The 144,179-nt window shown below is 43.4% G+C and overlaps 4 protein-coding genes and 1 non-coding gene across 5 annotated transcripts; 3 read left to right on the top strand and 2 right to left on the bottom strand.

Moving 5' to 3' along the window:
• Positions 1–28,937: 28,937 nt before the first annotated feature.
• On the bottom strand, positions 28,938–50,398 carry DCTN6 (dynactin subunit 6). Its single transcript, XM_052661457.1, has 7 exons — positions 50,347–50,398; positions 45,387–45,451; positions 35,444–35,549; positions 34,010–34,098; positions 32,660–32,707; positions 30,983–31,125; positions 28,938–29,424 (listed from the first exon to the last, which is right to left on the bottom strand). Exons 1-7 carry the CDS (start codon positions 50,367–50,369, stop codon positions 29,326–29,328), a joined length of 573 nt encoding a protein of 190 aa, XP_052517417.1. The 5' UTR covers positions 50,370–50,398; the 3' UTR covers positions 28,938–29,325.
• Positions 50,399–55,404: 5,006 nt separating this feature from the next.
• On the top strand, positions 55,405–64,141 carry MBOAT4 (membrane bound O-acyltransferase domain containing 4). The gene is made up of 3 exons (XM_052661539.1): positions 55,405–55,523; positions 59,182–59,406; positions 63,178–64,141. The coding sequence occupies exons 1-3, from the start codon at positions 55,405–55,407 to the stop codon at positions 64,139–64,141; spliced, it is 1,308 nt and encodes a 435-aa protein (XP_052517499.1).
• Positions 64,142–78,630: 14,489 nt separating this feature from the next.
• On the bottom strand, positions 78,631–90,182 carry LEPROTL1 (leptin receptor overlapping transcript like 1). The gene is made up of 4 exons (XM_052661355.1): positions 90,083–90,182; positions 84,283–84,358; positions 81,881–82,067; positions 78,631–80,895 (listed from the first exon to the last, which is right to left on the bottom strand). The coding sequence occupies exons 1-4, from the start codon at positions 90,096–90,098 to the stop codon at positions 80,779–80,781; spliced, it is 396 nt and encodes a 131-aa protein (XP_052517315.1). The 5' UTR covers positions 90,099–90,182; the 3' UTR covers positions 78,631–80,778.
• Positions 90,183–96,821: 6,639 nt separating this feature from the next.
• Positions 96,822–116,564, top strand: SARAF (store-operated calcium entry associated regulatory factor). Its single transcript, XM_052661373.1, has 6 exons — positions 96,822–97,078; positions 106,829–107,007; positions 110,769–111,186; positions 113,222–113,351; positions 114,366–114,517; positions 115,751–116,564. Exons 1-6 carry the CDS (start codon positions 96,976–96,978, stop codon positions 115,774–115,776), a joined length of 1,008 nt encoding a protein of 335 aa, XP_052517333.1. The 5' UTR covers positions 96,822–96,975; the 3' UTR covers positions 115,777–116,564.
• A 10,868-nt stretch (positions 116,565–127,432) lies between these two features.
• On the top strand, positions 127,433–127,504 carry TRNAQ-CUG (transfer RNA glutamine (anticodon CUG)). The gene has a single exon. It is a non-coding gene; the product is annotated as a tRNA-Gln (tRNA).
• The last annotated feature ends 16,675 nt before the right edge of the window (positions 127,505–144,179 follow it).

Raw genomic sequence — 144,179 nt, 5'->3', positions numbered from 1 at the left:
GCTTCGGGAATCACAGGAAGGGAGATGGATGTAAGATGATGAGGCCTTTAGGAGAGGGTCTGTGCGTGGAGCAGAGCGGGCATTTGGTTAAGCCTTGGAGGGAAAACAGTTCATAGTAGGCTCCATTCCTATCCCTTCTCCCACCCTTTCCTTAAAACTCTTCTCCTGGCCTCTGCAAATGACAAAAGAACTCGTTTCTGAGACGATTTTTAAAACCCTTGATGAACTGGTAACTGGCCACCCCCACTCCCCACGCAAGTCTGTCTAACCAGGCACCAGCGTTCCCTGTCTAACCAGGCACCAGCGTTCCCTCCGCCAGTCTCCATCGGAGAGCCCAGCTGCGTGAGTGTCTAAACTAAAGGGACTCAGCACTGCTGGAAGCAGGAGTCCCTGCCTGGACTGTGCAGAGTTGGCTTTTTTTTGGGGGGGGGGAGTATGGGGTGGGAGGATTCCTACAATGAATTAAATTACAAATAGCAGGCAGCTGCAGCAGGAAGGGGCCTGAGTTTTCTGCCAAAGGATTGTAACCTGTTTTGATGGCTACTCATCCCTCGTGCACGGAAAAGTTGCTTTTTCTGAGTCCTTGCTCCCAGCTGCTGGCCCTCACTCACCAGGCCAGGCCTCCAGACCTGGGCAGGAAGTGAAGCTAGGGTGAAGGCTTCCCAGTCAATGTCCGGTTCCTTTTGCAGCATCCCAGACCGTTCCTGGGCTGGACTCTCTGCAGTCCGAGGGTGCTTCATCAGATTGGCCAGACCTTCAGCCCATCGCTGGCTCTGTGACCCCACTCCTGGCCTTGTCCCTCACCTCCCTCCTGCAGCAAGAGGCTCCTCACTGCATGCTGGCAACGTCCTGATGCAGAAGACTGGCGGACCCAACCATGAACATTCAGAGTGACCGGTAATGAGGCTGACCGGTTACTGTCTACAGAAAAGTGTCAATTTCTGCCTGGGGGCCAGTGAGCACTAGGGTTGAGGGACGGCTGGGTGGCTTGGGGTTGGGTGGGAGGCCCCGTTAGGTTTCCAAGCTTGGAGCAACGAGGCTGCAGAGCTGAGAGGGGAGTGGATCGGCACCTACACCTAGCTCTGGGCAGCGGGGGCTCCGCAGCCTTGACCTCACCCTGATGCACACTCAGAAGGTCGGGAAGGTAAAGGAGACGATCACACCCGAGTGGAAGGCTGCTGGGCTCGGAGCCTGGCGACCAGCCCCTTCACTCCCGCATTCCATGCCCACGTCGACTCCGAGATAACAGACATTGGTCGTGTGAAGCCACTCAGTTCTGAGGTTACACAGCAATTGATGAGCAACACAGAAAGCGACACTGGGACCTTCAGAGGACGTGAAGGCCCCTCTGGGGAGGTGTGGCCTGCCTGCCTGTGGTGAACCCTGGCAGCTCTCTCTTCTCCTACAAACCACACCCTGCATTCCAGGTTTCATTCACAGTAGTCCAGGGTGACTGTTTTCTCTTGCTGCTCTGACCCCGTAGTTAAGGGGTCCTCAACCTCTGGGATCCAATGCCTGGTGATCTGAGGTGGAGCTGATGTTATAATTAAGTGCACAATAAATGCAATGCGCTTGAATCATCCCGAAACCATTCATTCTCCCTACTCCCGGTCCGTGGAGAAATTGTCTTCCACGAAACCAACCTCTGGTGCCAAAAAGGTTGGGGACCGCTGTCATAGTCGTAGGAAAAGTCATCAAGCCCCTTTAAGACTCTGCTCGCCAGCACCACCCCTCCCCCAGCCCCAAGAGAGGACCATCCCTCACCACATACCTGCCTCACGACCTCCTGGAACCTTCTAGCCCCTTAAAGACAGTGCCTCCATGGACCCCTGAGACGTCATCAGGTCTCACGCTCTGAAAGTTATCGACAGCATCCCACTCACACTTTGCTCACCAACCTTGAGCCTCAGGATCTTATCTGAGGAGAACCTCTCCATCAGCAATCAGCTTTTACAGCAGATACAGCACCTCTCTTTTAAAGGAGGTTTTGTGACAATATTTTCCTTAGGAGAGTAATCTAAGATCATTTTGGAAAAAGTGAAAAATCCATACAGCGATCGCTGTTAAGGTGTGCGTGTGTTATCCAAGCAAATTCACTACAAATAGAGAATAAGAAACGAAGCGCTGAAGTAATTTATTTTGTCATAGCCAGAGCTAGGAAATGAACTGGTTTGCACCCTCGAGGCTTTGTGTAATTAAGGCATTTCCTGGCAAACAACAGCTTGGGTCTTCTAGAAATATTCTGGACACAGGTGTAAGGGAGGAAAGGGATCTTTGTGGGCCTGTTTCTGTCTGACCAGAAAGAAACGGCCATGAGGTGGGGAAGATGGTGGAGAAGGGAAATAACACGAAACATCTGTGCCCAGTGGGACCTTTGCTCACTGCCTGACACCTGTGACCCCCCAGCTCTCCCCCACCCACCCATCCCCAGATACCTCACTGCCTCCACAGGGGCAACCACGACCCCTTCCCCTACTCAAGCGCCAGAGCTCTGCCTATACCCACCACCCTCTGAGACCACAGCCTGCTGGAATTAGTTTGCAAGCACTGCTGTAAAAAATGCCATCACCTGGGTGCCTTAAAAGAGCAGAAATTTATTCTCTTACTGTTCCGGAGACTCGAGGTCCGAACTGAAGGTATTGGCAGGGTTCGTTCCTTCCTGGGGGCTCCGAGGAGCATCGTCCCTTGCCTTTCTCCTGGTGGCCGCCAGCGGCCCCTGGCGTTCCTTGGCTTCTCGATACATCCCTCCAACCTGTCCCCACCCTCACGTGGCATTCTCCTTCGGGGTGTGTGTGTCTCCACGTGGCCTTCTTTCAAGGACTCCGGTGATTGGACTGGATTCCCACCTTAATCCTTAATGAGCATGGCCTCATCTTACCATATTACACAAGCAAAGACCCTACCTTGAAATAGCATCTTGTTCTGGGGCTCCAGGTGAATCTAATTTGGGAAGGATGCTACCCTGTACATAAACGTTCAAACAGTTCACATTTTAATCATCAGTCTTGACAGCCCCTGAGTTGTACCCTTGGATGATAAATCCTCCATCATGAGAAATAAAGGCAAGGGAAGAGATCACGAAAAGAAAGGCTTGACACCCAAACTCTGCTGAAACATGTTGGATTAAACAAGTTTTCTGGAGGCCCCAGGAAAGCCTGGATGAGGATTTTGCGGTCTTCCTTGTTGCTTGGAGATAGCAGGGGAGCAGTTCTTTGCAGGAGGAAAGTTTCTAAAGCATGGAAATTGAAAGCAAATCTCCAGGAATCATAAGGGTGGATCACAGCTACCTTAGGCAAGAGAACAGTGCATGACTGTTACACAACCTGTAACATTGTCTTTAAGAAGAACTTTAAGGATGTGGGAAAATGCTTACACTGTAACGCAAAACAGAAAAGCCAGGACTCAGAACTGCACCTCCGCAGGAGCTCGACTACACAATAAAGAGGAAACGTTTCCAGAAAATAAGGATGGTGCCAACTGTGAGGTGGGGAGGTGAGGTAGAGATCTATTGCCTTTTATTTCACACACTTACCTATTGCCTTTTATTTCACACACTTCTGTGTTGCCTGAATATTTTTTTCCCGGAACTTGGATGCAAGTGCTCAAAAGATCTATAAACTTCCAGTTATATGAAAAAAAAAAGTACCTGGGATATAAAGTATGATTCATATAATTAACCCCGTTGTATGTTATATATGAAAATTTGTTCTAAATGAGCATTTTTAAGAGAGTATATCCTGAATTCTCATCACCAGGAAATTTTTTTTCTTTTCTTTTGTATCTATATGAGTTGATGGAGGTTCACTGAACTTACTGTGATAATCATTTCATGATGTGGGTCAAATCATTATGCTGTACACTTTAAACTTATTTAATGCTGCATGTCAATTATATCTCAATAAAACTGGGAGAAAAAATAAATTTAAATTTGAAAATGGGTTTAGATTTACAGAAAAGTTGTAAAGATAATTCAGAGTGTTCCTACATATCCAGTACCCAGTTTCCTCTATTGTTAACATCTTGCATTTGTTACAACTAATGAACAATTTTAGTTAACCAATGTCAACTTTTTTTGGCTTCATGGCAGGTGAGCATCTTAGTTCCCCCACCAGGGATTGAACCCACGCCCTCTGCAATGGAAACAGAGTCTTAAGCACTAGACCACCAGGGAATCCCACCAATGTCTATTCTTTCACGAGATTTTTAAAGTGTTTAATCTAACACCTTTTTCCTGTTCCAGGAGGAGCCCACCCAGGACACCAGGTAACATTAGTGACCGTGTCTCCCTGGGCTCCTTTAGACCGTGACACTTTCTTAGGCTTTCCTTGTGTTTGGTGAGCTTGACAGTTTTGAGGAGTTCTGGTCAGATAATTTGTAGAAGGTCCCTCACTTTGGGTTTATGTTTTCCCTCATGATTAGATTGCAGTTATGAATTTGGGGGGGAAAAGACCACAAAAGTCAAGTGTCATTCTCATCACATCATAGCACGGAATAGATTACTTAAAAAAAAATTATTTGGTTTGGTTTTATTTGTTTTGGCCACACCACGTGGCATGCAGAATCTTAGTTCCCTGACCAGGGATTGAACAAGGGCCACAGCAGTGACAGGGCCGAATCCTAATGCCAGACCCCCAGACAACCCCCTACATTACTTTCTGAATGAAACATACAATAAAATATATTTTAAATGGGGATCATGCTACAAAAATAGCAGTTTCTGACTCTGAGTGTTGATTATGGGGTTTTTTTTTTAATATCTTTCTTTACAGTCTTATATAAAAAGCATAAAGCATGCTTCATAATTGGAAAAAGAATTAACAACATCAGAAATCCAAGTGCAAATATGCAGGAAGGGCAGCAGAGGGGCTTGGCCGTGGGGACAGGGCAGGGGGGTAGGAGGCAGGCCGGGTCTGGTGCGGGAACAGATGTCAGCGTGACGGGGAACACGCCAGGCCGGCTGCTGGGAGCAGTCAAGATTACTAATGGCAGGACAGAAAGTAACGGCAACAAAAGGAGAGGAGGGCCGGGGCTGGGAGGACCGTGCTAATGAGAACACTGAGAAGCATTCCAGGAGAAAGGGTCACCCAAAAATGTAAGCAAGCCTGGAGCTAAGATTAGTTATAGCCAAATAAGTCTTGTGGGATTCAGGGGGTGCAGGCCTCTGGGTGAAGCCTCGGGCACCTCCGCGTCTCCGAATCCGGCAACGCAATGCTTTGTGTAAATACTGACTTTTTAGGGAAGACAGAGAGGAGCCTCTTTCTTTTTCCACTGCAGGGATTAAGAAAAGTTTATTGATTTTTAAACAGGCTGTTTCTAATCTGGGCTTATTTTAGATCTAATAAGACTGTTATCATTATTTTTTAATTGGGTACAGAGAAGGGAATTCGACGTCAATCCGTGGGTAAAGTATTTTTAATGCTTTGGAAGATGTTACGTTAAAACTGAGATTGTAGGTCACACGCAAGTCCCAGGGCACTGGTCCCACAAAGATGCTCTAATGGAAGTGGTTATGTCTCCCCAACTTTTTGGTCCAGCATTACAGTGACTGGGCAGATGGGTTGGCATCCATATAATGGTGCAAATGTCCATAACTTTCAGAGAAAGCAGCCTTCCAAGTATGCTTGGCAAACTCCTATTCCTTCTTCTGAAACCCAAATCAAGTGTTGTGTGACATCTCTAATTCTCTTAGGCTTCCAAATGTATCTCAGGTGGTAAAAACCACCTCCTTTTCTACCTCACAAGTTATTCCAAGAAACAAGTGAGCCGGTTTTCATGAAAGTGGTTCGGAATCCAAAAAGCACTGTGTAAATGCTGGTGATGTTATTATAAAGATATCTGCCCGGAATTCCCTGGTGGTCTGGCGTTCTCACTGGCAAGGACATGGGTTCAGTCCCTGGTCAAACACTGCAGTTTGCCCTGTAGCCCTATTTACAATAGCCAGGGCATGGAAGCAGCCTAAGTGTCCATCCACAGAGGAATGGATAAAGAATACGTGGTCCCTGCACACAGTGGAATATTACTCGGCCATAAAAAGAACAACATGGTCCCATTTGCAGCCACACAGGCGGACCTAGAGACTGTCATACTGAACGAAGTAAGTTAGACACAGAAAGACAAATAAGATATCGCTTATACGTGGAATCTGAAAGAAAAGTGGGCACAAATGAAATTATTTACAAAACAGAAGTAGAGTCATGGATGTAGAAAATAAACTTACGGTTACCAGGGGGTAAGGGAGGTGGGGAGAGATAAATTGAAATATTGGAATGGACATATACACACTACTATATTTATATATAATAAGATAACTAGTAAGAACTTGCGGTATAGCACAAGGGACTCTACTCTGTTATGGCCTATTATTCTTCAGAAAAGAATCTGAAACAGTGTGGATATATGGGTATATATAACTTGCTTACTTTGTTGTACCCCTGAAAATAACACAACCTTGTAAATTAACTATACTCCAATTAAGATTAAAAAAAAAAATCCCTGGTTGGGGAACTAAGATCCTACAAGCCACATGGTGCAGCCTAAATAAATAAAAAAAATTTTTAAAATAATATCTGCAAATTAACAATATGTGCCCATAGGTAGGTAGCTGCACCTCGATACAAAGATGCGTCTGGGAGGGAAAAAGTTGACCAATGTAAACGACGGATAACACAACATATTTGAATCCGGCTGGATGTGTGGCTTCCATCCCGTCTTCCTGACTCCTTCCACCAACTGCTCAGAGCTGACTCCTCTGATGCTCACCCTTCAGTGCAGTTTCCTGAGTCAGTGCTCAGGCAGGAATTACAGAGTTTAAGCACCTCCCCCGACCCCCGATTCCTGTGGGTTTAGGGACCCTGGGCCTCCAAATGACCCCCCGGTTTCCATCTTGGTTCCACTGTGCTTGACAGCCAGTCCCATGGAGAGGGGTGGGTCAGCCTCTGGCCAGTCCTGGAGCCTCAGAGAAGCCCAGGCTTCACCAGCACCGGAAAGGGCTTCTGTGTGGTTGCTGACCCCTTTTCCTGAGAGGTGGAATTCATCTAAGGTCCAGGCTCAGGTTCGCCTGAGCCCTGGATTTCCTGGGCTGCTTCCCCTTCTCTGGGTGGGAACTTGCTGCAACCAGAGTCCTAAAGGGGCTTTGGGAGCTGATCCTCTGCCAGTGGCCGGACACTCCCTCACTCCCCTGATCCACGTGGTGAGCCCAGCTGGACTCCCATCCTCCCCAACTTCTTTTGCCAAAGAAGTGCCCTATGTAGGCACTGGTCTTTGGTTTTAACAACTTTCTTGACTAATCTGTTGTTTGGCTCTAGAGATATTCATGTGTGATCTCTCCCAATACGCACTCCAAATCGCCAAACTTCCACCAGTAATTGAATAGTGTCCTGCTCTAATTCAGAATCTCTGCTCTCATTTCAGATATACGGAGGACCCACATAATAATAACAATCAGATAGTGACTGTTTCACTGCTATATTCAAAATGGATAACCAACAAGGACCTATTGGATAACACAGGGAACTCTACTCAACTATGTGTGCAGCCTGGATGGGAGAGGGGTTTGGGGAAGAAAGGACACATGTCTATGTATGGCTGAGTCCCTTTGCTGTTCACTGGAAACTGCCACAACATTGTTAGTTGGTTATACTCCAATATAAAATGCAAAATCAAAAGTTTGAAGTTTGAAAGACAAATACTGGCTGTTGAAGAGCACATCCCACCGGTGACAGCGCCCCCTCCCTGTGAGGCGTGTCATCTTCTCTTTACAGGTGAGGACACTGAGCCCAGGAGGCTAGCCTGGGGCACACAGCTGGTGGGCGACAGAGTTGGGATGCCACCCAGAGCCATCTGGTCCCAAAGCCGCTGGTGGTGGCTGTGATGTGACCCAGATGAGCAGCTGATGCAGGTGTATAAACTGCCGTGGGACAGACACAAACACAGCTGAGTTCCTGTGATGGACACAGGGGGTGACACGTACTTTTGAAGCGTGTGTTACATTTCCATGTTACATGTTATTTTTCTCCTCTGGAAAACCCATGTTCACAGGTCCAAAGGGCCCATGTCCATCCTCTCCTGTCTTCTCTAGCAACACTTTGCCTTTTGTATCGAAAGCATCCTGCAAGGAGCTGTGGGAAACTGAAAGAACAGTCAGATGTAGTTTCTGTCTTCAAAAGGTCTTAATAAAGGAGATAAATGGGAAATTAAGTGAGTGCTGAATGAAACTTTAAGCTAGTCTCTTTTCTGTTTCCTTTTGGCTGCCTAGAAATGGCACTGACTCCATTTATTCTGCGGAATATCTCAAATTGGAGAAAGGCTTTGAATTCAACAGCCAATGGCTGGGTTTTAGGAGTACAATTTTTGTGTGTGCTTTAAGGGGCAAGGATAAGACTTGAAGGGTAGGGGGAAGGGTGTGATACTGTCTGTTGCCGAAAGGTAGTTGCAGTCTGCCCGGGGACTCGGAGAGGGTAATCAGTTTTACATTTGGTCACCCTGGAAGCCATTCTATTTCCCAGTTCCTCCAGCCTGCCTTAGAATTATTGTTGGGTTCAGTTCAGTTCAGTTCAGTTGCTCAGTAGTATCCGACTCTTTGCGACCCCATGAATTGCAGCACGCCAGGCCTCCCTGTCCATCACCATCTCCCGGAGTTCAATCAGACTCATGTCCATTGAGTCCGTGATGCCATCCAGCCATCTCATCCTGGGTCGTCCCCTTCTCCTCCTGCCCCCAATCCCTCCCAGCATCAGAGTCTTTTCCAGTGAGTCAACTCTTCGCATGAGGTGGCCAAAGTACTGGAGTTTCAGCTTCAGCATCATTCCTTCCAAAGAAATCCCAGGGCTGATCTCCTTCAGAATGGACTGGTTGGATCTCCTTGCAGTCCAAGGGACTCTCAAGAGTCTTCTCCAACACCACAGTTCAAAAGCATCAATTCTTCGGTGCTCAGCCTTCTTCACAGTCCAACTCTCACATCCATACATGACCACAGGGAAAACCATAGCCTTGACTAGACAGACCTTAGTCGGCAAAGCAACGTCTCTGCTTTTGAATATACTATCTGGGTTGGTCGTAACTTTTCTTCCAAGGAGTAAGCGTCTTTTAATTTCATGTCTGCAATCACCATCTGCAGTGATTTTGGAGCAAAGCTTTCTTGATGGCCCGCTATGAAGCGGATAGAGTGTGGGGGAAAGCAGGGTGTTAAAGTCGAGAGGGGCACGGTCTCTGACCTAGAGGGGTTTATCACTGAGATTGGACAGATTTGTAGGTAAGAGCTGGTTGGTTCAGTGCAGAGGTCAGGATGAGGTGCTAGGAGAGTCCAGGGAAGCGATCTAGCCCAGTGTCGACGTGTGGTGTAGTATGCTGTGCATGTGTGTGTGTGTATGAACATATGTGTCTATCTCTGTGTTTATCTATATGTATATCTATATGTGTTGTAAAAATTAAGTAGAAACCTCAATTTCTTTTCTTTTTTTTTCCAACTTTTTTTTGGCTGTGCTACACAGCATGTGGGATTTTACTTCCCTGACCAGGGCAAACTAGTGCCCTCTGTAGCAAAAAGTGGAGTTATAACCGCTGGACTGTCAAGGAAGTCCCCCTCGATTTATTTTAAATGGAGTTGGGAAAATAGAAGGGGGAGCTCTCAGGCCCTGTGATGACCGCAGGGTCCACCAGGAAGCAGAAAGACTCCTTTCCTGGCAAGCACTCAGCCAATGGAAAGCCACAGACTCTGTTTACTACAGCCTTCCCCTTCCTCTGCCCCCACGCCCCCTTCCCACCCCCGCCACCAGGAAAGGGATCTCTTTCCCCTGACTTACCATGGCTCAGACCCCTAATTGGAATTGTAGGGGAGCAAGAATTTCTCGTCTACCCTGACAGGTTCTTCTGGCTGGTCTAAGAATAAAATGCACATGAGACAGATTAACAAGAGACAATCAAACAAAATTTCAATAATATGTACTCATGGGAGAGACCCAGGAAAACTCAGCAAGTCATGAAAATGGGGCCAAGCCCTCACCTTGAACAGCCAAAGGCAAAAGAGGCTGTTGCGGGGTGTGGTTTAGAACTTCAAAGAGGAGGACGGCAATTCACGAGGAGATGGAAATGCAAATATCTGGTAAATAAACGTCTGTCTGCTGGGCCTGCAGAGACAATGGGTCCCAGATTGGACCCTGATCTCTAGGGGTTTTCCCTACCACCCTGGTCCATACTTTCTGCTGAAGTCTCGGGGGCAGCTCTATTCCGGGAACAGACATCTCTGCGCAAATTCTTTTAGGCAGTTAGTGGGAAGGTCAAAGTTTCTGAGTTTTTGAGGCCTTGATTGTTTCGAGCTTGAAATAATCCCCAAGACTGAGAGGCATGTTGTCTTTGATAGTCGCTCGCTCATGTCCGACTCTTTGCGACCCCGTGGACTGTAGCCCACCAGGCTCCTCCGTCCATGGGATTCTCCAGGCGAGAATACTGGAGTGGGTTGCCATTTCCTTCTCCAGGGGACCTTCCCAATCTAGGGATTGAACCCTGGTGTCCCCATTGCAGGCAGATTCTTTACTGTCGAAGTCACCAGAGAAATATCCTTCGATTCACCTGACATGACCAGTTTATAAAAGCCTTAACCTCTCCTCAGGTATCCAAATGCATGGTAGGGACCTATTCCCCCAAACCAGCAAACTTTCTGTCATGCCTTACTCCTTCTTACACCGTCAGCAGCCAACAGAGCTCAATTCTACATCCTAAATATTTCAAGATACTGTCCCTTTCTCTCCATCCCACCTCCTGAAGCAGGCTTCATCACCTGCATCCTCTAAAAGCTTCCAGATTGCTTTTCATCACTCCCCTCTCTTCATGTCTCTCTAGTTATCGTTCCGAAAACACACAACCCACCACTTCTGCACACATTCAATGAGTTCCAGTTGCCTGTACTTTAGTAAATCCCAACCCCAGTGTGTGGTGCGCCGGGGCCTCTGCAGGCAGCTATACCAGCTGCACTCTGGTCACTTCCCAATCCCCCCATCCCCACTGGTCACGCTGTCTCCTCGGCTCAAAATGCGCTTGGCTCTGCCTGCCAAACACCCATTCACCATTTAAAAACTCAGTTCAGACGCGAGAAGCCCCGGTCCCTTGGCCAGCGTCCACCGCAGCTCTCTGTGCTCCATGGGCCTGCGGACCTAACCTCCCGGGATGCATGGCTGGGCTGTCCCCTCACCCACCACCAACCCCACTCCCAAGGGCGGTGCTTTCAACAGGCCAGGTGCTCAACTGTGCCTGTGCTTTTGATTCCACAAGAGGGGAATCAAATCCCTAGATTGGGAAGGTCCCCTGGAGAAGGAAATGGCAACCCACTCCAGTGTTCTCGCCTGGAGAATCCCATGGATGGAGGAGCCTGGCGGGCTACAGTCCGTGAGGTCGCAAAGAGTCAGACACGGCTGAGCGAGTAACGCTTTATTGTGTCGGGTGAATCTCAGGATGGAATTGCCTATGGATTTGGCAGAAGGGAAAAGGAAGAGCTCAAGGAGGACGTGCGGAGAGAGGCTTGTTCTTCGCGCCCAGGTGGACTCTGCTGGGTCTCCTAACACCTGCAGTGCTGCCACAGGTGCCAACCACTGTATGAACTGGCACTGAGTCAAGTGGGACTCGCTCCAGACCCCTACACGTGAGGCACTTCTGGGAGGCTGGTCGGATGAGAGCACATGTTGAAGGCGGTTCTGGCGGGCCATTCAGTGGAACCTGCTAGAAGGCAGCTGGAGCTTAGATATCAGGAGAGGCCCAGGTTGGAAATCCAGGCTGCAAACAATTACCAAATGAGGCAGCTGAGGCCAGGGGTGTGGGTGAAATCACTCAAGTAGAACTCCCAGACAGAAACCCAAGGAACAGCAGCGTTTAGGGAGCAGCTGAGGAGGTGGTGGCCGTGGAAACCGGGGTGTGAAGAGGACAAGGGGAGAGCAGAGGCTGGGAATCAGCTGAAGGGTGGACCAGGCTGGTTAAGGGGCAGGTTTCACCAGTGATGCCAGTGAGGGGAGACCGGCAGAGTGGGAGCAAGCAGAACTGGGCAGGGTGGGGCGGAGAGGAGGGTGAGGGGTGGTGGTTAGCCCAAGTGACCAGGACTCTTGTGCCCCTGCCTGTGTACTAACTTCTCTGAATCCAGGCCCAGCTTAGTTTGCTCTGGGCCCATCTTTCACAGCTCTTGAGCCTTGGGGCTCAAGCCTCTGGCATCAGAGGTAAAGCAAGGAGGGTCTAATAGCCTCCCTTCACTTGTCTCTGGAATAAGAGCTTCTGGACCACTGAGCCAATTCCACTCTTTCTTGTTTTGCACTGGGGAAAAAAAAAAATCAGTGTAGATGCCACGCAGTGGTATTTCCAAGCATGGCTTTGATCTTGAGGTGGAAACATTCCAGGAGAAAAACAAGAAAAAAGCTTCTTAAGAATCTGCTGCTTGTTGGCTGAGAGTCCGGGTGTTGGGCTGATTGGTGGAGGTCTCAACGCTCAGCAGTCAGGGAAAAAGGCTCTCCCGTGGCCATCAGAGGACCTGGGTGGCGTGTTCTGAACCTGGCCGCCTGCTACTGCCTTCTCTGCTAAGCACCTCTAACAACTACCATATGTTAGCTGGAAATTCTACTTAAACAACGATCCTGATAATGCCATAAAAGGCTTGTGTACCTAGGTTCACATCACAAGCGGAATCATGTTTTGTTTCTTTTTTTAAAAGATTTCCTTTTTTGATGTGAACCATTTTTAAAAGTCTTTATGGAATTTTACAATACTGTTTCTTATGTTTTGTGGGGTTTTTTTTTTTGGCCCCGAGGCATGTGGGATCTTACCTCCCCGACTAGGGATCAAACCTGCACCCTCTGCATTGGAAGGAGAAGTCTTAGCCACTGGACCACCAGAGAAGACCCTTAAATCATGTTCTATATGTGCAAACAAATTTAAAATACATTTATACGAAGTTTGAAATTCACTTCTGAAGATTTTAATGTGGGATTGCAGTGGGGCAGGGTTAGAGAATTTAACAATGACGGAAAGACTCCACAAGTCCAGTTACTCTCTTACATTCTCTGCTTTGCATAATCACAATGAAAACAATGTATATGTTAGTATTAATGCTCATTTCTTTGGTTAAATAAAAATTCCAGTGGACAGGAGGTAGCTTTTTATAGGTTCTTAACTATGAATGAAGTGAGATAGGGTAGTTTTTAGCATGAGATAAATCCAGGAAAATTACATTCATTTTGGTGCATTGGAAGCAAATACAGGGTTTTTTTTAGAAAAAGTAGAAAGGTATTGGGGTTTCTCTAGTGGCTCAGTGGTAAAGAATCCTTCTGCCAATGCAGGAGACGTGGGTTGGATCTCTGGATGGGGAAGATTCGCTGGGGAAGGAAATGACAACCTATTCCAGTAGTCTTGCCTGGGAAATCCTGTGGACAGAGGAGCCTGGCAGTCCATGGGTTCACAAAAGAGTCAGACACAACTTAGTGACTAAAACAACAAAGAAGCATTGAACCCACACACTTTCTTTTCAGGGAATGAGTATTTTCTAATTGATCAAACTGTCCGTGTCCACATTCCCTTCTTTATCTTATCAATTCAGAATATATTCCATCTGCTGTTCCTCCTTTCACCTCCAATCTTGTTAATCTCATTAAGATAGAACTCCTAAATGATAATAGCCGATGATGGTTTCTGATCAGGTGAGGAGGCTCGAATGAACAGAGATGAAGGGACATCCAACCGGTGTGACTGAAGGAGGAGGACTCATATGGGAAAATCTAGAGGATCTCATTTTGACAGTATTATTTTGACAACTCATTCTCCCCTTTCAATGTCTTTTTTCCCTTCTGGACTGAACTTCAATCACTGGGGTCATTTTTGTTTGGATGCGGTTCAGTTCTCATTTACTTACTGAGCACGTATGTGTCATGCACTGCGCTAGACATCTGGGGAGAGGGCAGGCTTTTATAAACCACCTTCTGGTATCATCTCAGGTGAATCTCAGGATGGACTCACCTAAGGATCTGGCAGAAGGCAAACGGAAGAGCTAAAGGAGGGCATATGAAGGGAGACTTGGCCTTCATGCCCAGGTGGAATCTGCTAGTTTTCCCGTGGTGCTGGCGACACAGTCTGCTGTACAAAGTGGGACGCTCTCTCCAGGCCTCAGCACGAGACATTTCTGGGATACCTGCAGGGACTGTGCTGGGGCCATCGGCTCTACAAGCTGGTCCTTGAGGGCAGCGTCTCAGATCCAGATGAAGGATAACAGAAAAATTCCGTTTGGTTCAATTCTGTGTCTCTCTGACCTGCAATGGAAATACTGCTTGAGAGTCTCCCAGTTGAAACCTTCCATTATATGTGATGGGGAAAATGGAAATTACTCTTCCTCCGCCCCGCCCCCCTTTTTTAAGGGCTTCCCAAGTCGTGCTAATGGTGAAGAACCTGCCTGCCAATGCAGGAGACACAAAAGATGAGGTTCGATCCCTGGGTCGGGAAGATCCCCTGGAATAGGAAAAGGCAGCCTGCTCCAGTATTCGTGCCTGGAAAGTCCCATGGACAGAGGAGCCTGGCGGACTACAGTCCATGGGGTCACAAAGAGTTGGACACGACTGAGCGCATGCATTTATCTGGTTGCTCTGGTCTCCGTTGCGGCACACAGGATCTTCGTTGCAGCACACAGGATCTTCGTTGCAGCTTGGGCATCTTTAGCTGTGGCATGTGGGAACTAGTTCCCTGACTGCATTGAACATAGGCCCCTTGCCTTGGGAGCTCAGAGTCTTAGCCACTGGGTCACCAGGAAGTTCTTTTTTCTTATTTGTCATGGCTACCAAGAATCACAGAAATGCTTTTCAAACCAAAATACTGGGGACCTTATTGCCTCCAAACTTCCTAGTCAGAGATGAAGAGCTAAATGTATGGGGAAAGCACATTGCTAGTTTTATCATTCCTTTTTATTTGCTGCAATGCAAAATTCAGATGATCCTGATTCAGAGCTTGGTGTGGGGCTGTACCAGAAGATTCCAACCCAGTGATATTTTGTTCCAGAATTATTGTAAAGCCTTAAAAATGAATGTAGCTGCAATTTCATGCGGTGAAACAAAATGGGTATTTGAGGGAATTCCCTGGAGATCCAGAGGTTAGGATCTGCACTTTCACTGCCAATGGTGCAGGTTCAATCCCTCGTCGGGGAACTGAGATTCTGCAAGCTGCACAACACAGCCAAAAGGAAAAAGAGGAAAATCTAAATTAAAAAATAAATAAAATGGGAATTTGAGAACAGAAATGTAATATTGGATATGAATTATGATAACACTGGCCACCATTTACTACCCCTTACCATGTTTCAGGTTTCCTGATAGCTGCCTTATAAACTTGCTCTCGAAGCCCAGTCTGATAGTCACAGAGGTTAGCTAGTTCTTGAGGTCAGGTTTTCTGCTTCTCATTTTCCCGCTTGTCCTGTTCACGTCTGCTTTGTTAATCTTAACGTGTACACATCTTTACCTTAACCCACTTCAAGTTTCTTTTGGAAAAAGGCAACATCCTGATGAATGAAATACATTTTTGGAATGACTTTTTTAGGGTGATCAATTGTAAAGGTTTCAGTTTGACTCAAATGCTAAAGAATTTATGGCTTTACTGAAAGACAACAGCCATTCTTGTTCAATTATTCTGCTCATTTCTACTTTGTAAACAGTGCTCTTTTATGCAAACAAAGTTGGAAAGCCTTGGTCTGGGCCCTGCAGGGGCAAAGGCCTTTCCTCTGTTACTAAATGTACACTAGGGTCCTTGGCTTAGTTCTACTTACAATCTTTTGACTTTAGGATGGTGTGAGAGTGATATTCAGCGAGTAGAAACCATACTTCGAATTCTGAATTTTCATCTTTTCCTGGGCTAGCGGCATGGCCCCTGGTGATGCTGGGTCAGGGCAGCGAGCCTCTGCTCCTGGTCAGCCCTGTGATCGCATGGGTGAACAATTAGTACACTGACAGTCATTCTAGACCCACATGACCGCCCTGCTTTCCTCTTTCGGTACAGTGTTCAGTGAATGACACGAGAAGCTTTGTGTTACAGGATTTTGCCCAACTGTAAGCAAATGTAAGTGTTCTGAGCGTGTTTAATGTCTGGTTCTTTGAAACCCCATGGACTGTAGCCCGCCAGGCTCCTCTATCAGTGGGAATTCTCCAGGCAAGAATACTGGAGTGGGTTGCCATGCCCTCCTCCAGGGGCTCTTCCCAACCCAGGTATGGAGCCCAGGACTCCCTCATTGCAGGCAGATTCTTGACCAACTGAGTCACCAGCGAAGCTCAACTAAGCACACAAGTTAAAGTATTCTGAGCATGTTTAAGGCGGGCTAGGCTAACATATGATGTTCTGTAGGTTACATGCATTTTCAACTTATGATGGGAGTATCAGGAAGTAACCCCACTGCAAGTTGAGGAAGACCTGTATTGTCTGGTGGGGCTTCAGAGGGAGGCTCTGGCATTTCCACACCTACCTGTGCATCATAAGCGACAGGTGGGGTGGATTGTGGCCTAGAATGAAGCTCACTCTCCTTTATAATATAAATAATGTGTCTTCACATATACATAATTTTTACACTTGTACTTTATGGACAATCTATATGTGTGTGCCTGTAAGTACAGTTATGTAGCTGATCACTTCTCTAAGCTGTTTCATTTCTCCCCGAGTCGCCCTCCATAATTATGCAAAATACTTGTGCACAGTAACCTAACTGAAATAGAAACTATTCAAAGAGAATTCAGATTTCCAGAGAGGGCAGCTGCCCAGTGACAAGGACTCTTAACGAGGACTCCAGGAGGATCGGCCACACCTTCACTCGAGGGCAGGAAGAGCCTTCTCTGGCTGGCAGCTCCCTCCCGTGACTCAGGCGGTGGTGAAGCGGGGACGGATGCTCCCTCTGGGGCTGGGGTCCCGTTGTCTGCCCCACGCATGCTGCCTTTGGGAGAGGCAGGGAAGGGACATCAGGTCAGATCATGGCTCAAAAATCTGTGTTGTTGAATTACAGACCCTCTCAGGAACTTCCAGGAACCTTAAAGGGAGCTGCACATCAAAGCAAGTGGCTCTTAGACTCTGAAGGGGAAGGCAGCTCAGTATCCCTAAACGGAGCTCTGTTATCAAAAGGGCCCTTACAGGGTGAGGTGCTGAGGTAAAACCAGTACGTTCTGGCTTGCTGTTGGTGTGTTTGTGTTTTAACATTGTACACTTTGGTGAGTTCTTGTTTTGACCTGCTGAGGCTAGGAGTAGATGGGGGGATGGACCTTAAAGTGATGGAAGGATTTTCATTCATTTTCTGATAATCATACTGCCTGTCTTGCCTGGAAAAATGTTTCTTTGTAGTGTCTAGTAGTATAAAATAAAACCAAATAGTCTTTGTGTATTTACACTGGGGCCTCAGTTATTTAAAAATATGGATAGGAAAAAAATTAGTAGAAAATATAATTAAATAGTACCAGTGATTTCCTCATGCTGAAGTGGGTGTCTTTTTTTCCCAAGTTTCGTGCTAAATGGGACATATTTATAATGAAACTGAAATATGGGGTGGGGAACCTACCCTGTTTTGCAATTTATGCTACACATTTTGACTGAAAATTGCATCAAATGTAGTATTTTCAAACTTGGGGGAAGTGTGTCACCTGGAAAGCTTTTAATTTTCAGAGACTGCGAGGTCTAGAATGGGGGTGCTGATGTACAGCCCAGATAGAAGACCCTTGAGCTTAAAACAGGTAGTTTAGGGGGTCCCTGGAGAAGGAGAACCAGGAATGGCTTTCTCAACATAGGAGAAGTCATTTTGGGCTCTAAGCCTAGCCACAATGTTTGCCTTAACGTGGCTCGGTAATTAATGATGCCAAGGGAACAAAGGAATCCAGGAACTGAGAAAAGGCAGTCAAACAATGGTGAAATGATAAAGCAGAGTCCTAGCTCTTTCTCAAGGGATATACATAATATTGATGTATCTTTGAGTTCTGCAGGAACTAAGGCTCCTTTCCATGTGGAAGATAGAAAGTGCTGACTCGACCCTCCTGACTTCAATCAACTAAAGCTTGGCCTCTGTTGATCTTTGCCCCAATTCAATACTGAATTTTCTATTCTACGCTGAATTTCCCTCTTCTCAAAGACCTTCATGAGTATGTATGTACCTTTAGCTTAAGACCTCCCCAGTTTTGCTCTTCAGAGAGACACTACTTTGGGAAAGATCCCTAGTGTTCTTACTTGCTGCATGTAATAATAAATCCCTCCTTCTACCGATCAATCTGAAAGAGGTGAATCCCAACTTGTAGAATGACATATATATTTTATTTCACAAATCCTCTCCCATTTCCAAGAATGCTTTGAGTTCTGTCTGTATGAGTTCTGTGCTTGGTTTTGTCTTCTGGCCCGATGCCTGTCAAAAGAAAAACCCAGTTTTCAGGTAACAAGCTAATGGTTTCCAGACTTCCTCATTAATCTGGGTATGACCCTCCTGTGTAGGCCATGACAGCAAGACTCTGGCTGGAATCAGCTGAAGGGTGTCAGCAGCCACCCACTACTGTGAATGGATAACAGGGCGTGGGGTCCCCTGGGTGCCTTGGATTGAATAGATTCCCCATGGTGGTTTCCACATCCTTTATTAACCTACCAGATACTGGAAAATAGTTAATTTTCAAAGCAATATTCATTTAAATTCATTAAAAAAAATACACATACACACAGAACTCACAGCACTCTTGGAAATGGGAGAGGATTTGTGAAATAAAATATATATGTGGTTCTACAGGTTGGGATTCACCTCTTTCAGATTGATAAAAATAAACAGGCCAACCATGACAACTTTTAAGCTAAATATTCAAGGAGGCAGTGGTAAAGAAGCCGCTTGCAATGCAGGAGACGTGAGTTGGATCCCTGGGTCAGTAAGATCCCCTGGAGAAAGAAATGGCAACTCACTCCAGCATTCTGGGAAATCCCATGGACAGAGGAGCCTGGTGGGCTACAGTTCATGGGGTTGCAAAGAGTTGGCCACGAGCAAGTTCTGGGAGATGGTGAAGGACAGGGAAGTCTGGTGTGCTGTAGTCCATGAGGTCGCAAAGAGTCAGACACTGAGCAACTGAACAGAAACACTAGTGAGTAAACAACCTCTTCTCAGCCAGTGGGTGTGAGGTAGGTGTGGCAGTGATGGTGATGGTGCCCAGGATCTGAAACTATAATATGAGAAGTGACATAAATCACTCAAGGCTTGGTTTGCAATAAAGATAACATAATGGAGATTTTGATCTAAAAGTAAAATCAGTGAGTTTTCTCTTAATTATCTTCTCCACAGGACATGAGGGTGTTTCATTGCAGATTCTAGAGACTCGGATAATGAAAAGTTCCTGAAAGTCAGGTAGACAGACAAGCAAATGGACTTTCAGTTGGCTTAAGTATTAGACCGGATGCCCCCTGGCCTCTGCTCCCCTTTCCTGAGAGTTGTCTCTGCTCAGACCCAGGGGCAGTGACACTTGGTCCACAGGATCCGGCCTTCCTGGCTAGAGTCGGATGGGACTAGCAGTGGGACTGAGTCTCAGTCCTGAGAGTTTTGCACTGGGGCTGTGAGATGCTATTTAGTCATCTGCGCAGGGCAGTGAACGGAGGACCGGAAACTCGGGAGCAGGGCAGGCACGCAGTCAGGGGCCCGCATCCGCAGTGGTGGTTGCTTCGCTCAGGGACCAGCCAAGCGGACAATTAGAGACAGAACGCAAGCGAGAGGCGCCGGCTGCCGGCTTTCTGGACCAGTCCTCTGTGGGTCCCAAGGCAGGCTGGATGCCCTCGGATTCCATCAGCCACCTCGAGAGGCTTCCATAAAGGCCTTGTTGCTTAAACTAGTTAGAAGTGATGTCTTTACTTTGTGACCCAAAAAGTCTTGACTAGAAAAAAAGGTAACCAAAGCAAAATGCGTAACTTATTCAGGAACTAACAGTGAGAAAGAAATGTAAACAGAAGCAGACATTAAGAATACATTAGTCATTTTTCCCTGATGAAAACTTAAGAGCACTCATTTTTTAGCTTTGGGGGGTGTTAATGGTTAGAATTCTTTAAGAAACTCATGGAAGTTACAGACCCTCTCTTCAGAAAAAAACCCCACATTTTGCATATAATCCGTGGACCACAGATTAAATAGTTAGGTAATTAGTGTTTTGATTTGAGTCTTAATAAATGGGCTTACATACGTGTTATTTTCATTATACCTCCCAATTATATTATAAGCTTTTTTGTAAAGGATAAAAGACTTGTTTCTCTGTAAATTAGTTTATTACCAGATGGCTCAAATGGTACTGTTCAATGAAGTTATTATTATCTGTTAAACTACTGGATATATATTTTATCAAAATATTTTATAATGGGACTTCCTTGGAGGTCCAATGGTTAAGACTGTGCTTCCAAGGCAGGGGCTGCAGGTTTGATCCCTCGTCAGGAAATTAAGATCCCACATGACATGGGACACAGCCAAAAAAACACCAAAAAAAAAAAACCTTTGCAATATTGAAAAATACTTTTTTCAATTACTAAAATACTTTTTGCATACAAACCATGATTTGTGCCCCAAACATCATTAGTCATCAAAGAAATACAAACCAACACCATAAGACACCACTACTTCACATCCACTAGAATGGTTAAAATAAAACAGACAAATATCACCAAGTGTTAGTGAGGATGTAGAAAAACTGGAGTCCTTGTTTGTTGCTGGTAGGAATGTAAATTGTGCAGCCACCGTGGAAAACATTTTGGCAGTTCCTCAAAAAGCACGGGACTTCTCTGGTGGCACAGTAGGTAAGAATTCTCCAGCCAATGCAGGGGACACGGGTTCGACCCCTGGGCTGGGAAGATTCTACATGCTGCAGAGCAACTAAGCCCTCAGGCCGCAACTAATGAGCCCCTGCCGCAGCTACTGAAGCCCAGGTGTCCAGAGCCCGTGCTCTGCAACTGGAGAAAACTCAAGAGCAGCAACGAAGACCCCGCACAGCCAAAAATAAATAAAGCAGTGTGTATATGTCAATCGGGAAATAAACAGAGCGGCGTGTACATGCTGATCTCAGGCAAAATTTTTAAAAAGAACCTATAAGATCAGGGAGGCCTGGTGTGCTGCAGTTCATGGGGTTGCCAAGAGTCAGACAGAACTGAGTGACTGAACTGAACTGAACTGAATAAGATCTCTAAAAAAAATAAAGCTGAACATAGTTACCACATGACCCAACAATTCCACTTCCACTCCCAGGTATGAATAAGAGAAATTAAAACTTGTCACACAAAAAACATATGCATAATACTCATATCAGCATTATTTGTAATAGTAAAAAAAGAGTAGCAACAACTCAAATGTCTATCAACAGATAAATGGATAAACGAAATGAGGTGTTATCTATATGCTGGAATATTATTCAGCCATAAAAAGGAATGAAGTATCAATACACGATATAACTTACATGACCCTTGAAAACATTATGCTAAATGAAAGAAGCCACTCACTGAAGATTACACATTATATGATTTCATTTATGTAAAATGTCTAGACCCGGCAAATCCATAGAGACTGAGAATAGATCAGTGGTGGCCATAGTTAAGGAGGAAGCACTGCTGATGAGTATGCGGTTTTCTTTTTGTAGGATAAATTATGCTTCAAACTGCTCTAGAAAAATCTTCATTGGGGATCTCAAAAGCAGCTCAAACTCAGGCGTCCAAAGCTAAATTCTTGCTCTTTCCCATCAACCTTGTCCTCCTTCTGTGCTCTGTAGAGCTCAGAATGGACCACAGTGCATCTACTTATGCAAAATGGAAACCCTGGGTCATGCTCGGCATCTTGTCTCTGCCCTGCCTGCCTCCCCCCAGCAAGGTTTAGTTCGTCCCTGAATCTTTTCATTTTTATCTCATAAATCTCTCCTTTAGTTTTTCCTCTTGTCCATACCCTTATTGTTACATACCAAGCCTACATACAAACATCTCTTGCTAACAAAATTTCTTTCTGGTCTCTCTACTCTTAGCCCTCTTCAACCTACCACCCACGCAGTAGCTGACAGGGCTGGGTTGCTCAATAGATGGACCAGGCTCATGCTGGTCCCACAAAGCAGGCCACCAGAAAACTGAGGCAGGAAGCCTGCCATGTCCTGCCTGCTGTCTGTGGTACACAGTGGGTATTGATCCAGGACCTTGGTTAAGACATAAACTAAGAGCCCCACCAGGTGGTGGCTTCCCAGGTGGTGCAGTGGTAAAAGAAACTGCCTGCCAGGGCAGGAGACGCAGGAGACACGGGTTTGATCCCTGGTCGGGAGGATCCCCTGGAGTAGGAAATAGCAACCCACTCCAGTATTCTTGCTTCGAGAATTCCATCGAAGGTGGTCTGGTAGGCTACCGTCCATGGGATCACGAACAGTCAGACTACATACTGACCACAAGCATGCAGACTCCAGACTGGTTGGAACCAGAAGACTGATGATTAAGATTCCCAAAACATCATCCTGTTATCTCACCACCAACCAATCAGAAGAATGTCTATGAGCTGATCACAAACCTGTGATCCTCACTCCTAATGCTGCCTTAAAAAAAAACCTTTGCTCCAAAGCATCAGGGAGTTCAGGTCTTTTGAGCATGAGTTGTCCATTCTCCTGGATTTGTGTCCTGCAAATAAATGTTATACTTACCTTCAACATACACACACACACAAACATTGAGACAAGCTTTCTTGAAAAATTTTGTATTTTAGGATACGAAATTCCTGCAGGTAATAGAAACCCCAGCTAAGACAGTGAGAAAATGTATTATCTCTCCTAACAAGTTCAAGGTTAGGTAGGCCCTAAGGTTAGGCTCAGCCATGTCTTGAAGTGCCTATGTTTTTCCTATCTTTCCATTCTGCTGCCTCCCCTCGTGGTGGTAAGGTGGCCGTCAGCAGCAAATATGCAGCCTATTCCCCTAAACACATCCTGTGGTAGAAGGAAAATCTCCTTCCCAACTATAAGTTCTTCCCTGAGCTTGAATTGAGCAAATCTAAGCTACATGTGCACTTGTGGGCCAAGGAAAGGCCAAAAACCTGTTGGCCTGGACTGACTGAGGCTTACTTGTAGATTAGGTGGACAGCTGAACAAAATGTGAGAATCTGCGGAGAAGGAGGAAGAGGAGACAGATGCTGCCCCTGATTTAATGCGGCTCTTCTTCTATACAAAGCTTGAAATATAGGGAAGGGGCCTTTATATACTGCAGAAAGAGGAAGGTAATTTAAGCAAAACAGTCATACTACAGTATGACTTTCCCCCCTTCGTATTTCAATATTCAAAACCCAAACGCATTTGATTTTCTGTCATCTGGCACAAACTTTAATAATTTGTCTATAATAAAGAGCTTTCTAATTTTTCTTATTACATTATGATAAAGTTAAAATGTAAAAGCTGGTGTATGGGATCAGGTGTGGGTCATTCTTTTCCCAATTAAAAAATATACAAAACATGATGGCAGAGTTTCACTGACTACAGGAGTAAATAAAAAGTCACAGTCTGTCCTTCTGGGCTGTAAGCATTTAACAATATATTGATATATCACACACCTACAATTATGCCAGCCTTAAGTAAAACGGAAACATACTTTAGGCACAGTTACAGGATAAGTTGAAAGATCTGAAACCATCTCTTCAGATAACGGGCTTAGGTACATTATATGTAATTAAGTTATAAAATCTACTGTATTAAAAATTAAGCACGTCTAACCCAGAAATAAGGGCTTTTGTGTAATCTTTATAAAAATGAGGCTACTGATTTAAAACAGTACTTACGTCGCTAGCAAGCACTGAGGTCTAGGTAATTCATGTTCCTGTACTTGTGTGCGGTTGGCAGCTGGTTGTTACATCATACTGTGGAACCTCCCTGCTTCTCTGTGGTCATGTTGATGGCCAGTTAAAGAGAAAAGTAAGTTGAAGAGAAAAGCAAGTTAAAATGGGGAATCACAAAATTATAACAAATGTTCTTATAACTTTATTTTTAACTTAAAACACATACAAGTTCATTCACCCATCATTCCTTTGATATCAGGCTAAGACCTCTTCTCTGAATGGGGTCTCCTGATGGGGTGCACGTAAGATATCCATTGGCACAGCGGGTAGCCTTGTCAATTTTAGTCTCAGCGTAGTGAGGACTCAAGACACTTGCGGAGCAAACCAAGGGCAGAATTCTAGATTTTGCCAACCCTTTCCTCCCACCCAAACTTTCACATTTGTTCTGTCCACATTTAATTCCACAGCATCTTTTTTTTTCCTGATACCAGGTCTTTCTCAAGCATTCAACGTAATTTCAGAGAGATTACGACCCTCTTCACACTCATATTTGTTTGAGTTTGGTAATACTGCATTAAATTATGTAATTACTGAGTACAACTTGCATAAACAAGTTTGGGAACAAGTGGTTAACTTTGAAAAGCGTACAACTCCGGGAGAAACACGACTAGCCCATCAGAAACTGGCCTACTTACCAGCTGTAAAAAGTTTGTGGGCCTTCCTCACCGTTTTTCATAAAGAACAGAGACTGGTTCAAATGTCTGAACCGTAGGAAAGCAGAATCGGTTTAAGAAACAGAACATCTAAATTCAGAGACTTAGCCCTCACGCTCACGTGAAGTTAGTGCAGACACTCTTTCGGAAGGGATGTTAACAAAGATCTGGCCAACCTTTTTTGCTATTAATAGGTCCCCAGTGGGACCAGCAACGCTTCTCTGAGGGATGGTGCCGTGCCTGAGCCCCTATCTGGATGTGTGCAGTGGTACTAGTTCTACCCCTGGTAAAAACTCTAAAATATAAACTATACCTTTCTTCCTTTGAAGGAGGCAGGCGAGGAACTGTTCCTAGTTTACGTTTAATAAAACACTTGAGTCTACAGTAGCCTTAATATAGGTTGGATTACTAAGGATAATAAAATTCTCTAGGAGAACCCATCTGGCTAGCCAAAAGGGGGAAAATGATCCTGTTTCCTGGTGTCCTCTTGCAATAAAACAGCAGGTCTACAGTGGGATTATAAACCTTTAAGATTAAATTCTCTTCATTCACCTTCATTAGGAGTTGAACACTAAGGATTAGACAGCAAAATGATAAAAGAGGCGGTGCTTGAGGATAAGCCATGGAATTAGAAGTATTTCCTCTCTACCCTCTTAATGTCTGAAATGAAATTATATTACTTTTAGAAGTAAAAACAACGAAAATACCACAATTTACCACCACACTTAATTAGTAATAATAAGCAGAAGCAGTTTAAAGTTCTAGATAGAATGACTTGTAGTCTTAACCTTAATCCCTCTTTGAGTAATTCTTCTTGAATTCAGAGGGAAGACCAAATCTTTTATGTTCCTATTGTTTTGTCTCAGGCTGTTTAAAACCTTTGAGAGACAAAAACCAAGCAAGACAAACTCACAGCTGTTTTCCCACTAGCATTTAGGAAGCTCAGCAAGTTATAGAATCTCTATCTTAAAAGGTTTAACTAGCCTTCTTAATGGCAGCATTGAGTAGGGTAAAGGTTATGAACTCTGGAGCTGAAATGCCACTGACTAGCTGAGTGACTTTGGATGGTTACTAAACCTCTCTGCACCTCAATTTCCTCATCTGTAAAATAGTTGTAATAACGTTACCTACCTGATGATTAAGAATATCAAGTAAGTTAATGTGTAGTTAGTAAGTTATATGTAAACTGCTTTAAACAGTGCCTAACATGTAATAGGTTCTATACAAGTTTAACAAACACAGGCCAATTTTTAAACTGTCAGTGAGTTTACTAAGTATATGTTTTAGCATTATGAACAGTTTTCGTATTATTTTCAACATGCTGTTATTCAGCACCCTTATCCTTCAAGATTTTTTATTAATACTTTCTACTAAGCCTAGACAAGTTACGTTAGCATTAGTCACTCAGTCATGTCTGACTCTTTGTGACCCCGTGGGGTGTGCCCGCCAGGCCGCTCTGTCCATGGAATTCTCCAGGCAAGAATCCTGGAGTGGGTGGCCATGCCCTTCTCCAGGGGATGTTCCCCACCCAGGAATTAACTGGGTCTTCTGCATTACAGGCGGTTTCTTCACTGTCTGAGCCACCAGGGCAGCCGAGACGGTTAAACAGAGGCTTAATGAAATGCATGCTAAACTTAGGACAAGTAATCTAAATGTCTAAGAAGACAAGGTTTATACAAGGTAAGGAGATGAAGATCTCGAATAGGGAATTCCCAACTGGTCCAGTGGTTGGGACTCCATGCTTTCACTGCAGAGAGCCTGAGTTCAACCCCTGGTCGGGAAACTGGGATCCCGCAGGACATATGGCCAAAAACAAACAGAAAAGAAATCTTGAATGATGTCATGTGCCCATCTTAAGCAGCAGTCCTTCCTAAAGCTTCCCCACAGGCTGGGGCCCCTAAGAGATGCTGACGGCACACTAGGAGGATCCCAGGTGGAAATGGTGTGTGTTTGTGTATGCTGGCAGTTTTAGAAGATGAATATCGATTCTTGGATGTTCCAAGAACATCAGTTCTTGGCTCCTTGAAAAGGTGGAGCCTAATGACCCCCCTTGAGTGTGAGATGGACTTAGTGACCTGCTTCTAACAGATAAAATGAAGCATGAGTGGTGGTGTGTAATGTTGGAGACCAGGTCTTTCCTTGCTTGCATCTGGAGGAAGCTGAAGGAAGCCAGCTGCCCCATCCTGAGGACAACTCAGCTGCCGTGTGAGAGACTCACGTGTGCGGCACTGAGGGCCCCTGCCACCCGCCACGCGAGACGGCTTTCTTGGAGGTGGACGCCCCTTTCCCCGCCCCCAGCCCGTTGAACTTTCATTTGACTGCAGTTTCTGGCTTGAGGGAAATCTCATGAGGGGCACTGAGCCAGGACCACCAGCAGAGCCACTCCTAGGTTTGATCTGAAGAAACCGCATGTTCATTGTTCTAAGCTGCTGTATTTTAGGGTAACTGTATAGATAACCACTACGGCGTGTGTTAAAGGATGAAGTGGAGAAGACAGCAGGGTACGATACCCTTTTTGGACCTGACGCTTCACCTGGTAAAAACCCACCATCTTGGCCCTAGAGCTGTTACAAATTGCCGTGATAAAATGGCTTCTTTCTCCTCCCTGCTTAGGCGCTTCTTTTTCAGTCACCAGTATGTCAGGGTCTGTCCTACTACTTAGCATAATCACCTAGAACATTCGTGCTGAGGTTTGAGTGCTGACTGCAATCTCAGTGAGGCAGAGACTGTTTACTAGAAGAAGGCTGGGAGCCTGGCTGTGGAGAAGCCCCAAAGAGCAAGAACTGCAAAAAAACTGTCTTCGATTCTTTGTCCTGAAGGGGGATCAACTATTTCATTAAAATATTCAAAACTCATCGGCTAAACTGACAGACATGGAGGCTGAACTACACAAACGGAGTTCACATGACACTGATGTATAAATCAAAGTTTCTCTAAATTCTGTGTGCAGAACGGTATTCTGATGCTCGCAGACAGAGGCCCCCCTTTGCCCAGCACAACGCCTTAGAGGCCACATCAGCAATCAGATTACGCTTGCAATTGGAGGCCAAAGTGACAAGTCCCGAGGTATGTTCTTCCCAAGCCGTGTGACCTGAGCCAGAGAACACTCTGGTCACTGAACAGCTCACGTCTCTTGGATTCAGCGCCTCCCCTCCATGGGTTAACGCTGTGTTCATGCTGTCACACTTTCTCTCTCTGTATTCCTCGTAAACCGACATTTTCTGTTAACATTTTCTTTCCTCAAATGAGTTAATGGCAATTAAAAGCCACAGTGTACCTGATAAACGTTGAGGGTCTTCTCACATGATGATTCAATAGTTTGACTCTCTGGGGCTATCTTATTACCAAGTCCTCGGGAGGGATGCCACTGCTGTCTTCACATACTCCTTGCGTAGTTTGGGGCACAGGGCAGTTATGAGCACATCAGAGCTTATCCAGATATAATATTCAGAACTGGCACAGCATTTCAAGGGTAGTTTTGTAATTTCTGCTCTTTTATGTAGAAACTTTTGTGATCAACAATATCCTAAGGTGCTCACTAGGGGTTGAAAAATGAGCACACAGAAGTTATCAAAAACAGGACATTTATGGGATGTTCTTCTCTTCTCAAACCACTACGTGTAGCAGTATACTTTTCTAACTTGAGTCATGAATATTCTTATCAAAATAAAGTCATTCACATTTGGAACAAAGGCTAATTTCTACCAGTCAGTTTTGGAAATTCAAAAGTAGTTTTTTACTATCCACTATTAAAAATTAATCTTGTGATAACTTATAATGGATAAGAATATGAAAAAGAATACACATATGTGTATAACTGAATCATTCTGCTGTGCATGGGAAACTAATACAACATACTCAACTGTATTTCAATTTTAAAAAATGTTCCAAGAGAAAATATTTTAGCATTTAATGTCTTAGTATTAATCAACATCTACTAATTCAAAAGTTACTATGTTCCATTAATGGGCGCACTTGAATTATTTAAAAAAACCTTGGAATTACAACAAAATGCTCAATATTTTGCCTATTATATAATCAGGTAAACAGAATCATGCCACGGTTGATAATTATTGATTAGTAATATGCCAAGATAATTTCATATATTTATAGATATATCAAAATCTCTTCTAGCTTCATTGTCCTCAGAAACTTCAGAATACCACTTAATGGTCATTTACTTGTCATTTTCATTAGACATCATTCTTTATTACTTCATATTCTACTGAATACATCTTTCCCTGATTACTTTTGCTTTACTAAAAAGAAAAAAAAATATTTTTCTTGGGAACATAATGAAATCTAAATTAATTCAACAGCTGCTGAAATTTCACCTGAAATTTTAGACAGCCACAAATTCACAAAAGGAAAAGGTAAACACATTAGCTTTTATATTTAACTAGTATACAATAAAAATTAAAAGAGCTATTTTGGGAAAGTTGATGCAAGTAGAAAAACTGATTAAAGTCCTGTCATCAACATTTTTATTTAGTTTAGTATTTGTTAGAATACAAATACATAACAATATGTCCTTTCTTATCATGGGTAGTCTTTTGCATAACTAAAATTCATGGCCAACATGTTATATAACACACAACATAGAGCAAAAAAATCTGTAAATTATCAGAATGGGACAAGGACATCAGAAAATAATACATTTTATATAAATTATAGAGGACAGTTACAATGAAAATCCATTACTTTCTTCTCTAATTCCATTTTACAAGATAAAGTCAACAGGTGTTTTGTGGACTGTTACGAAGGCACAAACATGTGGCTCTTTCAAAAGACACCAGTCAGAGAAAAAAAAAAGACATTGGTCAAACGCAAATATTATCTTGATGTCATCTATTGGTCTTAGTTCTTAACTGGAGTTGAGCTTCCTTTCATGGTCTTCTTTAGGTGATGGTAGTTCGGCAAGATTTTCATCAGGAAATCCAGCTGTAGTGTCTGGGGCTAAAAAGATAAGAGAATTAAGACCTGGCTAGCAGAAAGCAAAGTTAAGAGCATCAAGTAGAAATGATTATCACTATGTCATGGAATTACAGGTGATTTTCACTGATCTCTTTTTTTTGGACTGAGGCATGCTGAATCCTAGTTCCCTGACTAGGGATTTGAACCTGTGCCCCCTGCACTGGATCCCATTCACTGACTTAATTTTGCTCCCCTGCTTTTTCAATTTACAATGAACATACATTGAGTTTGGTAATAAGAAAAAGCCAAAAACTTTTGCATGTAAAAATGCATGTTTATCAGTTTTCAACCTTGCTTTTGTAGATTTCATCTTGGCCTCTAAGAAGTGAAAGAGTTTCCATTATAGTAGACAATATGAGTACACTGCTTTGTGCATGACAGAGCACACAGGTATGATACGCATCTGATCTTCACTCTTCATATCACAGCCTTGCTCACACTTGGCCTCACTGTAAAATTCACCTGGGGTACTTTGCCCTGACCACTTTGTTTCAAAATGTCTGGGGATCATTTGTAATAAGGACCTCTATGTGATCCTTATAATTGGTAAAACATGGAAAACAGTGTTGCATACATACCATTACGTATTAAACTTCAGATATTCTTGCTCACTTTATTCTAATCTCCCTTAACCCAACTCCAGCTTCATCTTTCCCTCTTCAATCATTTTGCTGTTATGCAGAAAGATAGTAAAAAAATACTAGATTTGTTCTTATTTCTTTTTTGGTCCAAAGAATAGTAATACTTGCTTATAATAATAAAAGCCAAAGATGACAGAATTAGAATAACCCAGAAAGAACTGGCATTTTAATTTCTGATAAAATATGGCTAAGAATCAAAAGTGCTAAATGTCTTGCAAACATTTTCTTTGGGAGAGGGGAAGGAGGCTGCGTAACTAAGGAAGTATACTGAGTGTGCCAAGCAGTAAGGTTAAAATGTCAATCAGAATGCCTTCTATCCAAAGGAAGCCCCAAATGCTCTATCAATATTTATCTCCTATTCTAACATGAAACTCCAAATGCATACTTGCCATTATTCTTGGTTATTAGGAGGGGACAATTCCTCTTAAGCCAGGAAAATATCTAAATATACTTGCATATTCACAAGCTGCATTTATTTGCAGGCCAGTTATGTCAGTAAAGTGATCGGTGGCCCCAAGTTGGGTGTATAGTAATGTGGCAGGTTCATTTCTTACCCTTGAAGGTTGGTATTGTAGGAGCAAATCAGTATAGTTCGTAAGGCTTGGAGATGCACCTTCAGTGAAAATATGTAAGACTAGGAGAAACATCCCTGGATGTTCTCTTCCCACAGCCAACATGTCACTGTCATCTTTGGACGTATTTCTGATATTAACTTAAGGACTCAAATATCTGTTGAGTCAACGAATAAATTGCGGTTTTAGGAATGTTCCTCTGATGCTTTATTTTAATCACTTGCTTTTAAAATAACAGAATCGCTGCCCCGTTAATACATTTATGTGGTATTTTGGGAAAACTAGCAGCCCTAGAAAGGACGCTACTGACTTGAGAGGTTCTAGTACCTGTGGCCGTTCAGTCTGCACCCGACGAAGGCAGTCTCCACCATAGATCACCGTGTTCTCAGGGATGACTTCAAACGTGTTCAGGTTGCAACAGGCCCCGATGATACAACCACTTGTCAGTATTACGTTCCTGCCTACATACGCTGCAGGAAAGACACACAGAGAACGACTACATAAGACAGTCAGCAACTAGAACACTGTTTCCTTCCTAAGACGATGCAAGCATAAAAATACAAACTGTCCTTAAGAAACATAGTAAAAGTGCTTCAGTCCAGAGTCTGTATAGCAGAGAGGCATGAACCAGGCTAGTATTAAGTGGATCCAAAACAGAGGTCTGCTGTGATCTGTGTGACCTGTAAACACTCTCAGCCAGTTTCTCTCTCAAATGGAGCCCATCCTACTTCACAATGTGCTATAAAGAATAAATGAGATAATAAATGTCGAGTGTCAAGCACAGGTCTGACACACGGTAAGTATAGAATAAATAGAAAATGACAGTGATACTCATCATCATCATCATAACTGGTAATCCAAATTAAATAAAAACTATTAAGTAGGTTACCAAAAAGTCTAATTAGTTTTAAAAAGCTCTTCTTTCATGCCATCCAAGACTAAGAAAAGAAAGGCACTATTCTAAAGAGGTCTTGGCCAGTGCAAGTTCATTGTATGAAGCAGGGCACTCAAAGCCGGTAGGGAGAGAGGTGGGTGGGGGGTTCAGAATGGGGGGACACATGGGCACCCATGGCTGATTCATGGTGATGTATGGCAAAAAGCACCACAATGTTGTAAAGTAATTATCTTCCAATCAAAACAAATTAATTAAAAAAAAATAAAGAGGTCTTGGGCTTCCCTGGTGGCTTAGTGGTAAAGAATCCGCCTGCCAATGTAGGAGACATGAGTTCCGTCCCTAATCTGGGAAGATCCCACACGCTGCAAAACAGCTAAGCCCACGCTCCACAACTATCGAGCCTGAGCTCTAGAGCCCAGGGGCGGCAACTGCTGAGCCCACGTGCCCTAGAGCCTGTGCCCCAACAAGAGAAGTCACTGCAATGAGAAGCCCTCGAAGCAACAAAGACCCAGCACAGCCAAAAATAAATAAAAATTTTAAAAATGAATAAAATGACTGTATTTGTCCTCTTAAATAGATAACATTATTTAGAAAAATAGACAAGTCTTATCATTCCAGCTCTTTCCGGACAAGCTCTTGGAGTCACTTCCCAGCAGTGGTGGCAACTCAGGAGACCCCTTGCCTAGCCCCTCCTATGAAAAGTAGCTTACATTTGTTTCTAATGGGCTAGGGGAAAGCAGTCCTGAAATTAAAGAAAGCAAACTAGTAGAGAAACTGGGGTTTTTTTCCTTTAATTCAACAACATGAATCAACTAAATTACCATTGACACTAGTTTTTAGTAGAAATCTTTTTCAAATCTTTCACCTGAAAGTTTAACTCAATCCTGATTTAAACATACACAGCTAGAATTTAATTTAGTGGATGATTAGATTAGGTTCCTTAAAGGCAAAGAATTCGTCTCTTGGCTATGCTAGCCCGCTTCCAACCATGCCTGCAGTCCTTCCAAGCACGTGGCTTCGTCGAGGTTTGCACTTAGGCTGTTTTCCAGAACACCACAGACAGAAAGGAGGTGATCACTTCTCACGATACAGTTTCAAATGTAGCTTACCTTTTGACTCGATAACATTATTATCGCCTATTTTCATGGCTTGGCAATCTGTAAGCCAGAGTTAAGTACACATTGTGAACATGTTCATCTTTTTCTTTCTGATTCACTCTCCTTGTCCTGCAGTGGGGCGGACAGAGGTCTGAGAGGGCCCCGCCGGCCGGGCTGACCAGAACTCCCTGCCCAGGGCAGTAGGCAAGTAAAGTTTAATTCTTTAAACAGAAATATCTTGAAGTACAAATAAACACCTTCTATATTTTTAAAGAAATGAGCACCTTATACCCCAATTTTATGAGTATTTTCATAATTGTTTTAAGAAACATATTTTCATAATTGTTTAAGAAAATTAAAACTGTCTAACACCCAATCACGTAAGGGTAGCACTGTTAACAGCTTGACATTATCTTTATGTAGATATATCATTCTCTGTACATAACTGGAAATCAAACTGTATAAAATAAAACTCTATAACCTTTTGTAGCTTACTTTATTCAGTTCACCTACCTTTGCAAGCCTTATTCCATACCATCAGAATCTTTAAAAACATAATTTTAAGTGACTCCTTAATGGTTCTAATGGTCTATCTTATAACTGACGCTTAATTCACTTAAATATTTTGCTATTGTTAAACCTTTAGCTTTTTCCTTGAAGTATTCATAGTTTCTCTTATAAAGTAATGTTTTATTCACACTATGAAAAGATTTTACTCACATTATGAAAAGATTTTACTCTTTTTAGAGCATGAAATCAGCAAAGGCACTGGTAAACATCAAAAGAATCAGGAGAAAAACATCAAAGAATGAAATATTTCCAGCCCATCCACCATTTCCTTTTATCAGACAGGAACACACTGTCAACCTTTTAAAACTATACAGAAATCACAAATGGGCAGAGCTGTGGTTCTTAAATCAGGAGTGAAGCCAAGATTACTCTGCTCCACGCCCACTGCCGCTCAGCCACCACCTGCTGACAAGACGGGTAACACGAGCAGAAGCTCCTACAGGCAGTGCATGAGCACGTGTGCACACTGAAAACAGCGGCCTTCCTTCACTCTCTGAAGGTACTCAGTCAAAGAGAGGGGAGAATTTGTTTTGATATACTACAAATCAGTCTTTTCAAGAGATAGATGGCCTAGTCCTAAGAATATAATTCATACATTTATCTATATATATACATAATATGTCACATGTATAATTAAATGATCTATTATATATAAAGTATGTGTGTGTGTGTGTATATACACATACATACATATAAAGTATTTGATAGATAAGTTATGACAATTTCTACAGAGGAGATTGGGTACTGAAAGACAGCTGGGAATGATTTCTCTTAAATTATTGCAAAGGATACAACAGCCAACTTCGAACACATTATTGGTGCCAATGATCATAGGTTTGGGTTCTGGATCTTCTGCATCAGGAGTGATATTATCAGGGTGACTATAAAAAGAAGAGAGAAATTATCAAAAAATCAATAATGCAATAAGCAATTCTCCTGTTACAGAATTTGGGTTCATTCTCTCAACTGTACCTCTATCAAGCTTGATATATGTAATGACGTTAAATAATTTCTTAATCCAAGTGAATTATTTATCCTCTATGCCGGAGAAGACTTGATTCTGAATTGAAACAGAACTACTGAAATGTAAAGAAATCACAGGTGTGTATAGAAAGTCAGTCTCCCTTTGTTTATTTTTCAAACTCAAAGCCCAGGGGACCTTTCCCAGGACAAGGCAGAAAAGAAGCTGGCTGGGACTTTCAGCTTGTTAAACTGGAATCAAAATCATGCCTAACTTGAAAATTTTCCATTCCTAATAACCATTCAAGATTGTGAAATGTAAACAGATATTCATGTAAAATAATCATTTTATGCTGTTACGTGGTTAGCTGAAACATTTGTAACAAAAAAAATGTTTTCAGTCTAAGAGAAGGAAGCCATTTAAAAATGGTGCTTTATCTCTGACAGCTGAGTTACTACAGAATATAGCTGTTGTTAACTGACTTACAGTAAAGGTGCCAAAATGCATTTTAAAAAGAAACTGCTTAATATAGTAAGAAACTTCCAAAGCCTAAGTAAGCATTAAGACAAATCAATCTCTTTATCACAGTTAAATATTTTCCCAAGGTCTTTACTACAAATTCCATACACTGTTGCTATAAATTAGGTATAAGCTTGAATTTCCTGCCAAAATTTTATCTAGCTTTACAGATGCTTGTAAAAATTTCATAGGTATTACAATCTAGTTCACTAAGATCATACATGTTCTAATAGCTTATAATTTTTTTTAATCTTTAAAGTTGAAAAATTGCCTCTAGGACCTCCAGTTTTTCAAATATAATTCTGAGTGTTATCCCCATAAGGCACACGAAAATATACATCAGACTGAAGTTCACATGTCCTGGTATGAGTAATAACGCAGTCAGAATCAAGCCATTCCGTCAGAAGACAATTCGAGGCTGGGAGCACCGCACAGGGCCACTGGGGGTGTCCTCAGGAGACGCCTCCTTAAGGGACAGAAGAGGCTGGCACATGGAAGGGACCCAGAGGCAGAGATTCTAGTCATCCACCTATGAGCTGCTTCACCCTGGACACTCTCTACCCCTCTGGTCTGTCACATCCTCACTTACTAACTACCTGTGTTGAAAAAGATCCTTAGTGTCCTCCTGGTTCTCAGACAGTGGGCCTTCCATATGTCAGCTGTAGAAGGTCCCTAGAGATGGCTGACATGAACGGAGACTCTCTCTGCGGCAGCTCGCTCAGAGCAGGTGTAAGGGTGCTACTCACGCATTTATGATGAGCGCCTGTTCCTCTATTAGGTTGCCTTCGCCGATCACTATTGGACCGGCTTCTGCGATGATTCGTGCTTTAGGGTGGATCACTGTCCTGGGTCCTGTTAAACGGATGGAAAAGAAATTACTTGTGGAGGCCGAGCTTCCAAGGAGGCTCTTGGGAGGAACGTTTCCTAAAGCAGGTACCAGGTACCCCACAGGGCACGTTACAAAGGTTATCACTGTAATTTGGGCCAAATCTCCACCCCGGCAGAGGGAAGACAGCACAGGGCTTTGGAGCTGGACAGTCCGGGCTCACCCTCTGTTGTGAAGTCTCTGTAATCTCAGCGGTGAAATGGGGGTGGTGATAATACCAATCCTGCAGGGTTGTTGTAAGAATTAGATGAAACACTGTTTGTAGGCAATGATTTTTTGGCACAGAGTTGGCAATAAAAATTAATTCCTTTTCTTCTCTTCCCTCCTAAAGGTGAGGCTCTCGTTGCTTACAACACTGGTACTTGCTTATGCTGGAACCACATAACACTTTCTCATGCTGGTGTATTACAGGATTAGTCCTTTTATTGAGGGAACATGATGAAATATGGGTGGAATGAGAGTTAGAAAGCATGGAGACTCACCTGACCTTTGTTACTCTGTTACTATCCTTATTATAAGCCTACTCAGTGGAAGAAAGCAGAGCCCTTGATGTCTGGTCGAGGATATGATTTTAACCAGTTGAAAAGGATAAGGGAGGCAGAGGAAGGAGCCAAGCGTGGTTACTGGACTCTGGCAGTGGGAGAGCTGAGGCAGTGACTCCAGCCTCACACTGAGGGGCAGGAAGGCCCCTCATCGCATCCCTTCACCTCGGGGTGGAGGAGGCCCTGCATGGCCTACACAAGGCCGTCGGTTCCGGACTGTACCATTCCCTTCCTCCACTCGATTGACCCAAAGGCCTAGCATTTGGCTGACAGTGAAGCCACTGATGAGAAAACATCACCTCACTGCAGGCACTCCCTCCCAACCTGCCCCACCAACCCAGATCAAGGCCATCCTTATCTGTAGACAACGGGACAGGAAGTTTCTGCTTTGCACAGGACGCAGCTGACTCCGACAGCAGGAGTGGGCAGAAGCAGTGACACGAGGTAGGCAGGGAGGCAGGAAGACGACGCTGCCTCAAACTCAGCGCTCAACTGCTTCAGTCAACCGTACTAATCAACTCAATTTACTCAACAATCACCATCTGCTAGTGACACGCAAGACGCAGGGCTGCATGTTACAGGGAAACAAAAAGGAATGGGTGCTATTTTTGCTCTCTGGAGCTTTGTCTGTCTTGAAAATCGGGAAGACTTAACAGGCTCACTCAAAAATGTATTAAAATAAATAAGGAGGTGTTCCTGGTGCCCAGAGAATTGGAAAGAATCTCAGGACAGCTTATTTTTTTCCCTAACAATGAAGAGCTGGGGACTGATACAGAGGGTGGGGCCCAACATCGGGTGCGGGGTCAGGGGACACACAGAGGGTGGCTTTGTTATTTGTGTCACTTCTGGCTCCCTAAAGTAAAACTTTCCTGGCAAATGCTCCTGCTTAGGATAGGAGATTTCAGAACAGAAGATGGGGTCACTCAGATCCCTGGGAAACTTCTCAAGGTGGCCATGACTGTGACCACGGGTGCCTTTTTCCTTTGGTTAAAAAATATACACACAAATTATAAACATACACACACACATAATTAATAATATACACATACATATAATCATAAACACACACACATACACATAATTATAAACACACACACACTAATTATAAATATACACACACATACACATAATTATAAATATATACACAAACACACATAATTATAAACATACACACACATACACATAATTATAAACATACACACATACATACACATAATTATAAACACACACATACACATAATTATAAACATACACACACATACACATAATTATAAACACACACATATACACAATTATAAATATACACACACACATACACATAATTATAAACACACACACATACACATAATTATAAATATATACACAAACACACACATAATTATAAACACACACATACACATAATTATAAATATATACACAAACACATACACATAATTATAAACACACATACACATAATTATAAATATATAAACATATATACATACTTATAAACATATACACACATACACATAATTATAAACATAAACACACACTTTACACATAATTATAAATATATAAACATATATACATACTTATAAACATACACACACATACACATAATTATAAACATATACACACATACACATAATTATAAACACATACACATACACATAATCATGAATATATATACAAACACATACACATAATTATAAATATATAAACACATACACATAATTATAAATATACACACACATAATTATAAATATACACACTTACACATAAACATATACATATACATACACATAAAAGGAATACCTGCTCACCCCCCAAAAATCAAAGTCAAAAGTGAAAGATCCTCTCTCCTCCTGCTGATCTCATTCCCTGGAGGTAACTATTCTTAAAAGTTTGGAGTATTACTCCAGATTTAAGTACTAGTGTATATTTAAAATCTGTAAATATGACTGTATATAAAATCTATTTCACTAGAAAGTCAGAAGATAAGCTCAGCTTGAAGGAGAAGAGTCTGAATCTCACACACTAAAATATGAATTTCAAAAACTAAGGGATGGTACTCATTCTGCAACTTGCTTTTTCACCTAAAAAGTGATGGTGATTTTTTTCCACATAAATTGTTGAATATTATTTCACATTAATACCCCATGACTTATTTAACCAACCCCTTAATAATAGGCATTTGGAAGAATTACCACTTCTGGGGAGAGGTGCTGAAACAATGCTGAAACAAGCACTGGATTCCTCTGAAATGAGAAATTTCTTATAGGTCCTTCCAGCTGTGTGAAGCAATGTAAAGCTGTGGTTTGCACAATACCAGATTTACATTTTATGTCAAGATATTCTGTGATAAAGGGACACGATCTTTCTATTTTCGGTTCTTTATAATTAAAGCCCCAGCCAGCAACCACACCCCTTGTCTAGAAAGGCCAGGCTCTGGCCTTTATCACTTAAAGGCTGTGTGCTTAGCCTCTCAAATGCCTCTGTTTTCTCATCTATAAAAAGATGAAGTCTATGATAGCCTATCTCACCAGGTTGAAGTGTGGATTATATTTGGAAAGGAGAGCATGGGGTCTGGCCCACAGTTCTTCAAAATGGGAGGTTCATCACTATCTGACACTAAGAGCTAAGAACTTTGTCACAGTAAACAAAACAGCTCTTTCTGGTCTGAGAAACAGAAGAAAAGGGACTGCTTTATTCCCCTGATACTCAGGTAACACGGTGAAACCTCCTTTTAAACAGGGAAGAAATTCTTCACCTTACTGTAAGACAGTGAAACAGATTAATAAAAATGTTCCATACTGGCATTAAAAATCTGACAGGAGGAAGAGGTCGTCCTGGCTGTAATGACAGAAAGCAGATCCTTTACCGCAGCTAGATTCGTACCCAGGGGCACGAGATATTCTGCTGGTCCTCAGGCTGCAGCTTTTGACAACAAGCAGTCTTGCAAAAAGCTACGTGAGAAAAGGCTGATAAGACAAAGGTTACACTGGGACCTATGCTTCTTTAAAAGTTCCTCTAAAGTACAGGTTTGAAAACAACTGATATTTTCATTTTTTCCCTTTGAAAAATAATGTTGGCGCTGTGTTAGCCAGGTATTTTATTATTATTATTTCTTATCATTCTTAACAAGAGTGTTAGTAAATAACTGGAAAACTGGTTCTAAGTCTCAGGCCCCTCCCTGGGATAGAAAGCATTACACGAACCAGTGAGCAGATTCCATGAGACCTGTTTAAGACAACACCTCCACCTGGTGGTCACACTGCCAAACTACAAGTCCTGGAGTTCTGAAGTGACTTGAAAGATGAAACTGTTGTTCAGTCCCTAAGGCGTGTCCAACTCTTAGTGACCCCATGCACTGCAGGATGCCACATTCCTCTGTCCTTCGCTATCTTCTGGAGTTTGCTCAAACTCATATCCATTGAGTCGGTGATGCCATCTAACCATCACATCCTCTGCCACTCCCTTATCCTTTTGCCTTCAACCTTTCCCAGCATCACCGTCTTTTCCAACGAGTCAGCTTTTCTCATCAGGTGGTCAAAGAATTAGAGCTTCAGCCTCAGCATCAGTCCTCCAATGAATACTCAGGGTTGATTTCCTTTAGGATTGACAGGTTTGATCTCCTTGCTGTCCAAGGGACTCTCAAGAGTCTTCTCTAGCACCACAGTTCAAAAGCATCAAATCTTCAGCACTCAGCCTTATGGTCCAACTCACATCTGTATGCCTACTGGAAAAACCATAGCTTTGACTCTATGGACCTTTGTCAGCAAAGTGATGTCTCTGATTCTTAATACACTGTCTAGGTTTATCATAGCTTTTCTTCCAAGGAGCAAGCGTCTTTTAATTTCACGGCTGCAGTCACCGTCTGCACTGATTTTGGAGCCCAAAGAAATAAAATGTCATGGCTTCCACTTTCTCCCCTTCTATTTACCATGAAGTGATGGTACCAGATGCCGTGATCTTAGTTTTTCTAATGTTAAGTTTCAAGCCAGCTTTTTCACTCTCCTCTTCCACTCTCAACAACAGGCTCTCTCCTCCTCACTTTCTGCCAATAGAGTGGTATCGTCTACATCTCTGAGGTTGCTGATATTTCTCCCAGCAAACCTGATTCCAGCTTGTGCTTTATGCAGCCCAGCATTTTGCATGATGTACTCTGCAGAGAAGTTAAATAAGCAGGGTGACAATATACAGCCTTGACGTACTCCTTTCCCAATGTGGAGCCAGTCTGTTGTTCCATGTCCGGTTCTAGCTGTTGCTTCCTGACCCACATACAGGTTTCTCAGGAGACACATAAGGTGATTTGGTCTCCTGTCTCTTTAGAATTTTCCACAGTTTGTTGTGATCCACATGGTCCAAGGCTTTAGCACAGTCAATGAAGCAGAAGTAGATATTTTTCTGGAACTCCCTTGCTTTCTCCATGAGCCAACGAATGTTGGCAATGTGATCTACTCTGAGTTGTGAAGAAACAGCAAGGTCATGGGTGACAAACTAAATACCTCCTCCCCTTAAGCTCTTGAAGGGCTTTTTGGGGCAGAGACTAGAGAGGTGAGTTTTTAAACATGAACTGTAGTATACGTGACTGCTAAGACTTAAGTTTGGTGAACTTCTTAAAGGAAACGTCTGACCAGGTGCTTTGTCTCTGCACAGTGCTGGAGGCTGGTCCCAGAAAGCCTGATGGCCCAGCACTAGTGCAAGACGCGGGCAGCAACCGCACGCTGAAATGTGAGCACAGTCTGCTCCACACTGTTCTGCGTGCAAGTGGCACTTTCACCTAGGATGGGTCTGAATTCAAACCAAGTTGAAGGGTCTTGGGGTTAAAATGCTTTAAAAATAAAAATCTGTCACCATGGAAAATTTTTGTTAAAAGGCTGTCGTGAACTTTCTTGGAGCTCTTTCTGGCAGGGTAGCTTGTGTATTTTCTTACCAAATGTGCTGAAACCCTATTTGGCTTATCTCCTTGTTTGGATAAATGTGTCTAGAGTTGGAGCTGCCTTACTGGCTGATGAATTATTTTTCTAAATGGTTGGCTGGGCTTGACGCAACCTAGCCAGAAAGACATTCCTTGCATCATATTTCCATTCCCTTCAGTTAGTAAAGGGTATTTTTCCTGTCTATCTTTGCCACAGAAAGCAATCTTTGTGGACATTTTCATATGTCAATAAATAGTTCCAAAAGCCACAAGGTCTCTTGAAAATGAAAACAATTCCTTTGACCTATAAGATGAAGTACTTTTAACAACTGTTTTATATTCGATGCACTTCTCAAGTCAAAGCCACTGTTTTGCCTTACTGAAAAAGATTTCCATATAATGTTGTACATACGATACTTACATAATATTATAAACCAATGTGACCTCAATTTAAAAAAATTTCCACAATAAAGGGAAGCTTTTGATCTGCATTAAAAACTCTAATGGAAAGAACAACAACGTGGGACAAAGTGCTTCCATCACAAAGCTGTGTCACTGTGGGCGCTCTGCCTCCACACCAGGAGTCCCCAAGCGTTGCCCTAACCCAGGAGTCTGCTTCCAAGCGGCAGCAGGACTGCAGCACTGTGCACAGACGGACCTTTCTAAGATGGGTTCCAGCTTTCAAGACAATTTTCAGAAGATAATGCAGAACCCATGCATCAAGGCAGTCTAATTAAACGCAGACTTAAAAAAGGAAAAGCAGGCTTGATAGTAAATAAGACGAAAGCTTATTTACCCAAATTATAATTAACAGGAGAACTGTTATTTCTCCCAAGGTTTGTTTCCTAACAGACTCTACTGAAAGGGATCAGGTTCTATCAGCGCCACAGACATAGGGTTTCTGGTTAAGGACTACACTTCAAAGCTTCAGACTAGTTTCTTTGATAAACCAAATACTTGATTTTCTAGGAAAACAGAAAACGTAATGTTCTACTAACTGAAACATAGCAAGGCAAAACTGATGAGGGGATGGAAAGTTATGTAAAACATCGTGAAATCTCCATATCTATACTGTAACAGGAGAAGACTTACATTAGTTATTCTGATAAATTAAGCAAAAACAAAACCAGCCGTAAGCTGAAAAACAATAGCCCATCGACAAAGGAATGGATAAAGAGGATGGGATACATATACAAATGGAATATTACTCAGCCATCATAACGAATGAAATAACGTCATCTGCAGCAACATGGATGGACCCAGAGATGATCGTACTATGTGAAGGAAGTCAGAGAGAGAGACAAATATCACATAATGTGATACGTGGAATCTAAAAAAATGAACTTATTTACGAAACAGAAATGGAGTCACAGATATAGAAAACAAACAGGGTCACCAGGGAGGAAGGGAGGGAGGGATACATTGGGAGATTAGGACGGACATACACACACAACTATATATAAAATAGATAACTAGTAAGGACCTACTGTATAGCTCAGGAAACTCTACTCAATACTCTGTAATGACCTATATGGGAGAAGACTTTAAAAAACGGTGGGTATATGTACATGTGTGACTGATTCACTTTGCTGTACAGCAGAAACTAACAACACACACTATAAATCAACTGTACATCAGTAAAATTTTTTAATAAATAAAAAAATAAAAGTTTCCCTAAGAAAATTCCACACCCCTCCCCCCAAAAAAAGGAAAAAGAAAACACGGTAGGGAGAGTGAGTTTTAATCAGGTAACTTATCTCTGCTCTCTGCTTTAACTGTATTATCTACCAAGAGCTTTTTTAAATCTGAGATATTACATCAGAAAAAGGAATTAACAGTACAAAAAAAATTAGAGATTATTTTATACCAAATACAAAAGTGATAGAAATGACTAAGTATCAGTTCTGGAAAATGTCCATATTTATATATATAATTAAGAATCAGAAACAGGCACAATGAAAATGAGATAAGAAATATGGAGCATGGAACACTGGGTAACTGTATCACTCTGAATCTTTTCCTTAGTTTTGAAAATTGAGGTGTTTCTGTAAAGCGAGAACATTTTCTGGTTTTAAAAACCTGGGTCAAAAATAAACCCAACACAATATTAACTTAGATCCATTCAATGATGAAATTACAATCACTAGTTTAAAAAAATATATATTATCATTTCTTATGCTACAATCCATCACTGAAAATCTGTGTTGAACAATCATTTTATGTTTCAACCACCAGAGCGGTGCATGATCAGCCGGTGATCAGCTTATATGGAAAGCAGATTTAAATACCACATTTCTTCACATAATTTCAACGTTCAAGGAAGGCAGGAGGATAAGAGGGATGAAGAAGAGGGAAGAGCACCAAGACATGAAAGACAGGGAGAACAGGAGAGTGAGTGCTGATTCCTGAAACCCCCAGGCCCCAGTCCTGCGCAGCGGTCCAGCCCTCCTTGGCACAGGATAAAGACTTTACTGCTCTTCTAGGGAAGCTTCTGCAAGGACAGGACCTGTTATTTCAAATCTGAAACACACACACAAACATATATGTATACTTGTGTGTACACTTATGCCTGTAGAGATATCCGTACCATCTATGTATCTACTTCACAGTAGATATTGAACACATTGTTTAAAGTAGGGAAGAAGTAGAGATGAGAGGGGAATATCATTATTTTAGTCTTACTTTCCTTCTAATTATAGAATATCCTGAGAATTAACATTAGGTGTCATCCCTTCAATCATGATGAAAACCATAAAAATACTAGAATAAAAATGCAGAGGAAATGTGGCTAATTTCTCCTCATAAAAAGTTTGCAAGTGGTTTAAAAGTTAACAAAGTTAATACAGGACTGAAAAGAAACACAGTTACCCTCTAAACTTTGAAATTCTGTCAATTTAAAATAACTAATTAGATCCAACCTGGGCAAAGCCCTAATTATGCTCCATAATACTGGCACAACTGTAACTAGTTTTTTAAGACATGATCCTGAAGTGGCTCGAGGCTTAGACTTACTAAAATTACGGAAATTCCTTTTTTTTTCTTTTGCAGTTACTGTTAGTGTAAGGGAACAAGGCACATTTTCTCTCTGAAAGTGTACTTAAGTTTCCTGAAAGCTCTACTCTGGTAACACCCAGTGGCTAGTAAACATGCGCTCACGTTAACAAAGATACCGGGGCACCATGAACAGTGAAAACGTATGGAAAAGATCTAGCGGCTAGAATGTGCATTTGGGGGAACTCAATCATGTTCATATACGCAAGTTGTTGTTTAGTCGCTAAGTCGTGTCCAACTCTTTTGCGACCCTACAGACTGCAGCCCACCAGGCTCCTCTGAGCCTGGATTTCCCAGGCAAGAATAAAAAAGGGTTGCCATTTCCTTCTCCAGGGGATCTTCCCCACCCAGGGGTTGAACCCACATCTCCTGCATTGCAGGCAGATTCTTTACCACTGAGCCACCAGGGAAGCCCATGGTCCACATATTAAATTTTTCATTTCCTTTAAACACTGGACTTAACCTCTAAAGCAAGGCTACACTGATTTCACAGTGCAGCTAGCCAACATTTATTGAGTGCTTACTACATGTCACGTATTGGGCCATGACTTTCATAAATATTCTCTTATTTAATCTTTAAAAAGCTTTGAGGAAGGCACTCTTATTTTGCATGTGACAAAAGCTGCTGCCGCTGAATGTCCATTCTTCCCTTTATCTATGTAAGAGAATCCAATACGGGGGCTACAATGTGTCCAGTTCAGAATACATCTCCCTGCATTCTCCATAGCTAGATGTGTCCTTGAGACCAGGCCCAAGGCAAAGAGTGCTGTGGAAGCTTCAGGAAGACCACTTAAGGGGAGCAGACTCCACTGGAAGTGCACGCTTTCGTCTCCATGCCTCTCCTGTCTTACCCAGAACACTCCTGGTGCTCCAGCCATCACGTCCTGGCCTGTGGTATGTGATATGCCTGAGGTGACCCAGCAGATAAAGAGCAAGGATGCTAACCCCAAGTCCATCAGACTCTGTGCTTTACACTCTTAGAAGAATGTGAGCTCTGCTATATTCACTGCTGGGTCCAGAGTACAAGCACAGGTGTGAGCATAGGACCAGGCACATAGTAGGTACACAGCAGACGTCTCTCAAATAAATCACCTTATTATACTGCCTTGTTAGTTTATCAGATGGGAGTTTAAACATAGACTCCATCACACTAAATTATTTGAGAAACATTAAACACTTAGAGAAATACATTGCTTTGCCAATAAAATTAGGAGTCAAACAGAAAATAATACCTAACGAACTGTAAAGCATTGAAATAAACTAAATAACACCAATTCTTGAGAGACAACACTAATAGGATATTCCCTTACCTATGGTGACATCACCTCTGATTTCACTCTCTACACACACAACTGCTCCAGGTGCGATCTTCACACTGCAGGGAGAAAAAAGTGACATGCGTCACAGGTAAGGTTTAAAAATATTGTTAGAGGAGCTATCCTGGCACTGCAATGATAGAAAGGTTAAAACAAATTGATGGAAAAATGAAAAGTGAACTGTTAGATGTAATATATTATAAACTTCTCAGGTGATACACCATCCGTCAGGCTAAAATCATTTATCATGTGTTCTTAAAATGCTTGAGAGGAAAAGAGGCATTGGACTCTTTTAATACCAACATTGTTTTTCAATAGCAAAAAGCTCAAAACAACCTAGGCATTCATTAGTAGGGACCTGGTCAGTACATCATGGTACAGTATGAAGTAATATACAGCATGAAAAAGAAGGAATAATCCCGTGTGTAAAGCGTCGGGGTGATCTCCAAGCTATACTGTTAAGTCAAAACAATCAAAGCCAGGGACTAGAATCAGAGGCTCTAGCATACAAGGACAGAGGGGAACATTAGGGTAATTGCTGTGCATCGGTCTTAGAGAGCAAAGACAGAGGACTTCAAAGGGAAGATTTCTAGAAAAAAAGAAAAAAAAACCTGAAAGATTATGTGATGAGCACTTGGGGAAAAAGTTAGGAGGCATCTGACATGATCTGTTGGAAGATTTGAAAAACATCAGTACATAGAAAAGCAAGAAAATGAAAAATGGAAGTTATTTGGTTAAATTTTAGATGAAGTCAGTTTGAGGCACCCATGGAGAAGACCCAGTATATCTAGATCTGGGCCTATGAGAGAGCGCTAGACCAGAAATACAGCTGAGAGTCATCAGAGCAAACTCTTTAACATGTTTCTCCATCATTCATATTCCAGAATCCACCCAAATGTCCCCTAATATAAATGCAGAGTAACACCAAAAATAAATATTAAAAAAAAAATCACCACTTTCATACTGATGTGGAAAACTTAAGAAAGACATGTACGGATTTTTCTTCTATAAATTTAAGATAACAAATCTTCCTATCACAAAGTATTTTTAAAGCTCTAAATAAAAAGAATATCCATCAGAACTTCCCTGGTGGTTCAGTGGCTAAGAATCTGGCTGCCAATGCAAGGGACATGGGTTCAATTCCTGGTCCAGAAAGATTTCACATAGTTACTGTTCAGTCATTAAGTTGTGTCCACTTCTTTGACCCCATAGACTGCAGCATGCCAGGCTTCCCTGTCCTTCACTATCTCCCATAGTTTGCTCAAACACATGTCCACTGAGTCAGTGACGCTATCCAACCATCTCATCCTCTGCTGCCCCCTTCTCTTCTTGTCCTCTCTGCCAATGAGTCAGTTCTTTGCCTCAGGTGGCCAAAGTACTGGAGCTTCAGCTTCAGCATCAGTCCTCCAATGAATATTCAGGGTTCCTTTAGGATTGACTGGTTTTTGATCTCCTTGGGGTCCAAGGGACTCTGAAGAGTCTTCTCCAGCACCACAGTTTGAAAACATCAATTCTTTGGTGCTCAGCCTTCCTTATGGTCCAACTCCCACATCCATACATGACTACTGGAAAAAACCGTAGCCTTGGCTATACAGACATTTGTTGACAAAGTGGTATCTCTGCTTTTTAATATGCTGTCTAGGTTTGTCATAGTTTTCCTTCCAAGGAGCAAGCATCTCTGAAATTAAAAGGTTCCACGTGCCATGGGGCAGTTAAGCCTGTGCACCACAACCACCCAGCCTAGAGCCGATGCTCTGCAACAAGAGAAGCCGCCGCAATGAGAAGCCCGCACATCGCAGCTAGAGAGTAGTCCCCACTCATTGCTACTAGAGAAAGTCCCCACACAGCAGTGAAGACCCAGAATAGCCAAAAATAAGTAAGTTTAAAAAAATACACTGATAAAATAAGAGACTTATAATCCTTAGGTCTATCTTTAAGAAATGTCCAGAGGAGACACAGCTACGTCTGTCTCCATCATTTTGACTGACTCTCTACTAGGCACAAATTAATACAATTTAAAAATGATCCATCTGGGTTACTACATGTCACTTGTCTGCTGAAATCACAGAAAATATATAACCTTTCTATTGAATAGGAGAAGGAAAAACTTTAGTGACATGGAGTAGAAAACAGAAAATGCTCCAAACCTCTCATTTTCTAGATGAGGAAACTGAAGCCCAGGGCCTTGAAACTTCTTGAACCAAAGTTCATTCCTGGGACATCGCTGTCCTAATATTATCGAAACACAAGTCCATGTGACTCACAGTGAGGCCAAACTATACTAAAACATCAGTTTGGAGCAGAGAAAGGTTTACTCCAGAGCCAGGCAAGGAGGTGGGTGGCTTATGCCTTAAAACCCTCAAACTCCCTGAAAGCCTTTAGCAAAGCCCTTTTCTAGGAATTGGGGTGGGGGCATGGTTAGCTGTTGCAAACATCCTGGTGCCAGATCCTTTGTTCTTGAGGTTAGTTCATGGTCAGGTAATGATGTTCTGTAAATCTCTACCAAGCTATTCTCTGTTCTGACAAGAAAGGCCCAGGTCCCAAGGCACAATTGTCACCCTCCAAAGTCCAGGTCCTGGCTAAGAGGAGGCAGATATCCATCAGATATCCATCCGTCCCCAGACCCTGCCTAGCCGTCATCGCTGAGGGAGACAGGCGCCCAGGACCCCAGTGACTCTCAGGCTCCTCAAGCCTCCCTTAGGGCAGGGGCTGGGTCCTGCAGACTGCATCCTATGCGGACGCCACTGCCATTACGCTGCAGACACAGGGATGGGGGAGAGGTTCACAGCCGCTCAAGACCTGAGCCTGGCCAGTGCGAGGCCTTGGCCAGGGCTCTGAAGCCCTGCAGGACACAGCCCCCAACTGTTCCCAGGGTCTGCCTCTTACCCGACTCTCTGCCTGAGGCCTGAAGACCACCACTCTGCTGATTGAGGACCACTAACTGTCTCTCACTGACAGCTGGTGGCTTGTGGGAGGGGCTCACTGCAGCACCCATGGATGGCTGAGCAGGACCGCTAACGGCGCTCACCGACAGCTGATTGCTTATGGCAGGAGCCCAGTAACTGCTACCTGGCTTCCCAGATGGTTTGCTGGTAAACAATCTGCCTGCCAACGCAGGAGATGCAAAAGAAGCAGGTTCAAACCCTGGGTTGAGAAGACCACCCCCCCCTCCAAAAAATGGCATGGCAACCCACTCCAGTATTCTTGCCTGAAAAATTTCATAGATAGAGGAGCCTGGCGGGCTACAGTCCATGGGGTCACAAAGAGTTGGGCAACTGTTACCTGGTAAAGGGGCGGGGCTTAAAGGTGTACAGCAACAGTCCATGCTAAGGTTTGTGCTCAGCCACACTCTAAAACATGAACATCAATCATCCCTTTTTGTTAGCTGGAAGTTTCCTGGAAACAGCCTGTCACTTCGGACAGTTTTCCTATGTCAGCTGAATGATTTTGCCCTTGAAAATGGTGATAAATCGCCATTTATAAACACTTTTTCTCCAATCCTTTTAGCTTCAGGTGGGTTTGTGTGTGTAAAAAAAGCAATCTTATTAAGCTGTGGACAAATAAATAAACCCCTATAAAACAGCTTATTTTACACATGATTTCCGATCCTAGTTTTCCATTCCCTCAGCCTCCCTCTTGCTATGATTTCTTTTTTTAATGAAAAAAGCATTATCTAATATTTAACTTATACTGGGCAAGTGAGAACAGGAGAGACTCAAAAGTGCCCTGTCTTCAGTTTTATGCCCAAGGAAGACGGCCCAGGTTGTGTGCGTCAGTCAGCATATTTCTTTGTGAGACAGGAATAATAAAACTCGGGAGTGAAGGGGCGGAGCAGGGAGCAGGCAGCCGAGGTAAGACTTGGCCGAAGTCCTAACTAATAAAATATCAACAGCACCCCCATCTCCACAGCACACTCCTATATACTGTGCATAATATTCCTAGCATATCTGTTCCTCTTTAGCTTACGCAAAAGATTACAATTACCTGCCTGCTGCTGCTGCTGCTAAGTCGCTTCAGTCGTGTCCGACTCTGTGCGACCCCACAGACAGCAGCCCACCAGGCTCCTCTGTCCCTGGGATTCTCCAGGCAAGAACACTGGAGTGGGTTGCCATTTCCTTCTCCAATGCATGAAAGTGAAAAGCGAAAGTGAAGTCGCTCAGTTGTGCCCAACTCTGTGCGACCCCATGGACTGCAGCCTACCAGGCTCCTCCGTCCATGGGATTTTCCAGGCAGGAGTACTGGAGTGGGGTGCCATTGCCTTCTCCAATTACCTGCCTAAATGGATGAAAAACCTAAATGTTAATTTACGGCCGCCCCCAAAACAAGGCTTGTCGGTGTTCATTTTCTAAAAGAGTCAGCAGAGGGTGCTCAACTTTGCTGCTTTGGGAAAGGTTTAACTGAAGCTTGTCTTGCATCCCAGCTGTCCCTTTCCACCGACAGCGCCCAGCAGCCCCGAGGCCCGTCCCCACGCGTTTACCAAGCAGCTAGCTTTGGCCCAGGCGCGGGCCCTACTTTGAGTCCGTTTACACATACACGGGGCGCCCCCGACGGACAGCGAGGGTTTGGGGGACCGCGGGTGATGGGGACACAGGACAGCTACAGGGGTTCCGAGTGCCGCGGGAAAGGGGAGGGTCCCTCCGTGTCCCAGGCGACGGGGACGCCCTGCATCCCCAGCAGGCCCGCCCGAGACAGCGCGGGCGCGCGGCGGGGGGCCAGCGAGGCCACGGAGGGACCACGAACCAGGACCTTCCCCCACCCCATTCCGCATCCTTTCCCGTCCCTCGCTACCCCCAGCCCGTCGCCTCCTCCCTCCGCGAACGCCAGGTCTGGGCCTTAGGAACTATCTGGGCGGGGCGCCTGGAATAAGACACCACCCAAGTCCCCACCACTGGCGACCAGGAGCAGATTCCACCCCTGCGGGGAGGACAGGATAGGTTCTCAGACAGCGACCCACCTCTTCTGAGTCTTCTCCGCCATGGTTTCAGCTCCTGTCTAGCTGGGTCGACACAACCGCCTGGGCACAGCGATGATCTCTGTAGGTGATTGTGGAGCCTGGTAGGACGGGGAAGGGGCGGAGCCTTGGCGCTGCTGCCGCGGGCGGGGGCGAGGCCGGCTTGCATTGGAGGTTTCGGTTCTGCGTGAGCCGGCTCCAGCCAGGCGGCGGTGTTTGGCCGCTAACTGATTGTTAGTGCAGTAAAAGGATCGGTGGACTCGGGTTTAAAACAGCCATTAAGTCAGATCCAACGCAAGTCATTGTGACCTCATTAAGTCCCACTGTTCATTCTCAGTTAAGTTCCTTAAGGATCCTCCTGCTAAACCTGGGCCCCTTTCCCTTTCAATGTGAGCTGGTTCTCCACCCCCCGACCCCCACCCCGTAAATTAAGTACCCTCTACCTGATGTCTTTCTCAGGTTAATCTCTAATTCTGTCCTTCTTGCCAAGCTTCACACCTGATTATTCGAATGCCTGCTTGACCTGGATGCTGCGAGGTCTTATGAAAACTAAAATGTCCAGAACAGAGCTTTGGTGGCACAGTGGTAAAGAATCTGCCTGCCAGTGCAGGAGTGGGTGAGTGAAAGTCGCTCAGTCCTGTCTGAATCTTTGTGACCCCATGGACTGTAGCCTGCCAGCCTCCTCTGTCCATGGAATTCTCCAGGCCAGAATACTGGAGTAGGTAACCATTCCTTTCTTGCAGGAGGCTCCGGTTCAATCCCTGGGATGGAGAGATCCCCTGGAGAAGGAAATGGTAACTCACTCCAGGACTCTTGCCTGAAAAATTCCATGGACAGAGAAGCCCTCAAGCTGCAGGTCGATGGGGTCCCAAAGAGTTGGACATGTCTGGAGCACCTGAACTCGCAGGCACTTGTCTCTAAAGAATGTAAGTTGGTCCTTTGATCTCTCTCTCAGTAAAGGAGTCCACCATTCACCCAGTTGCTCAAGACAGAAACTCAGGTCATCCTAGGTTGTCTTCACTTGTCCATATATAATTGACAAACAACTTCTGCTGGGCCTGGGCTTCCCTTGTGGTTCAGCTGGTAAAGAATCCACCTGCAATTCGAGAGACCTGGGTTCGATCCCTGGGTTGGGAAGATCCCCTAGAGAACGGAAAGGCTAGCCACTCCAGTATCCTGGCCTGGAGAATTCCATGGACTGTATAGTCATGGGGTCACAAACAGTCGGACACGACTGAGCGACTTTCACCTCCGCTGGTCCTACGTCTCTTAGAGTTTGTGTCATTTACTATCTCTAAATCTCCCTCTGTAGTCTGCGCCTTCTACCTTTGACCTCTAAAATCACATTTCCATCCAAGCTATTCTTCTGTAGCTAAAATCATCCTTTTAAAAATAAAATTTAGTTATTTTTTACTTCTTTTTCCTTTTAAAATCCAAACTCATTTCCATTACCTATCTCTGGGCTTCATCCAGCCCCTGCCCGCTTCTCTCTTCTTTAATTTCATGTTCCTCTTCCTCTTCTTTGAAACGGAGCAGGACCCGATGAGCCTTCCCTCCATGTCCTCTGCCTGCCTTTTGTCTGTTGAAATCTGTCAAAACTTATTAATCAGAGAAATGAGAAAATGTGGAAACAAAGGGTAGCAGTCAAAGGAGACCAAATCCTAATGATGTACTCATTAAGCATAGTCAGGGAACTTTAGTTCCTTCTCAAGGGCTATGGATAATATTCTGAGCCATATGCTGTGAGCTGTCTTATAGACACTGAAATCCCCACCAGGTGGAAGACGCTAACTACATGATAACCAGACAGTAGCCGTGACATAAGCTGCCACAGTTCCAAGAACTGGCCTCAGAGAAATGGAAACAACTGACCCTGGAACTGAAGATTAACTGTATTTAAAACAATCAAGATGAAGCTGGTCAGACCACCAGTGACCAACTTGAAGATGATCATAAGAGCTGACTGTGCTGTTTCTGCATGTAGCCCCCTCCCTCAGTCTATAAAAGCTCTCGTCCCCCTGGTTGTCAGTGGAGGGGGGAGTCCACCTTTGGACAGACATCTGTCCTCCCCCACCCCTGTTGCCAGCATCCGAAATAAAGCAAACTTTCCACCAACCTGGCCTGTTTATTGGCTTTTGAGTGGGGAGGACCTGGACCCCAACTTTCGGTAACATAGTCACACTTTGATTCTCCAAGAAGCAAGTTTGAATTCAAACCCAAACTGCTTCCACCTGCCCTCTACCCCGACCCCTCTTCTGACTGTTTAAGTCAATGTATTAGTCAGGGTTCAGCCACAGAAACAAAAGCATTAGGAGATAATATAAGAAGAGGCTTATTGCAGGGAATGGTTAACGTGATCGTGGGGGCTGGTTAGGCAGGTAAGAAATCCGCAAGGCGCACTGCAACACTCATACATGGAGCGCAGCCACTGTCTACAGGTAGAATTTCTTCAGGGAAGCTCCAGCTCTGCCCCTAAGGCCTTTTAACTGATGCGGGATCTTAGTTCCCTGACCTGGAATCGAACCCATGCCCCCTGCAGTTGAAGCGCAGAATCCTAACCCTTGGACCACCAGGGAATTCCCACTTTGGCCCTACTCTTTACTCAACACTGGCCACAATACCTACACATAGTTGATACTTAAAAAAAAAAAAAAAAAAAACCAACTTGAATAAATGTATGGATGAATTTAGAATATCCTGTTGTCTCCAAGGAGGTAAACACCTACTCACTTTTAAGCAATGTCTGAATTAATTTAAAAGACTTCCATGGCATGAGTAACAGCCAGGGAAACAGGAGTGGTAGAAGATAATATCTACACACATACACATTTATTTTAAGGTATTGGCTTACTTGATCATGTAAGAAGCAGACCCCCCAGGCTGGAAACTCAGGGAAAAGTTGATATTGCAATCTCATACCCAAAACCTAGATGTGGGAAATTCAAGCAGGGTTTCTTTGAGGCAGGATTTCTTTCTGGGGGGAGAACCTCAGTCATTGCTCTTCAGACCTTCAACTGATTGGATGAGGCCCACACACATTTTGGACAGTGATTTGTTTTATTCAAAGTCTATTGACTGAAATGTAAATATCACCTTAAAAATACCTTTGCTGCAATATTTAAACTAGTGTTTGACCAAAGAGCTGGGCAGCGAAGCCTGAGTTGATGCAAAATTAATTGCAAGAGCATGTTTGTAAGAAGGATCGTTTTATCAATATTAGGTACAGTGTCTAGGGCCTATAAGCTTTTTGAGAAATCTATAAATTGTTTGAGACCTGAAAGTAAAATGTGCTGATTCCAAAATTCAAGAAGAAAAGTATAAGTAGGTATTAATAAATTTTTAATTCAATGACAAAAAGCATAACTTCTCCCTATTAAAATAAGTGCAGCTCAATTCTTCTGAACCTAGCAACTATATTCAATGGGGGTTGTGGTTGCATTTTAATATGTTTAATATGATGTGAGCTTATTCATTGCTTAGGGAGCCCTTTTCTCCCATTAATTGCTCTACTGTTTGTCTAGGGTTTTGTGCCATCTGTGGCCTGGAAAAAACTACCCATCTGTTTGGGAACATCCTTCCAGGGCCAATTTAAGCATTCCCCCTTCTCTACTTCCCTTGCATTTGAAAAATTCCTTATCTCTGTAGATGATTGCTTCTTTATTTATTCACTGCAGTATGCCAGTGATATACTGCATCAATAGTTCTTTAATGAAAGTATTTGTTGCCTTTTCCTTCTTCCTAGTCAATTCAGAGCTACTGGATGGCAGGAGCCATATCGTATTCATCGTTTTATCCCAAGAGCTTAGCATAGGTCTCTCATAAATTGGCAGCCCAGTGGTGCTCATCATTTTTATTAATCAGTTGGTTTACCTTCAACTACATCTAACCAACCAGTTTATCCTCCATGCTTTTATATACGGTATCTAATCTTCATAACAATTCTCTTGAAGACAACAGAACAATTTTGCTGAATAACTGGCATTATTGTATCTACTTTTAAGATGAAGGCTTTCAGTCTCAGAGAGTTAAAGTGATTTGCTCAGAGTTCCCCAGCTAACAGGAGGCTTCCTTTCATGCTTTCTCTTCTGTGAAGAGCTGTATCTCACTAACAGTGGTCCTTGCCTTTAAGATTTTTTTTTCTTTAAGATGATATTATATCAGGCTATACTTTCCTGTCTTTTATTTAAGGCTGCTTGCTCTTGCATGTACCTTCAGAGATGAAAAATGGCTGGTCAGGGACAGCACAGTAATGCTCTGGGCTCAGCAGATGGACCTCAGCTCGCCATGAGGCTTCTTGTTCTTACTTCTAGGCAGTGTCTCTTGGATTGCCTGTCCACACCCTAAAGAAAAGCTTCTCTTTAAATATTCCTCTCCACATGTTTTCTTCCTTAAAACCTTTTGAATTTTAGCAAGCACTTATGAGCAGATCATACACACCCAGCTCTGTTCTGTGTGCAGGGAATACAGCAATAGACAAAACAAAGTTCCTCCCCTGTAGAGCTCACAGGGAGACGGGCAGTAAATTAGCCCAGAAATAGATATACAAGGGCTGTGACCAGTAGTATAAAAAAGAATAGAGCATAAGGAAATAGTCTAAGGAGCCCAGGGAGGAAATGGTTGGGAGAGTCTTCCTAGTCTTTGAGAACCTGCCTCCCTTTCTCACAGCTCACGTTCTTGCTCTCCCTTCCTAATCTAGTGAGTTAACTGTCCTCAATGGGAAAATGGGATTTTTCATTTACTTAGTGAAAAGAATATGACAGTCACATGACTGGAAAGGCAAATACTGCAGTATATAAACAAAACCAGAACTTCTGAAAGCAATGCTTTTGTACATGTCCTTGTTAAGTGATAGAACACCAAGTCCGTTTTGGTTTCTATAGTGAGTTCCCTTTATCAGAAAGCCGACTTTTTATACTGCTTATCTCCAGTGCTTTTGTTTGCCTTCTGCTCACCCTTCCTAAACCATATAAATGATCAAAGAGAACCTGGCTGAGACTTCTCTTTCAGGAAAGCATCAGTTAAGGACTCTAGGAAGGACAGCATCTTTTGTTCCAGTTCATGATGGATTGGCTCCAGCTGTTCTTTCTTGATCCTGTATCACTTTATCAAGGAGCTGCTTTTCCTTTTGCACTTCTGTTTAATTATCTCTGCTTTATGGATTCATTTTCAACTCAGGCCAGGTAGGTTTGATGGCTAATTTTGCTCTTATGTTTAGGTTGGAGTGCACATGTGAATATTAAATATTAATTACACTGGTCATTTTTAAGTTATCATCACTGCCACTGATTATTGATTGCTTGAATATGCATATGTCTAATAGAGTGAATCAGAATTGGAAATTGACATCATGTCTGCACTGACTCAGCTAAGTTTGATAAGTTCCCATTTAAATTTAAAGGGAAAAGGGTGAAAATAAACCAGGGAGAGATAAATGTTGGGGTGATATAGATTTCCCCCAGTGGATGCATGTATAAGTCAGCCATGCACTCCAGATGTTCTTGAACAGTCTTAGTTTCATGGAATTCTATCATTTTCAATAAAATTAAAATTCATTAAATATGATTTTTTAAGTGCCTTTCTATGATTTCCCAGAGAAATGAAATAAGTCAAAACCAATTTTCTTAGATGAGTTTTATCTCAACCTGGGATCTAGTAATTATTGTCACTAGAGATTTGATGGGCTTCTCTGATAGCTCAGTTGGTAAAGAATCTACTTGCAACACAGGAGACCCTGGTTCGACTCGTGGGTCGGGAAGATACACTGGAGAAGGGATAGGCTACCCACTCCACTGTTCTTCGGCTTCCCTCATGGCTCAGCTGGTAAAGAATCCAACTGCAATGAGGGAGACCTGGGTTCGATCTCTGGGTTGGGAAGATCCCCTGGAGAAGGGACAGGCTACCGACTCTATTATTCTGGCCTGGAGAATTCCATGGACTGTATAGTCCATGAGGTTGCAAAGAGTTGGACATGACTGAGTCACTTTCACTTCACATCAGAGATCTGATAAAGATTACAATGATTTTTTATAAACAATCAACTCTATACATCAGAGGCAGTCCCTATTTTGTAAAAAAGTTTTATGAAAAAAAAAGTTTTATGGTATATCCTTTTGCAAAGTTAAAATCCATTGCCAAAGTTCTACCTCCTAATAATTCACTTATTTCTGAAATTTGGATTTTTACATATTGGGGGTTCTTATGTAAAATCTGGCTATATCTAACAATCAGGCTGGCTGAGTTTGATTAAACTATGGTAGACTATTACATGTACACAGCTAGTTGGTGGCTCTTTACCTTTGTTTCAGAGATGAAGGAAGCAGTTGTAAAAAAAAAATTTCTTATTAAGGAAGAATCACAAACAATAAAGCAAAATGAATGCAAGAATAATGGTTAATTCCCACAGGTTAAGATTTCTGGCTTTGGAGTCAGCTTGATGAGTCCTGGGCCCTCTCTTCCTGAGTGTTCTTGTATAGGTGAATAAACTTGGCCTTTCTCTGTAAAATGGAAATAACAACAATAAGAATATAATCCTCATGGGATTATTTTAAGGATTAAATAAAGAAATTTCTTAGAAAGGGATTATTGGCCCAATGCCCAGAATAAAATAAGCATTTCAAAAAATCACGCATCTTGCATTGTATACATGTAGACAATTTTTTTCTTTTTTCAAATTATTTTTCAATTGGAGTGTAACTGCTTTACAGTGCTGACTTTGTTTCTGCTGTACCACAGCATGAATCAACTCTAAGTATACATACATCCCCTCCCTTTTGGGCCTCCCTCCCTCTCCGACACCCCCACCGTCCCATCCCCTCCCTCTCCCACTTGCCCACCGTCCCATCCCCTCTCTGTCCGTCACAGAGCACTGAGCTGAGCGCCCTGTGCTGATCAGCAGTTTCCCACCAGCCTCCTGTTTTACACATGGTGGTGTGAATATGTCAGGGCTACCCTCTCAGTTCGTCCCACCCTCCCCACCCCGCTCTGTGTCTGCAAGTCCATTCTCTATGCCTGAGTCTCTATTCCTACCCTGCACATGGGTCCATCGGTACCGTTTTTCTAGATTCCATGTGCCTGTGTTAATAAACAACATCTGTTGTTCTTTTCCTGACTTAACAGTGCTTACAAATCCCCAGGGAAGTTGTTTCAGGTTTCAGTTGTGCTGTGTAAGGAATAAGTGTTTTCCCTTATTTTTCGATGGCAAGATGGCGAAGGCTTAAACCACAGTGTTCAAAGCCCTACACATAGGCTCCACAAGCGGTTCAGGAAAGGCCAGGGCCTGTGGAATGGAGCCTCTCACACTGAGGAACCTACATCTCCCTCAAGAAAGGAAGATATCTTTGCAAAGGCGTGTCTGTCACAAGCACACGAGCCAAGGAGCCTCGATCCACACCCTGGGGGGCATATTCATTCATTTTTCCTGTGCCTGACTCCTCGGTCTGTTTCAGATGGTTTCTTCTGAACTTTTTGTTCGGATTTATTAACTTGGCACCAGTTAAAAGGAAAAACCAAACAAACCTCCATATACTGTGGAAAGAAGAGCTGAGTCTTCATTATGTGGAATCTCCAGGGCCTCTGCTGGTCCTCGAGTCATCCACTGGCTTCCAAGGGAGGCAAGCTCCCAAACCATCGATGTTGATGTGGGTATTTACAACATTATAAAAAGTGCTAAGTCATGAGACCTTGAAGTGCAGCAGGGTGGATTAAGGGTAGACATAATGACAAAATCACATGATATCACGTGGAATCTAAAAGAATGATACAAAGGGAGTTATTTACAAAACAGAAAACTCACAGGCACAGAAAACAAACTTAGGATTACCAAAGGGGATAGCTGAGGGTGGGGGAGAAGAGATTAATTAGAAGTTTGGAAGTGACATATACACACTACCATATATAAAATAGATACACAACAAGGGCCTACTGTATAGCACAGGGAACTGTATTCAATATCTTGTAACAACCTATAATGGAAACAATCTGAAAAAGGATATATGTGTGTGTTTAACTGAATCACTTTGCTGTACACCTGAAACATTGAAAGTCAACTATACTTCAATAAATTAAAAAACAAAACAAAATATTATACGGATGGTAGCAGCTTTGCTCAAATAAGGATGTACTATAAGATTTTATTCGTATGAATTTGGAGAGTAGGCTAAATTATGTACACAGGTGACAAAATTATTAAATGATACACAAGACGTTGTCACTGAATTTTCAAACACTTATTATAGAGAGGCATTGGACTTCCCGAGCAGTCCAATGGTTAATGCTCCCAATACAGGCTGCATGGGTTCAACCCCTGGTTGGGGAACTAAGATCTCACATGTCAGGTAGCAATAATAATAATACCAATACATTTTAAAAGGGAGCCACTGAGCCTACCCCTCCCCTCAACCTTCCCTCTGAAGGGCGGTGTGACTATGTCAAAGGGAAGAGACCCATCTGGCTGAGATGACGTTTGGAGCCCTCCTAGATCCTCAAGCCTAGATTCCCAGAGCTTTTAGGTCACGCAGCAGGCACAGAGCCGTGTGTGGCCCTACCAGGAAACATTACAGACCTGTCCCCACAGGACTGTTGGGGACATGTGTTCTCACTGCTATGGTGGACATCCGAGAGGGGTGCCCAGGCAGGAATCCTGGTTTGCCTCCCGAGGAAGTAGTTCACAAATCCACTCGGACCCTGCCTCCCGCATTTCTCTCCTACACCACTGTGACTTCTTTAGGGGTGAAGTGGGGTCCATCTCCGTCGGACTTCCCAGGTGGTTGCCATGGGGACTGACTCCTCTGTGCACTGCTTGAAGGCGGGCTCAAGGCCAGGCTGTCGTCTGTGTTCCAGGTACCTGTTCCTCCTGGCGGGAGGCGGTGCCCTGGCCGTGGCTGCTATGGGTGCCTTCGCTGCGCTGGTCTTCATCCCCGCCCTGTGCACGGTGGTCCTCATCCACTCGCTTGGCCCCCAGGATGTCCACAGGCCGACTTTCCTCTTTCAGATGACCTGGCAGACGCTGTGCCACCTGGGCCTGCACTATATGGAGTATTATCTGCAAGAAGCTCCTTCTACAAGGTAAAGCAGCCCATTCCTGCACTGGTACTGAGCCCACCAGGGTTTGCTTCCACCCAGATGGTGGAGAGGACCTGGGCATTGAGTTTGAATCCGAATTCTTCCACATCTCAGCAGTGTGATCTTGAGTGAATCAGTCAACCTCCCTAAGCCTTCATGTTTTTTTCTGAAATAAAGGGTGTGTGAATGTGTGTGTTGGGGGATAACAACACCTATCTTGCAAGCTTCTTAGGTTAGAGGTAATGAATATACAGTGAGTCCGCTACCCATGAACAAATTCTACTCCAAGAGCGTGTTCGTTAAGTCCAATTTGTTCATAAGTCCAACAAAGTTAGACTAGGTACCCAACTAATACAATTGGCTATATATACTGAAATAGGTTTATAATACTTCTCACACAAACAATACATTTAAAAAAAAATTAAGAAAACATTTTAAATATTATGGTATAGTACCTTGAAAAGTACAGTTCAACAGCTGGCACACAGGGGCTGGCCCTGAGCAAACAGGCAAGTAGAGTTACTGCCAGGAGGAGGGAGAGGAGGTGGGAGATGGTAGAGCTGAAGGATCATCGGCAACAGGAAACGGAGGGCCAGCTGCAATTTCACTCACACCTGATGTTAATGGAACGTATGTCCGCATCTGAAAGTTCGCAATGTAAAGGTTCATATGTAGGGGATTTACTGTATAAACCTATTCTAGTAAGGGGCTTCCCTTGTAGCTCAGTCAGTTAAAGAACATGCCTGCAATGCAGGAGACCGGGGTCTGATTCCTGGGTCAGGAAGATCCCCTGGAGAAGGACATGGCAACCCACTCCAGTATTCTTGCCTGGGAAATCCCATGGACTGTAGCCTGGGGTCGAAAGAGTTGGACATGTCTTAGCGACTAAACCACCACCATTCTAGTACAGTACTATATAGCTGATTCTGTTAGTTGAGTACCTGGGCTAACTCTGTTGGACTTAACAAACAAACTGGACTCACAAATGCTCTCTCTGAACAGAACTTGTTCGTATGTAGAAGACTTACTGTAAGTGGAAATGTATAACTGATATCCTAGTAACTACCATGAGCTTCCTACGTAGCACAGAGGCTGGCACCAGCTGTAATTATCACTGTGCCCGGGAAAGAGGGTGAACCAGGAGTCCCAGTCCCCCGCCTGCAGGTGACTAAGCAGAGGACACACACCTCAGTGTATGTGGTTCAGACACTCAGCTGGCAGCCTTTCTGCTGTTTTTCGGTAAGACAGGGAAGGTCCAAACTGACTGTCAGCCTCTGCTGAATTTCCACACACCTGCTCGGCAAGAGTTTTACTTTCACTGATACTCAACTCTTCCACCCCCTAGAAAAGAAGTCACCCAATCCAGGAAAGACAATCAGGTGCCAAGTGAAGTCTAGGGACGTGTTTTCCCGATCCAGTGAGATCAGCAGGGTTAGAGGGAAGCAGGCGCCTCTGCCATCCTGAGGGCTGTTGCCCCTGGCTCCATGGTCTTGTGTGAACTGGAGTGGTGGCCTATCGAGGGGAGGGTCACCTCTCTGATTCTAGCTGCCGTTGGTTCCTGCACTCTGCCATCCCTCTGCACCCAGGATCCTTTTCTTTATTCTATTTTCACCAAAGGCTCCAGGGCTTGCTTCTCTGAGGAGAAGGCACGATGGCGGGTGGGTAGGGAGTGGGGGGGTCCTGACTGGAATGTGGTGACTTAGGGCTACCTGGGGGGGCTGGAGGAGCAGGTCGAACAGGATCCGGCTGGATGGGAAGGAGGCTGAGCCAGAGCTGAAGTGGGAAGATGCATTTGTTTGCTCTGGCCCTCATGCAGAGGGCTGCGGACAGGTGGCTTCAACAACAGACATTTATTTCCGCTGGAGGCTGAAGCCCAAGGTCAAGGTGTTGGCAGGCTCGGCTTCTCCTGAGGCCTCTCTCCTTGGCTTGTAGATGTTTCTCCCTATGCTTTCCCATGGTCTTCCCTCTCGGCATGTCTGTGTCCTGATCTCTTCTTCTAAGGAGACCAGTCACCTCAGTCTAGGGCCCACCCTCACGACCTCATCTTACCTTAATTACCTCCTTGAAGACCCTAGCTCCAAACACACACATCCTAGGGACCTCCAGTGGTCCAGTGGTTAAGACTCCGTGCTCCCAATGCAGGGGACGCAGGTTCCATCCCTGGTTGGGGAACTAAGATCCCATGTGCCACGCAGTGCAGCCAAAACCAAACCAAAACCAAAACGAATAAACAAATTGAAAAAAAAAACACACCCACATTCTGAGGTGCTGGAGGTTAAGACTCCAACATATGAATTGAGGGTGGGGTGGACATGTTCAGCCCTTAACAGAAGGTGAGTGAACAGGGGTTGGTGGCCGGTTTGCTTACTGTTTGATAAGTCAAGTAAGGAGGTCAGTTGTCCTTCATTTCTCAGACACAGAAACAGCATCGGGTGGGAAACAGAACCATTTTCTCCCCACAGGACAGCAATCCTGATTGTCCAGTGTGTCACTGTAATTGTCATTAATTTTCTCCATGATAGTCTTGCCAGCAGGACCTTCTCTACTACGAGGGCGAAGCAGGAGGAGCTCAGGTGGCTGGTTAGGAACACGCCTCGAATTGCTAATGACTCAGCACACACCCCAAGCCTCTAGCATGACTCACTGTTCCTCAGCTCAGATCCCAAAGCCTGGAGAATCTTTCATTTAAAAAAAAATTTTAATTGGAGGATAATTGCTTGACAATGTTGTGTTGGGTTTTGCTGTACAACAACTCAAACCAGTCAAAACTATATATATGAAAAGTGAAAAGTATTAGTTGTTCAGCCATGTCTGACTCATTGCAACCTCATGGACTATAGTCCACCGGGCTCCTCTGTCCATGGGATTCTCTGTATACATCCTACCTCTTAAGACTCCATCCCACCCACACCCCACTAACCTACTCGTCTAGGTCGTCACAGAGCACCAGGCTGAGCTCCCTGTGTTACACAAAGCTTCCCACTAGCGATTCGTTTCACACGTGGTAGAGTATATAAGTCAATGCTATTCTCTCAATTGATCCCACCCTCTCCTTCCCCACTGGGTCTACAAGATCATCCCCCACGTCTATGTCTCTATTCCTGCCCTGCAAAGAGGTTCATCGGTACCATTTTTCTATATTCCATATACATGCATTAATATATAATATTCATTTTTCTCTTTCTGATTCACTTCACTCTGTATAACAAAGCCTGCAGAATCTTACAGTCCAGATCTTCAGCTTCCTAGAGTCTTTTCATTCCTAAGGTTCTGTTTCTTCTGTGGCAGATTTCTCCCAGGTCCCTGATCCCAGTCTTCATAAGCCACTCTCAGAGATAACATATTCAATGTTTCCCCCATAATATTCCTTGTTTTTCTTTTATTTGCCTCTCTGACTAAGGATTCATCTCTCCATTTACCCTTCCATCCTGCTCAGAGGATCCTGTGACTCTGAATTAAGCCAAGAGTCTTTGGGATAGCACTGCAGGGTATTAGATTGGTCTTACATGCTTTTTAAAAAAATAATAATAATAAAAAGTTTGGTCACCCCTCCCCCCATGGCATGTGGGATCTTAGTTCCCTGAAGAGGGATTGAACCCATGTCCCCTGCATTGGAAAGTGGAGTCTTAACCTCTGGATCTCCAGGAGAGTCTCAGATGGATCTCTACTGTCTAGAGCCACTCATTTCTCCAGGGATCTTGTTTGAGTAATTGGAAGGGGCTAAAATAAACTATGGAATGCTTTACTTAAAAAAAAAAAAATTATCTCTTTCAGGTTCTGCATCACTCTCTCTTCCCTCATGCTCTTGACCCAGAAGGTCACATCCCTGTCTCTGGACATTCGTGAGGGGAAGGTGGTAGCACCATCAGGACGCATCCCTAACAAGAACTCTCTGTCTGAGCATCTGCGTGCGGCTCTTCCCTATCTCAGCTACTTGCTCTTCTTCCCTGCCCTCCTAGGAGGCCCGCTGTGTTCCTTCCAGAGGTTTCAGGCTCGAGTTGAAGGGCCCAGCAGCTTGTGGTCCAGGTATTCTTTCTGGGCCCTGACCTGGAGGGCGCTGCAGATCCTGGGACTGGAGAGTCTGAAGGTGATTGTCAGAGAGGTGGTGGGCGCGGGGGCAGGACTCGCCGGCTGCGGGCAGCTGGAGTGCGTCTTCGTCCTGTGGTCCACGGCCGGGCTCTTCAAACTCGCCTACTACTCCCACTGGCTCCTGGATGACTCCCTGCTGCGCGCGGCCGGCTTTGGATCTGAGTTAGGTCGCAGCCCGGGTGAGGAGGGACTCCTCCCCGATGCAGACATTTGGACGCTGGAAACGACCCACAGGATAGCCCTGTTCGCCAGGAAGTGGAACCAGAGCACGGCTCGGTGGCTGCGACGCCTGGTTTTCCAGCAGCGCAGGACCTGGCCCTTGTTGCAGACATTCGTCTTCTCAGCCTGGTGGCACGGTCTCCACCCGGGACAGGTGTTCGGTTTCCTCTGTTGGGCTGTCATGGTGGAAGCCGACTACCTGATTCACGCCTTCGCCAGCGTGTTCATCAGCTCCTGGCCTGTGCGGCTGCTCTATAGAGCCCTGGCCTGGGCCCACACCCAGCTCATCATCGCCTACATAATACTGGCGGTGGAGGCCCGGAGCCTCTCCTCTCTCCGGCTGCTGTGGAATTCTTACAGCAGTGTCTTTCCCACGGTGTACTGTACGTTGCTTCTCCTGTTAGCAAAGAGAAAGCATAAATGTAACTGACATCTTTCCCACCCTTCCTCTCATACACCCATGAAACAGACGTTTGAAAGTACCAGATGCCACCTGTGTGCATGTATTTGCTGTTTTCCATGATAAAAAATTGTTTTTTTAAAAGTAATATATGTATATATCTGATGTCTTGACATGGAAATCTGTGTATCTACTTTAATGCTCTATTACTGATGCTGATACTGAGGATCCAGAAAGGAAAAAGACACGATTTCTTCCCTTAGGGGTTACAGTTTATGTGTGGAAGCAAAGTTTAGGTTTAATATGATACATAAAAATATAAGGTACTTTAATGTTTATACATGGAATCTAGAAAAATGGTACTGATGAACCTATTGCAGGGCAGGAATAGAGACGCAGACACAGAGAATGGACTTCTGGGCACAGAGAGGGAAGGAATGGGTGGGATGGATTGAGAGAGTAGCCTTGAAACAAATACATTACCATATGCAAACCAGATAGTGTGGGAAGTTGCTGGATAACACAGGGAGCTCAATCCAGTGATCCAGTGTTCTGTAACAACCTAGAGGGGTAGGGGGTGGGGTGGGAGGGAGGTTCAAGAGGAAGCAGTTCAGTTCAGTTCAGTCGCTCAGTCGTGTCTAACTTTGCCACTGCATGGACCACAGCATGCCAGGCTTCCCTGTCCATCACAAACTCCCGGACCTTGCTCAAACTCATGTCCATTGAATCAGTGATGCCATCCAACCATCTCATCCTCTGTCGTCACCTTCTCCTCCTGCGTTCTATCTTTCCCAGCATTGGGTCTTTTCCAGTGAGTCAATTCTTTGTATCAGGTGGCCGAAGTATTGGAGTTTCAGCTTCAGCATCAGTCCTTCCAGTGATATACCGGATTGATTTCCTTTAGGATGGACTGGTTTCTCCTTGCCATCCAAAGGACTCTCAAGATTCTTGTCCAGCAACACAGTTAGAAGGCATCAATTCTTTGGCACTCAGCCTATTTTATTATTCAGCTATCACATCCATACATGACTACTGGAAAAACCATAGTTTGACTAGATGGACCTTTGTTGGCAAAGTAGTCTTTGCTTTTAAATATGCTGTCTAGGTTGGTTATAGCTTTTAGCAAGTGTCTTTTAATTTCATGGCTGCAGTCACCATCTGCAGTGATTTTGGAGCTCAAGAAAATAAAGTCTCTCACTGTTTCCACTGTTTCCTTGTCTATTTGCCATGAAGTGATGGGACCAGATGCCTGATCATCATTTTTTGAATGTTGAGTTTTAAGCCAGCTTTTTCATTCTCCTCTTTCACTTTCATCAAGAGGCTCTTTAGTTCCTTTATGGTTTCTGCCATAAGGGTGGTGTCATCTGCATATCTGAGGTTATTTATATTTCTCCCTGCAATCTTGATTTCAGCTTGTGCTTTATCAAGTCCAGCATTTTGCATGATGTACTCTGCATATAAGTTAAATAAGCAAGGTGAGAAGATACAGCCTTCACATACTCCTTTCTCAATTTGGAACCAGTCTATTGTTCCATGTCTTTCACTTTCATCAGGAGGCTCTTTAGTTATTCTTCACTTTCTGCCATACGGGTGGATTCATCCGCATATCTGAGGTTATACAGCTATATGTATACATACAGCTGATTCAATTTATTGTACAGCAGAAACTAACACAACATAGTAAAGTAATTATCTTCCAATTAAATCTAAATGTAAAAAAACACAAGGTGCTGTGAACAAAATGGAAACTGCATCTACAGATGGTCTCCAACTTACAATGGTTCAGCTTATGACTTTTCAACTTTACAACAGTGCAAAAGCAATACATATTCAGTGGAAATCATCCTTGGAATTTTTATCTTTTCCTGGCTAGTAATTTACGATATAAGGCTCTCCTGGGGTGCTGGGCAGGGCAGCCGCAGCTCCCAGTCAGTCACAGGATCAAAAGTAACTTGAAACTTCCCTGGTGGTCCAGCGGTTAAGACTTTGAACTTCTAATGCAGAGGCATGGTTCTGATCCTTGATCAGGGAACTAAGATTCTACGTGCAGTGCGGCACAGCCAAAAAAACCAAAACCACCAAGAATTTGAAAAATTTGGTCTAAAAATGACAAGGCTGATATTATCTCAGAGAGATATGTTAATAAACTGAGAATCCAGCAGACTAGATAGATAATCACTTACATAATTAAATACTTAAAATTATTTAAATTACTTAAATACAAAACTGATTCATGAAATATATCCCATGAAGAGACCGATAACAAGAAGTAAACACTGTTTTAGTACAACTTTGATGGTCTTGTCCTTTTTCTTGGCATATAACTTCCTCTGTTTCTGCTTCTGTTAGGATTTAAAATATACTGAGAGAAAGAGGTCAGGACCTCCAAGTTCCAGTGAAGCAATGTCATTTTAACTAGCATTTTCCTAGCACTACCACATCTGTGGGCCACCTGTATTATTATCTAATTTATTTTTTTCTTCAAATCAACTTTAACTTACTTACTTTCAAAAACTTTGTTTCCGAGTAGTAGCATTGGCAAAAATTGGCTTTGGTGTACTAATTCTATTCTCCTCTCTAGCTCACTAAAAGAAACACATCCTTGCTTGAGTGAGAAATGTTTGTGTACTGCTTAAAATCATCTGCTTATCCTGGGATTACGTTTGTCCCACCAAAGAAAGAATTATACAGGTATCTAAGCTTCCAAAACAGAACATTTTCATCCTCAAAATATAAAATTGCAAAAAGCTTTTAATGTCTAAAATTTAACAAAGGTAATACTAAGAAGTTATAATATATATACACGCATAGATCACTTAGAAAGTTATGTCACTATCACTTGCCATCATTAAGACAGACAAACAGCCCCTGATCTCAGCACACAGGACTTAGTGCAACAAGCGTCAAGTGCCTTAAACGGATGGGATGAATGTGTTGTGGCCTTGACCGGCGCGGTTCTATACTTTCACTACACTCAATAGCCCAGAGGAGACATGGACAAATGGGGTTTCCAGCGTGGGGCACAGTCAAGGAGGATACAGTTGATAGCCTAGGGGGTGTTATTAAGAAGGAAAGTAGGGACTTCCCCAGTGGCTGAGCGGTAAAGAATCCACTGGCCAAGGCAAGAGACACAGATTTGATCCCTGATGTGGGAAGATCCCACATGCTGTGGAACAACTAAGCCTGGGAGCCGCAACTAGCGAGCCCACGGGCTGCACCTATGGAAGCCCGAGAGGCCTAGAGCCTGTGCTCCGCAACAAGAGAAGCCACTGCAACGAGAAGCCTGGGCACCAAACACAACTAGAGAATAGCCCCCGCTCACGGCAAAAGCCCGTGCAGCAACGAAGACTTAGCACAGCCAAAAATAAATACATAAAATGATTTTAAAAAGGAAAATAAATACAGTATTGCTGTATAAATTTGATAGCCTATTACAACTTTTTAACATCATTTAACTTTTTGAATCATGTACATGTTGCATTTATCAAACCATACAGTAATAATATACAAAAATGCCACTGATAATACACAATAAAAATTATTCGAAGTGGTATAACAAATCTAAGACCATCACAAGCACTGAAATGGCAATCTTAAGGATTAATCCAGAGAAACAAGTGGGATGGTGGTGCTGGTGGGCTCATAAACTCGGAGAAATGTTAATCATTGCAGCATTATTTATTATAGAGAAAAATATTTAGCATGAGGAAAATGGCTAAGCAAATTATGATGGCCTCTTTCAGAGCTATTAAACATAAATGGTTTTTCTAGAGGTACCTCTGGGGAGCTGGCTACTTGGATGTATGTGCTCCCCAGGTTATGAAAACCCTTCAGGCTATACACTTAATATCCATGCAACACACATATACACACATGCACACACCTCAAAGACACACACCAAAAAAAGATCCATGCAAGTTTCTGTATATACGCTACACTTTAACAATTTTAAGCGAGTGCTTTTAATAATTAGGGAAATGTATATGAGAGAATGTTCAGTTTTAAAACGAGTTGGTTAATGAAGTATTTTAAAGTGCAACTTGGTCTCTCCAAATCTATCTCCCTTTCTCCCAGGGATCATTTCTGCTCCTCTGATTGGTTACAGCCAGGACATTTGCTTCCTTCTTTTTCTATTTCCATCTACCAGGAAAGGTTCCATTTAGCTGGAGAGTATAAAGAAAAAAAGAAAAAGAAAAAAAAAAAAAGACAGTTAAAAAAGAACAATGCAATTTGAGAGAATTACTCTAAGGAGACATAGACCCTGGAACTGTCTGTCTGCAGGGGAGATCCTTGGGATCCCCAGAAGGGCAGAGAAAAGAGACTGTATCTTCTCTCCCTTCCTCATTTCCTTTGTTAGGACTCAGCTCTTTCAGTACTGGATCCTTGGCAACTTTAGTTTCTCTTTCCTTGAGTTGCTGATTGTCACTCCCAAGACCTGCTCACAGACTCCCAAATGCCCTTGACACTGATAGCACCTGCTCATTCCTCTCTCTTGACCTTGCTGCCAGAACCAGATTTTTTTCCCCCTCTTGTTTGATCTAGAAGTGGTCCCCAGGCCACCCCTACTTTCTATCTCTTTCTGGCTTGTGTTGACAAATCATGCTTATCCTCTACAATGCAAGGAAATGGCCAGAAGCCTCTGCCCTGTGGGTAGTAGCCCTCGACAAGTGAATTAGATTCTGTGGGACAAATACTAGAGTCAGCCCCTGGAGGGCATACACTTCCTGACCGCTGGCCTCCCACCTTTTGTGTGTGTGTGTGTTAGTCGTTCAGTCATGTCCGATACTTTGTGACCCCATGGACTATAGCTGGATAGGTTCCTCTGTCTGTGGGATTCTCCAGGCAAGAATTCTGGAGTGGGTTGCCATTCCCTTCTCCAGGGGATGTTCTTGACCCAGGGATCAAACCCAGGTCTCTGCATTGGCAGGTGGATTCTTTACCGTCTGAGCTTTACCAGGGAAGCTTTGGCCTCCTACCTTGGTATCCGCCAAATTACTATAAAGGGTCTGGGAGGAGCCCTCACAGATCCTCCCCACAGCCCTCCACAGGGGACCTCATCTTGTTTGAAATCCCTAAAAAGGGGATAAGCCATAACTGAAAAGCTCAGAATTCTCGTGTTGACACAGTCAATAAACAATCTGTAACAATGAGTAGGAGAGGGTTTTATTTGAACCAGGCTGAGGACTAGCTCAGGAGGGCAGTCTCCAGTAAGGAAGAAAGTGGTCTGGAGAAGCATGGTTTTCCCTATAATTTTTTTTTTTTCCCTATAGTTTTATATTGTGTCAAAACATAGAGCCTATGTCAAACATGACCTTTCTTCAAGGTTTCAACAGATGGTTACAGATTAGCACATACACAGTGAGTCAGCAGGACCCTGGCTCTGGGAAGGCAAGCTTATCTTCAAAGGAGTGGAACGCTGGCATCACAGGAAGGGGAGTTTATAATGGCAAAAACCACAAGGTTACAGTTAGATGAACTTTTTATTAAGAATTACAGTTGGAACTGGCAAAAATTAAGGATACTTGTTGAGTAAGAACTGATTAGGGCCCTAGTTACAAGGGGAAGAACTTGAGACCACAATTTTACAGCCAGCAGGTTTTGTTCTGAAGACAGCTGGTGGTGTCCTTGGGTTGGAACAGTTTAAAGAAAGTTCATGTTCTCAGAGAGGCAGAGAGGTGTCCGAGATCAGATCCTCAGTGGCCACCATTTTTATACACCCAAGTTGTGATTACTCAATTATAATTTCAATTTGTCATCACAAAGAATATTTTTAAGAAATACTTTAAGAAAATATTTAACAAAAATAAGCTACAAATTTTGTCTTCCTAAGAGGACCAAGGAACTTAGACGCCATTATTTGTCTGCTGAAATAACACTGCCTTAGTAAATATTCCATGAAAACTTGAGGCCACCTCTCACCCTATTGTTTTGGATCCTCTAGGCTCACAGGGCAGTCCCATTCCCCTGATGCATGTGGGGCCATGCACTCGTGCTGGCATTCTTTTAATCTGTTGGCAGATGCCATGACCAAAAGGCAGCCAGTGGCTCTAAATGGGCAACCAGGTTTAGTGATCCACCTCAACTGTTCAGTGCCTCCAAAGGTGATGATCCAATCATGCTTTTTTCTATCCATGTAGTTTTATAAAGCAAACTGTAGGATTCACATATACACATCCAGCCTGTTTATCTGTCATCTTTCACTCATCAATTCCTTGAGAATTATGGAAAAGGAGAATGGAAAGTGTTGAGGAATATGTCCTGGCAAGAATTTGGAGATCTTGAAAGTCGAGTTCTACTTCTACCCAAAGGATGCAACTCAGCCCATGTGACCGACATTTTGCAGGCAATGAGTTATTCTCCTGGTTACCTGAGAGACCCTGGCAGCCAAACCTGCCAACCCTGGGTGAAGGGGAGGGGATCAAACAGTGAGGAACAGGTTGATGGTGAAGCAGGTTCAATCGCTGTGAAAGAACAGATTTGACAATCATATTCATGGGAGCATGGTAGAGACCAACAGATTATGGGCATGGGCATTGCAATGACCAATTGCTAGAAAAGAATAAATGGCAATCATGAGTAATTATCCTGAATAAAATGTCAACTATTAGCCTATCAGATTCAAGTCACTTCCAACAGATTCTTCTTTACATGTTTTTATAAATTAGCAGACGGTACAGAAAACTTGGTTTCCTCTAATCTCTGGGTTCAGCACTGATAGGTGAAGGGGCAGTGATTATTTTTGATATGAACTTTCTCAACTGTCCCTATTTCCAAAACAATAAAACTATGCAAAAAAATTGAACACGGGCTTCACCGAAGAACAGACACTTCATTTTTGGCTATTAGGTATTATGCTGTTATTCATAATAACACCAGATTCAGAGCACTTAAATCAAAAAAGAAATTAAAGTATAGGATAAGAGGGTTAGGGACAGAAGAGAAATAAGGGACGAGTGGTCAAAAGAAGGGTGCTGGTCTGTGTTTCTGAATTTTACTTCCCCACTCTTGAGATTGGGCTTCCCTGGTAGCTCAGATGGTAAAGAATCCATCTGCAATGTGGGAGACTGGGGTTCGATGCCTGGGTTGGGAAGATCCCCTGGAGGAGGGAATGGCTATTCACTCCATTCTGGTCTGGAGCATTCCATGGACAGAGAAGCCTGACAGGCTACAGTCCACAGGGTCACTAACAGTCAGACACGACTGAGTGAATTTCACCCACACTCTTGAGATCAGGCTTGGCCACCCACTCCAGGCTCTGGTCAGTGGGTGGGTGGAGCAAGTGCCCCCAGGAAGAAGTTCTAAGAACCCCCATGTGGGTCTCCATGTTTGATCTCTTCTGCCAAGAGCTGTCAGCTCAGGCTCCCAAGAGAAGATGCCAGAGGAGAGCCAGCTGTGATGGACATGTGTGTGTGAAAGTCACTCAGTCATATCCAACTCTTTGCAACCCCATGGACTGTAGCCCGTCAGGCTCCTCTGTCCATGGATTCTCCAGGCAAGAATACTGGAGTAGGTAGCTGTTCCCTTCTCCAGGGGATCTTCCCAATGGAGGGATCAAACCTGGGTCTCTTGAATTGTAGGCAGATTCTTTACCATCTGAGCCACCAGGGAAGCCTGAGAATACTAGAGTGGGTAGCTTATCCCTTCTCCAGGGGATCTTTCTGACCCAGGAATCAAAATGGGGTCTTCATGCATTGCAGGCAGGTTCTTTACCAGCTGAGTTACCAGGAAAGCCTGTTATGGACACACAGTGAGTAAGAAATAAACCTTTGTTGTGTTTCACCCTGAGATTTGGGCAGTTGTTTCTTCTTGGAGCAAGTTGAACCTACCCTGACTGGTACAGGAGGATTTCCAAACACCTCTGGTCCCAGTTCGAAGATCAACTATTAGTTTCCCTAGTGGCTCAGATGGTAAAGAATCTGCCTGCAATGCATGAGACCTGGGTTCAATCCCTGGCTTGGGAAGATCACCTGGAGAAAGGAATGGCAACCCACTCCAGTGTTCTTCCCTGGAGAATTCCATGGACAGAGGAGCCTGGTGGGCTACAGTCCATGGGGTCACAAAGAGTTGGACATGACTGAACAACTAACGTGACTGCATAATATTAATGAATATGCCAATAGGCAAATCAAGGTTTTTCTGATGCAGAATGCATGATATTCTGATGATATAAAATCCCAACATTTTAGTACCTTCATGGACAGAAGTAGAGGAAACTGCTGTTTGACATTATCAATAAATTTTAAATTCATTTTAACAGCGCTTGTTCAGGGAGATGGAAGAAGCAACATTTTGATGAGCTTCTTGGCGACATGAAACAAAATCTTCCTTCTTGGATTAAAAGGGTTGGAAGGATCATGTGCTTAATTATGAGCAACCCTATCTTCTCTAGGGGCCAAGTTGCATTTGCACTGATTGTTGTGTTTTGGAGGTGGGGTCTGGACCCAGGCAAGGGGACCTTGTCCAAGAATCCCTCCCATCTAGGGGAGGTAAGATGGTGCTGGCAACTTGGGACAGGTCAGCGCCAGGGAGGTAGGACTCGGGGCAGCCTCCAAACAAGCCCATGGCCAATGGACTCTAGAAGCCAGAGTCCAATGCCCAGTTGTATGGTTGGTTTCTTTTTGTGGGGGGCAGGGGTGGGGGAGGGGAGGGTATATAGTAATCCTCTCTTCTCTCTTCCTCAGGCCTTCAGTAAAAAATTATGTAAAGTTACAGCCAGGCTTTTGATGTGCTTGCAGGATCCTATCCATGGTTGTGAAAGTGAAAGTGAGTGAAACTTACTCAGTTGTGTTCAACTCTTTCCAACTCCATGGACTACACAGTCCATGGAACTCTCCAGGCCAGAATACTGGAGTGGGCAGCCGTTCTCTTTTCCAGGGGATCTTCCCAACCCAGGGACAGAACCCAGGTCTTCTGCATTGCAGGCAGATTCTTCACCAGCTGAGCCACAAGAGAAGGGGACAAAAATCTATGGTTGGGGTACAGGATTTCGGGAGAAATTTGCAGCTTGTAAAGCAATTAGAAGATGGTAAAAGGTGGCTGCAGAGAAGTGGAAGCCAGCCCAGGGCTAGAGATTGGCTGAGGTATGAGTGACAACCAAGACTAGTTTATGTAACATAGAAGAATTCTTGGAATTTCCAGGGATACTTTGGAAGAGGAAAAACATAAAAGTAAGAATGTTAACTGTCACATAGGCTGGAGGCTTGAATGGTTACTTATGAGCTTGTTTAGGATTCTCTAGCCTGGAAAATCCCATGGATGGAGGAGGCTGGTAGGCTGCAGTCCAGGGGGTCCCTAGGAGTTGGACACGACTGAGTGACTTCCCTTTCACTTTTCACTTTCATGCATTGGAGAAGGAAATGGCAACCCACTCCAGTGTTCTTGCCTGGAGAATCCCAGGGACGGAGGGGCCTGGTGGGCTGCCGTCTATCGGGTTGCACAGAGTCGGACAGGACTGAAGCGACTTAGCAGCAGCAGCAGCAGCAGCCCCTCAGTTTCTGCCTACTTCCTCTATAATCACAGTCACTTTATAGATACAGTGTAGTAGAGAACTTCAAGATATTTTCTTCTGTTTGTTGTCACTTCACCTTCCTTTTTTAACGGAGGATATACTTTTTAGGGCTCCCCTGGTTGCTCGGTGGTAAAGAACTCACCTGCCAATGCAGGAGACCTGCAATCAATCCCTGGGTCAGTAAGATCCACTGGAGAAAGAAATGGCAACCCACTCCAGAATTCTTGCCTGGGAAATCCCATGCACAGAGGAGCCTGGCAGGCTACAGTCCATGGGGTTGCAAAAGAGTGATTAACAATTTCTAAAAATTTATTTTTAAAAATTGATATATGGTTGATTTATGGTGCTGTATTAATTAGTTTCAGGTGTACTGCTATATATATACTTTTTCAGATTCTTTTCCCATATAGGTTATTAAAAAATACTGAATATTGTTCCCTGTGCTATACAGTAGGATCATGTTGTTTATTTTACATATAGTAGCATGTATATAGGAGAAGGCAATGGCACCCCACTCCAGTACTCTTGCCTGGAAACTCCCACGGATGGAGGAGCCTGGTAGGCTGCAGTCCATGGGGTCGCTAAGAGTTGGACACGACTGAGCGACTTCACTTTCACTTTTCACTTCCATGCATTGGAGAAGGAAATGGCAACCCACTCCAGTGTTCTTGCCTGGAGAATCTCAGGAACGAGGAGCCTGGTGGGCTGCCGTCTGTGGGGTCGCACAGAGTTGGACACGACTGAAGCAACTTAGCAGCAGCAGCAGCAGCATGTATATGTTACTTCCAGTTTCCTATTCACCTTCCTTTTCATTTACTTTGTGGTTTTGATGTCTGGTTCCAAACATCTATGGAGTGCATAAGTGCTGATGGTGGCCATGTATTGTTCCAGGTGGGAATCTAAGCATCTCATGAGATGGGGTATGCTTCTCCCCTCCTTTCCACCCATGCAGACAGCAGGTTCTAGGTTCAGTCTCAGAACAGGATGCCATAGGGAGAGAACACATTGCAGAAAAAGGTTTATCAATAATAAGCTTACTGTATTCATTGTTATCTTTGAGTCAAATCTATTGTTATAGGAAGAAGAGCCTTAACGAAAAATAGTGTTTTCTCCAGGGTTCAGTCCTGGGGAATCCTAATTGGGTTTCGGTGTGAGAAATGTTCTGTGACTTGACTTCATCAACCCAATTTTGTCTGACGCTTGGCAAGACTTTCTGGGCCAATGGATGGGTCCAGTACTCGGAACTGTAAGCACAGAGGTCTTTTTGTTCTGTCAACTGTTCCCCTGGAGGTAAATTCTGTGAATCTGTTTTCTTCCATTGGGCTCTCCTCAACTGCTCTGTTATCCCTGCCTGGGAGCGTCCCTTTGAGACCCCTGCATGGAGCGTCTGCCGCTCTGGAGTGAGCATTCTGCCTAAGGATAGGCGCAGTGTATTCGCTGCCAAAACAGACGTGCTGCCAAGCGGGGTCTCTTGGTGGCTGGCCTCCTGGACTTCCCGTTCTCCCTACTGTAGGATACGGTTCTTCCCACCCTGGAGGGTGTGAGACGGGGATGGGTGTGTGTCTGGTGCAGGTGGGCCTGCTGGCCCGGCTGCTTCTATTGCAGCACCCTGTGTAATTCCCTTGTGACTTTCCTCTCTGTGTTGCCCAAGCCTGTCCTGGCCCCAGGTTCCACCACTCGCGGTGGGTCCAGGCCTCCCCAGCAGGACCGCCACCTATTAGGGTAGTGCTCACCCATGCACCTGCCACCAGTATTTCAGGTGGCAGCTTCTCTCTTCAACTCAATCCCCGATAGTTTCATTTTCTCAAGGATTTCTTAGCTTCACATCCACCATGACTTCCCCTTCTTGCTTTAAAAACGTTTGGCAATGTATTTCTCTATTCTTTTTTTAAAAAATGTGTACCACATCTCAGTTCCAAGACAGGAGCAGAGGGGGCAGTAGGATCACATGTCCTTATCCACCGGAAGCAAGTGTCACAGCAGCTGGCAGGTCTATTAGAGTCAACAGATCTCCTGATTTCCCCGAGGTACTGCGACACTGACAGGGAACAAGGAGGTTAACAGGATTTCCAAGAGGTACTATGAGGCTGACAGTGATGTGTCTGCAAATATATTATCTAAAGAGACTGGATTTTCAGTTTGTCTCCTTGTGTGAGAAGAAGGAACCGCTTCTCAGTACAGAGAACTGCTATGAGCAACAGTAAGAACGGCTAACATTGAACAAGCACGACTGCTGTGAGCCCTCTGCATGTCATCCTTGAACCCCACGAGCACCCTATGAAGTAACTACTATGATTACCCTCCTTTTACGGACGTGATGTGAGACCCAGAAAGGAGAAACACCACACTTGTGTGGCATATATCTAGTGTAAGGAAGAGCTTAGAGCCAGGCACTCTGACTCCAGAGCCCATAGTGTAACCTCGAGGACAAGACGTGTGCTACCTTGTCACCCCTCAAGGAACTGACAGAGCAGTTACAAGGTCAAAGGGTCAACAGTGCTGTCTTGCCTGGTAACGGTTTTAAACACGGCAGATGATGGTATCCCTAGGTTACACATGGATGTAATGAGCCAGTGGTTGGGACATGGTGTCCACCTCTGCTGTTTACTTTTCACACCCTCCCTCATTACCTCTCCTTGACCCCAACCCTGACATGCACAACTGACAATCGACTCTTCGTTCCCCCGCACAAATTCATCAGCGGATCTGCTTGATCATTTAAAATATACCCTGAATCTCACCACCTCTCACATCACCATTGTATCTGGGACCCAGAGATCAGGGTCAGAATCAAGAAGCCCCTGCGATCATTGCTGCTACTGCGCCTGCCGCCTCCTGTACCCCAGGGAGCCGAGGAACCACAGCCAGGATGCTGCCCTGGAGACCCGCTCCACGCCCCTGCCTGCAGCAGCAGACCGGACTGCGCAGGACAGGAAACTCCCTGCACCTCAGCTTTGCTTCCCTAATTGTTTCTGCCGGTGAAGCCACATACTTCTCATACTCTGGCATGCACAGGATCAGCTTCCTGGGGTCCATTCTTGCGTCTTAGCTCCCTAGACTTCTAGCTCCAAGAGGGAACCAGTGCCCTCATCTTTTTATGTTCCCCAATAGTATCTAGAATGCAGTCCTTTAGTACACAGGTTTCACTGGGAACAAAGAACTTTTCCAGGCTGGAGCTTTTTTGGGGGGTGGGGGGGCACACAAATTGTCTTGTGGGATCTTAGTTCCCTGACCAGGGAATGAACTTGAACTCAGGCCCTGCAGTGAAAGCGCAGAGTACTCACTGCTGGACTGCCAGGGAATTCTCAAACCAAGCTTTTCTTAATCATTAGAAGACTAACATCCTTCTTCACTGCCATACTCATAACTTGGTTTTAGAGCTGATTCTTACCTATGTTTTGGAGCATGATGAAAATAAGGAAAAATCTATCCAATTTAGTTTTATTCCAAGAAATTGTTCAGCTGTGAACAGTTTTAGAAACAATCTTCAAATGTTCAATGTAAGTATACCTAGCTTTCAGGAAAACATCTGCCCATTTTGGAGGTTCACAAGTCTACACAAGTTCATTGACACTTATTCCACACTATAGTTCAGTTCAGTTCAGTCGCTCAGTCGTGTCCGACTTTTTGCTACCCCATGAATCACAGCACGCCAGGCCTCCCTGTCCATCACCACTCCTGGAGTTCACTCACACTCAACGTCCATCGAGTCAGTGACGCCATCCAGCCATCTCATCCTCTGTCGTCCCCTTCTCCTCCTGCCCCCAATCCCTCCCAGCATCAGAGTCTTTTCCAATGAGTCAACTCTCAAAGTACTGGAGTTTTGATTTGACAAGAGAAAAAAACACTTCTGATATTAAATGCCAAACCATAAATCTAAATTATAAAATACTGTTGTTTAGTCACTAAGTAGTGTATGACTCTGTGTGACCCCATGGACTGTAGCCCATCACACTCCTCTGTCCATGGGATTTCCAAGGCAAGAATACTAGAGTGGGGTGCCATTTCCTATTCCAGGGGATCTTCCTGACCAAGGCTTCGAACCCATGTCTCCTGCCTTGCAGGTGGATTCTTTACTGGTGAGCCACTGGGGAAGCCCTATAAAGTACTGGACTGGCCCAAAAGTTCATTCATTTCTTTGGTAACATCTTACGGAAAATCCAGAATGAAACTTTTTGGCCAACCTAATATTAATGCTCTTACAAATACATATGGGAATACTTGTTTGCTCTATAAAATGTTATTCTATTTGATGGTTCCTATGGCTATAAACTGTGACAGTTTTTCTTTTATAGTATTAGCCATTCTACTGAAATAAAAAATTCATGAGTTCTCCTTTTAGTATTGCCTCTAAATACACAAAAGAAAACGGAACTATAATTGAAAGAGGAATGTTTTATGGTCTTCATTATTTGATTTCCCCCAAATCATATTAAAGCAGACTCTAAGATCCTATAATTTGAATTTTTTTAAACATATAATGAGATTATAAGTAGGACAATTTGGGACAAGATTCTAAGATTCATTTTTGATAAAAGAGAACACTACTTTTCTCTGTTCACATTGTACCACACAGATCAATTTTTTTTTTTAACATTTACCTGTTTGAAATGTTTGCGAAAAGCAAAATGCTCTAATGACAAACAATAATAAATTATAATAAAATGTGAAGTCATAAAAGAGTTCTGAAAATTAAGAACAAGTACAACCTTGACATTAGATGGTCAGTAGCCTTGTTATGTCAACAAAACCTCCTATGGCTGTTTTTTTAAAAGGTTAGGTCAAAGTTCTACTCCACCAAATTACCAGTCCTTTGACTACAGCTCAATATCATATGGCTTCACTGTAGTATTTATTACTAGTTTCACTTTTATTTTGGAAGTGAAACTTCTGCAAGATTAACGACTAATGTCCTCCCTGCTTTACAGCACATTCTTAAAACAGATGATGCATTTCAGCAACTGAAGTGTGTTGTACGTTTTCATTTCAAAAACACCCACAAACTAAAGCGGATATTTAAAATCTTTATTGTTTCATCATCAAAAGTTCTCTTTCCATAGAAGAATGGCAATGCAGGGTCAGTGCATATTCTATGGAAAATTCAGCCCTCAAGTAATTTTAGCCTAGAAATCAGAGACAGCACTATGTCAAGCTAGTGTGCAAGGTCGAAGACACAATGCTGCCGGGGCGATTATTATACAGAAGAAATCCGCAGCTGCCAGAAAAAGAGTCTACGGCCAAGTAAATAAGACAGTAGCAGTGCACCGCACTGACATTCTAGAACAGAAAACAGGGAAGGACCAGAGACTGTACTTTTGGCAAAAAGAAAAACTCGAGTAGATCACAGGCACTGAGCTCCCAACTCTGCCTCCAGCTGCCTGCTCCACGAGCAGCTGTCCCTTCGTCTTTAGGCCTACCTCGTGACACCGCAAGCCGCCTTCGGCTGTGTGCAGACGCGACAGCCACACGCGGGCATCTCGTCCTGCTGCCCATCTCACGGCTCAAAGTAACAACTTGGGTTGGGCAAAGAAGCCTTGAGGCATCTCTAGTAGAAAGTTGAACAAACCCACAATCTGCTCCTATTTTTTTTGAGAAATCAACTTTATAGAATGAGATAGTTGTCGTGATTACTGTTTCATCTGAAGGCAAAACAGATTTTTAAGTAAGTATACTGAATAAACATACAAACAAATGTCCTTAACAAAATACTGTCAGACCTGGACTATTTTCAAAATTCCTGAAACAAACACTTATCATTGCGGGAGAGGCGAGTGACCACAACTTGACCATGCCTGGTTACTGGGAATCTGGGGGGTCAGGTTTGCATCTGAAGCTGCCACACAGCTGGATTTGGCTGCTTTGCATGAATTCACACAATCAAGGCCATTTATAAAAGGAAACAGTGTATCTCTGAGGGTGAAAGAAAAAAATGTTGAGAAGTACATAGGAAACTCGTCTTAAGTATTTTAAAAACACCTATGTACAACCTTAGGGAATAAGTACTACCACTCCCATGTTCTAGATCTTAAGTTGTTAATTATGACTGGCAAGACTAAGTCACTTGTTAATCACCTCAAGGCCTTCTGTGTGGGGCAGGGACACTCTGAATGTACGGCAGAGCACTCACCTCTAATTTAAGGTGTTACTAAACTGTATGGGAACATTTACTGAATATATACAATGTATAAAATAAGTCACAGGAGGAAGCAGGAAGAGGTATTCTAGTATGTAGGGTGCAAACATACACTTTCCAGTGTCAGAAGCAGTTCCATGTGTGTCCCTTTACCCATGTAAAACATGAAAGCCTGGAAGAAGATCAAAATTTTCACTTATAAATAGAAACAGGATTTTTTAAAAAATGGAATTTCAACCTCATTTCTTCCTGCCATGCAACTCACTCTAATTATAATAAACATAAATAAAAACCATGTCTCAAAACTCTGTTTTTACACCCTTACCTTTAACCCTAAGTTCTTCTAGCAACTGAGAATAAAAGCACTCCTTTGCAACAATTCCATAAAATAATTTTCAATTCACAGAACACCTGCTTTCTGGCAAAACCAGCAACTATTATGGAGGGCACGGCATTAACACTTGGCCCCTCTGAGGTATAAATGCAGCTAGATTTGCACTGAGTATATAGTCTATAAGGTATGCTAATGGTCTGCATGTTTGCATAAAATTGGGAGTGATGTCATCCTGACTGAATGAAAAATTTATTTTTATAACTATGTGTAGTAATGGAAGTTAAACAATTTTAAGGGAAAAAAATGTATTTAGCCCAGTAATAGCCAGCAGAACTCTAATGCCTAACCAATGCAAATGGTTATTACATTTAAAAAATGTTTAACATTGCATATTGATTAAAAAAAAACTGAACAGGAAAAACACATAAATATTTTAAAATCAGCAGGACACCACAAAAAGCATACTAGAGATAAGTGTGAAATCAGTCAAGCTCCTCCAAAAGAGAAAATCCTTTTAATCCTTCAGCAAGTCTCTGTGAAAATAGTATGCTAACAATACAAGTGAGAAGGGAGCACCTGGAACACCCCCGAGAGGCTTGCTCCACTGCTCAGCATCACTGCCCTGTCTCCTATGTGCGCGGATGGCCGAGAAATGACAAGAAGTCCATGTGACAAGAGTTCAGTGATTCCTTTCACCACTGCTGCCAGCTGAAGTCATCATTGCTTCCAAAGACCAAGAAAAAGCCCAGGATAGTTGCAAAGATGACGGTGTTTCCTGTGAGGACGAGTGCACAAGCTCCCCACTGGATCTACGGATTTAAGACAGAAATACTCAGTTAACAGACATGAAAAACAACAAGGGAACTAAAAGCGATCAAGGCTCCGTTTGTACGCCAACCACGATCCAAAACAAAGACGATGTGTAATGATAACTCTGACACTGTTGAACACGTAACGGCTGCTCCTGTAGACCTTGTTCTTGTAGACCTGTGATTCCTTTAAAGAGACAGAAAGGCATGGAAGATAATCATTTTTGAAAAGCAAGCTTGACTTCTACGTTATGAAGAGGCAGCACAGAATTTTATGATTTTCTGTTTTCAGAGAAGTTTGCTTCAAATCTTCCTTAGTGAATCTAAAAATTTGACCTAGAGAGCAGACTATACTAGAGCATCGGAGATGCACATGTGCTCGTGTATGGTCTATTAAAGAGGCAGGGGGAGTCACTGCCCTCTCTGTGTGGAAGGGTGGCCAGCCTGTCTTCTTTGCCGTCTCCATCTTCCCAGACACGGAGGAGCGAATCTGACTGGTGAGTCAGGGAGGTCTCTTCTATTCTTTGGTACCTTCCCACCTGTAGAGATTTCCTCAGGTCGTCAATGTTTTAAGCTGTACAGGGTAGGCCTGGGGTTGTGCGGCACTGGGCGAGTCCATGCCCCCAGCTGTTACCTATCTATTTAAGTTCTTGGCCGCACCATGGGGCATGTGGGATCCTAGTTCCCTGTTCAGGCATTGAACCTGGGCTCCTGTATTGGGAGCATGGAGTCTTAACCACTGGACCACCAGGCAAGTCCCCATGTGCCCAATTCTGAGAGTGAAGTACTGGTATGCCAAACGCTGCTGCCAATGCATTCTAGTATTTGTACCAATTAACAACAACATAAGTAAGGTTTTTCTCTCTCATCTTCTAGGTTCCTATGTCTCTCATCTCTTTTTCATGTTATTTAACAGACTATTTTTCCGAGAAAAACTGAACATAGTCTACTGCAAAATCGTAAGTAGGAGAATGCTGTCACTTACCAAATTTGCTCTGGCAAACACGATAGGGAGGCCAAAAGCTGAGACCACAATGCCTGTTGTAAGAAATATGGCGAGTTCCTTACAGGCGTTACTCATAGCATCCGTATCGTCGACTAGTCTTCTTGCTATGCAGTATGGAATAGGTGAAAGGATATAGAAGAACAGAACGAAGAGGGGCCAGTATTGGCTAGAAAAGGAAAAATAAGTTAATGTAGTTTTTGCTGTCTTTGTCATTTTCCTATACACAGAATATACTCTTTTTAAAAAATAAGGACCAAAGTATACTGCAAGGTACAAATATGATATAGTTTAAATATAAGCTATAAGCTGGATGCCAAAAAAGAGAAAACATTTTGAGTCACAGTATTCCTAAAGTCAACTATGATACAATGATTAAATATTTCTTAAATGAAAAGAAAATGCTTTATGATTTGTAACAGTTGGAATTAAGGCCCAAAATTAAAAATATTTTTAGGTTATAAATAAAAAGGCATATGAAAAATGGGATTGTTAACACAGTAATTTTTAAAATTCAAGATTCATAACCTTGACTTCTAAAATCCTGCTTTGGCATGAAGCTGGAACACCCCCAAACTTTCCTTAGTTCACTAGGAACTCCCAAAATGCTGCATACAGAAAATGAACTGAAAGTAATACTGAAGACTTTCAATCAGAATGTCAACTTTATCACAATAAAAATCATCTAGCTATTGTATTGTGCCATGTCCTTTCCTGGTTTGGATGATATAAAACACTTATGTAAGATATTACCACTGGGAGAGGATGGGTGAAGGGTGCCAGGAACTTCTCTGTGCTATTTTTGCAGCTTCTTGACAGTCCATCATCATTTCAAAATAAAATGTTAAAATGAAATAGATGACTTTTAAAACTGCCATAAAATACATATCATAATGGAGATTTGCTTGTACTTAGAAGCTCATGATAAGCAAAGATTTATCTATGTGTTTCTCCTAAAAATCTCTTGCTGAATATTTTGAGAACGACAACAAAAAATTACAAATGGGCCTAAGTTTAAGGGAAAACACATGCAAAAAATATAAAAGGACAACAAGTGAAAAATCAAGGTTACCCGTGTCCTCCCTGTCTTCTCTTTCCCAGTTCTACTGGTGTGGGTCTTTCCTGATTCCCATATGGATAAACTTTAGATATACAAATCAATCACTGTACTTATAAATTTAACAAGATCACCTGTTTAACAGATTAGCAATCACGGCTCTTTCTTGTCCCTTATAAGACGACCTGGTATTTCCATCAGTGGATGTACTAATTTATCATTTTTCTTTTGATAGGCCTTTAGGATGCATCCAGTTTTCTTGTTGTTGGTATTATAACCAAGGCCGCCATGAACACCCATACTCTCCCCTGACTACACATATCTTTGTAAACATCTGCAAGTAGATTTGTGTGAGTAATTCTAAGAAGTGGAAGGATACGTTTTGAGAGCTACAGGCAAACTGGTCACCCAGGAGACTTGCACCTGTTTGAACTTCCACCCAGAGTACATGACAATGCTTGTCTGTTGTATCTTTTACCTTGGCCAATTGATTTCGTGCAATTTTAAAAAGTTTTTGTATTATTTATTTATGGCTGTGCTGGGTCTTCCCTGCTGCGCACAGGCTTTCCCCAGTTGTGGCAGTCGGGGCCCACTCTCTAGTGCCACAGCTTCTCTTGCTGCGCAGCACAGGCTCAACAGTCGTGGCACATGGGCTTAGTTGCTCTGCAGCATGTGGGATCTTCCTGGATCAGGGATCGATCTCCTGCGTTGGCAGGAGGATTCTTTACCACTGAGCCACTAGGGAAGTCCTAATTTTGAGTGAGGTTGAGTATATTTTCATGTTCTTATTAGCAAACGGCAATCCTTTTTTACATATTTGTTGTTCGTTTTTCTATTGTGCTGTATTTTTCTAATTTATCCTATTACTTTAAAAAATTCTCTCTGTCCTATAGAGTAATTGTGTATATAACTTTTTTCTTTGTCAGCTGCTCTTGACTCTGCTTACAGTTTTTTGTGTTGAAAAAGACATTTTACATTTTCTTGTCTATAACTTAATCAATTGGTTCTCCAGATGAAGCAGTTGTGATGGGTTAGCATTTCGCTATCTGGCCATTAAAAACTCAGCAGTAGTCAAGGAACAACAGCCAAAGGCTTTTCTACATGCTGCTGTCCTAAAATACGTTCACACAAATTTTAAGTGAAGACTTAGAAGTTTATCCTTAACAAATGACCATTTCTCAGGTTTATTTCTATTGTAGTTAAAAAAAAAAAAGTGTTTTAACTTTAAAAGTAGAAAAATTTTACACTTAGGGCTTCCCTGGTGGCTCAGTGGGTAAAAGTAGAAAAATTTTACACTTCAACACAAAAAGACAAAAATGTTACATACTTGTATATTGGAAGGGCACATCCAAGCATTAAAAACATCAGCCCAATTGCTCCTCCAAAGGACAAGCTAATCAAAGCTGCAGAGTAAATAAAAAGTCAAACAGAAACAGCAATTAAATCAACATTTATTTTTATTAACATTACTATTAGCAGTCAGAATATTCCCTAAAATCCCAGAAGCAAAAAGCAAGACAAAACACAACAAAAAAGCAAATGTATTAGTGACTCATCTTCAAAAGCTGGAGTTCTCTTGTCTTGGAATAAGCTATTTGAGGCATCTTCAAAGCAAAATATACTCATACTGATTTTCAAAGCCCTGACAGATGGCAGGCACATTACCACATTCCCAAATTAATGGTCCCATGTCAAAGGAGTCCCATCCCGGTCACAAGATCAATGATCCTCCAGCCTTAAGTATGGTATTTGTTGTCTAGTCACTGAGTCGTGTCCAACTCTTTGTGACCCCATGGACTGTAGCCCGCCAGGCTCCTCTGTCTGTGGGATTCTCCAGGCAAGAACACTGGAGTGAGTTGCCATTCTCTTCTCCAGGGGATTTTTCCCACCAAGGGATTGAACCCGAGTCTCCTGAATTGCAGGCAGACTCTTTACTGCTGAGGCATGGGGGAAGCCCAGTGTGATGTGACATTTACTCCACACATCTCTAGAGTTTCCAAAAGCAGTCTGTGCAGAAACTCCGCAGTCAGCTTTACTGGACTTTAGAGGCCTCATCTATGGGAAAAGCTCTCCTGATCAGCGACTGCTTCTTGCACATATGCCCCTGGCGTGTACAGATGAAAAGTGTTCCAGGGTACCTGTAGTCAATAATCTCAATTAATTTTGCTACAGATCTTTAAATAGCTTGCAAAGCTACAGCCAGATTTCTTTCCCTAAGCCGCTACACATCAGAAAATATTCAGGATCACAGGTACAATCCTTCAGTTGTATCACCATTTTAAGACGTTATCACAAGCCATAGATACATTCTGTAGGCGAAATACAGTTTCTGAGGTCACAAGCAAACAACACACACACCCCCCTATACAAAGCATATATTTTAGAAAGTGTTTTCACATATATCAGTGAGTAGAAACAATGTTCTTGAAAAAGTATAATCAACAGTCTAGAATTAAACAAAGAAATAAATGATCAATTTGAGCTCCACATAACCTCTATTTCTGCAACTAATAGTGGCTAAAAGAATAACTTTCTTTTTTTGTCCAACGATGCAGTCTATTAATCTTAACAGAAACATTAAAATTCAAAAGAGCTGTCAAAAGTCTACAAATTAGCAAGACAAGACTCAACATAAATAAACCAAATTAACACTTAAGGGGTTAAATGCTGCTCAGAATTAGACATACTTCTCTGAATTAAAATGGTCATAATCAAGGACACCCAGACATGGGAGCTGAGCAGATTTAGTTTTCATTCCGATCACTGATGTAGGTCATGTCAACCCTGAACACATTTACTTCATCCTTAATGCCATTAGATTTTCAGTTGCACAAGGCAAAGAAAAATAAAAATATCTGCACTTTAATTTGTGGCAAAGGAGGAGTTTTAAGTTTCCAAGGGAATGCGATGTCAACAGTGAGGTAAATACCGAGTTTACCATGTTTTGTTCAGTTCAAGACAGGTCCTCAGAAGCTGGTCTTGCTTGCTTGTGAGGACACGCATTCACCCCAGGCTGCACCCCTTGGCCTCTGCATCTGTACTGGCCTTCTTTCCCCTCCTGGAAGTCAGCGGCTCTCTGAACCACAGGCCCTTTGCATATGCTATCCTTTCTACCTCAGATACTTTTTCATTCACTCATTTCATTCAAGAAATGTCTACAGAGAGCCAAATACCTAACAGGTGCTGGGGTGGTGTTAACGAATAAGGCAAGGCTGTGAACAACTTAGGAGCCTGCATTCTTATTCCAGCTCTGGCTTCCTTCCGCCAGATGAGCTCCTGCTTTTCCTTCAGATCTCAGCCCAGTTACCTCTTCCTCAGTGAAGTTTTCAAAAGTCCCTGACTAGACCCATTCCCCCTATTATGTTTATTTATTCCTTCACTCTGCAAACATCTACTGAGTGCCTCCTGAGCGCTGCACACTGTTCTTGACACTGGAGACAGAGCAATGAAAAGAAATTAAAACTCTTGCTCTCATGTCTATGTTCTGGTGGGAGAATAAAGTGATTTTTTAAAAGTAAACACATGTCAAATATTATTTAAAAAACAAAACAAAACAAAACCAAGGGCGTAGGAGTGCTACTCTAGATATATCGTCCTGGAAGCCATCTCTGATGAGCAGACATCTGGGCAGAGATCTACGTGAAATGAAGAAGTGAATCAACCTTGCGGCTATGTGGGGGGACATTTCAGGCTGGGGCACATGTGCAGAGGCCCTCTTTGCTCTGGCGTGCCTCCCCTGTGCTCATTTATCACAGCGGCCAGGTTTTTTGTTTGTTCTCGGAAAAAATATAATTTTATGTCATCAATCAACAATTTCTTTAAACTGAAGAGTAAAATACATGTTTGGTAAACAAAGATTAGTAGAGTAACTGATTTTGAATACATTTAAGCTACCGAATTACCATGACATTTGGACAACCAGACATGAAAATGGTTCAGTATAAATGTTTATGCAATGCTATACAGATTTGTCTTTCCTTCTAAGCTGTTCACGCCACGAGAGCAAAGAACATAGGTTTTCTACTGATTCTCAGGCCTCAGCTCTTAACACTCCATAATAATTATGTGTGGAATGAACGAAAGGAGGCTGAAGGAAAAGAGAGAGGGTGGGGAGATGGAAAAAAGAAGTCATGAGAAGAGAGCCCAGTGCAGCTGAGAAGAACAGTTGCAAGTAAGAGTCAAGAGGCACTGGGGCCCAGCGCCTATCAGCCACTTACTATCTGACTATGTGAGTCATCTGAGCATCAGTTCTTTCTTCTATAAAATAAGGGTTGGACTAGATCTAAAATGCAAATAATTCTCTGAACACTAAAATACTTGTTACAAAACATGCTGAAGAAGTAAAAAACAACAACAACAAAACCAACTCCGCTTTTTGAAAGGTAACTGCCTAACAGCTCAGTTCACCTTATTTATACAAAAGCCATTTATGCTGACTATAGCTTATAAACCTGGAGGAAACAGAGAGACCACACAGATGTCACAAAGCCCACATGTTAAAGCTAACATTCTCTACCCTCTTATTCAGAAGTTATTTATTTGATTTTTCTGACAATTGTTGTATGTTGGAATGAAACCTTTTATTTTACAGAATCACCTATGCTCACTTATACATATATATTTCAATAGGCAATTCATGTACCCAGAACAAAGTTAAGTGAAAAGGAACCTTCCTTTCCTGGAAGCAATTACTGTTATCTGTATCGTTTGAGCACAAAATTTTGTAAGCTTATTTTGCTTCCCATATTGAAAATGATGAGAAACAGGAGGGAGAGCTGCAGACAAGAACTGCCCTCTGATTGGAGGGAAGAAACTGGAAAAAAAAAAAATCACGCATAAAAAATCTCAAAAAGCATACCAGATTTGTGATAGTCTTGGCCAGGAGATTAGTAACCTTAGAACTTGGTTGCTGTGGTTAACACTGTTCTATGACAAGAGAAAAATTACTTATATTCTTATCATCAAAAAAGAGTCTAAATTCTTTTTAATATGCTCTTAAAAAGTTAATGATGTAGAAAAAACAAACAAGGAACTGAAAAGAGATAAGATTCAGGTATCAAAAGATTCCTTTGTGTGACATCTCACCTCTGGGTCATACTGGATAAGATAAATACCAATGGGGTTAGATAAACTGCTCAAAAAAGTGTAAAGTTCCTCCAGTCTTATGAATCAACAACCAGGTTGATGTATATACAAATCTCGCCATGTATGTATAAACGGATGTCCTAGATGACAGATCAACAAGGCAAAATTTTACACTGTAATTAAGTGATGCAACATTCAGAAAGCAAAGCTTAGATGAGTCTGGTTTCTGCTCCCAAAGCCTCCAGGTTAGGGGTGGAACAGGCCAATTATCTAAACTCTCAAGACACTGGGTGTGGTTTCTGTGATTACAAAAAGATTGAAATAGGAGAAGGGACCTAAACTGGGAGTTACCAGAAAAATCCAATATGTAACAAAGTAATAGACAAATGACTTGAGAAGTCAGTCCAGGATTCAATTGGTAAAGTATCCACTTGCAATGTGGGAGACCTGGGTTCGATCCCTGGGTTGGGAAGATCCCCGGAGAAGGGGACGGCAAGCAACCCACTCCAGTACTGTGGCCCGGAGAATTCCATGGACTGTATAGTCCACGGGGTCACAAAGAGTTGGACAGGACTGAGTGACTTTCATTAACATAAAGATAGGTCACCAGGAAGAAAACATCCTGATAACAACGACAACAATCAGAAAACTGTACTGAAACCAAAAGTCTAAGTACAATTCCGTCTGAGATACTTTCTGCTGATTAATACTCACCTACCCATAATTACAAAGTTATTTTCTTGAGAGAGAGACAATTGACAGTACATAAATGGGAAAGAACTGGGAAACTGGCAACATCCTAAAAATCACAACATTTCTACCATGACTCCCTTTCACACAAGTATTTTAAAAGGTGTGTTATAGTTCAAAAGGAGACAGGAAAGCTATCCTAGCTGCTCAACTGACAAAGTTTTCTACCGGAAATGTTTCCAGACATTATAAACAAACAAGAAACAGTAAACGTGACTCTGGGGAAGAAGCTCGGCAAAAGCTGTCCTTGAAGAAAATAAAACAACAGAAAAAACACTGTTACTGAAGTTCTTCACTTCCTGCTTGCCTGCCCTTCAAACAAAGCCGCAGGTCAGGAAATCAATGTAATTCGTTGTCAAGAATTAAGTTGAAAACGTTGTTCCTGGTTATTTGCTTCTAACCTAACAAAACTACCAACCAACAGCTGGAGGAAAAAAACTAACATTCCTTTCTTTTTTAAAGGAAATAGACAAATAAAACGAGAACTTTTTCATTGAGTTTTAATTAAAAAAACTCTTTTACCTTAAAAAACAAACAAACCACAAACCTAACTTAATAAAAACAGTGAAATGTGAAAAAGCCTCAAGGTGCAACTGTGTAGAGGGGAGGGAAAAGGAGCCCTTTGGGGTCGCTCACGGGCTTTATCTAGTCAGACCAACACCACAAACCATAACGCATCCGTTTTAGGAGCGTGAAGCTCAGAGTCCGGGTCCTGACGCGGATATGATCGCCGAGGTTTGGGAAAGAATCATCCCTAAAGCCCTTCCAGCGCATTCCTGGGGGCTCGGTTCGGCTCAGCATCCGAAAAGATCGCACTTGTGCCTTTAAATGGGAAATGACACCGATTTTCCATAACTGGCATCTCTGGCGGCCTCTTCAACCCCCTCAAAACCACACGGTGCCGCCTAGCCCTGGGCTGCAAACTCCTGCAAAACGCGTGTGTGTGGAGCCGAGCGGCTGCGGGACTCCGAACGCCCGGCGGAGCCACTTCCATTCTTCGCACCGGGGGGCGACGGGCGGGAGCTAGGCGGCCGAGCTCAGCACCGGGCGGGGGCTGACGCGGGAGCCGCCGACCCTGCCCAGTCCTTTCCGGGAGGCCGCCGCGCCCACCGCGGCCCGGAGGCCGGAGGCGGGGGTCGCGGTCGGGGGGAGCCGGGAGTCAGCCGCCAACGCAGGGAGCCCCGCGGCGCGCGCCGGGTCCCGGTAGACGGCGTGTGGGCCCCGCGTGGGCCCCCCGTCCCCTCTCTCGGGGCGGCGGCCCAGCCCGCCCGGGCTCAGCGCCCCAGGCCCACCTTTGATGCCGGCCATGGTGGTGACGTCGCTCCTGCCTCCGGGACCCGAGGCGGCGGCGGCGGCGGCCTGGAGACCGTAGACGCGCGGCGGCGGCGGCCAGACAACACCCGGAAGTGCGCGACGCGGCACTTCCGCCGGCGGCTCGCGCTCGCGCGGGGGCGCGGGGGGCGCGCCGGACTGGGGACCGTGGCTCCAGGCCCCTTCTTCAGCTGCGCTGTTGTGGGATCACTGCTCTCCGAGGCTTTCCGCCCCCTGTCCCGGTTCAGGGGTCGGTGGAAACACCAGCTTCATCCCGAAGTCCCCAACGGGCATCCCGCAACCTCCCACATCCTTTGAGGAGAAGGGACGCGACTGGAAGCCGTCCCCTTGGGACGCGTGGTGTGATGCCTTTGGGGGAATCTTTTAGCGTTCTTCACCCACTTCTCTCTCCGCTCCATCTGGTAATAAAGGAGTGTAAGGCCAGTTGCGTGGCCTGCACTTGGCTCCTCACTTTCTGACACAACCGGAGTTCTGGTGAGACCCACCTCCCGAAGTAGCGGCGGAACCCAGTGACAGGTGGGATTTAATACAATACAAACGGGATTTAATACAAATCCGAGCTTTTGGGAGTCTGTGAGAGTCGGTTGTGTTTTTGTAACAGGGCTAGGAAAAAAGGAGAAAGCAGAGGTACAAATACATTTAGTTAAGTCGTCCTGCAAATCGATTGAACATTTACCACGGATGAAGTGATGAAAAACTAGATACAGTTTCTGTCCTCAAGGAACTTGCAGTTTAGTGACAAGGAGACGAAAAGGTGTAAAATTACAACAAGGGCAATTGTTAGCAAAGTGGATAACTAGTCCAATGACAGTCTGATTTAGATCCATCAGATAACTATTTCTCTGAGGGACAACAGCAGGATGGACAGGTGGGTAAGTAGGAGAGAAAAGGGAAAAGCCATCCTGGGGAGAAGATACTGTTTGCAGGGGTGGGGAAGGGAAAGAGCACATTTGGGAATCCTTTTGGGGCACAAGCCCTGGTGGCTGAGTAAAGTGTATCTTCCCTAATTTGCTTGTACAAATTAGGGCAAAAGGGTTGGGCATTGCAGACATTTGTTCTCCGTGACATTAGTGGGCAACTGGGATTATTCTTCAGATTATCATTATTATTATTAGTCAGATTCTTCTATTTCTTTTGCATCCGTGGTCATGAAGAAATCCTAAGTGAATATGCTCTGATTTTTCCCACGAGACCCAGTGTTTCCAGCTTTAAAAAAAAAAAAAAAGCGCTACCCTAAGGACTATTTTTGGAACAACAGATGTTGTTTAGAGTCAGTTGAGACCTTAAAACAGTATTTCCAAGTGTTGTATTTCAAAGACCACTCACAACAGAATTCTTTGGGATAGCTCTTAAAAATGCACGTTCCTAAACTCCACTCCAGACCTTCTGGCTCAGACTTTTTGTGGGTAGAGCCCAGAAATCTGAAATTTTAACCAGCATCCCAAAGGATTCCTATGCAAAGTAAAGCTTGAAAATAATTGTCTGAAGAAGGTGGAATGTCAGTTTTCCTGTCATCCGTTTTCTAAGCAAATCCTAAGGATTAATAGGGCTTCCCTGGTGGCTCAGATGGTAAAGAATCTGCCTGCAATGCGGGAGGCCTGGGTTTACCCCTGGGTGAGAAGATCCCCTGGAGGAGGGAAGGCTACCCTCTCCAGTATTCTTGCCTGGAGAATTACATGGACACAGAGGGGCCTGGCATGCTACAGTCCATGGGGTCACAAAGAGTTGGACAGGACTAAGCAACTTTCACACTTCACTTCAAGCATTAATATTACATCCTTTGAATGTTCTCTTGTTCTCTAAATAGTCTTACATAAATTCCTAGTTCAAAAACTTTTCCTTCAGATAGCTTCCTATCTTCCAAAGTCAACTTGCAAAGATGGGGATGAGAGGAAGAGAGCTATTTTATTTTGAGCAGCTGCTATAAACATTTATCTGTTGCTTTAAACACTGATCTAATTTAATCCTCTCCACACTTTGGTAAACTTGGGATTCTTAACTCTTACAGATCAAGTCAGAGACATCTCAGAGAAGTTAAAAAAATTTTTATTATAGAAAAAATTTAATATGTAAAAAAGTAATCAGAAGTGTCTAATGAACTCCCATGTACCATCAGCTGCCTTCAACAATTAACACACAGTCAGTGTTGTTTTATCTATATTCACATCCACTTTCCTTTACCTCCCATAGTATTTTTCCCCATGTTATTTTGAAGAAAATTCCAGATATGATTTTAATAGCTCAGTATGTTTTGAAAATGATTAACAAAAACATACATTTATCACACCTAAACAATAATTCTTTAATATTTTTATATATCTAGTCAGTGCTTACATTTCCATACCTCATAAGTGTCTCTTATAGTTTATTTGAATCAAGGTCCAAATCGATTTTATATATTGCTATTGCTATGATTCAGAGATGTTATTAAAAACTGCTTTTTATCATATAGCTTTTAGCTTGAATGGTAACTCTTCAGAACCTTTCCTAGACATCTTTATTTTAGCATTTCACATCATATTACCCTTATTTTCTTCTTGAAGGCACTTATTATTTATCTGAACCATATTATTTGTTGGCTGCCAGGGTCCAGCCCCGGTGGATCCAGGGAATTCGAAGGGTGGATGGCGTTGGCGTGAGAAAAACTTATTTATTGATTAATATAAGATTAGATTAAGAAACAACAGTGTAGTAGGAAAATTAAGTGGAGGAAGAGGGCTGAATAACTTGGATTACACGGAAGACCAATAAAATTCCAGACAAGGAATTTGCACCATCTACGTTGGGTCACCGGCGCTCGCTTGAATATCTAAGGGTGCCTGACCTTAGGCTCCCTTTCGCGAGGGTCTTAACAGCCAGGGCAAGTAAGTGGACTTGGTGAGCCTCCGCGCCCCAGATGGGAATTCAGCCTGAAATCAGAGCAAAGAGGAGAAGAAAGAGAGAGAGACACGGGGGCAACCAGTCCAGCAACTAGCTCCATCCTCTATTGTTCAGAAGGCCTTTTATACTTTTGATAACACATGGAGATCAATGGGTAACACAAAGTTATGCAGCGTTAGAGGTCCAGACTCTTATCAAAACCAGGCTTTTCTCTCTGCATACCTAATTGTATACACAAGTCTTAGGTAATTTACATTATCTTCCAGCCAAAAGGGCCAACTAACATTTTATGGCCCTTTTTTCTGATAAGGGTTTGTCAACCAGAAGACTTATTTGTGTTGATCTTCCCAAGGTCTGGTGCCACTCTCAGAAAGCACTAAATAAAGTTACATTCTTACATAGCAAGGATACAAGAGGAGTGCAGTGATATATAACAAAGAGAAAAGTAATTAACTCAAAAGTCTAGTGTTGCTAACATCAAAACTACTATATATCCTTTTCCATATCCCATTTACATTGATTAACATCCTCCCAGGTGCCGAAAAGATAAAGAATATGGAGGCCTGGCGGCAGTCATTGGGTCAACAGTGAAAACCCATCACCAATATGATTTTTAACTCTTTAGAAAAGGCTCTGTATCTATAAGATGCTTTCAAGCTTTGTGCCTCTCGCGGTTGGGGGGCTGTAGGCAATTCACAAGCTGTAAGAGGTCTGGGGAACCTGTTAGGCAAGCTAGAGAGCTATCAGAGGGGTTTTAACTAAAACATCCCTTTCAAATGCAGAAGACTAAAGCCCTGATTTGACTTTTTCCAGAGAATATCAGAAGAGTGGAAGAGCAGGCAGATTCTTATTTTTTGGGGGGGTGGATGCTCAGGAAATTCCAGGGGGAAAACCTGAGGTCTGATTAGCCTTGCCATCAGATCTCTTGCCGCATGACCTTGTCACGGGTGGAATTCCTCATGCTGGCTCCCGGCAGTTGGCTGTCTCTCCCACTAGAATGTAAATTAGTACAGTCCTTTATGTTTTGTATACCACTGTCATAAGTGTACGTGGCCATTGATGGGACCTCAAATAACAGAAATTCTCTTAAGGTAATTAGTGGCCTCTACATTGCAAAATCCAAAGGTCACTTTCTGACCCAACCTTTCAACAACAGTGGACCCTGGTGACCATTCTTTCTCTCAACTACCACACCATTACTCTCCTGTTTGTTTCTTATACCTCACCAGAGATTACTTTTCAGACTCTTTCCAGGATCTTATGCTAGAAGTTCAAATGTTAGTATTTTCTTAATTTGGTCCTGGGCCTGTGCCTTTGTTGGGCTTCCCTGGTGGCTCACACAGTAAATAATCTGCCTGCAATGTAGGAGACCCGGGTTCAATCTCTGGGCCAGGAAGATCCCCTGGACAAGGGAATGGCACTGCACTCCAGGATTCTTCCCTGGACAATTCCATGGATAGAGGAGCCTGGCAGACTACAGTCCATGGGGTTGCAAAGAGTTGGACAGGACTGAGCGGCCAACACACTTTCACTGTCTTTTCTATATCAAAATGCTCTCCCTATGAATGGTATCCCTTCCTGTCACATTAAATACTGGTTTCATTTTGATAATATAAGTACAAAGTTCACCTTAGCTTGGAAATTTAGACTTGTCTGTCCAAGTGTCTATTTAACATGTCTATCTGGGTTCCTGACAGTCACCTCAAATCTACCATGAGGAGAGACACATGATTCTAAGGGCATGAGCTCGCTGTGTCCCCCTTTTCTGACAAAGCAATAAAGCTGTCCTTTTCTACTTCACCCCCATGCCCCTAAAAAAAAGGCCTAATATGCAGAGACCAGAATTCTCTATTATCTTTATTCCAGTCCTGCTTGGTCCTACTCCATGCTACCACTGTTACGCCTCCTCTTGTTCCTTTCTTTCCCAAACCTACTTTCCTTCAGTTGCACTTCCTTTGTTTGCCTCTCTGAACCTCCCAAGTTTTGTTTTATTCACTGTATATCCCCAGTGCTTAGAACACTGCCTTGCAGGTACTGTTAGATACTCACTTCAGTTCAGTTCAGTTCAGTCGCTCAGTCATGTCCGACTCTTTTCAACCCCATGAATTGCAGCACGCAAAGCCTCCCTGTCCATCACCATCTCCTGGAGTTCACTGAAACTCATGTCCATCGAGTCGGTGATGCCATCCAGCCATCTCATCCTCTGTCGTCCCTTTCTCCTCCTGCCCCCAATATCTCCCAGCATCAGAGTCTTTTCCAATGAGTCAACTCTTCGCATGAGGTGGGCAAAGTACTGGAGTTTCAGCTTCAGCATCATTCCTTCCAAAGAACACCCAGGGCTGATCTCCTCTAGAATGGACTGATTGGATTTCCTTGCAGTCCAAGGGACTCTCAGGAGTCTTCTCCAACACCACAGTTCAAAAGCATCAATTCTTCGGTGCTTAGCTTTCTTCACAGTCCAACTCTCACATCCATACATGACCACTGGAAAAACCATAGCCTTGACTAGACAGACCTTAGTCGGCAAAGTAATGTCTCTGCTTTTGAATATGCTATCTAGGTTGGTCATAACTTTTCTTCCAAGGAGTAAGTATTTTTTAATTTCATGGCTGCAATCACCATCTGCAGTGATTTTGAAGCCCCCCCGAAATAAAGTCTGACACTGTTTCCACTGTTTCCCCATCTATTTCCCATGAAGTGATGGGACCAGATGCCATGATCTTCGTTTTCTGAATGTTGAGCTTTACGCCAACTTTTCCACTCTCCTCTTTCATCAAGAGGCTTTTTAGTTCTTCTTCACTTTCTGCCCTAAGGGTGGTGTCATCTGCATATCTGAGGTTATTGATATTTCTCCCAGCAATCTTGATTCCAGCCTGTGCTCCTTCCAGCCCAGCGTTTCTCATGATGTACTCTGCATATAAGTTAAATAAGCAGGGTGACAATAAACAGCCTTGACGTACTCCTTTTCCTATTTGGAACCGGTCAGTTGTTCCATGTCCAGTTCTAACTGTTGTTTCCTGACCTGCATATAGGTTCCTCAAGAGGCAGGTCAGGTGGTCTGGTATTCCCATCTCTTTCAGAATTTTCCACAGTTAATGGAACACAAATCTTGTGCCAGATATCATGCTAGGGGCTGACGATATAAAGTTGAGTAAGGCACAGTAACGTTTGTCGAGAAAGTTATTGAGGTTTTATAAATACATAATTGACTACAGTTAGACTTTGCCTGGGGCTTCCCTAGTAGCCCAGCTGGTAAAAGAATCCGCCTGCCAGGCAGGAGACCCGGGTTCCATTCCCAAATAGGAAAGATATCCTGGAGAAGGGATAAGCTACCCACGCCAGTATTCTTGGGCTTCCCTGGTGGCTCAGACGGAAAAGAATCCGTCTCCTGTAATGCGGGATACCTGGGTTTGATCCCTGGGTTGGGAAGATCCCCTGGAGGAGGGCACGGCAACCCACTCCAGTATTCTTGCTTGAAGAATCCCCACGTACAGAGAAACCTAGCAGGCTACAGTCAAAACAGACTCGAAAAGAGTCGGACACGACTGAGCGACTAAGCATAGCAGAACCCAAAGACTTTGCCTAATAATGGTTTCATTTTTCAACCACAGCACCTTTGCGCTAAACCCTCAGGCTGCCGGCCCTCATCCCGGGGGCCTGCGCGCCCGCCCTTGGTTCCGCCCCAACGACGGCGCCCCTCCCACGCCCCGCCCACACTATCTGCCCCCGCCCTTGGCTCCTCCCAATGGCGGCGCCCCGCCCACAGCGGCGGCCATTCGGGTCCCCACGCGCGGCGCAGCGGCAGTGACGTCAGAGTGGCGCACGGACTGTTCTTGCGGCAGCGACTCTGCAGCAGATCGGCCTTTCTCGGCGGCCCGAGCCACCGGCGTCAGTGCGTAGCCGCGCGTGGACACCTGCAGCTCCGGCTCTGGCCTGCGAGCCCGGCTGCCGCGCGCCATCTTCGTCCAGCGCCATGGCGGCGGCCGGCGGGCCGGCAGCGGCCGGACGCTGCGCTCCGTCCAGCCTCCTTTTGTTCCTGCTGGTCGTGGGCACAGCCCGGTGCTGGGACGAACGCGGTGAGTGCCGCTCACACTCCCCCTTTCCCGCTGCCTTCAGCTAGCGGAGGACCATCACCGCTCGCCGCCCTTCTGCCGTAGTTTCTCGTTTCCGTTCTCCTGCCTGTCCCGCGTGCGCTTCCCCCTCGTCCTCCCGGACGTGTGGACTGTGGGGAGTGGGCGGGACGGGACGATCCTAGCGTGGTTACTATTCCCTTCTCCCCTCCCTGGACTGCCGGAATTGGCCCACCTTCTCCTTTCTCGGCCAGCTCTTGTCCCCCGAGTCTGGCTGGCAAGCTCGACCCTCGCCTGCGCTTCCTGCTTTGTTGTCAAGACTGTCTGACGTCATCGTCGCTGGCTGTTGTCTTGGCTGCCTGTTGCTATACCTGGAGGTTGCCACAGCACGCGCAGTGCCTGAGTCACACTTAGTGGACAGGCTGCAGACCTTGGAGGTAGACTGTTGTTGTTGTTCAGTCGCTCAGTAGTGTCTGACTCTTTGCGACCCCATGGACTGAAGCACGCCAGGCTTCCCTGTTCTTCCATCCCCCGGAGTTTGCTCAAGCTCATGTCCATTGAGTCGATGTTGCATTCAACCATCTCACCCTCTGTTGCCCCTTCTCCTCCTGCCTTCAGTCTTTCCCAGCAGCAGGGTCTTTTTCATTGAGTCGATTCTTTGCATCAGGTGGCCAGAGAATTGGAGCTTCAGCTTCAGCATCAGGCCTTCCAGTGAATATTCAGGGTTGATTTCCTTTAGGATGGACTGGTTTGGCCTTGCTGCCCAGGGGGCTCTCAAGGTCAGAGACGTAGACTGCACTGTTTATGTGAGCACCACTCATGCTGCTGCTTGCATTACGGTGAAGTCTGTTGCACTAAAGCTTTTCTCATTGGACCAAAAAAAATGCGTCATATTTTGGTGATGGTACAAAATAAGTGATTTTTAAGAAAAAGTTATTTTATATCACTGTGTTATTAGAATCTTCCAACGACATTTGATGGGAACGGTAATATCCCATATAATTAATATGTATGTGTGTATATATACACACAGACAGTTTTTCCAATTAGTAAGTGATGCATGGTGTTAAATTGGAGTGATGTAAAAAATGATTTTCAAACAATGAAGACATCATTTTTGCTTTGTGGAGTAAAGATGTTAAAGCATGGAAAGTGTACCAGTATTGCAGTAGTGATTTGGTGATGAGAAATGAATGTGTTTTTGAACTTAAGCAACAGATTTTTTTTTTTTTAGCTTCTTTCTATTTTTAAATGCTAAAAAGAAAAGGTGTTATTTGTAAGTACTTGACTTTGATTACTCCTTTGATGTTGATGTTTTACTAAAAAGTCAAGTTGTATTTAAATGTCTGTACATTTTACATATGTATTTCTAGAAAGTTTTATATAGATAGGAGACTTTGATCAGAATTATAATTTATAAACTGGATTAAAACATTAGTTGAACCTTCAATCCTTTCTTAAATAAAGAAGTAAGGTTTACAGATGAGTCAAGGGAATGAAAAAAAGGAACCAAATTTAAATAAATGGTGAACTGCTTCCTGGTAGCTCTTAGTCTGCCTGCTGTATAAAACTATTGTTCTGGAACAAAAGGCACTAAAATATTTTCAGAGTAAACACAGTCTTAACTACTGGGCCTTAACTTTCTTTTGAGGAACTGTTTGTCTTTTGTTTGACTTTGCGTGTACTTACTTTGTCCTTAGCTAACACAAAGCAATAATATGCCCAGAAAAGAAAAATTGTACCAGTTCTAAAGAGAGTACCTAAAAATTTTCAAAATTCTTTATTGAGCTGCTTTGTATTTGTTATTCTTTTGGGTGTTGGATACATAGCAGTGAACAAACAGTGTTTTGCCCTGAAGTAGTTTACATCTGTTGAGAAATAGACAATAAACAAATCAGGTAAAAAAAAGTGTTGTATTGTAAATAGTGGTATGTGTTTGTGTACTCAGTTGCTCAGTCGTGTCTGACTCTGCAGCCCCATGGACTGTAGACCCCCAGGGTCCTCTGTCCGTGGAATTTTCCAGGCAAGAATACTGGAGTGGGTTGCCACTTCCTTCTCCAGGGAACTTCCTGACCCAGGGCATCAAACTTGCATCTCCTGCATTGGCAGGCAGGTTCTTTACCACTAGCACCACCGGGGAAGCCTGAATAGTGGTGTGGATGTTGATAAAAATAGGATAAGGCGGACAGAGTGTGTAGGTAGAAGCAGGGAGTTTGAAAATATACATTTATCAGGGAAGAAGTCACATTTAAGGTGATAATTGATGAGAAATCTGAATGGATGGGTGTGCTATGACCTGTATTTTATTTTATTCTACTCTATCTAGTCGTGTCAGGAGGATCCCTTGGAGAAGGGTTAGGCTACCCACTCCATTATTCATGGGCTTCCTGGTGTCTCAGACGATAAAGAATCTTCCTGCAATGTGGAAGACCTAGGTTCCATCCCTGGATTGGGATCCCCTGGAGGAGGGCATGGCAATCCACTTCAGTATTCTTACCTGGAGAATCCCCATGAACAGAGGAGCCTGGCAGGCTACAACCATGGGGTCACAAAGAATAGGACACGACTGAGCAACTAAGCACAGGACACACAACACACATATGTGTGTGTGTATTTACATGTCTGTCTAATATGACCTGTATTTCAGAGGCTCATTCTGCCTGCTCCTTGGAAAACAGACCATAGCGGGTGAGGGTGTGGGGGAAGCTGGGAGGCCAGTGAAGTTTCAAGAGAGGTGATGGTTTGGGCCAGGGAGAAGCAGTAGAGTTGATGAGAGTGATTGGCTTCTCACTTGTTTTGAATGTAGAAATGACAAGATGATTCTGCTGGATTAGACATAGGGGTGGAAGGAAGAGAAGAGACAAAGATGACTTCATGGTTTTGGGTCTGAGTGGCTAGAAGGATGGAATTACCATTTCCTTAGATGGGGGATTGTGGGAGAATCAGGTTTGGGGAGTTTGGTTTTGTTCACCTTAAGCTTGAGACCACCTATGAGTAAATTTCGATTTGTGAGTCTGGATTTCAGGGAACTCTGTGTGACCCTTGACTGATGTGGAGTAAGGTTGTGAGCATTTTGTTCTTAGACCTTGTGTTAGTTCAAGCTTCTGTAACAAAAAAGCAGAGACTGGGAGCAGCATTTATTCCTCGATTTCTGGAGGCTGAGAAGTCCAAGATCAGGTGCCAGCATATTTGGTGTCTGGTGAAGCCCCTCTTCCTGCTCTGCAGATGGCTGTCTTGTTAACATTCTCACGTTACAGAGTGGGGGTGGGGAGATAGGAGCCCTGGTCTCTTCCTGTTCTTACAAGGGCACTGATCCCGTCATTGGGGCTCAATACTCATATAAAACTAATTGCCCCTCAAAGGCCCTGTCTCCAAATGCCATCTGTTGGGGATTAGGGCTTCACATACAAATTTCGGGGGACACAAAATGTAGCAACGTTTAGGATCTCTAGGAGGAAAGATGCTGTGGAGTTACAGTAATGAAAACCCCTAGGTACGCGTGTGCGTGCTAAGTCGCTTTAGTCGTGTCGACTCTGTGCCACCCTATGGACTGCAGCTGGCCAGGCTCCTCTGTTCATGGGGATTTTCCAGGCATGAATGCTGGAGTGGGTTGCTGTGCCCTCCACCAGGGGATCCTCCCAACCTAGGGATCAAACCTGCTGCATCTCTTACGTCTCCTGCATTGGCAGGAGAGGTGGGTTTTTTTTTTTTTTTTTACCACTAGTGCCGCCTGTGGAGAAGGCAGTGGCACCCCACTCCAGTACTTTTGCCTGGAAAATCCCATGGACTGAGGAGCCTGGTAGGCTGCAGTCCATGGGGTCGCAGAGTCGGACACGACTGAAGTGACTTAGCAGCAGCAGCAGCGCCACTTGGGAAGGCTAATTTTTTCATACTTGATCTCCCGTTATGTATCAAGCACTCTGCTAGATAATTTTAGTAAATCATATCTAAGCTTCACAACCAGTTTTTCGGTGAATCACATCTTAACTTTACTGGTAATTTCTATACAGGTAAGTAAAGTGACATGGCCAAAGTTATATAGCAAGTTGGTGGTGGGAATTTAGTTCAGTGTTCTTTGCATTATCTCAGTGCTTGTGCAACAAAGTCAAGTTGTTATTATTCCTATTACTTAGTTTAGTAATACTTTCTGATTTTTTAAACCATTGAACATTTTCATTCTTACAATTTTTTACTTAGTAGGAGGTAGTATGGCACCCCACTCCAGCACTCTTGCCTGGAAAATCCCATGAACAGAGGAGCCTGGTGGGCTGCAGTCCATGGGGTCGCTGAGGGTCAGACACGACTGAGCGACTTCACTTTCATTTTTCTGCATTGGAGAAGGAAATGGCAACCCACTCCAGTGTCCTTGCCTGGAGAATCCCAGGGACAGGGGAGCCTGGTGGGCTGCCGTCTGTGGGGTCGCACAGAGTCAGACATGACTGAAGCAACTTAGCAGCAGCAGCAGCAGCAGCAGTAGTATGGGTTTAATATACAATATTTTATTTTGGTGTAGTTCTGAGAAATTTAGATCTTTGGCTCAAACGTGGAATTAAGTTTTTATATATAGTTTTAGGTGAATTTTATTCGGGGGCTTCCCTGATGGCTCAAATGGTAACGAGTCTGCCTGCAGTGTAGGAGACCTGGGTTCAGTCCCTGGGTAAGGAAGATCCCCTGGAGAAGGGAATGGCAACTCTCTGGTATCCTTGCCTGGAAATTTCCATAGACAAAGCCTGGTGGGCTACAGTCCATGGGATCACAAAGAGTTAGACACGATTGAGTGAAAATTTCTGTTTCTCTTTCTGTAGGTGGGTTTTATTCTAATTGTATAGTCAGTTATGACAAAACATTTATTAAAGAAGGCATCCTTTGTCTACTAAATTAAAAAGCTCACTTTATCTTGTATTGAATTTCTACATAAATCTGGATTTATTTCTAGACTTTCTTTTGTTTCACACTTCACTAGTCTATTTCTATTACTATTCATACCATTTTGATTATTTTAATTTTATAATAAGCTTTATCACCTGGTAAAGCAATGCCTTCTTTTTTTTTTTTAATTGATGTATTGACTGACAATGTTTGTTTCAGGTGTCAACATATGGTTGGGGTTTTTTTTAGGATTGTTTTCCGTTTAAAGTTATTACAAAATAATGGCTCTATTTCCTTGTGCTGTGTAGTCTATCCTTGTAGCTTATTTAAGCAAAGTATTTTTCAGAAAATTTTTTGGCTACTTATAGACATCAATTTTTCTGAAAGCCTTTAACATAATTTCTTTCTAGTTCCAAGGAAGCCCAATTGGGTTCCTGGTTGTACCTGCCTTAAATTTATTTAGGTTTTATTTATATATATATTTTTTTTATATAGATCACATATTGACCTTAAGTTTGTTTCTAGATATTTTATGGATGTATATAGTAATTATATACACAAATATAGTATATATGTAATTTGTCATATAAAAATATAGTAATTTGTCAGTAATTGAGATAGGCTTTAAATTTTCTTCTGTAATTAGACATTACAGTTACAAGAAGAGCTTTGGCCTTTTGGTAAGCTGACAAAATATCCAACTGTCTTGTTAAATTCTCCTAATACAACAGAGTTGTCTTTTGGGAAGTTCTCTTGGATTTTGTAGGTTCAACGGCTCTAAATAAAATGTTATTTCTTCTACTCTGTACCAAACATGACAGACAGTGTTTGATGATTATTCAAAAGCTGTTTTCTTCTTTCTTCTCCTTGTCTTTCTCCATGTACATATTGGAAAAGTCAAATACTCATTTTACTTGAATCTCTTGACACTAAGTGATCTTGTCAGTCTACTGGAGGAATTCTGGGGAAAGTATCTTTAAGTTTTGTTGGAAAATTATTAATCTTATTTCTCTGTTTTCTTTCAACCCTCTCTTTTTTAAAATGATGAAATACTTTAATTACAGGCCATAAGTAAATCCTACAGTATAAACCTTTTTTAAATGAACTTTTCCCTAAATAGTAAAAATAACATTACATCTAACAAAATTAAGCCTAATTTCTTAATATCAACTAATTACTTATTCCATATTCGGATACCACAGTTGTCCCCAAAATGTCTTAAGCTGGTTTGTTCAAACCTGGGCCCAGTCTAGGACCATGCATCGCATATGGTTGAATTATCCCTTAAGTCTTTTGAAAATGTAGAAGGGTCTCTTTTTTTCCATGCCCCTGCTTTGCTGAAGGGATTGGGCCAGTGGTTGTTCAGAATATCCTACCTTCTAGATTCTGTTTTCTCATGGCACTATTTTAGCTAGTGAACTGAATGCTAGATTCAAAGGATTGATCAGATTCGTCTTAAATACTTTGGGAGGTTACATCACTGGAGATGGTCTAATACAGTCTGTTCTGCCTTTGGCAGTGCTGAAGTGACTGGTGGATTACAGCGGTTCTGTTTCTCCCTTGTGAAGTTACATTTCCCCCTCTTGTGACTGCAAAGCACTTGTGTAATGTTACTTGGCACCATACCAATATCCATTCGCTTAAAGATTTTAAAACTAGTTAGTCCGAATCTGAGTCTGTTTCTTTAGTGGGTTGTAAAATGATGATTTTTCTATTTCCTCTGCTTTTATTAACTGATATTCTTCAGTAAAGTTGAGATTATCTATTGTTTCAGATTATAGTTCTGGCTAGAGAGTTAGGATAAACATTTAATTTAAAATCTTTAATTACTAGTTTTCAAATTAAGGAGGTGATTGATTGGTTCTCACTTTAAGTATAGACAAATGAGTTTTTGGCTGTCTCTTTGAGTGTTAGTATGGATTCTTGGGTTTTTATAGATTGAACATGATTTGCCAAGTACAGCCACTGTCTTGCTGGTCCATCTTGCTTTTGGTGTCTTAAGATCTTTCTAATCCCAGGATCATAAACATATTCTGTTGTGCTTTTTTTCCAGTATTTTTAATTGGTTGTATGTTTTATGGTGAGTGTTTAACCATCAGGGATTAATTTTTATATGTTGTGCACAGGATGATCAATTTTCCTAATCCTGTGGTAGTGTTACTATAGGCTTAATAGGTTTAATTGGGGCTTCCCTGGTGGCTCAATTGGTAAAGAATCTGCCTGCAGTGCAGGAGACCCAGGTTCGCTGTATGGGTGGGGAGATCCCCTGGAGAAGGGAATGGCAACCCACTCTAGTATTCTGGCCTGGAGAATTCCATGGACAGAGGAGCCTGGTGGGCTATAGCCATGGGGTCACAAAGAGTGGGACACAACTTAGTGACTAAACCACCATATAGGTTTGATTACATATATATTTTGTTAGCTTTAGTCCAGTTTTCCGTTCTCTGTTACTGGTTTTCAGCTGTCTTTTTACTATTGTTTTATATGTTGTTATTTATATTATTTTTAGTTTTGTTTTATTAACAGAATATGGCCAGTGAGTCTCAGCCTAGTCTAATTTATTAAGCTTTTTTTGGTAAATAAGTATAAATAGGATGTGTATTTGCTGATGTCAGGGAATATCTATGATTAGGTGGAAAATCATGGGAAGACTCATGTGCACTGTATGATTCAATTATATAAAAATAAATAAGAATCAAAACAGCCTTTGTATATGTATCTGTGTGATCAAGAAGCTACTTACCAGGCTGCTAGTTTTGGTTATCATAGAAATATGAAGTTGGAGAAAGAGTGGATCTCTCATTTTAAAGGGAAAACGAGTTACTTTTAGACTTTAAAAAACTATAAAATACATATATATATTTCACAACTATATATGAGTTGGGGAGACGATCTAGGGATGTAGCTTCGTCTCAAGTTTCCATGGACTGCTGTTCAGGAGCTGCCATTTCCTGTTCCTTTCAAGGATTCTATCATGTCAGGTTGGTTCTCTGTTTTCTCACCTGCTGGTTTGGCATTTGGCTTATACTTAGGACTAACTACCAGTCCGGGGCTTCCCTCACAGCTCAGTTGGTAAAGAAGCCGCCTGCAATGCAGGAGACCCCAGGTCAATTCCTGGGTCGAGAAGATCCCCTGGAGAAGGGAAAGGCTACCCAGTCCAGTATTCTGGGGCTTCCCTTGTGGCTCAGCTGGTAGAGAATCTGCCTGCAGTGCGGGAGACTTGGGTTCGATCCCAGGGTTGGGAAGATCCCCTGCAGAAGGGAAAGGCTGCCCACTCCAGCACTCTGGCCTGGAGAATTCCATGGACTGCATGTTATAGTCCATGGGTCTCAAAGAGCTGGACACGACTGAGCGACTTCACTAGTCTGCTTCCACCTTCTGGAATTCTGTTGCCGTCTCCTTTTCTGTTTTGCCTCACCTTTTTTATTCACGTCATCAAGACAATTCGTTTATTGTACTTTCCGTGGGATTTGAGAGGCAGCACATACTGCTATTTTGTCAAGTTGATTGTAGGGAATTAGGTGCTAACAAAATGGTAGAAAGTGATGCCTGCTTCATCTGTAGCAGTGAACAATAGGTGGCTTCCATCAAGCCTCCTGGCATCCACAGAGCTAATTATGGGGCAGTGGACAGTGTCAGAAAAACCCTGAGCCCTGTACCTGTCTGCTAGCCAGAGCGTGGTCTGAGTTGAAGCTCTGTCCTCCGGGTCTTGCTTGAGTCCCCCCGGTTGACAGAACCGAGATCTCTTTCAGGAACTGTAGCTTTAAGAGGTTTTAGGAGTCTTTTAGCTTTGCAAGACGTTAGTACCAATTTGAGGGGAAAATGGATGTTGAGTGAACCAGTCCACAGTCTCTTCCATCATAATCCAAGGATGATAAGTAGGAAGATGTTTCATTTTCCAGTAACACTTCAGAACTAATTTATGTACATCAGTGCTGGACTTCATTTCCTTGTTTTGACGTCTTCTTTTTAAACTGCTTTGTCAGTGTGATTTTAAATTTGTAAGATAATGTAACTGTTTCTAACTTTTTAAAATTTTGAAATATTTAAAATATTTAAACGCACAGAAGTATACAAGGAAAATACCATATCCTCACCAGCCAGTTTTATTGAATCTTCACATTTTACTGTATTTGCAGCAAGTCTCCTCCCACCTGCAAAGTATAAAACATTAGAGATAGAGAGCTAAAGTCTCTTGTCTCCCTCCCTCCTCGGAGATACTCTGCTATTGAGTCATTCCTATGTGGTTTTCATATATTTTTATATACATGTATAGACTTCAACAGTAAGTAGTGCTGTGTTGCCAGTTTTCAAGGTTCATGTAAAGCTATCCTGCTAAACATTCTACAACATACATTTTGCTTGAGATATTTTTACTGTTTCTTCTGTGATACATGAATTCTAGTTCACTCATTTTAACTGCCGTAGATTTTGGGACTAGGCCAAAATTGCATTAAATCATTTACATGTTGACAGACATTCAAGTCATTGAATATGCTCCAGGAGCATTCGTGTATATTTTTTGCTTTTTAAATTAACCATCGATGTTGTCATACAGTAGTACAGCATTTCAGGGTAATGTACTTTTGCCTCTGATTTGCAAAAATTATGTAGAACTTACGATATAGAAGCTGTTTAGGGGGCATCCATCCTGAAATGAAGGGAGGCCTCAGAGGTGTGACTTTCTGAATTTTGTGCGGAAGACCTGAAGGATGTTGTGATAGCTTTGGGATCTGGGAAACTCCTTCGTCAGCTCTTCCGTGATCATCCTCAAAAGGCAGGAAAGACTGACTTTTGAAAGTATTTCCTACCACAAGAGTCTGACTAGAACGAATCTTTTATAGGACAGTATTTACCGTCTGTTTATCTGTGTTCTTACTGTTTCAGACAGAATATTGTTGCGGGACATAAAAGCTCTCACCCTCTACTATGACCGCTATACCACGTCCCGGAGGTTGGATCCCATCCCACAGTTGAAATGTGTGGGAGGTACAGCTGGATGTGACTCTTACACCCCTAAAGTCATACAGTGTCAGAACAGAGGCTGGGATGGTTACGATGTACAGGTAATATTATTATGTCGATGCCAGTCTAAATTGAATTTTTTTCAGAAAACTGTTTATTGAGATGTTGTTCAGTATTTTGGGAAGCACATATAGAAAAATCTAAGGTTACACTAAAATATATAAATATAAATCAGTCATCCATTCTCTGGAAGAAAGCTTCTACAAAAGAAATGAACTGCTTTTAAAGCCTGGAAATAATCATTGTAATTTTTATGCCATAACTTTTTTCTAAGACATTAGTAAGTTCTTAAAACTTTTCATATACTTGGGGGGGTGGGTAGGGGGAAGATTTCTTCTGGTTGTTATTTTTCTGTCATTCCTCAAAGAATACCAACCTACTCTTAAAAAATAACAATGATTATTAAGGCATTGTAGATCGTAAGTAGTGGGGTTACATGTGTCGCTATTATGCTTCAAATGTTTAATATTTTAAAAGTTGTTTTTGAACTGAGGGTGGTTACTTCTGAATGAAAACATTTCACTGGGCTTTGTTTATTGTCTTTTAAGTCTCAGGTATTTTGTTCTTAGGCTCGACCATCTCCTTGAAGTTCCAAAATTTACTATCCTTTAGAAATGGAATGGAGAAGGCAGTGGCACCCCACTCCAGTACTCTTGCCTGGAGAATCCCATGGATGGAGGAGCCTGGTAGGCTGCAGTCCATGGGGTCACTAGGAGTCGGACACGACTGAGCAACTTCACTTTCACTTTTCACTTTCCTGCATCGGACAAGGAAATGGCACCCCACTCCAGTGTTCTTGCCTGGAGAATCCCAGGGCTTGGGGAGCCTGGTGGGCTGCCGTCTCTGGGGTCGCACAGTCAGACACGACTGAAGCGACTTAGCAGCAGCAGCAGCAGAGACGGAATAGATTTTATTAACTGAATTCAGTTTAAACCAACACTACGAGATTTCTACTTTGCATCCTGCCTGCTTTCTGAAAGGACCTAAGATGGTTGGTCGGCTGGCAAGAGGCTTGTGTTGACAGTTTACTGTTCCGTCAGAGTGATAGTCTTATTTGATATAATCTTTAGCCAAGTTTATGCAATTCAGGGAGAGGGTTCTTATTTGCTTGGTGATACTTGTTTCACAATACTTTTTTATAGTCTTGCTCACTGAACCATGGAATCTTCAGGTTAAAGCTGAAATTATTTTTGTATTACTTTTCAGTCTTGATGGAAAGAAAGATACTATCAGTAAAGTCATTGACTAAATGTATATTAAATACTATAATACAAAAACGAATGATGGAGTCACAACCCCCGAGTGCTCTTCCTAGTAGAAAAGATGAGACAAGCGGTCACATTACATCTAGGTGCCAGCAAAGCATTGTAAAGTCATGTGTTGTTGGGGGGATTGTGAAAGAAGACTTCAAGAGGAAAACAGTGATGTACTGTGTTAGTAAGGAATGATGAGATTTTTAGAGCTGAAGAGATGGAGAAGGGAGTAAATGGCAGAGCAGAGAAGTCTAGAGACCATCATACATTGACTCAGGTTTAGTAGCAGGAGAGAGCCTTATTTAACTCTGAGAGTTTAAATATAATAATTAAAAGCCACTTTTAGTATATGCTGTTAAGGAAATGACAGTTAACATGAAATACCAGTAGAGATTGAGTTTGTCTTATTTACCTAAATCAACAAGCTTTTAAATCTTCCTCCAAATAAAATTATTTAAAAAATGGAATAGTGGTAGCAACAACAGCACAAGAGAAAAATTATATATTATACTATCCAAATTAAAAATTTTTAGTCTTCCAGAAAGTGAAAAGGATGTACGCAAAAGGAGAAAGCTTTTGCAGTCATATATCTGATTGGGAACTTGTGTCCAGAGTATGTGAAGAACTGTTACAACTCAGAAGACAGATAACCAAATTTAAAAGTGGATAAGGTATTTAAGTAGACATTTCTCTAAAGAAGATATACAGATGGTCAGTAAACATGTGGAAAAAAAAATGTTCCACATCATTAGCTGTCAGGGAAATAGAAGTTAAAACCTCAATAAAATACCAGTTCCTACCCAACAGGATGCCTGCCATTAAAAAGGCATAATATCAAATGTCAGTGAGGATGAGAGTCTCATACACTGTTGTTGGGCATGTGAACTGGTATAGCCACTTTGAAACACTGGCAGTTTCTCAAAAGTTTAAAACATAGAGTTACTGTATGCCCCAGTCATTCCACACCTAGGTGTTCACCCAAGAGAACTGGAAACGCGCGTCCACACAGAAACATACTAAATGTTTGCAGCAGCATTATTCACAAAAGCCAAAAAAGTAGAAACAGCCCAGATGTCCATCGGTGATGAATGAATAAACAAAATGTGGTATTTCCATACGATGGAGTCTTTTTGAGCCACAAAAAGAAATGAAGTGCTAATTTATGCTACGTGTGTGAACCTTAAAAACATTCTGCCAAGTGAAAGCAGCTAGTCACATAGGACCACATATTGTATGTTTCCGTTTATGTGAAATGTTCAGAATAGGGGAATCCTTGCAGACAGATTGGTGGTTGTCTGAAGTTGCGGGGAAATGGAGTGACTGCTCATGGAGATGAGATTTCTTTTGGGGGTGATGAGAATATTCCAAAATTGGTCGTGGTGATAGCTGCACAGCTCTGTGAATATACTACAACCCAATGAAATGGGTGAATGTATAGTATGTGAATTATATATGAATAAAGCTGTCACAATGTATCTGAAGTTTGAGAGAGGAAGATATTGTCCTAAAAAAGAGAAACCAGTCAGATCTATTTTAGCTTACCTTTTAAAAAAAGTTGTTAGAGAAGCTTTCAGCTGAAAATAGTTATAAAATTCAAACTAGGCCTGGACATTTTTTTTTTTAAGCTGGAAAATTTTGAGGCTAGCATAGATTCTTTTTGTGTTTTTCTAAGTATCTTTAGAAAAAGCTTTAAGCAGTTGCTTCTTGGATTGGACCTTGGGAATGGTAGTTCATGGTTTTTATAGAATTTGTATGGAAAGTTTTTCTCAGAAGGTTATATACCATCTCTAATGCTGTATGGAGCCACCAGGTACCGTATATGATGCTAATTTTTGAACCTTAATGTTTAAAAAAACCTCTGTGTTTAAAGAAAACTTCTTCAGCAACAGTGATTAAAAAGTCGACATTTAAAAAAATTTGCTTAAAATTTATAAATTAGGGAAGGCTTAATATGTACAAAAGAATTCTTCACATCTGTATGTAAGAAATAAGAAATAGTAGTAAATGAGCACTCCCGTACCCACCACCTTGCTTCAATAGATCGTGAACATCACCAATATCTTTGAAGCCCCCAGCACCAATATCTTTGCCCTCCCCCAGCACAGAAATACTCATTCTGAATTTTATCATTCCCTTGCTTCTTTTTGTTGTTTGGCTTCCCTGATAGCTCAGTTGGTAAAGAATCCGCCTGCAATGCAGGAGACCCTGGTTTGATTCCTGGGTTGGGAAGATCTGCTGGAGAAGGTATAGGATACCCACTCCAGTATTCTTGGGCTTCACTTGTGACTCAGCTGGTAAAGAATCCGCCTGCAACGCGGGAGACCTGAGTTCGATCTCTGGGTTGGGAAGATCCCCTGAAGAACGGAAAGGTCCCCCACGCCAGTATTCTCACCCAGAGAATTCCATGGGGTCCATGGAGAAGTCCATGGGGTCTCAGAGTCGGACACGACTGTGATACTTTCACTCACTCATACAGCCCAAATAATGTATATTGAGTGAAAAAAAAAATCTTATGATTCTAATAACCTATGTCTACTCTTTCTTCACAGTGGGAATGTAAGACTGATTTAGATGTCGCATACAAATTTGGAAAAACTGTGGTGAGCTGCGAAGGCTATGAATCCTCTGAAGACCAGTATGTACTTAGAGGTTCCTGTGGCTTGGAGTACCAGTTAGATTACACGGAACTGGGCTTGAAGAAGCTGAGAGAGTCTGGAAAAGAGCATGGCTTCAGCTCATTCTCTAACTACTATAACAAGCTGTCCTCCCCAGAGTCTTGTAGCCTCAGTGGAGTGGTTACCATCGTGGTGCTGCTTGCTCTTGCCTTTGGAGTTTATAAATTCTTCCTCAGTGATGGTCACGAGTCACCTCCACCATATTCTGAGGATCCTCCATATTCCCATCGTTACCAGAGATTCGGCAGCTCGGCCGGGCCTCCTCCTGCAGGCTTTAAGTCTGAGTTCACAGGTGCGTTCCCCTAGACCATGGCGGGAAGTAAGGTGGGAGTCCGGCAGTGAGCGTGGTCTGAAGCATGAAAATGCTCACACTGGGAAACCAAAGCAGATTTGCCTTCTTATTTTTTACTTTTGACTTCTTTTACCGCTTCGGTTTTCTCTTTTAAGTCAATTGTGGTTACTATTTTAAGGATTCGTGATTAAATTATAAATTATCTAGTCAGACTTGATTAGGTTTGGTAATAACCTTGAATTCTGTTTCATACCATGCACAAAATTTTATTCATTAAATATTACAGTATTCAACATAAAAGATACGACAGTTAGGTTTCCAGGAGGAAATAGGAAAATATTTGTCAGGATAGGCAAAAATGTCTTTGAGTACAAAAAATGCAAGCAAAAAAGAAAAGATGGGTAAACTAGATTAATTTAAGAATGTCTAGTCATCTTAAAACAACTTTGAGAGAGTGAAAAGGCAAGCCACAGACTGGGAGAAGGTATTTGTAAAACGTATTTCCAACAAAGGATGTGTGTCTACAATAAAGAACTCCCATAAATCAGAGAAAAAGACAGACAACTGAATTTTTTTAGTGGAGAAAAGATTTGAACAGCTCTTTTTAAAAAAAATTATTATAGTAAAAGATGTCCAGATGTCCAGTAAAAATTTGAAAAGGTGCTTAGCATCATTCATCTTCAGGAAAATGCAGATTAAAACCTGAGTTCTTCATTAACCACCATTTAATCATAATGGCTGACATTAAAAGGGCAGACTACCAAGCAATGGCAAGGATGTAGGTACTTGGAACTTGCTGGAAGAGGCTGAGATGATAAAGCACTGTGGAAAACTGTCAGTGTCTATTGAGACTAGACACACGTCACCCAGTGACCCAGCAGTCTCATTCCGAGATCCACACCTGAGAGCAATGCACACGTGTGTGCACAGAAAGATGTGCACAGGAATGCTCAGGGCAGTTTATTCATAGCAGCCAAAAACTAGAAATAGAATGTCTGTAAACATTCAGTTCAGTTCAGTCTCTCAGTCGTGTCCGACTCTTTGCGACCCCATGAATCGCAGCACGCCAGGCCTCCCTGTCCATCACCAACTCCCGGAGTTCATCCAAAGTCACGTCCATCGAGTCGGTGATGCCATCCAGCCATCTCATCCTCGACAGTCTCCTCCTCCTGCCCCCAATCCCTCCCAGCATTAGGATGAGACCAATTTTTTTTTTTTCTCTCTCACACATTAGAATACTATAGAAAAATTTAGAAAAAACAAAACTGATACATGCAGCGGTGAAGGTCGACGCTCCTGGACATAATGTATAGCAGACACAAAAGAATATCTCTGTATGATTCTGTTTATAAAATGTTCAAGACAGGGTGAGACCAAAGTGTAGTGAGAGAAGTCAGAGTCGGCTTTTCTCTGACATGGGAGTTGTAATGAGGAGTCTGTGGGTGCTGGAAAGGTTTTACTGATGTGGGGAGTGGTTACACGCATGGGTAGTATATGCAGACACATAGGATTAGCTGTAAGAGCTGTACACATAGGATTAGTGCCTTCTTTTATGTATATCATACAGCAGTTTAAGAAAACCTTTCTCTGAACAGAAGATATTTTTTGGGTCTAAGACCTGACTTCCCTACTAACAAATACCCTCCACTTGGATTCCTTCACTAGACACTCAGGTACAGCTCTCGCCTGGCGCTTCTGGAGACGCCCCCAAGATAGAAGGGAAGTTACTCTGACACGTGTGGTTCATCTTCCAGTAACTAATTTGGAGCAGGGCGGATGTGACCTTTCAGGAAGAAAGCACCTTCCACTGTCCTAAAACACATCTCTCCTCCTCCATGTGTGTGGGAAAGGGAGGCACTCCTTAGTTATAAGACTGTTTTATGAGTACATTTTTTGAATATAACTTGTTATAAGTTGAGACCAAACTATTATTGTTAAATCATACAGATGAAGCAATTGAAATGTCATATTTTACCTTTAGTTTTGTAGGCGATGGTTTAAGAGGGGATACATAAGAAATCATTTTTATTTCCAGGACCGCATGGTGCAGCTGCCGGTTTTGGCAGTGCTTTTCCCGGACAGCAAGGGCATGACCGTTCAGGACCGGGGTTCTGGACTGGCTTGGGAACCGGAGGGATATTAGGATATTTGTTCGGCAGCAACAGGTAGGCTTTGCATTTATCCCATCTGCTCTTTAATTCAGGCTTTCTTTAGAGGCTTCTTTGTCTTGTAAATCTGACTGGATTTGTTAAGGAAGTAAATTCTGATGACATTACCCTGTTAAATCAGATTCTCTGGGGGCGGGGAAGGAATGCTGTCTGTGTTTCGATCAGGGTTACATGTCTTGTTTTCTTTCCCATGTCATGCTTACAGATTTGAGACAGGAGAAAGGTGTTGACACCCGAGAAGGCAGGAAAGAATACAGCATTTGGGGCACAGCTGGCCTCTGCTTAGCTGAAGAACGGTAGAAGCGAGGGTCAAAAGAGCTGGGGACCCATGTTTTTAACGTCTTCAGTGTTGACTGTAGTTTAAGTTTATAGTGTATTTGAGTGTGAATTCAGAAAGGAGCCTTTATTTGCATCATTTTCTTCCTTCACAGCAATGACCATAACAAGGGCAGAAATATAAAACAGTATTTATTTCATGTTAATCCTCATATGGTGGGCATCCCTGGTGGCTCAGTGATAAGGAATCCCCCTTCCAATGCAGGAGATGTGGGTTCGATCCTGGGTTGGGAAGATCCCCTGGAGAAGGGAATGGCAACCCACTCCAATATTCTTGCCTGGAGAATCCCATGGTCAGAGGGGCCTGGCGGACTACAGTCCATGGGGTCACAAAGTGAAAAAGTGAAAAGTGAAAGTTGCTCAGTCGTGTCCAACTCTTTGAGACCCAGGGACTATATATAGTACGTGAAATTCTCCAGGCCAGAATACTGGAGTGGGTAGCCTATCCCTTCTCCGGGGGATCATCCCGACCCAGGAATTGAACCGGACTCTGCTGCATTGCAGGCAGATTCTTTACCAAAGAGTTGAACAGAACTTATCGACTAAATAACAGCAACAAGAAACACTATGGAAAAAAATACTTGATAAAAATAGTTTCCTGATAGTTTAGGAACAGGAAGGGATTTAAAAATCATAGTCACAAGGAAAATGCCTGCCCCGCTTTTTTCTTTCTAGAGCGGCAACCCCCTTTTCAGACTCGTGGTACCCATCCTATCCTCCGTCATACACCAGCACGTGGAATAGCCGGGCTTACTCACCACTTCGGGGAGGCCCTGGAAGCTATTCAGCATGTTCAAGCTCAGAGCCAAGAACCAGAACAGCATCAGGTGAGAGCAAAAATCAGTAAGTTCCTGTTCAGTAGAGTACGGAAGTAATTTGGACCTTACTACGATTATGTATTTAGCAGTTATGGTTTATGTGGTATACCTGCCAGAAATATTAATTGCATAATTAATTGAGATGAAAATACAATTCAGAGTCATTCTTTTCTTCCACTTCTCTTCTTTAAAACTCAAACAGGAATTTGGTTTAGAGACTCACTTCTATTACTAGTCATCTTTTAAGTTAAACTTTCCTGAACATTGTATTTGTCTATGTTTAATTCTGTTAAATCTCTAGGGGTCCTTTAAGCTCTAAAGTGGGAATTTTCTAGGTAGAAGGGTGAACATTTCAGTTCAGTAAAGCTCAATAAAAATTTATTGAGCCATTCTTCAATTTACATTATTGTCAAAAATATGTTTATTGCAGTTGCTAAGAGGAAATTTTGTAAAGAAGCAGAGATGAGATATATATATATATAAATTAGTTGAGGTTAAGCATCCAGCTAATTAGCAGAGAATGGGGTTAGTGGATGATGAAACAGTAATAGATTGCTATGGGTTGGGTTTTTCTTCTCTTAGCAGAGGGTAGAAGTTACAGAACAGTGAATAATTCTTGAAATTAGGAGAATAGAAAACTCATTCTCCGTGGAAGCAAGAATTATCAACTAGATATATCAACTAGAAAGAAATTTTTCTCCTTACATGAAGAAAATCTTAAACATTAGCAAATAACTTACAGGAAAGTCTGAAAAAGAATGAGAACAGATGGAAACACTCATGGTCTTGTAACGTGTTAGCACGTGTGCGTGCATGCGCGTGTGCGTGTTGACTAACATTTACCATCAAAAGTCCATAACCCTCCCCCAGGTTGCTTCTGTTTCCCACTGGAGTCATGAGAGGCAGCAGGGCCTGACCTAGGCTTCAGCGGCCTCTCTGCTGTTTGGCTTAGACTTTGAGAATTGCCTGTACTATGTCAGGCCGCTCCCAGAGAACACATCTTTGGTTTCCTGGTTAAAAGTTACTCCCAGCAACCATGATGCTGATGGGAGGGCTGGAAGGGCTGCTGGGGGGCCAGGGCGGGTGCTCTGTGTCCTGCACAGTCCTGGACCGCAACCTGCTTCTCTTCCCTCATATCTCTTACTCATTTGCTGACAGTAAACGTGTATTACTGTTGTCATTTTATGAGCAGTTTTAGTGCATTGAAGAAAACTAATACGAAATTTGCTCTTCTCCTTCTAGGATATGGTGGAACCAGAAGACGATAAGAGAGTTAAAAGTTGGGGTCAAACACTGGACGCAAATGTTCTGATGTTTCATCACTTTCTCTTATAAAACGTGCTCCCTACTAACAGCTGGGGAAAGGGAATATGCAGAAGTTCTGTGGTGTTGTCCTGTATGGCTTTCTGTATCCTGTTATTTGAGGCTAAGAGTGACATATGACAGAATGCTTCTGTAGACAACTGTATGTATGTGTAACACGCAGATGTGTATTATATTTGAAAGTGATGACTCCTGTGGAATGCTAGGAATGTATTGTGTAGTTTCTAAAACCTGTGATGCTGTAAGAATAATGAAGGCTTTATACCAGTAGACACTGAATCAGAAATTTTCAGTTTAAGTGGTTTTAGATGTTGATTCATTATTATCATAGAAATGATAATAAGCTATTTGGTATGTATTATTGAGTGTTTGCTGTTCTCCAAACATTTAAACCAAGCTTTGGACTGCTAATTATACTTTCTTGTATGTTTTGATCACTTCTGAGCTGAGGAGCTTTGAATCTGTCAGTGGTAGGTGGGGTTCTGGTAAATGAGAATTACCTTTTTTTTAGGAAAAGGTGGAAAATAAGTATCCAGAAGGTTGTCATGAATGACTGTGCTGACAAAAATGCTTGAAACCTCCATATTCATTTTTTAAAGAAGGAAAGTTCAAGTGCTTCAAAGTTTTCTAATAGCAGAAGCATGCAGTTTTCTGTGGAATCTCAAATGTTGTATAGCAGTCTGTTTCAATCTTACATTAAAATGACAGAAAAAATAAAAACAAAGGGTTTTGTTCTTTCTATCAGCCTCGACACAAGTTGGTGTTACTTTTTCCCAAAGGAAAAGGGATTCATGCAGAAGTTCTCCCTAAAGAGTAGTTTCCTGTGGTCGTCTTGCCTTAGCTACCCTGTCACACAGAAAACCTCAGTTCAGGAATTCCCAGTTATACTCATTAAACATCATTATTTTGCTATGGAAGACAAGAACAGATTTGTGTTGTTATTATCATTATATATGATACTAATTCTTAAAAAAATTTTTTTTCTTTTATTGAGATAATAGTTGATGTACAATATAATGACTCAACAATTTTTAAAGGTTAAACTCCCCTTCTATTTTGTTGTTCAGTTGGTCAGTCATGTCCGACTCTTTGTGACCCCATGGATGGCAGCACGCCAGGCTTTCCTGTCCATCACCAACTCCCAGAGCTTGCTCAAACTCATGTCCATCAAGTTGGTGATGCCATCCAACCATCTCATCCTCGGTTGTCCCCTTCTCTTCCTGCCTTCAATCTTGCCCAGCATTGGGGTCTTTTCTAATGAGTCGCCTCTTCGCATCAGGTGGCCTACTCTAATTTTTTATCTACAGTAGTCGTTACACCTTAACCAGTGGGTCTCAGGATTCTTGCTTTTTAAAAATTACTCCAGGCTTCTTGCTTCCTTGAAAATTATGGATTGGATAACTTTGGAAAGCAATGCCAGGTTGTATTTTTTCTGACATAGAATGGCTCATGGTATCTTCTGATCAAAAACTGTTAAGAAGTCCCCTGTGATGGCACAGAGACTCTGAAACTTCAAAATGTGTATTGGCAGCATTGGTTGCCACTGCCTAGCTTTTCCTAAATTCTTGTTTTCTTTTCATCACTAGAGGGCAGTAATGCTCCAATATACAAAGTTAGTGGGCAGTGACGTCTCTACTTTGAATATTTTGTGGGCTGTAAACCTGCTGTAGACCTATTAGGGAGATAAGCTTCTCCCGGCCTGCTACTAGAATATAAGGGTTGCTTATATTACAGTTTTCCACACAAGATGTTTCTGACCTATTAGAACCTATTAGAGACACTGGCCTCCCATTTTCAGTCACACAGGACTTAATTCTTTTCTATATAAGAAAGTAAATCCAGATTCGGAAGATGTCTCATCTTTTTCACTGTTGCCACGCAGGTTCACGTCACCATCATCTGTCACTCAGTGAGGTCTACGCTGATGGCTTGCATCCATTAGGATAGACCGGTAACAAAGAATCCCCAAGTCCAACTAGCTTAAATCAAAGTAGGGGTTTCTGTTCATCACAGTTACTCAGGGATTCTGGTTGATTGGAGCCTCCTTCTGGCATGTTCTGCTGTGGCTGTCACAAGGGAAGGGTGTGTGGAGAATCACACACTATTCTTAAATGGCCAAATTTCCTCAAATTAACGAACACCTGTTCAAGAATATCAGAAACATCTGTTGACTAAAGTTTTTGAGTTCCAATAGGACAGGCTTTTTAAAAATAAGACAGCTCATTTGGCTTCACTTAAAAATACACGAAAGAAAAGTGAAAGTATCAGTCATTCAGTTGTGTCTGACTCTGCGACCCCATGGACTATAGTTCACCAGGCTCCTCTGTCCATGGAATTCTCCAGGCAAGAATACTGGAATGGGCAGCCATTCCCATCTCCAGAGGATCTTCCCAATCCAGGGATGGAACTCTAGTCTCCCTCATTGCAAGCAGATTCTTTACCTGAGCCCTGGTCTGAGTCACTAGGGAAGCCCAAAAATATATGAACATCATCTAAAGTATGAATTCCAACCTCCATTTAAAGAAACTGAAGTGTAATTGATATATAATATTGTGTTAGTTTCAGGTATACAACAAACTGATTCAGATATATATATATGTGTGTGTGTGTGTGTGTGTGTTTTCCATTGTAGGTTATTACAAAGTATTGAGTATAGTCCCCTGTGTTATAAATCCTTATTGCTATGTGATCTCCATTTGATAAAGTTTTCATCCGTATCTTGAAGCAACTGTCCTGGGTACTCTTCCCTATCTACGAGTTTTGTCTGACAATCCCCTACCCTGCGCTGACCCAGCTCACTGTGCGGCCCCTGGGAAAAGGTCCAGTCATGGGCCTTCTCTCCTGTCTGCAGTGCCTTCTGTTCTGGGTCCCTGGCTTCTTTCTGCCTGCGGCCACTCCTCTTTCTTTTCATGCTGTGAGAGGGTGGGCCTTGGGGGAGTTTAACAAGACTGTGTTGGTAGGACCGCACAAGATGTAGCCAAGAAGAAGAGGACAGGTGATGGGACCACGCTTCTGGCCGCAGCTCTGCCTTCCCCACTGCCAACCGCCACTGTCAGCTGCTGGTCCCAGCGCAGGGGAGTGGCATCCTTTTTCAATCCTTCAGTCCTCAGAGTCCCTAATGTGCCCCGCTCCCCTGACTCACATTGGGGTGACGACTGACTCTCCGAACTGCAGCTGTGGGAGGGAACGAGACAGGGAGCAGGCAGGAAGCCCCAGAGGCAGCATCACCAGTGCTGACAACCCACGCCCCAGGCCCGGAATGTGACTGGTCCTCTGGTCCCTTTGGGTTAGAAGGTCAGATATCCAAAGTCAATGCCTTATTTTTTCAAACCTTGGGTCAGGGTTTTGTTCCCTCTGATCAGAGGAAGAGAAAAGTGGACTTCCAGCTGGAAAATCAACAGATTATGATGCTGCTCATGAACCATAGCTAATCTTAGCTATTAAACAACATCTGGCTTCCTCTTCTTGAAAGGGTCTCAAATGTGACCTTTCTCAGATATGGTGTAGGGGAAACAGGACTGAGAATATCTGCCTTGGTGTATACTATATCCACCTTCCTTAGTTCCATTTCCTCCCCACCCCAGGCGCTAGGCTGTTTTCTTGCCAGTGATGTCACGGAAATTTTGTGAAGAGAAGTAGCATGGAACATCTGGATGCCTTGTCCTCTCTCCCATGTCAGGTGTCGGCAGAGATCAAAGCAGCAAATTCAGACTCTATGGTCAGTTTTAGATTTTCTTGTGACTAGTTATTCATTTTAAAATGTATTACAGAATATATCAAGCATGAGGAAAGTATGGAGAACAGTTTATCAAATATCCTTGTATCTACCATGCAAATGACGAAATTTTGTCATCTATTTCAGATCTCTCTATCCATCTATTAGATATTATAATCTATTGTATGTATGTATTCACTCTATATGTATATGATATTTATTATATACATAAGTATTATATAGGATATTATATTATTGGTTTCATTTGCTGTGCCAAACTTTTAAGTTTGACGAGGTCCAATTATTTACTTTTGTTTCTTGTTTCCCTTACCTGAGGAGACAGATCCAGAGAAATGTTGTTAAGACCGACGTCAAAGAGAGTACAACCTGTATTTTCTTCTAGTTTTTTATGGGTTTAGGTGTTACATTTAGGACTTTATATTGAGTTTCTTTTGTACATGGCATGAGAAAATATTCTAATTTCATTCTTTTACATGTAGTCCAGTTTTCCCAATGTTATTTATAGAAGAGACTGTCTTTTCCTCATTGTATATTCTTGCCTCCCTTGTAGATTAATTGACCATATATGCCTGGGTTTATTTCTGGACTCTGTATTTTATTCCTATGATTATTTATTTTTATGCTTGAAAAACTCAATCCTCTTCAAAAACCCTTCCAAGGACTCATGCATTATGCATTGAACTGTATGAAATTGCCATGATTGTAGGTCAAAAATCATCAAAAATGGATAATTTTATAAGGTTCCATTTAATACTTGCTTCAGAGTAGAAGTTCTATTTTGAAATTATGAGAGGAAGAAACAGCAGAAGGATGAAATTTTGATAATAGAATACAGATGAGGGCTCTGTCTCTGGGGACAGAAAAGTCCCCAAGTGTTGAATTTGTGCCCCCTTAATCCTTCAATTTCTGGGCATTTCTTCAATTTTATTGTAATTTAGTTACTCAATTTTAACATGGCCTAGTTTAAAGTTTTATCAGAAAGTTGCAGAAAGATTATATATTGCAGTGTGTTGGATTGGCTTATATATTCAAAATGTCAAAAATCCCATTTTTGAAGTGATCATTAGGAACAGGAGCTGGCCAGCTTGCTAGCTAGTTGGCCAGGACCTCATTAGTGAGCTCGTAAGGTGGCCTGCCGAGTGATGGGGACAAAGAATCGAGAGTGAATTTACATACTTCTCCATCTGATCTTGTTAACACCAGAGAGCTGATTAATAATTGTGGAGAGAATAAAGGTCCTGCCAGGTGGCCCACGGGGAGCAGTACCTAATTAGAACCAACATCCCTTGCCAAACAGAGAGCTAGTGCTGTAGGGCTGATGAATAACCTTCTGACACCGGGTGCTGGGGTCTAGCCAAGCTCCTGTCACTTGCTCTGTAATTTGACTGTGTGATTCACTGACACAAGAGAAGTGGCTCCACGGAGGTAAACCCTCCCACACTCGAGCCCCTCACATGCTGTCAGACTCCTTTTGAATTCCTTCCTCTTGCAGAGACTGGCAATTAGGTAATCTCTCTGACTCAGTTTTTATGATTAAGGTAAATTAGAAGATGTGCGAGCTCAGTCATTCAGCCATGTTAGACTCTTTGTGACCCCATAGATTGTAGCCCATCAGGCTCCTCTGTCCATGGAATTTTCCAGGCAAGAATACTGGAGTGGGTTGCCATTTCCTTCTCCAGGGGATCTTCCTGACCCAGGAATCAAACCTGCATCTCTTGCATTTCCTGCATTGGCAGGTGGATTCTTTACCACTGTGCTACCTGGGAAACCCAATTAGTGACAATTAAATCTGCTATGGAAGAGACTGAGTTAGGATATTCAGTACTGTGGTGTTGGAGAAGACTCTTGAGAGTCCCTTGGACTGCAAGGAGATCCAACCAGTCCATTCTAAAGGAGATCAGTCCTGGGTGTTTTTTGGAAGCAGTGATGCTAAAGCTGAAACTCCAGTACTTTGGCCACCTCATGGAAAGAGTTGACTCATTGGAAAAGACCCTGATGCTGGGAGGGATTGGGGACAGGGGAAGGGGACGACAGAGGATGAGATGGCTGGATGGCATCACTGACTAGCTGGACGTGAGTTTGAGTGAACTCCGGGAGTTGGTGATGGACAGGGAGGCCTGGCATGCTGCAATTCATGGGGTCACAAAGAGTTGGACATGACTGGGTGACTGGACTGAACTGAATTGAACTGAATATGACTTCCAGTAAAGAGACCAGTAACCAGTTAACACACCACACCTCCACTGCAGAGGCGATGGGTTCGATCCCTGGTCAGGGAAATAAGATCCTTCATGTTGTGCAGCAGGGCCAAAAAAAAATAGAAAAAATAAAATTGCCTCAAGACTTGGGCCCATCTAGCTTTGTGGCTGGCAGGATTTAGTATCTATTCCTGCCCTCAAATGGAATGGGGGCTGAATGTTGATTCAAATGACAGGGTGGGTATTACCACATCTCCCAGAAGACAATGGCTCATACCTTTCTCTTAAATTCTTTTAAAAAATTACATAAGTCATCAGCGATAACTTCCATGATAAACAAAAGAAAAAACCAGAGTCAGTTGCCCCATGATCACTCAGACATGGCCTGATGAACACCTTGGGGGCACAGTCTGACCCTGAGCGGAGAGAAGTTTCAGTCCAGAGTACACATGGAGAAAAATGAATTTCATTAAGGGAAAGGCACTTGCTCTATGTAATAGAGAAAGAAGATAGTAGTTGCGAATAGAGGCTTGGTGGCTGAAATACGAGGGATCTGGCACGGAGCGCTCTGTAGTCCTCAGGAATGAGCACCAGCTGACAATAGAGAGAAGGAGGAAGTCAGAGTTTCAGTGGAGGGGAGAGGTAAGAAATCATAAAACATGGGAGAGGGGCTTAGCAGAGAAGGAAGCAGGAAGGAGCAGGAAGATTTGCTCCACCGTTGAGCATAAGTTCGGGCTTGGTCACTATGAATTTGACCTGGTAGCCTCCTGACTAGTTGGGGGTTTTCTCCAGCAATAACCAGGACTTCAGGCGGAGGTCCAGAGATGGTAGGTGGTCTCGGATCATGCTTAGGGTTTTGCTTTGGAAGGAGAAGATCAAGGAACTGAAGGTGTTTGCAAATGCAGTGTTGGACCGGCAACTGCAGCTGGATGAGGAGGGACACGACTGATAAAATGCCAGGCAGTGTCGGTGCGTTGGTGACATTGATGAGGTCAAAGAACTCTGGTCTTGGGATGGCAGGAACTTGAGAAAATGATGTGAAGGCAAAGGCTGTGGTAGGAGATTAGGCTTTTGAGTTAGTGCCTTTAACTCATCTCCCTCCCCGACTCCCTCCATTCCTTCCCCAGGTCCTTCTTTTACTGAGAAGCTCAGTGGAAGAGGAAGTATAGTTCTTCTGGAGTGATTGGAAAGGCTCAAAGAGGTGAGATTTGAGCTGGCCTTGGAAAGATTGGTGGGGCTTCCCTCGTAGCTCAGTTGGTAAAGAATCCGCTTGTAATGCAGGAGATCCTGGTTCAATTTCTGGGTCGAGAAGATCTTCTGGAGAAGGGATAGGCTACCCTTTCCAGTAGTCTTGGTCTTCCCTTGTGGCTCAGCTGGTAAGGAATCCACCCGCAATGCGGGAGACCTGGGTTCGATCCCTGGGTTGGGAAGATCCCCTGAAGAACGGAAAGGTTACCGACGCCAGTATTCTGACCTGGAGAATTCCATGCACTGTATGGCATGGGGTCACAAACAGTTGGACACAACTGAGCAACTTTCACTTTCTGGAAAGACTTGTAGGAGCAAAGAAGCTGCAAGTTACGTGGAGCTGTAATTTTGGTGAACGTATCTCACAGTGAAAATGCACATTTGCTTTCCTTTGCAATGAATAGCTTTCCTCAGTCATTGCTGATTTAGAGGAACATAACTAGTTTGTTATGTCAGACAGGCTCTCAAGGGTGTGTGTGTGTGTGTGTGTGTGTGTGTTTGTGTGTGTGTACAGGATCTTGGCACTTTAATTCAATGACTTCTGTTTGTCATTTTATCAGGTACTTTGCCTTTAGGGGACTGAGTCATTCTAGGCAAATCTAAAAAAGAATGTGTGATAAATTACAAAATCCCTACTGCTAAAGTTCCAAGACGAGACAGTTCCTGTGGGCTGATCAGCACATTCTTCCCAGTCTATGTCTCCTTCTTTCTCTCTCTGTACAGGTATCATTATCTGTGCATTTAGTTATGTTTTGCACTATTTACTGAGGGCTTACTATGTTCTGGGCTTCCCTTGTGGTTGAGCTGGTACAGAATCCGCCTGCAATGCAGGAGACCTGGGTTCAATCTCTGGGTTGGGAAGACCCCCTGGAGAAGGGAAAGGCTACCCACTCCAGTATTCTGGCCTGGAGAATTCCATGGACTGATAGTCCATGGGGTCACAAAGAGTTGGACACGACTGAGTGACTTTCACTTTCACTTCACTACTGTGTTCTAGTCCCATGATATGTACTTTCATTAGCTCATTTAATCCTCATGACGACTCTATGAAGCAGGCATTATTATCATCCCCATGTTTTACAGCGGAAACTGAGACTTAGAGAGGTTAAGTGTTTTGCTTTCTTTCATTCAGCTACCTGGTAGAGCTGAGTGTCAAATGCAGCCTGTAGACTAACCAGAGCTTGAGTAACTTAATTCCCTGCTAGGCGTGTGTGCACATACCTGTGTGTGCTATCGGGTTGTGCATGCTTGCTAAGTCGCATGGTGTCTGACTCTTTGCGATCCTATGGACTGTAGCCGTAGCCCACCAGGCTCCTCTGTCCATGGGATTCTCCAGGCAAAAAGACTGGAACTCATTTCTGTTTTGTCTCTAGCATAGGTAGGTGGGTTCTTTACCACTAGCACCACTTGAGTTGTGTGTGCGCACACACACATTTAACAATTGAGATAAAATTCACATACAGACATTCACCATTTTAACCATTTTAATGTGTACTATTCAGTGGCTTTTAGTCTCTTCACAAGGCTTTGTGACCATCACCACTGTCTAACTCTGACCACTTCATCCTTGCAAAAATAAACTCCATGCTCATTAGAGTCACTTCCTGTCTTCCCTTCCCGCCAGCTCTCTGCAACCATTCATTGTCCTTCTGTTTCTATGAATTTCTCTGTTCTAGATGTTTCATATAGGCTTCCCTGGTGGCTTAGATGGTAAAGGATCCGCCTGCAGTGCGGGAGACCTGGATTTGATCCTGAGTTGGGACGATCCCCTGGAGGAGGGCATGGCAACCCACTCCAAGATTTTTGCCTGGAGAATCCCATGGACAGAGGAGCCTGGTGGGCTACAGTCCCAGGGGTGGCAACGAGTCAGACACAACTGAGTGACTAAGCACACGCAGATGTTTCATAAAGATAGAATCATACAATATGTGGTCTTTTGGGCTTGGCTTCTTTCATTTGTTTTTAAGGCTTAACATGTAACACGATCAGCACTTCATGCCTTTTAATGGCAGAATAATATTCCGTGGTATGGATAGGCCACATTTTGCTTATCCATTCATTAGTTAATGATATTTGATTTGCCTTTTGGTGGAAAATTTCGGCTATTCTAATAACTTCTCTAAATAATACTGCTCTAAACACTGTACAGTTTTTATTTCAACGTACATTTTTTTTCAACTCTCAGGTGGTGTCTGGGCTTCCCTGATGGCTCAGATGGCAGGTAATACCTAGGAGTAGATATGCTGGTGGTATGGTGACGCCAACTTTTTGAAGAGCCACCAAACTGTTTTCCATAGTGGCTGTTTTCCATTTTCCATTTCTACCTACATTATTTGAGGGTTCCAGTTGTTTAAAATTACAGCAGTCCTACTGGGTGTGAAGTGGCATCTCAGTGTGGTTTTGAGTTGCATTTACTTAATGACTGATGATACCAAATTTTTTACTTCATTATTGTAGTCAGGCTTCTGTTGACTAAAAAAAGATGTACACCTTGAGAGTTGTGAGTTAAGTTTTATTTGGGGCAAAATGAGGACTGCAGCCTGGGAGGCAGCATCTCAGATAGCTCTGAGAGACTGCTCCAAAGCGGCAGTGGGGGAGAGTCAATATATAAGGTTTTGGTGAAGAGGGAGTTCAATACCATGAAGCACTCATTTTACAAAAGGTTTTTTTGTTAGTCTTGAGGATCTGATGTCACCATGAAGGGATTTAGCGCTTCTCTAGATATGAGGAGATACAAGGATTGAGATCATAAAATCGGTTCCTAAAAACATCCAACTATCTAAAGAGCTGTCCCACCAGATTCCCTGGAGCATGCCCCTCTCCACCCTGAACTCCCTCAGAGGTTGCTGAAGGTCATCAGCTACAGCAGCATGGGGTTCAGTCTCTGTAGAGGCAGATGGCAAACGCCTTTGTGGCTCAGTTGTTGGCATTGCTCTTGGTAAGTGCCAATTTGTAGTTGACACTTTCATTGCTGATTCATGCAAGAAAGACTTCAACACTGACTTTTTTGAAAAAGCTTGGCAGAGATTGCTAGTGCTAAGTGATCTCCAGTTTTCTAACCCCTTCTGGACAAGTGGAAGGAATACTCTTTTCTCTTTCATGTGACTAGTTCTGGCCAATGAGATGTGAATAAAAGCAATACTGGTCACTTCTGGGCTGCACCATTTATCCATTTGCATGAGACACACCATTGCTAATATCTCGAAGCAGACTTGCTGGGTTGTGTTGTCACATACAACTTCAACTCTATTATATAATGTCTACTTTTGCTCTTTGTACCAGTTGCAATAATTTACATTATGACCAAGGTGATAAGAAAGGGCCATTTCTCCACATCATCACCCAATTTCTGAAAAATTTAAAGTATTTTGCCAGAATTTTCTGGTGGCCTAGCAATTAGGACTCTGAGTTTTCACTGTCGAGGGCCTGAGTTTGATATCTGATCGAGGAACTAAAATCCTACAAACCATGTGGCAAAAAAAAAGCAATCTATTGTCTATAAAATAGTCTATTTTTGTTATAAATTTGCATTTCTATGATGACAATTGAAACTGACAATCCTTTCACATAAATATGGCCGTTGTTTCATTTTCTGTTTGGTCTTTTCTGTAGGGATCTTGCTTCATTTATCACTGCTCTAAGTGTTCTCTCTATATCTTAATAACTGTCCACATGCAGAATCCTTCTTGCACAAGGATGATGTCAGAAAACAAAATCATGTTAGGCTGTCTTGTAACGAGAGTGCGGTGTCGAACCTAGATTCGTCCCATAGAAGACTTTGTTTAGAAGTGAACGATTTGAGTGATTTCCTTAGGGTAAAACAGTAGCTGCTGTTAAAAAACCTTATCCTCAGCACTGAAACCCAATATACACTTACTTCTCATAACAAAGTCTGATGCTGGAGTTCTTGGTGGAGCAGACTTCCACATGGGCTCTCAGAAACTCGTGCACTGGAAGAAGCAACAGAGAACCATTTGCAGGAAGATTTTACGGGCTCTTCTCGGAAGTTGTATGCTTCTTTTCCTGATACATCCTATTGGCCAGGACTCAGGCACATACCACACCTAACATCAACAGAAATATAATCTGGTCATGGGTTTTGGTGAGTGCATAGGAGTTCAGCTACATGGTGAAATTACTCTTTTGACTAGCATGGTGACAGATGGCTGGTTTCTTGGGGGAAGCAATGGTAGAGCTTTAGAACGTTTAGCCTCGAGAGCCATAGAACGAGCAAGACGGCAAAGGTGGTTCGCTAGAAGTTCCTGCAGTGTGGTTGGGTGTTGTTCCTGGTCGCCTAGCTTCAGTGGCTGGCTTTCTACCCCTCCCAGGAATTCTCATGGCTGTCTAAATATCTTTCAGCAAGTTCCTTTTCTGCTTAAGCACCTTCAGTTGATTTCATTTCTTTTTCTTGGTTGGGCTTCCCTGGTGGCTCAGAGGTTAAAGCGTCTGCCTCTGATGCAGGAGACCTGGGTTCGATCCCTGGGTTGGGAAGATCCCCTGGAGAAGGAAATGGTAACCCACTCCAGTATTCTTGCCTAGAGAATCCCATGGACAGAGAAGCCTGGTAGGTTACATAGGTCCACGGGGTTGCCAAGAGTCGGACACGACTGAGCGACTTCACTTTCACTTTCTATATTTTCCACCAGGTGGCTCTAGTCTCTCAGTGTAAACCCTGCCTACAGCCAGCTTTTGAGCCAGGCTTACTTTTGTGGGTTACTCCCCTCTGCACAATCAATTTCGACTCTCCTCCAAGGCTTTAGACAAAACCGTTTCATAGGCTTGAAAGCATCTTCTTCCTATCTTCCATGGTACATTACTCTCCTTGTTTAAACTACTGGAGAAGGAAATGGCAACCCACTCCAGTATTCTTGCTTGGGAAATTCCATGGACAGGAGGGCCTGGTAGGCTACAGGCCATGGTGCTGCAGAGTCAGGCATGACTTAGCGACTAAACAAGAAGACTCAGCCCAATAATTTATTATTATTTTTTGATGACACTAAGCTATCTTCTACCACAATTTCTATGGTGGGTTGTGACCAAGCCTAGTTCTCCACCCCTGAAGCTAGCCCACTGGTGCTGTCAGAGGCAGCAGACAGTATGCCCCTCTGTGCAGCCAGGAGTTGCTCATATGGCTTAAGAAGTTCCAATGAAAGTGGACAACCTGAGATTCTGGGCTCTTCCATTTTGGTGGATTCCTTACTCTGCTTGATCTGATGAAACCACTCAATTCTGGGAGCAATCAGGAAGTAGTCATCATCCTAGACAGCATATTAAAAAAGCAGAGACATTACTTTGCCAACAAAGAGTCATCTAGTCAAGGCTATGGGTTTTCCAGTAGTCATGTCCACACATGTGAGAGTTAGATTATAAAGAAAGCTGAGCGCCGAAGAATTGATGCTTTTGAACTGTGGTGCTGGAGAAGACTCTTGAGAGTCCCTTGGACTGTGAGGAGATCCAACCAGTCCATCCTAAAGGAAATCAGTCCTGAATATTCATTGGAAGGACTGATGTTGAAGCTGAAACTCCAATGCTTTGGCCACCTGATGTGAAGAACTGACTCACTAGAAAAGACCCTGGTGCTGGGGAAGATTGAAGGTGGCAGGAGAAGGGGATGACAGAGGATGAGATGGTTGGATGGCATCACCGACTCAACAGACATGAGTTTGAGTAAACTTCGGGAGTTGATGATGGACAGGGAGGACTGGCATGCTGCGGTTCATAGGGTTGCAAAGAGTTGGACACAACTGAGCGACTGAACTGAACTGAGGAAGTAGTCTGCTTGTCTATAGCTTTCTTCTTGTGTATATTCACTTCACTGCTCATTGGGTGGTTAAGTACCAAGCAAAGGCAGAAAAAACCTTAAACTAAGTCCAAATCATCATTCTGAAAAATCACTGAATTCAGATCAGTTTTGTGATGTGATCCAGCTCAGATCCCTAATCAACTATTTCCTTAAAATACTCCTTATATTAAAGATACATCTGTGTATACATGTGTGTGATAGTAATTGGAAAATTAATAACTTGTTTGCTTCTGCTGTGGACTGAGCTAGAAAGAATGAAAAACACTTTTCCATTTTCCACTCCTGAGTTATGTTGTTTTTGAAGACCTAGGTCCATTAGGGGAGGGGTCTGTTGGCAGAAGAATGTTGGATGGACAGTATAAGGAAAGGAGGAGACTGGAAACTTGGCATATTCCATTATTCATTCAACAGATATGTGTCACTGACATGTGCCAGGCACTTTTCTAGGCACTGGATTGTTGTTTTAGTTGCTAAGTTGTGTCCGACTCTTTTGTGACCCTATGGACTTCAGCCCGCCAGGCTCCTCTATCCATAGGATTCTCCTGGCAAGAATACTGGAGTGGGTTGCCATTTCCTGTTCCAGGGGATTTTCCCCACCCAGGGATCAAACTCATGTCTCCTGCATTGGCTGATGGGTCCTTTACCACTGAACCACCTGGAAAGCCCAGGCATTGGATACATACCAGAAAGTAGGATTTGGCTCTCAGGGGATTTATGTTCTTCCAAAGAACACAGAAAATCAACACAAAGTCCATAAATCAAGTGGTTTCAGATACTGATCTCTGCTATGAAGAAGCTGTGACCAGGCTGTGGGGTGTAGAATGCCAGGAACAGCTGTTGAACTGAGGCCTGGAAGGATGGGGAGGCAGTAGCTAAGTCCCCCAGGGCTGGAAAGAGGCTTGTGAGTTTCATGAAGTGGCAAGAGCTGAGCTCACTTGAATGCAACAGCTCAGAGGTGGAAAGACATACAAAGGCTGTGGCTGCTGGGCTGAGTGAGGACTCTCCCTCATGGTTGAACTTGGCACAAAGGAGGGGTTAAAAGTGCTTGCCACTGAACACACCTAGCATATAGCCTGGACAAGGAACAAGGCAGTGTCTATGTCCTGGTGTGATAAGCAGAAGCTGCCTCTTTCTTTTTTTTTTAAATCATAAGCTCCATGATTTCTTATGCTCATGGGAGATGGAAAGAACCTTCTGAAATGACAGATACTAGACTCTTCATCACTTTTGGAAAGGACAGTCTTAATAGATGTAATTTGACTAAAATATAGAAACTGGCACTTTTAATGTCTTTCTTGTCATGGAGCTGTACAAACCAGCTACACATTACCTACAGGGGCTCACTTGAATTCTCTTGTGAGAACACAGGTGCCTTGAGGTCAGGGACTTGACTTTGAAAGATAGAATATTTTCTGTCATATCAGGAAATAAAGGATGTCACAGTCATCAGCAATTGGCAGCCCCCAGGGAAGGTGAGCTGGTGAGCCCTGAGGGAACTCAGGAAAGAAAGAATACCTGCCATCTAGCAGCCACGGAAAAGAAATGCAAAAAAGCAAAATGGCTGTCTGAGGAGGCCTTACAAATAGCTGTGAAAAGAAGAGAACCAGAAAGCAAAGGAGAAAGGAAAGATATTCCCATTTGAATGCAGAGTTCCAAAGAATAGCAAGGAGAGATAAGAAAGCCTTCCACAGTGATCAATGTCAAGAAATAGAGGAAAACAATAGAATGGGAAAGACTAGAGATCTCTTCAAGAAAATTAGAGATACCAAGGGAACATGTCATGCAAAGATGGGCTCGATAAAGGACAGAAATGGTATGGACCTAACAGAAGCAGAAGATACACAGAAGAACTGTACAAAAAAGATCTTCACGACCCAGATAATCACGGTGTGATCACTCACCTAGAGTCAGACATCCTGGAATGTGAAGTCAAGTGGGCCTTAGGAAGCATCACTACGAACAAAGCTAGTGGAGGTGACGGAATTCCAGTTGAGCTATTTCAAATCCTGAAAGATGATGCTGTGAAAGTGCTGCACTCAATATGCCAGCAAATTTGGAAAACTCAACAGTGGCCACAGGACTGGAAAAGGTCAGTTTTCATTCCAATCCCAAAGAAAGGCAATGCCAAAGAATGCTCAAACTACCGCACAACCGCATTCATCTCACACGCTAGTAAAGTGATGCTCAAAATTCTCCAAGCCAGGCTTCAGCAATACGTGAACCACGAACTTCCAGATGTTTAGGCTGGTTTTAGAAAAGGCAGAGGAACCAGAGATCAAATTGCCAACATCCACTGGATCATGGAAAAAGCAAGAGAGTTCCAGAAAAACATCTATTTCTGCTTTATTGACTATACCAAAGACTTTGACTGTGTGGATCACAATAAACTGTGGAAAATTCTTCAAGAGATGGGAATACCAGACCACCTGACCTGCCTCTTAAGAAACCTATATGCAGGTCAGGAAGCAACAGTTAGAACTGGACATGGAACAACAGACTGGTTCCAAATAGGAAAAAAGTACCTCAAGGCTGTATTTTGTTGCTGCTGCTGCTGCTAAGTCACTTCAGTTGTGTCCAACTCTGTGCGACCCCATAGATGGCAGCCCACCAGTCTCCCCCATCCCTGGGGTTCTCCAGGCAAGAACACTGGAGTGGGTTGCCATTTCCTTCTCCAATGCATGAAAGTGAAAAGTGAAAGTGAAGTCGCTCAGTCGTGTCTGACCCTCAGCGACCCCATGGACTGCAGCCTATGAGGCTCCTCTGTCCATGGGATTTTCCAGGCAAGAGTACTGGAGTGGGGTGCCATTGCCTTATTTAACTTCTATGCAGAGTGCATCATGAGAAACGCTGGACTGGAAGAAGCACAAGCTGGATCAAGATTACCAGGAGAAAAATCAATAACCTCAGATATGCAGATGACACCACCCTTAGGGCAGAAAGTGAAGAGGAACTAAAAAGCCTCTTGATGAAAGTGAAAGAGAAGAGTGGAAAAGTTGGCTTAAAGCTCAACATTCAGAAAACGAAGATCATGGCATCTGGTCCCATCACTTCATGGGAAATAGATGGGGAAACAGTTTCAGACCTTATTTTTTTGGGCTCCAAAATTACTGCAGATGGTGACTGCAGCCATGAAATTAAAAGACGCTTACTCCTTGGAAGGAAAGTTATGAGCAATCTAGATAACATATTAAAAAGCAGAGACATTACTTTGCCAACAAAGGTCCATCTAGTCAAGGCTATGGTTTTTCCAGTGGTCATGTATGGATGTGAGAGTTGGACCATAAAGAAAGCTGAGCATCGAAGAATTGATGCTGTTGAACTGTGGTGTTGAGGAAGACTCTTGAGAGTCCCTTGGACTGCAAGGAGATCCAACCAGTCCATCCTAAAGAAGATCAGTCCTGGTTGCTCATTGGAAGGACTGATGCTAAAGCTGAAACTCCAATACTTTGGCCACCTCATATGAAGAGTTGACTCATTGGAAAAGACCCTGTTGCTGGGAGAGATTAGGGGCAGGAGGAGAAGGGGACGATAAAGGATGAGATGGCTGGATGGCATCACTGACTTGATGGACGTGAGTTTGAGTGAACTCCGGGAGTTGGTGATGGACAGGGAGGCCTGGCATGCTGCGATTCATGGGGTCACAAAGAGTCAGACACGACTGAGCAACTGAACTAACTGACTGACTGGGCAGCCATCAAACTGCAGCCACTCCCTACAGTGAGGAAGTTCAGGATGTGAAAATCACAAGAAACTGGCCCCAGATAACTGAAGTGTATATCAAAGGAAGGATTTCAGTGAGCTAAGACTCTTGTATTTTTCCACACATAGAAAAGCCCGAACTCTCGCATTTTTTTCACACGTAGAAAAGCCCTAAATTCCTTAACTTGGGATATTTGGTGTATTTTAATTTACAACAAAACTACTGATGTTCAGAATACCTGCCCTTCATTGCAAAACTTCTATATAACCTGGCTCTCCAACAACCACCCCCATGGCCTCGCCTTTCCCTGCCCCAGAGTAGTTCTCTCAGGGTTACATGAGATGCTGCCTCCTACACTAAAAATTTCCACCAAATAAAACATATTAATGGCTCTCAACTTTTAGGCTACGTGTATTTTTGTATTTTTTCAGTCAACAACTTCATGCTCAGAAAGTTCCAGTGATTTGAAATTTGAAATCTAACATTCAGTAGCCATTTCAACACAACAACAACAACAAAAATTTTTTTTAAGTCAAACTGTTCTAGGTGTGAGGAGAGCTTTGTGAAAATAGGGCATCATTTGACTGGTCCAGGGTGGGACCAGTAAGAGGTTAGACCTGGAGACCTGTGTTCCAGAGGGTTCCAGAATCTTCTATTTGCTGCTCAGTGGCCGGGGATGATGATTTTCCTCCTGGAGGCCTCCATGATCTGGGTCTCTCCTGGACCTGGTGTCTCTGTGACCTGGCAGGAGCTGTGGGCAGGGAGGTGTAGGCAGAGGCTTTCATGACCTAGAAAATGCAGGGCCCAGCTCCTGTGGGGGTGAGTGGCGGATCCTGGATGGTTGTACAGAAGGGGCTGCATCTCGCCCCAGGAAGCCAGCTCCTGTGAGCCTCTGGCTCAGGAAGGGCTGGAAGGTGCCAAGAAACCTGCCAGGAGGGGGTCGCTGCATCTGCGGTGGGCGTTCAGTGCATCCGCCGGAGGCCGCACACGCATACCACCTGTTTTCTGTGTGCTCTGCGGCCTGGGTCCGGGGTTGGGGGCGCGAAGAAGCCGATGCAAATATTAGCTTCTGGGGCGGCCGCATGGCCAGGGGCCAGTGCTCCAAGCCGTGTTCTCTCTCTCTCTCCAGCTTCTTGGCTTCGCTGGAAGGGGTGGTGTCAAACTAGGAGATTATGTGCTGGTCCCTTGATGGTGCGCCAGGTTTTTGAGTGAGCAGGTGTTGTTAGCTGCCGGAGCTAGTTGCTAAGGTTTGAATCCAAACCAGGAAAAGGGTGGGTGTGCAGGACGGCAGAGTTGGGAGGGAGAGCACCTGTGAAGGGTTGGGGGGTAGGAGGTGAGTCAGCTGGAAATGGCCGCCTCCTTCCTCGTCTGTCCACCCAGCTGGCACTGGAATCCGGAGGCGAGGCAGCCCAGCAACGGTTCCTGGCTCTGCCAGCACCCCACTGACCAGGCTGGCTCTAGGCTACTGGGCGCTGAACATCTTCCCTGACCTCAGGAGAACACAGGCCTGCCAGACATTTAGGTGTAAATGGAGCCTTCCCCAATCCCCTCCTTTTTTGCAGATTCCTACCAACATGACGCAGAAGGCAATGGCAACCCACTCCAGTACTGTTGCCTGGAAAATCCCATGGACGGAGGAGCCTGGTAGGCTGCAATCCATGGGGTCACTAGGAGTCGGACACGACTGAGCAACTTCACTTTCACTTTTCACTTTCATGCATTGGAGAAGGAAATGGCACCCCACTCCAGTGTTCTTGCCTGGAGAATCCCAGGGCTTGGGGAGCCTGGTGGGCTGCCGTCTATGGGGTCACACAGAGTTGGACACGACTGAAGCGACTTAGCAGCAGCAGCACCACCAACATGACAGAGAAAGCCTGCAACCAAAGCTCGACCTACTCCCTTGCTTGGGCAGGTGCCTCTCCTGAGTCCTTTCTTTAGCTCCAGGTTCTGTGCAGGGAGATGGTGACCCCATGACTGCAGGTTTCCTTCCTGACATCCTCTGTCTCTCTGGGGAGTCATGCCATTCACTGCAAGTCATTTAGCCCCATCCCCACTAGTGAGGAAGTGTTACTGAACCACCAGCAGGGCTAAATGTATTGTCATTGCAAGGCTGCCAAGTGGATTAATGGATGATTTTAAAACACAAAAGGCTAGGTGGCAAGAGGAACCCACTCTCATTTCTATAGCCCTCTTTCCAAAAGAGGGAACCCTGGAGCAACCAAGTTTGGGCTGCCAGGTGATTGAGGGCCCCTCCCACTTCCAGGAGAGGTGGCCTTAGCTCTGCAACCGTGAATCTCTGGGCCTCTGTTTCTTTACCTGTAAAATAGAGGCTGGTAAAAGGTGAAAGGATGGATGACCATAATCTCTTCCATCTTTGAACTGCACAGTTCTATCCTAGCAGCTGGGATTGGTAAGAGCTTGAAGGAGAGTTTGCTGGGTGGTGTGGGCAGCAGTTTGCTCTCCTTTCTGGCCCTAAGGTTGATGGCTCTGAAGGCAGAGCAGATTGATCAAGACCGCAAGAAACGAGAAATCTCCTCTACCTCTGGATCAATGGAAAAATTCATCCGAATCTCCCTAAAAGAACTCATTTTTTCCTTTTCTTTTCTCATGTCTTTCGGTTATAGGAAAAATCATTTGGGCAACTGACAGTAAAGTTTTTGTTACTCCTGTAGTAAAGAACATTTATTAAGATCCTGTTTGACCTGGAAATACAGATGGAATCAAATTATGGTTTTCTTTTATCAGAATGCTTTCCCCTTCTAGTGATTCTGAGCTGGATCCTGCTGGTAAAGTGTTGAAGTCACAGGAAGACATGGGAGGGGTGGGGCTGGTACTGATGCTTTCAGGTTCCAAGGCCTGAATAAGCGAACAATATTCGAGTTTTACAGCAGCTGCCCCAGAAACCTGATTCAACCCACAGCAACAAAATTTAGTAATTCCTCCAAAGAAAAGGTGAATATGTATATATTTATTTTTTTTCCTGATGCTCAGAGATATAAAATGAGCTTTTTTATTTCTTTCGATTGCTTTTGTAAGTCAAGGAATGTGTTTGAGATTTTCCACATAGTACGGCACTTCTGTTGTTTTTGATTTTCCTTTTTGAAATGGAATAATTGGTTTTGCTTAGAGTGGTGACTGGTACAGTAACGGAACTGGCTAGTAGAGAAAACTTAGTTTTCAATATTAATAGTTTTAGTAGTAAACCGCTAACTAATCTATGGTACCTATTGTGCTATATCACTGGACTGTGTCTTTGGCCTCTTAGCATCAAAATCGCCTGGCTTTTTAAAAATAAAGACCACAAGCCTATTCCAGACCTACTAACCAAGTTTTTTTTTTGTTTGTTTTGTTTAATGGTTTGGATTTGCTTTTTATTTTTTTTCCAAATAAACGTTTTAATAAGTTTTTAGTAAGTTTTTCCTGTGCTCTGTTGTGTGCTGAAGAAACAGACTTACATGCCATTCTGCCCTGTCTTAGCCCTTATGCTGTTCATTCTGGCTCTGTTTTATTTGGCTCACTCTCGCCTCTCTAACTGGATTGTAAGCTTCTGCAGGGCAACACACCACCAGCTTCTCTAGTGTTTAGGATGATCCGGTGCTATTCACTTTGAGGTTCCCAGAAGAATCTGTAATTTGTAACCAGAAGGTCTGGCACACTTGGGGATTCTGCGGGGTAGCTGGTGGTCCTAGGAAGGAGGATGCGGTGAGGGAAGGTGGAGGGGGTCAGGCTTGATGCTTCCAGATGCAAGCACATGTTTCCCTCCTTTCTTGGAAAGCCTCTGCTCTAGGGGTCCTTGCTTTCCCGGAAGTGTGGGTCCTGCGGTTCTGACACCAGAGAAGGGCCTTGTAGGATCGAGTTTGGGGAGTATGTGAGGCTGGAGGAAAGCGAAGGGAGAAATAATGACTCCAGGGCACTGCAGTCCTGTTGCTTGAAAATCTCAGAGTTCCGGGTGGGATCTGAAATTGGACCTGAATATAGAGAGCAAGGAGAGACCAAGAAAGAGGCAGATTGGTAGTTGGTGGGTTTGATAAACTTTCCCAGAGGCTTAGCTTGGGCAGCTGCGAGAGGAGTGGATCCCAGCATCCACCATCTGGCAGAATCTCAAAAGCCCGCCTCGCTTGCCCACCGGCTCAGGGGTCAGCGCAGACGCGTGCTCTCCGTGACCTCCTCCACCACGTCCCTGGCTCAGTGGCCAGCGTCTGCTGGCTTTGGCTCTGACTCAGGTGGTTAAAGGCGAACTGGAGACCCCGAGGAGGTCCCGAGGAGACGGCGGCAGGAGAAGGCGGAGGCGCGAGGACCCTCGGCTCCCGGGAGAAGGGACTCAGCGGCTGCTGAATGCAGTCTTGCGTTAAGACCTGCACGTGAAAGCCCGGCCTCGCAGCTCTTCCCGCGGCCAAGCCGTGTTCACAGCGAGGAGTGAGTGACCGTCTCAGTGAGCGGGGTCAGCCCAGCGGGACCAGGTGAGGGAGCACCAACGCGGGGCCGTGGGGGAGAGGTGGCCAGCGCAGGGTGGGTGCAGACGCCTGGGGCGGACGGGGTGAGGGGGCAAGCAGGGGGGCACCGGGTCTCCTGGAGGCCGTGGCCGTGGCCAGCTCGAGGGGACTGGATCGCTCAGCACAGTCGTGGACCCAGATGTTGAAGGAGAGGAACCAGGGGGGAGGACGGGTGGGCTGGGGAGGAGCCGGGGCCACGGGCCTTCAGCCAGAGCGAAACCTGCCCGGTGGTTTCTTCCACCGCTGGTCTCCCTCTACAAAGCGCCCTGTACGAGTCATAAGCTTTCGCGGGAAGCTTATTTCAGTGGCTTAGGGCTTTTTTCAGAAAGCATGCGCGTGCAGGGGTGAGCTAAGGAGAGCCCGCTTTGGGGCTGGAGCTCGTGAATGGTGAAGGAGGCCACGAAAGCCGCCTGCCGGCGGCTGGAAGGTGGATGGGTGGTCCAGGCTCAGCGAGCGCTCCCCCAAGCTTGCTTTTCCACCTCCAGGTTTTCCATCACACCTCTAGTTCATAGTTGAAACTGTGTAAATTGTACGAGACTATTTTACATTATGCTGCTGCTGCTGCGTCGCTTCAGTTGTGTCCGACTCTGTGCGACCCCATAGACGGCAGCCCACCAGGCTCCCCCATCCCTGGGATTCTCCAGGCAAGAACACTGGAGTGGATTGCTATTTCCTTCTCCAGTGCATGAAAGTGAAAAGTGAAAGTGAAGTTGCTCAGTCGTGTCGGACTCTTAGCGACCCCATGGACTGCAGCCCATCATGCTCCTCCATCCATGGGATTTTCCAGGCAAGAGTACTGGAGTGGGGTGCCATTGCCTTCTCCGTTTTATATTATATATATATAAATCTATATTATAAATAGTAATATAGATTTCCTAAACTTTCCTATTTTTAAATAGAAATAATGTTATATACAATATACTATATATTGTATAGTTATATAGTCATATAAGTATGTAACTTTATTATAAATATATTATGAAATTATATTATGTACTATGTAATTATCTTAAAGTATACATTATATTATGTCATAATGTTATTGTATTATGTGACAATACTTACCATAATATGACTATGATAATTATATCATGTGATTATATAATTAGTATATACTATTTTATACTATATACTATATATTATATAATACTATATACTATATGTTGTATAATGTAATTAATCACACATACACATATTTATATTATATATGATATGATATAATTGATATATAAATATATTATTTAATGTATAACTGTAGATATTATTATAGATTATCTATTGCATATTATAATTATATAATAGACAAATTGTCTTTTTCCAAGGCACTTAAAATTCTTTATGCTTTCCATGACTCTAAGAGACGGCCAGAGGGCAGAAATATTCCTGCTGCTGCTGCTGCTGCTGCTGCTAAGTCGCTTCAGTCGTGTCCGACTCTATGCGACCTCACAGGAAAATGTAGTTTAGAGATTCCAGGACACTTGCTGGACGATTACAGCACCTTATTGGTTGAGACAGGAACAAAAGCTAGTGCAGTGTGTGATCCGTGGCTGTTTGAGGCCATAGGAACACCACCTTAGACTCCTGCCGTGGTGGCCTCCTTCAAGCTGGGCTTGCTCTTCTGTTTTCAGATTGATATCCTTGTTGATGTTTCTCAAAGATGAGACCTCGTTTCTGGGAGGTAAGAATGCCTGAAAGGAAGCTTGAAATTAACCAGGTATCAGACACTCCAAGTGTGGTACAGTCGTGCAGACGATGGCTGCTTTTGACATCTGTGTGCCTTCCCTCCTCCGTCTCAGTTCCTCTCTTCTCCTGGGAGCCCAGGGCCTGTCTTCTAAGGTTCCTGCACCTTCCCACCATCCTCTCGTTTAATCTCCTACTCCTGTCCAGTGGCTGTGGCAGGGGCCATCCAGGAGACACGTTTCTTCTCAAAGGTCAGTTCTTGGTCTGCATTAAGTCATTAAAATTAATATATACATTAGACCACTCCAACCGTCTGGGAACTGTTTCTATTAAAATTAAAATGTACATTAGACCAGAACTCTAACGGCCTGGGCACTGATGTTTCTAAAATCAGCACCTGTGCTGCTGTACGTCTATTCCCTGTTCTCCCTTCCCCGTTCCATCTGGATGAGGTTAAGGTCAGGGACAGGAAGGCAGCGATCACGAATTTTCTCCTAATATTTGTGCTCCCCTTCTTCTGTCGTAACAGAACTCTCAATTTTTAGCTCAGCATCGAGCTGACTAGAATAAACACTACGTTTTGCAACTTCCTTCACAGTTGGGTATGACCTGTGACTAAACTGTATGTAGCCCAGTGGGTGCAAGTGGAAATATTGTGCAGCCCATTTTGAGAACCGTTGTTCATCTTGCTGCTTGGAAGGGAGATGCTGTCATCTTGGATCATGAGATCAAGGCTCCACGTGGTGAGAGCCACAAGATAGAGGGAACCTAGGTTCCTGTCACAGTGGAGCAAACTTTGCAATTTGGGTTGTTTATTTGGATTTGTGGAAGCCAGTGTTAACTTTTTTTTTCATTTATTTCTTTGCTGATCGCTCCAAGCTAACTTCTAATGAATAGAGTGCAATCTAGAGTGCAGCCTGTATGGATTGCTTCTGACCCAAGCCAATTACCCAGGACCCTGGAAGAATGATGATTCACCATTTCCAGACGATGATGCCTTCCAGGTTGATGCTGATGTGTAGAACTGGGAGGGGATATGGATGTGTAGTTACACGGTTTATTCCCTGGTTGATTAGCAGGAGGAGCAACAAGTCAATAACCTCCAGAAGTCCAACTTCTCCTTTCCATACACAAATCAGAGTCTTTCTGTTCATTCTTTGCCCAAAGCACAAACTCTTGCAGCCTCCTCTCTTGAACAACTGCCTCCCTATCCAGGATGGAGCCCATTAGCCTGCACAGAGTCTAGACCTACATTATTGTTTTCTTCTTTGAAATATGTGTTATTCTCACCAGAGAACCACTGCCACATGAAGGGGGACGGGCACCAGGGCCAATGGCAGTGGGCATGTGTGGACTGAACCGGGACCCCCTGCATTGGGAGAGCAGAGTCTTAGCCACCAGGGAGGTCCCTCATCTGACTTTTGAAGTCCGAGATGCAAAGCATTCCACCTGCTTTTTACCTTTTCCTTTCTCCACCTCTTGCCTCTCACTACAGGGTCTGGCTGTTCTGCTCAGTTTCTTCTACACTTACTAATTTAACCCGATTTATTTCTGCTAGGTACACTGATGCCTTTTTCTCTTCCTTCATAAAAGATCCCCTCCTGAATGGAGATGTGGACAGAGTGGGGGAGGGAGAGCGTGGGATGAATGGATAAAGTAGCATCAATGTATATACACTATCAAGTGTTAAGATGAGTTGCTGGTGAGAAGTTGCTGTGTAGCAGAGGGAGCCCAGCCTAGTGCTCTGTGATGACCTGGAGGGATGGCATTCGGGAGGGGAGGGAGGCTCTGGAGGGATGGGATCAGTTCAGTTCAGTTCAGTCGCTAAGTCGTGTCCGACTCCTTGTGACCCCATGAACTGCAGCACGCCAGGCCTCCCTGTCCATCACCAACTCCCGGAGCCTACTCAAACTCATGTCCATCTAGGCAGTGATGCCATCCAACCATTTCATCCTCTGTCATCCCCTTCTCCTCCCACCCTCAATCTTTCCCAGCATTAGGGTCTTTTCAAATGAGTCAGCTCTTTGCATCAGGTGGCCAAAGTATTGGAGTTTCAGCTTTAACATCAGTCCTTCCAGTGAATATTCAGGACTGATTTCCTTTGGGATAGGCTAGTGGGATCTTGCAGTCCAAGGGAGTCTCAAGAGTCTTCTCCAACACCACAGTTCAAAAGCATCAATTCTTCGGCGCTCAGCTTTCTTTGTGTATAATTACGGCTGATTTCCATTATTGTCTGGCAGAAACCAACACAACGTTTTAAAAATTAAATAAAAAGCATTTACTCTTGGAACAAAAAAAGTCAGCTGGAGAAAACTCTCTCCAGTCTGCTGCTAGAAGGTGTGTGTAGTGTAATATGAGCAAGGGAGTGCTGTTTCACTGGCTTTGTCAGACAGTGGAAACTAAGCAAGGGAAAGCCAATCCTATCATATTAACAGGTCTCCCCACACTGAAGGGAGAGGGGTTTTATGGGCTATGAACACCAGGGAGCAGGGACCTGGGGGCCAACTTAGAATTCTGATTCTGCAGTTAATGTGCAGTTAGGTCTCCATCTGTGGCTTTGAGGACTATTCAGGAGATCAAACCAGTCAATCCTAAATATTCATTGGAGGAACTGATGCTGAAGATGAAGCTCCAGTACTCTGGCCACCTGATGCGAAGAGCTGACTCATTAGAAAAGACCCTAATGCTGGGAAATATTGAAGGCGGGAGGAGAAAGGGATGACAGAGGATAAGATGGTTGGATGGCATCACCGACTCACTGGACATGAGTCTGAGCAAGCTCTGGGAGACAGTGAAGGACAGGGAAGCCTGGCGTGCTGCAGTCCATGGGGTCACAAAGAACTGGACGTGACTGAGCGACTGAACAACAAGAGGAATTTAATGAGTTCCAACCATCTTGTTTGTAGGGTGATATCTTGGAATGTGATTAAAACCCTAAACTTGAAAAAAAAACAAACAAACCCTGATCCCCTGCTAAACTTCCTGTCTGGCTTGGAGCCACCCACTTCCCACTGTGTCCCCCTCTCACCCATTGCTATTGGCTTTCCACGTAAGCCGTTTAAAGTGAGCTTTCAGATCCCAGTGAGCTTTCAGTGGTTTTGAAGGGCAGTGAAAACAGCTCTGAAAAGATCCAGGCCCTTGCCTATGCCTGGAGTCTGTCCCAAACACTCTCATCTGGGAGTCCTTACTTTCATAGGTTGAGATGTCAGAGGAAGGAAAAAGGGTGAGGAGAGGAGGCTGGAAGAAATAAGCTGCAGCCCAGAACTCTAAAAGGTGGTTCTCAGGTAGAAGGGTGAAATTCATCCCAGCAAGAGAAAAGAAAGCTCTGTTTTCCCCTGGATATAGCCCACGTGGAATTTTACACTGTGAAGCTAAAAGGAACCCACTTCGCAGTGATATTTGCACGTTACTTTTGCTACGACTGTCATGTTTTCATGTCATTGGCAAGTGGAATACATATTCTTGGGTTGCCATTTCCCTCTCCAGGGGATCTTCTCAACCCAGGGGTTGAGCCCAGGTTTACTGCATTGCAGGCAGATTCTTTACCTACTGAGCTATGAGGCAAGCCCTCTTACACAAGAAATCATTCACATTTCCTCAGGGGTTTATTTCTTATTATAATTTGTTCATCTTTGTGAAGGCTTTTTATTTACTTTGATTGTGAATAATCTCCATTTCCTCCTTTAACTTTCCACTGTTAAATTGATTTGCATACATATTTCAGCCAGGAAAACATCTATGAGAGCATTAATGTTATTTGCCAAATTGACTTACTTGTCCTTGAACCACAGTCTGGCCTGCTTTGAGGACATGCTTTACATATTTTTGTTCTGCGTTTGGATGGTCTGGCTGTTTCTGAAACATTCCCTGGGCTGGGTCTCTATCCCCACATCACGAATCTAGAACTATATCTGGATGGAGTCTCAGTTTTAGATCGTTTGGGTATGAGCATGATATGTGATTTGCAGTCGTCTGATGACCACTATGTATACTGTCGCTTCAGTTGTGTCGGACTCTTTGTGACCCCATGGACTGTAGCCCGCCAGGCTCCTCTCTCCATGGGATTTTCCAGACAAGAATACTGGAGTGGGTTGCCACGCCCTCCTCCAGGGGATCTTCCCAACCCAGGGAAGATGCCCGTGTCTCTTATGTCTCCTGCATTGGCAGGTGTTTTTTTTTTTTTTTTTACCACTAGTGTCACCAGGGCAGCCCCTTATGACCACTCCAGGGGCTTAAATCAGACCTGTAGGGAGAGAACAAAACCCTAACCCTGCCTGAAATTTTTACTTTGTCCCAAATCCTGACTTGATGTTACTGATGCTCTCCCAAAGGCCCTTTTAATGCTGCCTCTTAGACTATCACCTTGTTTTGGCTACTGCTTCCTTGCTTTTGAAAACATCTGGATCTCTCGAGAAATTGCTGGGTCCACAGGGTCTTCTCCTGAGCAGGGAGCAGAACGATCATTCCTGATGGCCGTGCAGTTCATATGATGTGGTTTTACTGATAAGCTCTTTTGTTTTTATTAATTCTTTTATTTTACTGTGTATTTATTGTGTTTTCTTTCCAATTAGGAAAGGGTTCTTGACCTTTAGAAATATAACCCTTGAAATGGTCTTTTGGCCTCAAGCTGTAAGCTGAGCGTTAACCACTTAGTCTTGACTGGGGAAGGGTACTGTAGATTTAAAAATTTTATCCTTAACTAAATATCTGTGACTAAGCAGTTAAAGTACACTTAAAAAATGAAAAACAAAAGACTTTCAATCATTTAACACAACTGTTCTCATTATTTTATATTCCATATTCATAAAATATACACATTTTATAATTATACTGTAATGCAATTTATTACCTGCTCTTTTTATTTCACATCAAACCACATACAAGAGGTTTTAAAGTCATTATTTTAAGTGGATGAGTAATATAATAGTGAAAAACCATTGCAGATAAAGTTGTGGTCCACATTCTTATCTATATAATTAAAAAAATTCTGTTTTATTATTTCTTGGAATCAGGATCAAAAGGTGTTATAGTTCATGATACCTAAACGTATTGTCATGTTGCTTTCCCAATATACAATGATGCCAGCAAAATATGAATTTGTTAGTTTTTCTACAATTTTGACAGTACTGGATGTCACGATGAAAACATTTTCTGGCATCAGCTTACTAGATATAGAGTGCTCACTGGTCAGGGTTTAAGCTTAGTAACTGCATCTAATGGCTACTGAATTAAATGACCCAAAGTATGCTGGTGGCTCTGATGGTAAAGAATCTGTCTGCTATGCAGGAGACCCGGCTTCAATCAGTGGGTTGGAAAGACCCCCCCGGGGGAGGAAATGGCAACCACTCCAGTATTCTTGCCTGGGAAATCTCATGGACAGAGAAGCCTGGAGGACTACAGTCCATGGGGTTGCAAAGAACTGGACATGACTGAGTGACTAACACTTTTACTTTCACTCTTAAGAGAACCCAAGGCACTCTTTTATTCACT

Source organism: Budorcas taxicolor, chromosome 24, assembly GCF_023091745.1.
Source record: "Budorcas taxicolor isolate Tak-1 chromosome 24, Takin1.1, whole genome shotgun sequence".
Lineage (NCBI taxonomy): Eukaryota > Metazoa > Chordata > Mammalia > Artiodactyla > Bovidae > Budorcas > Budorcas taxicolor.
Note: the sequence above shows the minus strand (reverse complement) of the source record. Positions and strands in the feature narration are given on the sequence as shown.

Bases quoted from the DNA above. Each gene is read 5' to 3' on its own strand.
- LEPROTL1 (XM_052661355.1), bottom strand. The intron at 82,068-84,282 runs GTATGTAACATT...TTCCTTTTCTAG, and splicing joins TGTGCCCTTCCAATATACAA to CCAATACTGGCCCCTCTTCG. The intron at 80,896-81,880 runs GTAAGTGACAGC...TTAAATCCGTAG, and splicing joins TGTTTGCCAGAGCAAATTTG to ATCCAGTGGGGAGCTTGTGC.
- DCTN6 (XM_052661457.1), bottom strand. From the start codon at position 50,369: ATGGCGGAGAAGACTCAGAAGAG. The intron at 45,452-50,346 runs GTGGGTCGCTGT...TTCTCCCTGCAG, and splicing joins GCGGAGAAGACTCAGAAGAG to TGTGAAGATCGCACCTGGAG. The intron at 34,099-35,443 runs GTGAGTAGCACC...TTCTTTTTATAG, and splicing joins CAGGCGCTCATCATAAATGC to TCACCCTGATAATATCACTC.
- MBOAT4 (XM_052661539.1), top strand. From the start codon at position 55,405: ATGGATTGGCTCCAGCTGTTCTTTCTTGATCCTGTATCACTTTATCAA. The intron at 55,524-59,181 runs GTAGGTTTGATG...TCTGTGTTCCAG, and splicing joins TCATTTTCAACTCAGGCCAG to GTACCTGTTCCTCCTGGCGG. The intron at 59,407-63,177 runs GTAAAGCAGCCC...TATCTCTTTCAG, and splicing joins CAAGAAGCTCCTTCTACAAG to GTTCTGCATCACTCTCTCTT.
- SARAF (XM_052661373.1), top strand. From the start codon at position 96,976: ATGGCGGCGGCCGGCGGGCCGGCAGCGGCCGGACGCTGCGCTCCGTCC. The intron at 107,008-110,768 runs GTAATATTATTA...CTTTCTTCACAG, and splicing joins GGGATGGTTACGATGTACAG to TGGGAATGTAAGACTGATTT. The intron at 111,187-113,221 runs GTGCGTTCCCCT...TTTTATTTCCAG, and splicing joins CTTTAAGTCTGAGTTCACAG to GACCGCATGGTGCAGCTGCC.